The following is a 143,197-nucleotide window of genomic DNA, read 5'->3' on the forward strand; positions in this document are numbered from 1 at the left end:
GGCTTTAGGAAGGGTGGGGACACGGGGACCAAACAAAACCCAGCCAATACCACCTTCTCCATGGTTGGATTTTTCCATTTTATTTCTTGTTCACGTCGATGACCTGAATCATGAGAATACAACTGAGAAGGGCTAGTTCCGCTTTACAGGGTTCCCAGGAACAGCAGGTTTGGGGTAAACTTGAATTCTGTCCTGTTTGGGGGGACCTGGGTGTCCCTAAACGCTCCTCAACGCACCATCCCCCACTAAGGCAGGGCCACCCCTTCCCAGGGAGGTCGGCTTCCCACCTAGAAGCCGCCCTAAAAGTGTGCTCTGAAGGCCCGTGGCTCCATCACGTGCACGCAGTGCCGCCCCACTGAGCGGACTTCCATTGCCCTAAGAGTTTGTGTTAAGAGCATCAGCACGGCACCTCATTGACACCCAGGGCCGCCACCCCGCTCTGCTGGAAAGGGGCGAGGGAGCTGCCCCGGGTGCAGAACACTGCCCACTCCAAGCCAGTTGTGCTGCCCTTAGTCAGAGAGGCTTTTCCCAGGAGGGGGACTGCAGAGGCCAGGGGGACACAGCCCCGCCAGGCTGGCAGCACGGTCCTCACGCTCGAGCAGGAAGTGATACCGCATAGAGGTGGGAGCCCAGGTGAGGCGATGCCACCCTCTGCCCCACCTCCTCCAGCACTCGGCACAGTGAGGGGCACGTTCTCGCACCGGGAGTTCTCCAGTTCAGACCTCAGGGCACGACGGCTAATGGTTAAGTTAGACGTGGGCTTTGGTCCCTGTTCCTTGATACTGAGGTGTCTGTGCGTCCATCCAGACCAGGGACAGCGGGGACCCACACAGAGCTAGGGAGGGAGTATAATCCAATGCTGTCAAGTGGCCTTGGATTCCCCACAGCCACAGGGGAGGGGAGGGGCGCGTGTCCCTGGTCTGAGTCCCTTGGAACCCTTCATCTTTCCTACGGGGGGGACGTCAGCCAGCCCCTGTGCCGCGGTGACTGGGTCCAGCCAGCCCTCCCGCCTGGGAAACGGGTCTGTGCGGAGAGATGGAGGGGAACCAGCAGCCGCAGTTGGCTGGTTTGCTTTAGAAAGACCACGAGGCTGTGGAAGAGGGCGCCTGGCCTCCTGGTGTCCTGGCGACAGGTGGGTGGGGTCTGCCTGCCTCTCCAGGTGCCCGGAGGTTGGGTTAGAACGGGTGTGGATTCCCCAGAAAAGTGTCCCAGGTGGAGTGGCTCTGATGCCTGCGTCACAAGGCAGTCACAAGGCCTGGAAGGGCATCGTCCATCCTCGGGGCCCCTAAGCTGCCCTCAGCCACCTGTCACACCCGACGGGGCGGTCAGAGCCGTCCTGCCCCAAGTGGGCTACCACAGATTTTCGTGACCACTCGGGGGACCAACTGTCCCCATTTGCCCAGATGGAGGGATTTCCTGGGACACAGGACTTTCAGTGCTCAAACCAGGAACATCCTGGGCAAGCTGGGGTGCTTGGTCACCCCTCACAGCAGCGTGGGGGCTGGGTGGTTCCAGTGCGCCACACCTGCTTAGTCAGAGGGCGGCTCCAGCCGGGTACAGAACACTGCCCCCACCCCACGGCACCCATTCTCCCAGCCCTTGGGAATGCAGGCAGGGAGGGGTGACCTGGGGTCCACTGCCCAGAACCAGGACGATCAGAGAGGCTGGTGGCCTCTACTGAGCTCCCCGTCTTCAGCTTTCCCCTCCTGCTTATCTCTGCTTTGGGGCTTTTCTGTGCTCAGCAAATATTGGTTTGGGCCTCTCTCCATCCTGCCCGGATCCTACCAGGACTGCCAGCCTAGAATCGGGGTGCCCAGGGTCCCAGAACTGCCAGCCTAGACTCGGGGTGCCCAGGGTCCCAGAACTGCCAGCCTAGACTCGGGGTGCCCAGGGTCCCAGAACTGCCAGCCTAGACTCGGGGTGCCCACGGTTCTAAGACGGCCAGCTTAGACTCAGGGTGCCCAGGGCCCCAGGACTGCCAGACTTAACTCGGGGTGCCCAGGGTCCCAGGACTGCCAGCCTTGACTCGGGGTGCCCAGGGCCCCAGGACTGGCAGCCTTGACTCGGGGTGCCCAGGGCCCCAGGACTGCCAGCCTTGACTCGAGGTGCCCAGGGCCCCAGGACTGCCAGCCTTAACTCGGGGTGCCCAGGGTCCCAGGACTGTCAGCTTTAACTCGGGGTGCCCAGGGTCCCAGGACTGCCAGCCTTGACTCGGGGTACCCAGGGTCCCAGGACTGCCAGCCTTGACTCGAGGTGCCCAGGGCCCCAGGACTGCCAGCCTTAACTCGGGGTGCCCAGGGTCCCAGGACTGCCAGCCTTGACTCGGGGTGCCCAGGGCCCCAGTACTGCCAGCCTAGACTCGGGGTGCCCACGGTTCTAAGACTGCCAGCTTAGACTCAGGGTACCCAGGGCCCCAGGACTGCCAGCCTTAACTCGGGGTGCCCAGGGCCCCAGGACTGCCAGCCTAGTATCAGAGTGCCCAGGGCCCCAGCACACCATCCTAGAATTGGGGTGCCCTAGGATGGGGCCAGGGCGCTGCACATCCCCCACTTCCCACAGACCACCTGGTCTGGACTGCCCTGAAGGTTGGCCGAGGGAGGGTAAAGGCAAGGAGGAAGGGGGAGCTCTTCTGTGAGCCAGCTCTGTTCCAGCTGTGGGCCCCTTGGCTGGCTGAAGCAGGGCTCAGTGAGCTCTGAGGTAGGGGCAGGAGGCAGCAGGGGCTCCTGGGGGAGAAGAGGAAGAGGATAGGCAGGTCCGGGGAGGCAGGACACCGAGGGCTGGAGCGCCCAGTCTAGCAGCTGCTCTCCTGATGGTGAGTCCCTGTGGGAGCTGGTGTGTGCGGAGCTGAGGGGAAGTGTGGAGGGAGCGGCCTGCTGGCCTGTGGAAGGCGGAGGGCCCCTTGAGGGACCTCTGGAACCCCAGAGTAGACAGGGCCTCCGGGACGAGCACCTGCCCTCTGAGAAAGGAACTGCTCCAGGTGGTACCCACATGAGTGTGCCAGAGTCCTGGGTGCCAGCACTGCCCACCAGGCCAGGGGTGAGGGGTAGGGGATGGGGCCGGGAAATGTCTGAGCTGCCTCTGGGTGGTTTGGTGGGGAGAGGGCCCCTCCTCGGTGGTCTCCAGTCTCAGCACTGCCCATGGAGAAAAAAAAACATACCAAAGAAAAAGCCAGTTACAGATGAGCCCCACGCCCTGCCCTCCCATCCCCGTTCCCCGCCCCCCAGCACCCAGGACTCTGCACGCAGCTGGAGGCACGTAACCCCTTCTTCTGGGACTGCTCGTGGCCATGACACAGGCTTGCAGGTCGAGGCTGGTGGCTGAGGAGGTCTCTGCATCCGGCCGGCCGTTTGTCTGTCCACAGGCAGGAGTCCGTCCGAGTGCCGGGCCGTCAGACCTTGGCCTCCAGCATCTCCAGGAAGAGTTTGTGCATGGGCACCTTGCCCTGCAGTTTGACGCTGTAGAAGTGTTGCACGGCCTTGGCGGCCGTCTGCCGCAGCAGGGGCAGCGTCAGCAGCAGCTGGCCCGTCCTCCGCGGCTCCGCGTGGCGCTGGCTCAGCTCGTAGTCCTGCAGAGCCTCGTGCAGCAGATCCTGCAGCTTCTGGACCGCCTCCAGGTCCTCAATGTACATGGAATCTGTGGGCACAAGGGAGAGCGTCAGGGGCCCTGGGTGGAGAGCACCGTCGTGGCGGATGGAGGCCTGCTTTGGAGCCACCCAAGTCCTCATTTTAGGGAGAGGAAAACCAAGGCTCAGAGAGGCTGGCTGCCAGTCTGAGGTCACAGAGGCCAATGGCAGAGCGAGGGTTGGACCCAGCAGTAGATCCTATCTATGGAGGACATTTTGAGAGACAGAAGCGGAGACCCCGAAGGACTTGAACAGACTTGTAACTGCCCTGAGGAGCCGGGTGGACTCTGGAGCCAGACTGGTGGCGGTGGCACCCTGCGTCCCTCACTTGCTACCTGTGTGACTCTAGGCAAATTATTTAACTTCTCCGCGCCCCATTTTCTTCATTTGTGAAATGAGATAACAGCCATACCTACCTCAAGCGGTTAAATATGTTAATACAGGTCAAGGGCTTAAAACAGTATAAAGTAAGTGCCCCGCTAGTGGTATCACCACCACCACCACCATCATCATCACACCCACCATCATCATCACCCTCACCACCGTTATAACCACCACCACCACCATCACCACCATCATCGCTACCATCACACCCACCATCATCACACCCACCATCATCACACCCACCATCACTATCACCACCATTACAACCACAACCACCACCACCATCACCACCACCACCACCATCACCACTACCACCACCACCATCACCATCACCACCACCGTCACCATCATCACAGCCACCATCATCATCATCACCATCACCACCATCACCATCACCATAATCATCATCGCTACCATCTCACCATCATCACCCCCACCATCATCATCACCCTCACCACCATTATAACCACCACCATCATCATCATTGCTACCATCACACCATCCTCACACCCACCATCATCACCATCACCATTACAACCACCACCACCACCATCACCATCATCATTGCTATCATCACACCCACCATCATCATCACCATCACCACCATTACAACTACCACTACCTCCACCACCACCACCATCACCATCATCATCATAAGCAGCAATATCACCATCATTATCATTACCACCATCATCACCACCACCACCACCACAACCACCACCACCATCATCATCATCACCATCATCACCAGCACTATCACCATCATCATCACCATCACCATCACCATCATCATAACCACTGCCATCATCACCACCACTACCATCACACCATCACCACTATTACCACCACCATCACCATCAGCACCATCACTCCTACTGTTGCTGCTGCTGATACCAGACACTAGCTCAAACCTTCAGTGCAATCGCTAACCTTACAAAATGCTGATTACAGAATACAGACACAGACGAAGAGGCTAAGCTCTGTCGGAGTGCCCTGTGGTAGGGAACATGGCGGGTACGGAGACACATGGCTGGACACATGAGGCACAGTGATGAAGGTAGCTGTTGGAAGGGGCCCTTGCAATCTAAAACCCTGGGGAGTGTTTTGGTCTCAGGCCATGAATTGGGGGTTCAAACAAAATTTACCTAAATCTCAGCAGAGCAGGCGGTGCCTGCTGATAGTTGGGTTACAGTCAGGTCTGAGCTGAAGCAAAGGAAATCTCCTGGAACCCATTCCCTGACCCCAGAGAAAATAACAGCCTTCTTCTGACGTTCCTTAAAGACCCAGAGCCGCCACCCTGAACTGCAGCGCCCAGGGCCTGCCAAAGGTGGAGGGGAAGGGAGCATGTGGATCAGTGAGCTTGCAGCTCTGAGTGGGTATCCAGGAAGACTGGGCAAGTTTCCTGAGCTACTCAAAGGAGCGGGCAATTCCCTTGCATGCTGGGTTGGTTTAGATACCAGACTGCCAAGGGCAGCTGCACCAGCCAGCTGACACCAGTGACCACCCCTTGACCTGGGTCCACACTCAGCCTGTGCCTTCAAGGGTCCTGCCTCTTCCTCTTGGGAGGATGGCAGTAGGATGAGCTAGACAAGACTCCGGAGTCTTAGATGCTGCGTGGCTTTGGCCAAGTTACTTAGGCTCTCTGAGACTGTTTCCTGGTCTGTAAAATGGAGCACATAAGAGTGCATACCTCACAGAGTGGTGCTGAGGGTTAAATGAAATAGCATGTTACCAGGCACTTAGTAAGCACCTAGTACATGTTACTATTCTCATTACTAGAGGCACGGAGCACAAGATTTGTGCTCTGGGTGGGGCGGGGCTGGGGGGTGCAGGGAGAGAGGAATTCCTCAGCCCGGCCTGCACTCTCCTGCAGTCCGGGAGCCCTCAAGGGACGTCCAACTGACGGCTTAGGCCCGCTCCTCAGGGGAAGCGAGCCTAAGCCATCAGTCGGACATCCTTAGTGCTACTGCAGAGGCGGGAGAGGCTCCTGCCACCACCACTGTGCTCGCCAGCCATGAGCCTGGCTTCTGGCTGAGCAGCGCTCCCTCTGTGGGAGAGCACTGACCACCAGGGGGCAGCTCCCACGTTGAGCATCTGCCCCCTGGTGGTCAGTGTGCTTCATAGCGACCTGTCGTTCTGCCGTTCAGTCAATTTACACATTAGCCTTTTATTATATAGGATGGTGAGGACTCTAACAGGATGAGTGCCCTAGCAGAGCTGGGATGTCACTGGCCCCATACCCAAGGCCCCTCCACACTTTCTGCTCCTGATACCAAGGCAGTGAGGACTCCTTTGCCGGTTGCAGAGGCAGCAGGGCTCCCCTCCTCCCCTCCCAGCTGTTTACAGAGTGTGCACTTCAGATGCGCTAGGCCCTGTAGGCTGGGACCCGGCCCTCCAGACTCCCTGCCCCTGCCAGCCTCCCCTCCCCACCCCCGCCTCCCCAAGGAGGCCAAAATTGGCAGCTGCCTTCGACCAAAAATGAAATAAAATAACATTGCAGGATTAATTTCTTTGCAATCCATCAGCACGTCTGTATCGATGGCATTGATAAACTGTTAATTACAAAATCAATGGCGATGATTTTTTTCCTGCTGTCAGGGAGGCTTGGAGAGGCCGGGACACGGGGTGAACGTCGGCCAGCAGGCTCCCGAGGGACCCTGGTTTGGGCCTCAGCCTGTCTCTGATGTGCTTCGCCCTCCTGCCTAGTGTCAGCCCTCTGAGCCACTGAGAGGCCCTGTCCCGTCCACTCTACCTGAGCAGTGGCTCCCACAGTGGCCGGTGGGGCTGCCACCAGGATGACCTCCCGCCCCTGTCTCTCCTCCAGCTAACACACTCTGTCAGCCTGGGTGACTTGCCTACCTTGCTGCTGGGGACAGGCCACTTCCTCTTCCCCTCTATCTTTCATGGCTCCCAGTCCCTTCACAGCTGGGAGCTGCTATGACCCCAAACTGCTTTCCTAGCTTAACCCCCCAAACGGCCTGTTCTTTCCCCGTTTCTGCCTGAAGCTGATTGCTCCACTGTGCAGCCAGGGCCTTGAACATCACCAACTCCTTCTCTTCCACCTTAGGCTTCCTGTCCCGGCACAGAAGCAGCAGGATAGCCCGATGGATGCCACTGGGGCAAGAAGTCCAGGCTCCTGGAACTTCGTCTCACATGACCCCGTGTGTATTTAGGCAAAGCTTGGTGCTCGCAGAAGCTCCCAATGGGCTCATGGCACCAAACCTCAGGTGGTGTGTGCATATCCGTGTGAGTGTATGTATATACTTGTGTGTGCATGTGTGAATATCTGTAAGCGTGTGTGCATGTCTGTATGTGTTGAGATCAAGGCGAGAGCCGCTGGCCAGGCTAAAGAGGCTCCTGACAGTCTTTGCAGCGTGGTGTTGAGGCGGCGGGGGGAGGGGGGGAGGTGGCGGGAGAATGAAGGTGACAGTTGAGTGACCTCCCCCTTCTCTCTCTCCTCCCAGCTGCGATAAGCTTGAGCTCAGGTCTGCAGTGAAGTGGTCAGGAGACTCCAAAATCGCCCTCCAAGGCCTGCCAGCCTGGCTGGCTCACTGTGGTGGCCCTGTGCCCTCTGATTTCACCGTGTCCCCTCCCTTCCTGTGCCCATCCACATGCCCAGCCCCTCCGCAGCGCTGCCTAAGAGCAGGTGGGCACAGGGGGTGGTGAGGGTGGCGATGCTACTCTGTAGGACATGTAAGGATGGAGATCTGTCCTTGTACATTTGTCAAAACCTCTAGACCTGTACAACGCAGAGTGAAGACCCTGATGGCAACTATGGACTTTTGTTAATAATAACGTATCAATATTGGCTCATTCATTGTAACAAGTCAGCACACCAATGCACGATGTTCCTAGTACGGGGGAACTGTACAGGGGTATATGGAACTTACATACCACCCGCTTATCCTGTCAATGTAAAGTCACTAAAAAACCCCAACAGCACTGGCATTCTCCAACAAAACACACACTACAATAGGGGACTCTTAAGGCATAAATGGTCTCTATAGAAGCATGCAAATTTTAAATTATTATTTTGTATTGGTTTACTAATAAAAGGGATTTGAACTAAAAAAAAAAAATTAAAAATGCTTCCCTCTTTGGATTAGGTCAGGTTCCCTAGAAGCAGGGGCTGAGACAGGGGTTCAGACGCATGGGGTTCATAGAGGGCATGCTCTCACATGCTCTCAGGAGAAAGGAAGAGAGGGGCAGGGGGATGGGACAGGGCAGAAGCCTGCAAGGTAAGGACGCGGCCTTGGCTTAGCCTGACCCCACCCTGCCAGGAGTTCAGCCTTTGGTTCCCCTGTGTGGGCCAAGGGGTGGGTGGGGTAGGTACCCCTCCTGGCAAGGCAGGTGAGGGTGAGTCTCTGACGAAGCGGGGGGCTGTGAGCATCAGCAGCAAAACTGAGCAGCTGGGCCCACGTGCAGGGACCCAGGGAGGGGGTCAGATGGGGCATCAGCAGTGTCCTCTGTGGAGCCATCTGTGAGGGGGACCCACTGACCCCGTTAGCCCGGGACTGAGGCTTCCTGGGATGTGGGACTTTCAGGAAAAGCACAACAATAGCAAGCAAACCAGTTGGTTGCCCTGTTTGTACTGTCTCCATCTGAGCCAGCTCTCCCTCTCCCGCATGCTGATAACACTCTGTGTCCTCTAATATTAATAATAATGATAATAATTAATATTTATTGAACATTTCCTCCAGGCCAGGCACTGGGCTAAGTGCTTTATCTTCCGTCGATCATTCCATACACAGGTGCTTGGAGGAGGTACTGGGATATCCCGGACACACAAGGACAGAGCTAGGAAGATTGCCAACGTGTCCAAGGTCACACTGCTACCAAGGAGCAGAGCTGGAATTTGAACTTGGGTCCACGTGACCCAGACTTGAGCAGGTAATCCAACGCACCGTCCTGCAGCAGAACGACGCGTGCGCGTGCTGACCCTGTCTTTAGGACAGGGACCTCGCCTTTCCCTCCCTTCTGCATCCACATGGAACCCTGCACAGGTGGACGCCACGTGCAGACACAGACTAGAATACATTTCAGCTCATTCCCCCGGGTCAGCCCTTTTCCCCAGGAGCTGGTGGGAGTGAAGAAATGGAACGAGGCCTCCTTTGAACACCAGATTCAACAACTCAGTTGGGAAGTTTTTTTCTCCCTTAGACCCGAGCAATTTGATTGAGAGATTCAAAGAATGGGCATGAGCTCAGGTTGGTTTTGGAATCATAGGACCTTGGTTTGACTCCTAGCTCTGTATGACCCTGGACAATTTGTTTCACCTTTCTGAGCCTCCGTTTCCACATCTGTAAAATGGGGTTAAAATAAGAACTTTGCTCCCAGGGTTGTTTGTAAGCATGAAGTAAGTCCACCGCTAATTTATTTAACAGGGTGAGCACTTATTATGGGCCAGGTGTGTTGTCAGTATGATTTTAATTACATACAAATAAATCATTTCCACAGTCTTGTGGGGTAGGGCCTGCCTACGGTTCCCATTTTACTGATCAACAGGCGGAGGCATAGCGTAAAGCAGCCGGCCCAAGTGAAAGAAGCAAGACTTGACTCTGAGTCACCTGGCTCTGAAATCTGTGTCCTTGACCAGTGCTGGCCTGGAGGTCAAGGGCCCAGCATAGTGTGCTGCAAGTCAGGGCTCAGGAAACACTCAGCCAATGCTGGCCTTCGTCGCCACCCTTTTAACCCCAGACCGCCCCTTGCACAATCTTTGAGGACAAGAACCTCCAGTATCTTCACACCCATCCCCCTCACAGGCCTCAGAGGGGTGCTCCCCAGGCCTGAGAAGACGTCCCACACTCCCCGTTACCTGAATTGGCCAGGGCCAGGGCCTTGAGGGTGACAAACTCCTCCTTCTCCACCTTGAGCTTCTTGTACCTGCGCACGAGCTGCAGGATGGCCCGGTAGAGCTCCAGCAGCCCCGCCAGGCGGGAGTGCTCCTCGTCCATGATGTAGTCCTCGGCGTACGCCAGCTTGTCGTCATAGGGCAGCGAGCGGTACACGATGCCCAGGATGAGGATCTCCATCCAGGCGCTCTGCAGCAGGCTCATCTGGTCCCCCAGGGAGAGGTTCGAGAAGCCTGCGGGGAGAGGACGAAAGGAGGGCAGCCGTGGTCAGGTGGGCGGGCCAGGGCCTCCCTGAGGCTGGCTGGAGGGCCGGATGGGGCAGGGGTCCATGCACCTCCGGATCCTGCCATTCCCCCATACCTTTGGGACTCATCGTCCTTTTGTTGGTGAATGAGTCAGACATGGATTTCATGGAAAAGACTTACCTAAAGAACTCAGTCAACGTTGACACTTGTTATTATCATCATTACTGCTAGTTCTGTGGTATTTTTCAAATGTCTGGAGAGGCTTTTTGATTAATGAAATGCATTTGTAATTTAAGGAGTTAGTGAATTCATAGAATTAGGAGGTGGCAGGACAGGGTCCCCCCCGCGAGTCTGGGCAGTTTCCAGGCTCCCCAGTCTGCTCGAGCCCGGGAAGGCTTCAATGTGCTGAAGTGGTGCCTGCCCCTCGGTGCAGAGTCCCAGCTGCGCAGGACCCAGCTGTTCCTGGCCAGTGACCTCCGGTGACCTCCAGCCTGGGGCTACAAAATGCTCAGGGGCAACCAGGGTCAGGGGGCACTTTGTCACAGGGCAGCCTGTCTTCCCAGGGGCCAGAACCCTGCTGCCCAGGCCATTCCTCTCCATGTAACGATGACGCAGCCGTCCTGTGTCCTGTGAGCCTGGGCATACGGATGGCTCCAGAATTGTGCCACTGTCTTGTCCAATGTGTTCTCAAGATTGCCTGGGCTTGCATCCCGACTCCCCATTTACTAGCTGTAGGCTGACCTTGGGAAAGCTGCGCAGCTTCTCCACGCCTCAGTTTCCTCATCTGTGAAATGGGTGTAACAGCAGTGCCCGCTTAAGAGCGTCGCTGTGAGGGCTAAGTGAGCCGATGGTTACAGAACACACAGCACAGTTGTGGGGCTTTTGCTATTATTATTAATGATGAGATGAAATTCGTCAGCAAAATGAGAATAATGTACTGGAATTACATTATGTGTGCTTAACTGTGCAAAGTCAATTACCATCTTGATACACAAGACAGAGAGGTAGGAAGAAAGGAAACTGATTTTCAAACAGCTGGTCACTAAACACGGTGGTGACTTCCGTGACTGGTTCCAACACGGACCACGCCCCAGATGTGCTGAAGAAAGGAGCAGCATCCACCAAGCCACTGGCACCAGGTGTCACGGCAACGGAGAGTCAGGGACTCCCAGGGGTAATTTGCTTGTGTAGGACTCCTCACTTCATTTGCAGACCTAGAACCTGACCCCCCCGCCTGGATGCGCGGGCTGTGAGGATGAAGATGGTGAGCGGAAGCACCGAGCATCGCCCTGCACACAGTGGGTGCTCAGTAAACCTGAGCTGGCGGTAGTGATGGCTATCGTTGTTGCTACGACTACCAATGTTGTTAGCATGCTATTGGCATGACTCTCTTCTCCCATTGGACTGGAGGCCTGGGGTGGCCCCAGGCTTCTGGATTGACCCCTCGCTCTGGGCTTCCGTGGTATCTGTCCCACCCTCCTCTGTCTCTAAAAAACACTGTCCTCCCTCTTTTCCAACCTGTGCATGTGTGTTCCTCTGTAGGGGGCTCCCCTGGGGCTGGAGCCCCCTTACCTGGCAGGCTGCCCTCTCCCCGTGAGCTCCCTCTTAGTCTATCATCACGGTTCTCAGGCCTGATCTGCACAACCCAGGCCCTGGATGAGCACCTGGCTGCTGGCATCCGGAGTGACCGACAAAAGAGCCGGATCAATTACCTCAATTACCCTGCCGACTCGGGCGAGCCTGGATTGACGCGCCTTCTCAGGGGACGGGCTGCGGCAGAGGGTCAGGGGCATTTGTGTTGTCCAGATCCCAGGGTGGGAGCCGGTGTGTGGCTCCCCATGGTGGCGGGGAGAGCCGGGAGGTAATAAAAGATAGATAGAAATGGACATCCAATTTCCCTTATCGGGCTTCTGAGCAAGAGAGGCCTTGGGCGACATTAATTAACAGATACCAATCAGCCAGCCCATGAGGGTGTGTGTATGTAGGGAAGTGGGGGACGGCGCTGGGGTGGGGGCATCTGACAGCAGACAGAATGGGAGGAAAGAGGTAGGAGGTGGATGGGGAGAAATTAATAGACAGTTGAATTGGAAGGTGGCAGAGAGGGAGGGTGAGGTAAGATCTAGGCTCCTGGAAACGAAGGAGAAAAGCCCCCGTGAGGCTAATCACGCAGGTGCGATCACTAGAAGAACGTGAATAGCATGCTTCTGCCCCTTCATTCATCCAATGAGCATTTATTGAACACCTACTAAGTGCCAGGCCCTGGGGACAGGATGGCCAGCTCAAACCGGAACTGGTACTGGCCCAGCATTCAAGAGCTCGCAGTAGGGAGGGAAGGACACGCCGAGTACCGCATGTCACCATGAAGTCATGACAAGAAGAAGAGCTATGAGGAGATGGAGGGCTCTGAGAACACACAGTGGGGGAGTGGCCCAAAGGAGAGCCTGGGAGGCTTCCCGGAGGAGGAGACTTTGGGGCTGAGCCCTGAAGGGTGACGAGGAGCTCTAACAGCACACACCTCGGTGTCTGTGTGCCCCATGCCCTGAGCTTCCTGTCATCTTCCCACCCCCACTGCCAAGCTCCCATCCTGGTGCCAAGAAGGTGCCCAGCAAGTGTTCACGTCGAAGGAGAGAACGGACAAAGGTCACTGGGCCTTGACTCCCAGGTGATAAGAGATTGTGCCAAAAGGACGTGGTGAGCCCCTCTTAGTCCTTCAGACGTGAGGGTGGATGTAGCTGCCTTTGAGTCAGAGACAGGCCTGCCCTGTGGGGAGGGGGCCGAGAGGCCGGGGAGGGCGGGAGACAGCTCCTGGGAGAGCTGTGTGCCACCACTGGAGGATATGCCCCCGAGGCCCGGGCCAGACCGCCGCCCTGCTCAGCTGATCTGAGTAGACTCGGCCCCTGACTTCTCCCTTCCTCCTTGAGCATCTTCAAAAGGAGCTGCATTCGCTTTGAAAATCCAAATGCCAAGTGCCGGGCACGCACACAGGCTTTTGTGCAAGGAAGGGGGAAATATTTGACCTTCTCTAATATTTGAGAAAAGAAACACTAGGAGGGAAAATGAGAAATAAAAACTGTTACCTCTAGGAGGAAGGAGGAGGAGGGGACAGGGATGGAGATGGGTTCTGTGAATACGTTTTTGCCTATTTGGAGCGTTTGAACCTGTCCCTGTTTAAGGTGTCCAAGGATAAAATTAAATCAAGTGCAAAAGGAAAGGTATGCTCCCTCTAACCCAGCGATTCCACAGCTGGGAACTCCTCCCAGAAAGAAAAGCATGCGTAAATACACCCAGCCACATGTGCAGAGGAGTTTGCTGGGTCCGTCTGAAATGGCCCAAAGCAGGACAACCCAGATGTAACCCAGGTAATACGTGCAATTATTATACAAATGTGCTTATTTGTTAAATGAACGGCATACTAGAAGCCACTAGAAGAATGAGGTAGAATGTGTGTGGATGCGGAAGATACTCAAGAGCATAAGGGAGGGAGTAAGGGTGAAGGGCAGAGGCCAGAGCCGGAACGTGTATTAAAACCCCAGCTTTGCTGACCACTGGCTGTCTAGCTCTCTGTGCCTCAGTTTCTTCATTAGTAAAGCAGGAATAATAACAGTCCTGACCTCAGGGGGCTGTTTGAATTAAATGAGCTAAGGTGCAGGACATTTAGAACACTGCTCAGCATATGGCAGGTGCTATACTACTGTTTATAATTAAATGGAAGAAGCAGGTACAGCAAGTTATAGTATGATCCGTGGAGGAGAGGAGAACACGTGTGAGCGCGCGCGCGCACACACACACACACACACACACACACACACGCACATGCACACAGTGGGTGTACGCTGGGTGGGTGTTCGGGTACAGGAAACTCCCAGAGGGATGCATTTGGAACTCCACCCCTCTGTCACATCCCCAACTTTACAGAAGCACATATTCCTTCTTTTATTTAAACCCAAACAAAGGGGCTGAGCCATTCCTCCCTGCCCTTCAGCAAAGCACCCTCCATTTCCGCTTTTCTGCCTGGGCTCCTCTGCTCCTCCATCAAGTAATTAGCAATTCTGGGGCCCAGGGGGCCGCTGGAGAGGCTGGGTGTGGCCGTGCCCCAGGAGTGCAGCCGTCCCTGTGCCTGGCTGACCCCGAGGGCACTGGCCCCTTCGGGTTCTGCCCCAGCTGGCGGCCCGTGGGCCCTCTCTCCCGGGGTCTCCCACCTTGAGCTCTGCTGTCCCCAGAAAGTTGCTTTATCTGCACCAACTGATCTAATAATGTCAGGTTCTCCCCCATCCCCCATCCCCTTGTGACTTGACAGCAGGAGCTCCTAGAATTTAAAAAAAAAGAGAGCACATAATTTGTGGCAAGTGGAGTTCATAATCTGTTAATTTATTATCGTTTCTGTCGACCTGGAGGGCCATTAGCAGAGGTAATAAAGGGAGATGTAATTATAGGCTCTGAGGCCACTCCAGACACAGCTGCTGTCACTCGGCAGCCCATATTTCATCGGCCGCTGGCATCCTGCTCCCCGTGCGGGCCAGACGGTGGCTACCTGGGAGCAGGGCCGCTGAGGGGCCCTCTGTGGGGACGCCTCTGGGTCCCCTGCAGAGGCCACCACATGTCAGCGGGCAGGGCCGGTGGGGACTCCCTGGGGGGCTGGCAGGAGAAAGTTCCGGCGGCTGGGGCAGCCTCGAGGCTGCCTGGGCTGCGGAGAATCGGTTACTCACACCTGGAGGCTGCAATTCGTCAAGTGGTGCCCACCGCCTGGGAAAGGCCGGGCTCTGCTTCTAACCTCTCGCTCACCGGGAGCAAGGGGTGGACACTCTGAAGGCTCGGGCTTGTCCCCTGGGCAGCCCAACACTTGGAAAGTCAGCATCTCGGGGAGGGAGACTTCGGCCTGACTCACACAAAAGAGCGGCTGTTACTCTGAGCAAATCCCAATCAGGCGCGAGTTCCCCAGGGCCCACCCCGTGTGTTCAACACCGTGGTAACGGAGGCCGGTGCTGGGAACAAGTTTGTGCTGAAACCAGCCTTCCTCTGGCTAAGCAGGTGGCTCAGTGCTGCGTGAGCACCAGCTTCTGTGTGCTGTGTGACTCTTCACAGCGTCTCATGCCCTTTTGGACTTTTCCTCCGTGGCCTCTGCCCAATCAAGTCTGAAGGCCTAACTCCAGTTCAGTGGCTAGAGCGTTGGCCTGCAGACCGAAGGGTCCTGGGTTTGATTCCAGTTAAGGGCATGTACCTTGGTTGCAGGCTCCTCCCCAGCCTGGGCCCTGGTTGGGGCTCATGCAGGAGGCAAACCAATAGATGTGATGTGTTTCTCTCACATCGATGTTTCTCTTTGTCTTTCCCTCTCTCTCCCACGAAGGAAGGAAGGAAGGAAGGAAGGAAGGAAGGAAGGAAGGAAGGAAGGAAGGAAGGAAGGAAGGAAGGGAGGGAGGGAGGGAGGGAGGGAGGGAGGGAGGGAGGGAGGGAGGGAGGGAGGGAGGGGGAGGGGGAGAGGGGAGGGGGAGGGGGGAGGGAGAGAGAGAGAGAGAGAGAGAAGAGAAGAGAAGAGAAGAGAAGAGAAGAGAAGAGAAGAGAAGAGAAGAGAAGAGAAGAGAAAGGCACCAAAAGGAGAGCAGACCTAGTAGGAAGGATGCAGGCCTGGGCCCACCTGGGTGGTGTCTGCTCCTGTCCATCTTGGTTCCTGGAGAGACCGGACTGGCTCCTTACGACTACTCAGGAATAGAGCGTTGAGGGGGAGCCGGGGCCTCTGTCCTTCACAAAGGGAACCACATCTCATGCCTCGGTATCCTCCAGCCTCCAGTCCAGAGCCCAGCACCCAGGGGTGCTGCATAGCTGCCTTTGCATGCATTTATTGAGCATTGACTGTATGTAGTAAGATCTCTTGCTAGGATTTGTGGCTGATACAAAGAATTAGATTAATTCCTGTCCCAAGGATCTCATTTGGGAATAAGAGGGATAATTTTTGTTGTTTGTTTTGTTAGTCCTCACCCAATGACATTTTTCCATTGCCTCTTTAGAGGGAGTGGAAGGGAGGGAGGGAGAGGGAGAGGGAGGGAGAGAGAGGGAGAGAGAGAGAGAGAGAGAGACAGACAGACAGACAGACAGACATCGATTGGTTGCCTCCTGCATGTGCCTTGATTGGGGCTGGGGATTGAGCCTGCAACCAAGGTGAACACCCTTGACTGTAATCGAATCTGGGACCCTTCAGTCGATGGGCCAAGGAATGCAGATCCTTTAAATGTATCAGGCACTTGATGTGTCATCACCCTTAATATGAGGTTTGCATGCAGTGGCAGGAGGCTCTATTAATTAATTTTACCTTACTAGTAAACACTAGAAGGTCAGGCCCAAATAATTCAGCATGCAGATTTATGCAAAATAGGCAAATTAGTGTTTGAGGCAGAGAAGTGAGCCCCTATGTTTATTTTATTTTTTAATCAAAAAGAATTCAGCTGTGGACAAAGAGAAACGATGATGCAAAAGGGGGCTTTTAACACTATCAGCAATAATGTACTAGCAACAGCGATGGCCGTGGTCTGTGCGGTGTGCGGGCCTGGGCCAAGTGTGCCATATCCTCCTAGCTCCTGGGAAAGGGGCCCTATTCCGAGTCCCAGTTCACAGGAGAGGACACTGATGCTCAGGAAAAAATGAAATCTCTTGTAATACCAGAAAGGGCAGCTGGGATCAGCACCCAGGTCTGCCTGAATCCAGGATCTGTATCCCCAGGAAACACTCTGCTCTGACCATTGCCCTCTGGGTTGGGCACAGACAGGAGACGGAGCTGGGATGACAGGACGGACAGGGATGACCGGGTGCAGGGGAGACGGTGCTTCCGAGCTCTACCCTACCCTCTGGGAGGTGGTGCAGGGCTGGGTGGTAGGAAGGGGAAGCAATGGAGGACCGCCAGGAGCCACTCCTGAGCCATCGCGTGGGTACTGTATCTGCTCAACCCAGAAGAGGAGTGAGTGATGGGGAGGGGTGCAGGGGAGCTGTGCCCGATTTGGCCCTGGGTTAGTGGAGCAATCCAGGCTGAGGTGTCTTAAGCAGTGGCCTGACCCCACATCTGTGCTGAACCAGCACAGGGCAGATTCAAAACCACTGAGTGTGTAATCCCAAGAGGCTGAGCTGCTTAGTGAGGGCGCTCCAGTCCAGATCCCCAGCGCGCCCACCCCCGAGTCAAAATACCTCGGGCCACAGGGAGTCCCGAAGCGGGGATTCTAGGCATCCTGCCAGCTAAGTGGCACCGGCATCCCCTCTGAGCCGCACGGCTCCCCACCAGCCCCCGCCTGCGGGGAGGGACCTCCCTGTAAGCTGTGCACACGACTCACGTGAAGACCCTTCCACTCGCCCCATCAACCGTGGGTCTCGGCATCTCAAGGCCAGGACACCTTTGCTACATAAGCATGGAAGCCGTATGCATCATTCAGAGCTCGTGACAGGCAAACAGAAAAAGGACCTACAGACAAGACGCGGGGTCCCGTGCCGCACGGCGAGTGAGAATCCCAGTCCAGGAGAGCCAGTGCCGGAGGACAATGGGCTGTCCCCGCTGCACTACGAGCCGAGTGTTAGAACCTTAAAGGGATACACTGCACAGACTTCAGCAAGGCCCCCGCTGTGTGGGTCATACAAAATATGTGGGTGCCAGTGTCTACAGAAACAAAATAAAAAAATCAGCTCCCACCGTTTATCCAGAGCAAGAAAAGCTAAACGAGGGGCCAGGGGCCGCACGCAATGAAGAAAAGTCGGTATTGTATGAAACATGTTTGTTACACGTACTTCCCATGACAGAAACGATCGCAAAATCACAGAACCCAGACCAGGAGACAGGCCTCCCTGCTGGCCACAGTGAGCGTGCAGCTGACGTTAGCACGTGCCTCGTGTGCACACGCATGGCCACATGTCAGGCTCACGGCACAGCCCACGAAGGAGGTAAGTCCCACAGAGAGGAGGGTGGAGCCGCCCAGGGTTACTCAGCTAGTAAGCTGCAGGCCCAGAATTTGAATCCCAATCTGAGTCCCAAGCCATGTTCTTAACCGTTCCGCTCCACCGGCTCCTAACAGGGCGCTGGAGAGCGGATCCCTCTCCTGCGTTGTTTTCCCGGCATGTTTCCAACAGGGTCTACAAGGATTCAAAGAACTTGCCCTTTGAACATCACCTCTTGTAGATGCGATCATAACCCCTTTCGAATGATAACCAGTTGTGAGGAGCCCCCAGAAGTTTAGGGACATTACGGAACCTTCCAAACACATGCTCACCTCCACTCCCACAGGGAGAGAAAAAAGAAACCAGAGACAAACAGGCTTGCCACTGTGTCATGGGGCTCCTGAGGCCAGGCCCCCAGGCATCAGAACCGCGGACGGCCCTGGGGAGAGCGGCGGGAGGCCCCTTCGAGCACTCTCTCCTTGGTTCTGTGAGACTCACCTGGGATGTGCTTGGCCCAGCCGATGATGACCACGAGCTCTTGGTCTGCCAGGTCACAGAGAGTGGTCAGGGCCTTGATGTCGCTCTCAGGCATGCCGGGGGGAGGCCTGGCATAGAGCTTGTTTGGCTCAGCCACCAGCAGGTAGGAGACGATCTTGGTCACTGCGGAGACCAAAGGAGGAAAATAAATAGCTGAATGAGGAACGGGACGGGGTGGAGGCCGGGATGGGTCGGGAAGACAAGTCAGGTACTGAGGAGCCCAGAAGGTCAAACTTGGCTGTAATCGTCCCTCTCTCCCTTCCTGACTCCACAGGGTTGCTGGCAGTGGCGGTTCAGGTGGCTGAGAAATAGCCTCCAACAGAAGCTGCCAGGTGAATTCTCCCAAGAAGAACCCGCTGCGTGTGGGTGGCTAGAGGGGCATGTTCTGGATGCTGGAGCCCAGGCCTCTCGGACCACACTGCATTTGGAACCACATTCTGGGACATCCCATAGGGAAAGGCCTTCTGAATACAGGATCATCCTGAAGCACCTTATACCAATGCCAGGCACTGATGCCTCCTCCCCCCAGATCCACATTATCCCATAACCCAGCACTGGGAAGATGGCATGTCCCCAAGGGATGTCAGATGTTCCAGAACAGAAGCTGGCAGAAGGGGCATGGACTGCCCTGGCACTCACATGGCTTTTTAGCAGGTGGGGAAATCTGTAAGCTCAGGTACGGGCTGTTCTCCGCGTCCAGCCGTCGCTTGTATTTCTGGCGGCCTCCACGCACTCGGTCAAGACGGACACCTGTTGGGATGAAAGGCAGGAAGGCTCAGGAGCCGTTCGACATCACCAGGGCTGTCAGTGCTGACTGGGATTTCAGCCCTGGCTGAGTCCCTCAGGACCACACCCCGATGGCCTCTGATGGCTGCCAGCCTCAAGCCAGGTGGTTGGACCATCCCTAAACAATTTTCTACAGTAATGGCCATTCCAGTTGCCCGGGCCGGGTCCTGCCTCTACGGGTTCAGCATCCTCTTGAAATCCATCCCAAGCAACCTTCAGCTCCTGAGTCTCTGTTTCTGAAAGGGAACGGGCAACAAAAGCACTTCTCCTTGTACTGGGGAAATAAGACGTGCCGTTTCAGGTCTGCTGTGAATCCGGAGAGGGGAGAGTCAGCTTGCCAAGCGAGGGAAGGGGTACCTGCCACTGGCATGTACCTCAGAAGAGTTTAAGACAAGGATTTTCAAACTTTTCACCTAAGCAGCATCAGGGTGGACCCTCCTTGCAGAAGTCAATTTCTGGGTCCCACCTTCAGAGATTCTAGGCCAGAGGTCTAGAGTCCGTCATCTACACAAAGTCCCCGCAGGATGCAGACGCAGGTGGCCCCGGCCACATCTGGAAAATCAGTGCCTCGAGCTATCTCAGCAGCAGGTGCAAAAGCAGCGTGGCCACTCACACGGACACGCATTTCCAGGAGTGAGGCCCCATCCCGGAGAGATGCCTGTTGTCACTGGGTCCCTGGTTTTTAGAAGAAACCCGCCCCTCCCCCAGCTCCTGCTGTCTAGACAGACACATTGTACCATCTGACATCCTCACCAGCGAGCAGAGTGGGCAGGACCTGGAGAGAGCACCTCATCCAAGGGCACACAGCTCTGACTGGCCACCCCCCTGCGTGGCCTGACCTGAAAGGATCAGGGCGGGAGGGTGGGGGGGGGGGGGCAGGGAAGACCCACCATGTTAGCTCCAAGGTGGAAACGAACGCAGAAAACAGAAGGGCTGTCCTTCCCTTACCATGAAATGGGCCTTGACTAAAACCCATGAGAAGTCGGGGACCAGGGTCCTGAGAGGAAGAGAGCTCAGTGGCCTCCCCGCCTCTGATTTGACCCCCTAAATTCAACTTTCCGTTCTTTCCCCAAAAGTCAAGCTTCACCCTCCCAGAGCCCCGGTCAGTCCAGATCTTCAGAGCCCTGTCCTCCCCCCCCCCCCCCCCCCAGCACTTCCTCCATGGGTCCTGGCTCCTTCCATCCTCCCAGCCTGCAGTACCCGCAGGTCCTACCAGCCCAGGCCTCCCCTGGGGTGGGTGGGTGGCGGGGAGGGAAGAGGAAGGCAGGAATAATCCCAATTTAACAGAATGGAAATTTAGATCCCATTCAAGCTAGGGGTGATTTTCTGGCTGTTTCTTCTGTTGGGATGTACAGGAGAGGAAGTTTCCCAGAGCATGAGAACAATTAGAGTAACATTACTGTTTACCTACCGGGCAGGGGCCACCTCTTTAAATGCTAATGGCCCTAAAGGAACTTCCAGGCAGGACTGCCCATCCCACTGCTTCCAGTTAAGGGCTCTGAACACATCCACCTCCTGGAGGGCAAGGAGACTGCCTTGAGCTCATCGAGCCTAGCAGACTGCCCCAGGAGGCGTGTCTTTGGGGGCAGGGGGAAAGTTGGGGGGAGGGGCAGCAGGCAGTCACTGCTCAGCATTTTCATCAGTTGCCTCCTTTTCACCCTACAGCCCAGCAACTCAGCATCCCACCCTGCTTCCTGTATAAAGGAGGCAATCAATCCCCTGATTGTGGGTCTAGTGGGGGGGGGGGGGGCCTGTGCCCACCCCCACTGTGGATATCAAAGTGGTCCTCTGGAGGTGGAAGCATGGATGGTGACACAGGCCGAGCCAATTGGCTTTGAATCAGGACCAAATGACAAAGACAGAGGGGGCAGGGGTGTGGGCATCCCTGGGCCAGACCCTCCTGGTCACTGGGTCCCCGGCACCTGGGCTCTCCGGGCTTCCCCGAGTCCTCGGCTGGTTTGGGGTGTGGTCCTTGAGCCTCCTGAGAGGTTCCCAATGAACTCCCCTTTTGCTTCAGGGGCCAGAGTGGGTTGCAACTGACCACCTCTGTAGGGGGTTCCCCAGGAGCAGACCTGAGACAAGGATGCACGCGCAGGCAGGCAGCTTATTTGGGGGGCCTGTCGGGAAGACAGGCAACAATGAGCGTGCTATCCTGTGGGCTACTGAGGACCCTGGGAGGCCGTGTGGAACACGTTTTACCTACCCTGATGCAGAGAAGGGGCCGGGCATTGAGCCCCCTCTCACACAGTCAGTGGGCTTCCTAGGTCCAGGCTGAGCCGGCTCTGGTAGCCAGAGAAAGCCCTGGGCAGAGCTGCAGTCCCAAGGTGGCAGGTCAGCGCACCAGCAAGCGATAGTTGGCCGAGTACATGTGGGGGGGCCACCAAGGGCTGCCTTCCTTCCAAGTGTGGTCCAGGGCCAGTGGCATCAGCAGCATCCAGGAGCTCGTTAGAAATGCAAAAATCTCAGGCCTGGCCCCCAAGGAGTCAGAGTCAGCATTTTAACAAGGTGATTCACAGCACGCGAGAGTTTGGGAAGTGCCGCACTCCAGCATCCTAGCAGGTCTGCTGTCAATCAACTCCCATCCGTCCCTGGGACCTTGAAGGGACAGCTGAATCTTATCTGGCACAAGACCTAGACACCTGTGCTGCTACTACTTCGGCCCACATTGGCTCCCTCCCCGCTCCCAGCCCCTTCAGAGAGGGCAGAAGGAGCAGGCGCACAAACACAGGAAGGACGGTTCTTCCCTTGAAGATTTTTGGGGAAAGTCCTCTGGCAGAGTTTTCCTGGCCCCATCCAGTGACACAGCCACACAGCAGCCCCCGCCTGCCTCCTACACCCAAGGGGCGTCAACCCTCCACCAGCGTGGCTTCCCCTCGGAGAGCTGGAAAGACCAGGTGTGAAAATGCCAAGCTTCATTCATGAAGGACGCGAGGACCCCCATTTCCTGGGCACCTACTATGTGCCAGGGTCTGACATGGAGTCCAGGAGGAGCCCTTCCCCACATCACCGACTTTCTCTCTTTGAAGGTCGCCTCCTGAGCTCTCCCCTCCCACCCTGCCTGCCTGGCCCCAGGCAGCTGTCAACAAGGGTGGACACTTCTCAACAAAAAGTAAAAAGTGGGACCTATCCCTTAGCAAGACAGGGGGAGGGGCAGTCGCCGCCACGTCTGTCGCTGCCTCCATCTGGAATGTTCTCTGTCCTGGTACAGGACCTAACCCTTAGTGAGTGTTCAAGAAAGTCTTGATGAGTACAGAAATGGGGGTGCCTCCTTTCTCCCCACCCCACCCAGGCCAGGGGCCTCTTCCAGGAATCCAAAACAAACTGGGCCTCCCCCACCAACTAGGTGCCCCTTATGCCCAGAGAGACTCAATCCTACTGCAGGGTCTGCCATGGCACCCCATACGCGTGGATGCTTAAGAAATTGTAACTATTACCATCATCATCATCATCACCATCATCATTGTTTTTCTCACCCAGCACTGTGTACATCTCTCTGGAAAATCACATTAATAGTGATCATGTGAACAGCCTAATTTACAAAGGACTTTATGTATTGCCCTACTTAATTCACAGCATACAAAGCAGGTGCTATTATGCCTATTTTATTCCCTCCCCTCCCTTTTTCCCCCAGAGATTTAGTAGTTTTCCCAATAAAAAAGCCAGCATCCAAGCTCTTTGCCATTCCAGGGTATGACCTCCCGGGGCACAAACGTGTAAACTCTCCTTTAAATTTTCTCCTCCAGATCTTTACAGCACAGTGGTCAATGGCTTCAATCAATAAATGTATCAATTACCAGGTCATTTTGTTGTATTTTTTTTAAATACCCTGTTGGTTTTGATTATGCACAAACCGACCCACGGTGAGATGCGTTTGCTCCCCTGCTTCCTGCCTGCTTCCCCTGTAATCGCCTCAGCCCAGGGGATCCGATGATCAAGGTCCCAGGCCCGTCTCTGCAGCCTTGGTTTCCTCATCACATATAAGGGAGGAGGCAATAGTAACACCAGCTCCACTCACCGAGTATGGCTTTTGTGACGATCAAATGACACACTAATGGGGAAATGCTCGGTAAGTTGGGAAGTGGTTCCAGCAGGCAGGGGAGGCTGTCACCCCAGCGCCCTGTGCTTCAGCATTCACCTGGCACTTCTCCTGCCCCGCTCCTGCTTGCTTCCCTCTAGTCCCATCAGCTCTTCAATTCAATGGGCTCTCAGAGGACAGGACCCCGGTCTGCAGCATTTGCTGGGCACCCTGCCCCAACACCCTGCCCCACAGGCACGGTTTGCTAGTGAGCATTTCCAGTAGAAGGGTCCTATGGCAGAAACATGTGCTTCTCAGCCCAGGGACTCCTTCCTGTAGGCGGGGGTTGGGCAGAAGGGCACCCCTTTAGGGAAGTGCCCTTATCCCTCCTGCCCACACTCTTCCCAAAGGCAATTCACCTCCCGCATGTCTGAAGGCCCAGTTCAAGCATTCTCTCTCCTGACACTCTTCCTGGGCTCCCTTTGCTCATCCTCTCTTACAGTCACTCCGGTTATAACAACTCTTCCCAATTCACCGCACACCCCTCTCCCTGGTGGACTGTGGGCACCTCCTGGGCAAGGACTTCCGTTCGTCTTTGTTGCCCGATCCAGTGTCCGAGTAAAACGGTGTGCCCCGCTGAAACGAAGCCCTCCAGACTTAGGAAGCAGAAGAATCTCAGAGTCTGATCTTTTCTCCAGTTTCCATTTGTCCCTCCAGAAATCCACTCCCTCAAGACGGGCCATTCATTCCTCAGGAAATTTCCTCCTTGTGTTGAGCTACATTCTGTCTCTGAATCAGTTCCTACCCTTCACCCCATCCAATCCAACAAGACGATACCCTTCCACAAGACAACCCTTTATGGACTTGAACTTCCCTGGGCACCCTCCTTCCATGGCCAAGCACTCTTTATTTTCTATATTTGCACAGTGTTTGCAGGCCAATCCCCTCCCTGCCTCCTATGCATGTGTCTTTATGGATGCGATCTGCTCTGCTCTGCACTGCGAAGGGTCAGCTCCACAAGGGCACAGAGGTCTGAATTCCTCTGCATTCTACCTAAACGGACATTGCTCAACGGGTGCTTAGACTTTTATCAGCCAGTGTGTTTTTATATATATATTTTTTTAGTTTGCCGCTCATAATTGTAGTAAACAAGAAGACCCTCCTCCAGAGGTATGGACGGGGTTTTCATCCTGAGAGCAAGATGTCGGATCGTGAAACCTTGAGAAGCAGGTCACCCACTTCTCACCGCTGGGCCTGGCAGACATCACTAGCTGTCTACCCAGTTTTCATTCCATTTCCCCCTCTTCCGTACTAACAGAACCGGGGTTTTGCTTGTGAAGACAATGTGCCCTAGTCCCAACCATCCCGTTCCCCACTTTCCCAGTTAACAAGGGTTGGACACATGACTTGGTTCTGGCCAATGGGGTAGAAGGGACATTCCATGGTGGGGGCTTTCTGGGAATGGTTTTGCCTTTCTGATAAGAGAGTCACACAAGCTGATGCAGCTACTGTTGCCTTTCTCCTACCCTGACCTGGAAGGTGAAGCCCAGAGCTGTGACAGCCACCTTGCCACCGAGAGGCCGCCATGTGAGGACAGCAAAGAGCCGGAAGAAAGAGCCTGAGCACTTGATGCTGAGTCTGAGCAGCCTGTGCAAGGCAGCAACCGCCGACCCCACGCTTCCTGTTAGAGGGGAAACCCGTCTCCTTTGTCAGTGCTGAAGCCACTCGCAGTCAAGTTCTCCGCAACTTGCAGCAGAGAGCAATTTCCACCGACACGATGGGCAGTTACTTTTCAATTAGGGTGTTGAAGTCTTACAAACACCAAACTGAAAAAAAAGGAGACTTGAGCTTGAAATGGGAGTTGCCTTATTGTTTGTGTCCTTATCTTTAACAAAATAGCTAAAAAGTAGGCTCAGGGAGCATATCAAAATACTAATTAATTCACAATTGCTGCCTGGGATTATTAGATTGATTGTATCATCTTATTGGTACTTTCTGAATTTAAACAAGCATTAATAATACTCATGTGGCCCTAGCCCCGTGGTCGGCAAACTGCGGCTCGCGAGCCACATGCGGCTCTTTGGCCCCTTGAGTGTGACTCTTCCACAAAATACCACGGCCTGGGTGAGTCTATTTTGAAGAAGTGGCGTTAGAAGAAGTTTAAGTTTAAAAAATTTGGCTCTCAAAAGAAATTCCAGTCGTTGTACTGTTGATATTTGGTTCTGTTGACTAATGAGTTTGCCGACCACCGCCCTAGCCGGTTTGGCTCAGTGGATAGAGCGTCGGCCTGTGGACTCAAAGGTCCCGGGTTCGATTCCGGTCAAGGGCACATGCCTGGGTTGCGGGCTCAATCCCCAGTAGGGGGCATGCAGGAGGCAGCCAGTCAATGATTCTCTCTCATCATTGATGTTTCCATCTCTCTCTCCCTCTCCCTTCCTCCCTGAAATCAATTTTAAAAAATGTATTTAAAATAATAATAATAATAATAATACTCATGTGTAGCGTGTACCAGATCTCCAAGTACTGTAATAAACATGTCCTTGGTTTTAACCACTGTTCAGCACGGTTTAATCTCTTCACACATGCAGGTCAAAATTTAAGTTTGTAAGTGCCACGAACACAAAAAAAAAAGTGATAATCACTAAATACATGCACCTGTGCAGACCGACTCCTTTAGTTGAGCCCAAAACCAGATAAGGAATTGTCGCCCTTCTTGGCAACAGGACAACCCCCCTAAATCTTGTGGACACAAGTATAAGCAGAAGCTCACATCTACTGACCAGTTGCTACCAGGTGTGGCCTGTGCTCTGAGCATCCTGTGGGTTTCACTCAGGAATCGCAGCAATCCTATGAGGGAACCGCTATTACTCTCCCATTTTACATATGGGGAAAGCGAGGCTAAGAGGGGAGGAGTAACTTGCCAAGGCCACACAGGTAGGACTGGAGTCTGACTCCAGAGCCCAGGCGCTAACCTCTCTGGCACCCGGCATCTCTCAACGGGCCAGGGGTCTTCATGTTAGAAGACAAGCAGCAGAGAGACCCTGCCAGCACCACGTCGCACAGCTCCCGGGGCACCATTCACCTAGAATTCAGTCTGAATGGCACCCCCTGAGATGCCACAGAGCACGTGGAAGCCTGTGTGGCCTCAGCTGAGGACAGCCTCCCTCATCGCTGGTGGACCGATCCTGCCCAGAGGCCGTACCACAGCGTATAATCCACAGAAGACCCTACTGTGGCATCCACGCTGTCAGAGGCAGAGGCGGCTCCCCCTGAGCTGGGTTTCCTTTGCTCCTCCAGGTCCACACTCTCCTCTCCTCCGCCCTGCTGTCTCCTGGGATCCCCTGTCCTCTGGCTTCCTACCAGGTGTGCTTCCTGGAGGCGCCACAGGAGACGAGGGAATGGGGACCTTGGGGTGTTTATCCACGACTCCCAACACTTCTGTCCCTTTCTGTTGGGCCAGGGTGTGGCCTAGACTTAGACCTCGAAATGCCACCCTAGTTCTCACATCTGCTCAGGCCCAACCCTGACCAAGACAGCAGGGAGGTGGGATGGACTTGGTCATCCTGGCAAGGAACAGGGGGCAGACAAGGTGAACAGAAGGAGTAACCTAGTCCATGCTGAGATGCTCCATCATCACACCTGGATGCAAGCGCCCAGGGGCCTTCCCTCTGTGGCTTCCTACGCCCACCTGGTGAGTGTGTTTACTTTGAGAGCAGCAACTGTGTGGAGGCCTCTGGCGCAGAAGAAAAAAGCACTAGGCTCATGGTCAGCCCTGACGCTATCCCTTACTACTTCTTCACTTCTCTGTGCCTCAATTTCTGCACCTGTAAAATGGGGCTAATAATAGTACTTACCTCGTAGGATTGTTGTGAGGATTATGTGAGTTAACACATGTAAGGCACTGAAAATATGATAGATGGCACATAGGAAGTGCTAAAGAAATGTTAGCTACTATTATTAATATTAAAAATACTTCACCCTTGAAAATGTCCTATATCTTGATTGATATAGTCAATTGTCTGCTGAGATACTGTCCTATTGTTTTACAAGATGTTACCACTGGAGACCCTGGGTAACGGGCACATGGGATCTCCTGTATTATTTCTTACAGTTGCATGTGAATTTCCAATGATCTCAAAATTAAAAGGTTAATTAAAAAATTGTAACTACTTGTGGAAATATAAAATGATGTTGCCATTGTGAAAAACAGCTTAGTGGTTCCTCAAAAAGCTAAACAGAATTATCATATGACCAAGTATTTCCACTCCTGGGTATATATGCAAAAGAACTGAAATCAGGAATTCAGATACTTGCACACAAATGTTCATTGCAGCATTATTCACAACTAGAGGCCCAGTGCACGGATTCCTTGGCCTGGCCTGAGGGGACCGGGCCGAAACTGGCTCTCCGACATCCCCTGAAGGGTCCCGGATTATGAGAGGGCAGTTCTTGGGTGATGCACCCCAGAATCGGGCTCCCTCCTCTCTGCGTCTGGGGTGCAGTGAAGCAGATTCGGGGCCGACAGTGCCCCAGCAGCAACCTCACCCACGGTCGATTACGCGAGGAATGGGGCTCCCTCCTCTACTGGTTGGAGCGTCTGCCCCCTGGTGGTCACTGAATCATAGCTACCAGGCAAACAGTCGAATGATAGGACGGTCGCTTAGGCTTTTATATATATAGATAGCCAAAAGGTGAGGAAACCCAATTATCTATTGACAGATGAAGGGATAAAGGCACTATACACACTATACACACAAACAAATGTGGCACTATACTCAGTCATAAAAAGGGATAAAGTTCTGATACATACTATGACATGGATGGACTTGGAAAACATACTAAGTGAAATAAGCCAGACAAAAAATAGAAGTATTGTATGATTTCACTCATAAGAAATACCTAGAATAGACTGGAAGTAGATTGAGGGTTGCCAGGGGTTAGAGGGCAGGAAGGATGGGGAGTTATTGTTCAATGAATACAGTTTCTGTTTGAGATAATGAAAAGGTTTTGGAAATAGTAGTGATGGTTGCAAAACATTGTGAATGTACTTCATGTCACTAAATTGTACATTTAAAAATGGGTTTTAAAGTGGGAATCTTATTATATATTTTTTTCCATAATTAAAAAAAACATTAATAATGTAATATACCTAAAAACCATTGATTTGCATACTTTAAAATGGGTGAATTTTATCTCAATAAAGCTGTGAAAAGATTTTTTTACATGTTTCACCTTTCTCAGGTTAGGGGAATTAAAAAACATAAAATGTGTGAAACATGGCAAAGTGCTTGGTACACAGTAGGCACTTTACAATACTTTCTTTCCTTTCATCTGCTATTGAAGGTGGTAGGGTCTGGGCCTGAACTGCCCGCTTTCCCCTGGGAAGAGGGAGAAACACACCTCCTTCGCTATAACTGCCATGGGCCAGACGCGTTAAATGAAAACCTGGAAGAAACTGAGGTTCAGAGAGGTTGTGCCAGGGCACACAGCTCCAACACCGCGCTCTCCTGAATAGGTGCCCAGGGCAGAGGACAGAGGCTCCGCCCGTGGCTGCAGTCCTGAGGCCCCCAACCCCCCCCACAGTCTCATCACTGGACTGCTGTCTCCACGTCGGCAGTATCCAATCCCACCGCCCGGCTTAGGGCACAGGAAACAGCAAAGAAGCTGCAGGCCCCCTCTGGGGCAGAAATACCTTGGGAGGAGGGGAGCGGGGCTCCCCTAACCTCTCTGCAACCCATGCCCCACCTGCTGACCTCTCCAACCCACTGCAGGCATGTCGGAGTGCCCAGAGCGCCCAGGGCTGGTGGCTGCCACATCCTGGATCGGATGTCCACTTGCTGACTGATAACATCGGGCTTCTGACTTTTTTTCTTAATGGAAGAAAAATAATTCCCAATTCTCCACCCCCACCCCGACCCTCCACCTTTCTTCTCGGTTTCCCTCCCTAAGCTGGACCAGAGCCCAGTCTTTCGGAAGTAAAAATAGCCGAGTGTGCAGGGCGGCAGCAGCGGGGGGCAGTTTAAATTTCTTTCATTTATACCCAGGCACTAAAAATAACCGGCAGAGCTCTGAAAAGCGTGGCCCTGCACCTGGCCCCGAGCCCGTCCCCGGCGCTGCCCCTGTCATGTTTCTCTCCCGGCAGGAAAGGCTCAGACAAGGCCTTGAAGCCCGTGTCCTTCTCCGGCCTCCTCTGTGGAGCTGCTGTCCACACGTAAGGGCGGCATCTCTCCTGACATGCAAAGTTTTCGTGGTCAAGACCCTTCTCCTCCCCTTACCCAGGAACCCCACTCCCTTCCTTCAAATCCAGTGCCCTTGGCATATTAACGATGAAGCAGATTCACGGACATGCAATGAAATGCTTCACAGTTAACAGAGCTATTTCCATATCTCCGTTGATCTGCGGAACCGTGGGACAGGAGGTAGAAGACATTATTATTATTTTCCCATGTGGGAAGGGTAGCTCAGAAAGACCACGTGACTTGCTCATGGTCACACAACCAGGAAATGTCAGAGGGAGGAGCTGAACCGGGATCTCCAGTCCCATCTCCCTAGCCCTGAACTTGAGAGCATCCGTCCTGTATCATCATAGAATGCCCTGGAAAGCCTTTGAGCTACACCGACTTGGAGGACTTACCCTGTGTCAGCGGCTCTGGGGTGATGTCCAGGAATGGGTAATTTTTCAAAGCTCTTCTAATGATTCTGACTATCTGCCAGGTCTGGGGAGCACTGCATCAACCCCCCCCCCCTCTATTTTTTCCCCAATACTTTTATCTGACCCATGTTCTTCCCAAGGGTCTTGGCAGTTGACTCTTTGCCTCTATGTCCTACCAACGCACAGCTGACCATCTCCAGGAAGAGGAGAAAACCACCCAAGGGTGATGTGGGTACCCTGGGCTCCTGCGGGCCCAGAGGCTGTGGGTCAGGGGGTATGCCGATGGGCGCCCCAGCAGAATGCCCTAACCGCTCATCCACATCCCCTGCATATGTGGGACTGTGGGGGATTTCTGGATGACAGGTGAGCTCACCTTGAGACCTTGGAAAGGACGGCTATTGGGGGCTGCCTCTTACCCCGGTGCCATATCGTCATAGTGAAGAGTGCCTCACACGGGACTCAATGAAAGCCAAGAGGTAGAGAAGCACGCATGCCACCTGATATCCCGGCGCGGTGCCAACTGCTCCAGGGTGGGTACAGTGGTACTGAGGGATGAGCCTCTGGCCTCCTGCCGATTAGGAAAGTGTCCATCTGGCGCTGCTCTCTCCTGGGGATCCTTCTCACCCAGGGGATCATTTCCCCAACAACATTGGCAGCTGTGGCTGCATTCCCCGCTGCCAGGAAGTCCCCAAAAATATACACCTTCCAAGGAAAAATTATTTCAGCCCAACCTCCCCTTCCTTTCCCTTCTTTTTTCCCTTTTGAGGAAGTACTATGGGCTTTGCTACTGGCCAAGCCATCTCCTTGAGTTGAAATCAGCTTCTTAGAAGGAAGTCTTACATAACCCAGGAGACTAGATTCCTTCCAGCTTTGTTATTTACTAACTGTGTGGCCTTGGGCAAATCATTTAAATTCAGATGCACCAGGTCAGACATGGCAAATAGCTCTCTGCGATGCCACTGCCTTCCCTTTCCCAAGTCTGTGGCAGACATTGCTAATCAATCATGGCACTCTTGCCTACTGACCCCAGACACGGCCTAAGAAGCCTTTCAATCATGCACTCTAGGCAGCCACGCCTCACCCTAGAGGAGAGAGTCCAACTAAAGGCATTTGGCCATCCCGGGGTCCCAATGGTTCCTCAGGTCCTTTCTATTTCTAAAAGTCTGATTCTGCAACATCAGCTCTCAATCTGGCTTCAGAAACCTCTTAGTTCTTCGAAGCTCTTAGATTGTCAGCAAAATTTTATGTGCTGGTACTTACGTATGTTTTATGATAGAGTTTCACTGGATTTTCAAAAGGATTTGTGAGTTCCTAAATCAAGAACAATTGTGTAAGAGGCTGTCAGAATGAACAAGAATACAAACAAAAGAATAAATGAGATCATTTCAGACTGGGAGAAATTCATAGAAAGTACACAACGGGATACAATAGAAACGAAGTGGGAAGAAAGGCCTTTCCGAGGTGGCATTTACGTTGAGGAGCCAGACTGGGGAGAGCATTCCAGGCAGAGGAAACAGCCCGAGGACCCTGTGTGTCATGCGTGAGGATCACAAGTAAGCTGGCGAGGCTGCCACGGAGTGAGTAGATGTGAGGGGCAGGAAAGAAATGGTGCAAGATGCCACTGAAGAGGTGGGGAGGGGCTAGATTGAGCAGGGTCTTGAAGACCAGAGTCAAGTGCTTAGATTTTATTCAAAGTGCAATAGAACGTCCCTGAAGCAGAGCAACAGAATCATATTAGGGCTTGAAAAGCCCACTCTAGCTGCTGTGGGAGTCGGATGAATAGGACCAAGGGCGGAATCAGAAGTCCAGTTTGGAAACTTGCTTCCCTGGACCAGGGCCAGGCTCATAGAGAGGAAGATAAGCAGGCAGATCTGAAATGCATTTTGGACATTGACTCAGGAGGAGGAGCGTCACACTGCTATGCAGACCAAAACCTATGGGTGGCTACTAGGTTTTGCTTGGGCGATGGTCATTCAGAGATGCCATTCAGGAAATGGGGAAGCCTGGAATGGTGGAGGGAGGGGTGGGAAAAATCTAGAGTTCCTCTCTAGATGTGTTGAATCGTTGATGTCTTGTAAGGAATCCAAGTGGAGATGCCAGTAGGACAGTCAGATTCTGGAGTCTTAAATGCAGGGAAGGAGCTAGAACTGGAGGTTAAGATTGAGGGTCGTCTGTACCCAGTCTCAGATCTAGATGAGATCACCTGCAGGGTGTAGGAGAAGAAGAGGGCCTGATTCCACGTCCAGAGGAGGAGCTTACACAGAAGACTAAAAAGCATGGTCAGAGGGGTAAGGCAAGCACGGTGTCAGAAAAGCAAAGAGAAAAAGGTCCAAGGAGGGCTGGAAACTTGTTTGAAATACTATTGCCGAGAGGCGGAGTAAGCAGAAGCTAGGTTTGGCAACTCAGGGGCTGTGGAGGGCAGGTCCTGTGTGGTCAGGAATGAAGCCCACTGGAGCAAACTGAAGGTGACCGGCTCATTGTACTCAACACTCAACTCCAGCAGGACCAAAGACCCAAGTGGGTAAGGCAGATTAAGGAAACATCTTTACAAAGCAGGTTAGGAAAATATTCTTTAAATGACATAAACATGCAAGCCATAAAGGAAAAGATAAATTCCATTTAATAAAATTACTAATTTCTGATCATCATGGGACTCCATAAAGAGAGAGGAGTGACAAATGAGGTTTGTACAACACTAACAACTGAGGAAGACCTAACAAAATGACCAGAATATATAAAGATTTCTACAACTATTCATAAACAAACAAACAAACAAACAGAAACTAGAAAAATAGGGAAAGGCTTGGACAAGCCCCTCACAGAAAAGGAATCCCAAGTGGCTAATAAACATGTAAAATATGCTTATCTCATAGTCGAGAAAATATGTATCAAAGCAGTAAGAAGACACCACTTTACACTCACCAGCAAAAATGTAAAAGGGGTGAGTATATGGAGCAACCAGAACATCTGAACGCATGTGGTAAATCAGTACAATCAAGTCAAAACCAGTTTAACGTCATCTCTTAAAGCTGCAGATGTGTATATCTGGCCCTTTCACAGCCCGGCCTGTAAGTCCTTACTTATGTGCCACAGGAAGCATGGGCATAACGCTATTTGTAACAGCAAAAGCCCAGAAGCCCAAACATCCATCAACAGCAGAAAGTTAAACAAACCCCACTGAGCTCATGGCCTGTGAGCCGAACCCAGCCCTCTGCCTATTTTAACAGAACGCAGCCCCATCCGTTCATTTACATGTTATCTGTGGCTGCATTCACATTACAACGTCAGAGTTAAGTAGTCAAGACAGAGACCTCTTGGCCCACAAAGCCTAAAATATTCACTATCTGGTCAACATAAAAACAAATGAATTACAGCAACATGCAACAAGAAGCATTCATTTCAGAAATATTGACTAAAATATCAAGATGCAGAAGAGTATGTATTGGATAATTTCATTAAAACCAAAGAACTATCATGAGAGATACAGATATATGATAACACTATAAAGAAAGTCAAGGGGAAAACAATGCAAAAGTGGGATAATGGTTACCTCTAGGGCAGTGGTCGGCAAACCGCGGCTTGCGAGCCACATGCGGCTTTGGCCCCTTGAGTGTGGCTCGGCGTTAGAACCACTTCTTCAAAATAGACTTGTCCAGGCTGAAAACCGACTTCTGCACATGGGCCACAAAGTTTCAATAGCACTGTACGTGCGCGCCCACACATGGTATTTTGTGGAAGAGCCACACTCAAGGGGCCAAAGAGCTGCATGTGGCTTGCAAGCCGCGGTTTGCCGACCACGGCTCTAGGGTAATGAAAATGAGGAATAACACAGAGAGAACCTCAAAAGCAAGAGTAATTGACTTTTTCTTATTCTAGATGGAAGGTATCAATGTTCTTCATATGTGATGTATATTTTTGGCAAATAACAATGCTTGTCCTCTAAAATGTTATTTCCTCTTCCATATCAAGAATTTTAACTGGGCACATGGTATCCCAGTTAATGACTACAATTCCCAGAATTCCTTGCAGAGCAGTATGGCCATGTGACCAGGTTCTCCAATGGATTAGGAATGAAAGGGCCATGTGCCACTTCTGGGTCCCGCCCTTTGAATGATCTGGCTCTCTAGGAGATGGAGGACTGGGTCCACACAAGGAAGCCACTTGCTAAGGATGGTCAAGCTGCCAATCAATCCTGGAAAACCTCTGACTGTTGACTGTTGCATGAGAGATGAGAGAGAACTAAACTTTTAAACTTTAAGTTTCTGGTTTTTTATTTGTTCGTTTTGGTTTTTGAGGGAGGAAAGGAGTGCCTCTCTCTCAGAAGCTTAGCCTTACCCTAATATAATGTGCAGTACTATAAGTATTTTTCTGGATCTACTCAGTGTTTACTTTTTTAAAAATATATTTTATGGATTTTTACAGACAGGAAGAGAGAGGGATAGAAAGTTAGAAACATCGATGAGAGAGAAACATCGATCAGCTGCCTCCTGCACACCCCCCACTGGGGATGTGCCCGCAATCAAGGTACATGCCCTTGACCAGAATCGAACCTGGGACCCTTCAGTCCACAGGCCAACACTCTATCCACTGAGCCAAACCAGCTAGAGCAAGTGTTTACTTTTTAAGGAAGTTTTTTAAAAAGTGGATGGGGTAAGGAAGCAGATATAGTAAATCTGACAGCTCCGTTGGGGAAGTTCTGTTGAGAAGGGAGCAGAGTAATGGAGCAGTAGCTGGATGGAGATAAAGACTTAAAATACAGTTATGCATTTTAACTTTGTTTTAAAAATAGGAGAACCAAAGTATAGTAGTTAGTGTGCTGATGGAAATGAGCCACTCGCCCTAGCCGGTTTGGCTCTGCGGGTGAGTATATGAGCATGACGCCCTTTTTCAGTTGTTAGAGCGTCAGCCTGTGGACTGAAGGTTCGATTCTGGTCAAGGGCACATGCCTGGGTTGTAGGCTCGATCCCCAGTAGGGGCCGTGCAGGAGGCAGCCAATCAATGATTCTCTCTCATCATTGAAGTTTCTCTCTTTCTCTCTCCCTCTCCCTTCCTCTCTGAAATCAATAAAAATGTATTTAAAAAAAGAAAATGAGCCACTCGTGAGTGAGGCAGAGCGCGATGGTGCTGGAAGCAGAAGCGCTGCTCTAGGAGTGAAGTCCTCGATAAGGAAGAGGGATTCGGAGCACAGGTGGTGGACTGGCTTCTGATGGGAGCAGAGCTGGCTCTAACAGGAACGAATCCAGAAAACAAGCCAGTTGGTTTGTGGATTCAATAGCAGAAGGGTAAGAAATTCCCCACGTGACTGCTTCTATTTTATTTTTTTATTTTTTCAGGAAAATGCGAAGGAAGGTCATCATTCAAGGAGTGGGGAGAAAGGCCGTGAGAGAGTCAACAGTGCCTTCTGGATCACAGAGGAAAACCAACTTTGTAACAGGATGAAGGGTACCTATCTCAAATCAATGACCAACACCCTACTTTGTGGTACAACTCTAGGGGCTGTCCTTGTAAAGTGGGAGCAAGGTGAAAATGGCCATTATTATTCCCATTTTACAGAGGAGGAGAGGGAGGCTTAAAGAGTCATAAGTAAATTGTCCAAGGAGCTGGCTGATAAGTGGTGATGCTGGGGTTTTCCTGAGTCTGTATGGCTCCTAATCCTGTTACCCAATGCTTGAAACAGAGAGCCTGAATGAGCAGTAATAAGGACTCAGCACAGATAAGATCATCCCCTGCACTCCTTTCCATCCACGCTTTCCTGGCCAGAGGTCACAGGTCATCGTGCCTGAGTGGTCCAGAGGCTTCAGGCCACGTGGGATGATCTTGTGAGCCATCAGACATATGTGTGTATGCACATGTGTGCATGTGTGAGTGTCTGTGTGTGTACGTAGGATGGAAAGTGGTCGGAGGATACAAACATATATCCAAGTTCTCCAGCTCCAGTTCAAAGTTATTCTCTGAAATGCAGGAGAGGCAGTTTGTTTCAGAACACTAATGTATTTTGGAAAAGAAAAAAGCATTTTTAGAGGTAAGCCATCTCGCATCCTCTTTCTTCATTCAAAGGGCCAGAAAAGTGGTATTTCTGGCATGGGCTAGAGGCAGAATACTCTATAAATACAAAGCCATTAAATCCCATGCAGCGGGAACCTGATCGGGGCCTCCTTTTAATTTCCTGACATGAGCTGGCCACTAACCCAATTACCCAGAATTCCCGGAGGAGCCCTCCGCCTTCCAACCAGCACAAAGGGTGAGAGCACATTGCATCGATGTCAGCCTAGCTTTCACTGAAATCAAATATCTTTTAGAAAACACTTGGGGAAAGGCAGGCAGGGGCTGATGGGAGGAGGAAATGGAGTGGGACTGGGGGGCTGGGGGCTGGAGGGAGAAGGGAGGTGAGGAGAAGTTTGCAGAGACAAGCTGTCTAGGGAGGATTGCTGAAAGCCCAGAGCTGTACTAAGGACTTGGGGGGCCCTGGGAAATGCAGCTAATATTTTTCCAAGTTCTACTGGCTTAGAGGCTGTCAGGCCACACCCTGGCCAGGCTGCGAAGCCTGCCTATGGGGGAGAGCCTGACTGGCTTCCTTAGACCCCAGACAGGAGGCCAACCCAAGACAGATGCCTCCTCTTAGAGTTTCCCCAGCCAATCCATGCAATGGGAGGGCCGCTGAAAAGTTGAATGCAAACGAGACTATCTTTGAGTCAAACACTATTACAACACGCCCAGAAAGCTGACATCTTAAAGCAATCCCACAATGCATTTCACCAAGGAGCTGTCCACGTGGTCCCCACCTTGACTTGCTGATGGGATGGAGAGCCAGATTCTTTTTCTTTTAATCCTCCCCTGAGGATATTTTCCATTGATTTTTAGGGAGAGTGGAAGAGAGAGGGAAAGACAGAGAGAAATATCGATGTAAGAGAAACATATCGATTGGTTGCCTCCTGCACGCACCCCAACCAGGGCCTGGGCTTGGGGAGGAGCCTGCAACCAAGGTATGTGCCCTTGACCAGAATCAAACCTGGGACCCTTTGGTCCGCAGGACAACGCTCTATCCACTGAGCCAAACTGGTTAGGGCTGGAGAGGCGGTTTCAACATCCCTGCTCTACAGGTGAAGAAATGGAGGCCCGGGAGCATGAGAATAATATGAACAGCAAGAATACCCCAGAGCCAGGAGGAGGACACAGTACCAACTCCTAACCTGGTGCAGAGTCTGTTTTCAATTATTTATAATGAGAATAATCACTTTTTCCCCATGAAAATACAGATTTTTATGTCCTGGGTTTGCTTAAAGCAAGACAGAACCCTGGACATCACCCACATTCCACCGTCATGGATTCCAGAGCCAACAGCAGCCTCCAGGTAGAGGCTGAGCCAACGGAACCATGCCTGACCTCTCCCAGAAGCTACTGCCCCACCCCCTTCATCGGCAGCTACTGCCCCCACCCCCTTCATCGGCAGCCTCTCGGGTTATGCTACTTAAAGAGGGAAACCTGCTGCCCAGCCAGAGTGGCTCAATGGGTTGAGCGTTGTCCTGTGCACCAATGGGTCGCTGGTTCGATTAGATTCCCAGTCAGGGCACATGCAGGTTCCATTCCTGGTGGGGGCACGTGTCGGCGAGACAGCTGGTCCATGTTTCTCACATCAATGCTTCTCTCTCTCTAAGCATATCCTCAAGCGAGGATTTTAAAAAAGAAAGGGCCTAGCCAGCATGGCTCAGTGGTTGAGTGTCAGTCGACCTATGAGCCAGGAGGTCACGGTTCGATCCCTGGTCAGGGTACATGCCTGGTTTGCAGGCTCAATCCCCAGTAGGGGGCATGCAGGAGGCAGCCAATCAATGCTTCTCTATCATTGATGTTTCTATCTCTCTCCTCCCTTCCTCTCTGAAATCAATAAAAATATAATTTAAAGTAAATTAAAATGAAAAAAGAAAGGGAACCCTGTAAAAGGCATCCAGAACTGCAGCATAGAGAGGGGAACAGGGTTCAGATGTGTAGGTGAGATGGGGAGGAAGGGGAGGCTGGCATCCATTCTCTTCCCCAGCCCCTCTCCCCCAAGACCCAGGACCCCAGCCCCTCACCACCCCCAAGCCCGAGGGGTGGGATCTTAGAGAGGGGAGCAGCCCCGGGGAAGGCTGGCGCTTGCCTTTCAGAGTCAGGTCAGAGCCAGAGGGAAACAGGAGGAGGCAGGGGGTCTGGGCTCCTGCACACGAGGTGAGGCGGGGGAAGTGGGGGGTGGGGGGGGACCCAAACAAAAGCAGGAGCAGGGCAGCTGCCAAGAGCCCCTGCCTGGCAAGGACTCAGGCTCCTCAGTGAGGCACACACCTCCTGAAGGGGCCGGTCCCCGCGGAGCTGCAGATCCCAGGGTCTCGCCAAGGCTCTGCGCTGCGAGGCGGGACAGAAAGGAAACAGTGGCGCCGGCTTTGTCCGCACAGGGAGCCTCTGTGGCATCTTCCCCCACTGGGCTTAGACCTGCCAGCGCTGGGGAAGCGGTGGGGAGGGCAGTGCTCTGGTGGCGGCCCTTCCTCCTCCGGCAGAGCTCCTGGAAGGGCCTCTCCAGGCTGGACCCAGGCGGTTGACCTCTGCACACCTGCCCGCTCCTGCCAACAGCCTCCAATGCTCCGAGCTGCCACCTCTGTGTCCTGTTCCACGTCCTACGTACGTACGTCCTGGACCAACCACAGGGCTATTTCGGGGTGTGGGGGGGTGGTCTAATACAGCACATTTTTAATCTAGAAAGAGGGCTGTTTCTCCACTTGACCCCCCAATGAAGCCCTGGCTGGCCTTCTCCATCTCAAAGGGGTTAAAAGATGTGAGTAATGAGGACGGCAGTTAAAGGTGTAGGCCCAGCGCTGAGCTGGGGTGTGGAGGGGCCTCCAATTTCCACAACACAAGACGATCCAAGCCACCTCCTGGCAAAGCATCTTCCATTTGTGTCCTCTTCCCCAGAGGGGGGGGGGGGGGGCGGGCGGGGAAGAAGCATGGGAGGGGTGCCCCTGGGGCTCTTAAAGGCTGGGCTGAGTTCCAGAAACCCCCTCCTAGGGAGGGAGTGCATTCCAGTCCTGCCCTCCCTTCTCCCTCCCAGCCCCTCCCCTTCCCCCTTTCATCAGCCCGCACCTCTCTTCCTGCCCCTCCCGCTTCTGGAAGGATCCCCGGGGTCCAAAATCATAAAAGCTGGCCTGTCAGGATTTCCACTGGCTCCCCTTGAAAGCTAGGGAAGGGAAGACACACACACTACCCATCCCCCAAAAGTGGCACCCCACAGGGGTCGTCAATCTGAGCCAATCCCATCGACAGGGAAGGTGATGAGACCTGGACCAGCTGTCTGTCCGAATAACAAGAACCACATGTCCCCTTCCATGTCCTAGCAGCCACACTAAAGAAGGCAACAAGAAGAAAGTGAGGTTCATGTCCTAATATGCTTTGTGTAACCCAGGGGTCGGCAAACTCATCAGTCAACAGAGCCAGATACCAACAGTACAACAATTGAAATTTCTTTCGAGAGCCAAATTTTTTAAACTTAAACTTCTTCTAACGCCACTTCTTCAAAATAGACTCGCCCAAGGCCGTGGTATTTTGTGGAAGAGCCACCCTCAAGGGGCCAAAGAGCCGCATGTGGCTCGCGAGCCGCAGTGTGCGGACCACGGGTTTAACCCAATGTACCCAAATGTGATCATCCCCGACATGCACTCATGGTTTAAAAATTGTCTCTACGCTATTTTACCCTCCTCTTATCATCCTCGTCATCTCTGAAGTCAGGCGTGTACTTGACACTCAGAACCGGCGGCTCACGGTGCACGGTGGACGGCACAGCTCCAGAGAAAGAGGGGCGGAGGGAAGGGAAAGAAGGGGAGTGAGAGGATGGGGAGGAGGGGACGGGAAGGGGAAAGGATCCTCGAGGTGACAGTGACGTCCTGTCCGCCTGCCGGGAAGCAGAGGCTGTCCCTTTGCAGGTGACAAGTGCCTTAAAGTCACCCCAAGCCTTAATGTTGTGATCTCTGCACCCCCACACTCCATGGGCTCCTGGGAGGTGAAACAGCATCTCAAGCCTGCCCCTCCCAGGGGCCTTCTGCCCAGTGGCCACGCCAGTTCCCCAGGCCCACCTCAGAGCGGAAGGGAGAGGGAGAGAGACATCAATGATGAGAGAAAATCATTCATTGGCTGCCTCCCGCACACCCCCACTGGGGACTGAGCCCATAACCCAGACGTGTGCTCCAATTGGGAATCGAAGCGCGACCTCCTGGTTCATAGGTCGATGCTCAACCACTGAGCCAGGCTGGGCCCGTCTCCTTTAGGAGAGCTAGGGGGGGGCTGGGGGCTGCTGACAGGGTGTGTGACAAAGGATGGGCACTCCAGCGGGCAGGTCTTAACTTGGGATGCATAGAGGGATTTCTAGGGTCTGGGGACACCTGGAACCGTGTGCACATGCGCTGGGCCCGGGGCCATCCACAGCTTGCGGGTACCCTGAGACTCCCAGTGAGCCTCGGCGGGCGGGCCTCTTACCTTCCTTCAGCATCCCCACTTTGAGGCATTTCATGAAGCGGCAGGCCTGGCAGGACTTCCGCCTCCGCTTCGTGATCTCACACTCGTTGGTGGCCGGGCAGCTGTACTCGATGTTCCCTGTAAGCAGACACAGACAGGGTTGCCAGGTGCCATGCGGGGCCCCCACCCACCGTCCAGAGACTGGATGGGGATCAACTGGCCAGACCTACCCTGCCCACCACACCGAGGTTCCCACAGGGCAGTGGTTCTCAAAGTAGGTGCTCTGAGGTACTTGCCAAAATGTTTCCAACTCTCTTAAATATGGACACCCCAGTTCCCGAGTCTGGGTGGGCCAGGCACCCAAAGCTTTGAAGAACTGTCACCCACTGGGCTGGGACATGAGAACTCTCTGCAGGGTGTCCTCGGGCTTCAGTGTACCTCAGGCTCCCCAGTGGCATATGGAACTCATTTACTATCGGATTTTCTGAGAACGCCCAGGAGCCAGGTTCCACCACCACAAAGTGCTTGGAAGTCATGAAACGATTGAATCCCAACGACAAAGTGCCTGACTGGGTATTGAGTACACACAGTGGCTTGGTGAGAGCTCTTAACCCCATTCTGAGGTGAGGACACTGAGGCTCGAAGAGGTGGATTGGCCCAGGGTAGCTTAAGACCTCAATCTCTCTCTCCTCTCTCTCTCTCTCTCTCTCTCTCTCTCTCTCTCTCTCTCTCTCTACCTCTACCTCTACCTCTACCTCTACCTCTACCTCTACCTCTACCTCTACCTCTACCTCTCATCAGCCCACACTTCCACACCTTTCCCATCCCATTTCCTGCAGGGATCGTGCTGTGATGGGAGAGGACAGGAAGGGAAGGAAATAAGATTCCATGTGCCCCTCTCCTCTGCTGCCTAAACCTTATCCATTTCTTAGGTCACTCTGGCTTCTTGGGAAATAATTTCAATATTTGATAAGATGGTAAAATTGAAAAGATAAACTCGATACTTAAACTAATTTACCCAAGTCTACCCAGGCTTAAAGCTCTGTAGAATCTGGCCCCGCCCACCCCTGTCTCCAGCCTCAACACCCTGCTGCTCTACATCGTTACCAGGTCCTGGAACTCAGTGATCCAGGCCTCTCTCTCTCTCTCTCTCTCTCTCTCTCTCTCTCTCTCTCTCTCTCTGTGTGTGTGTGTGTGTGTGTGTGTGTGTGTGTGTGTGTGAGAGAGAGAGAGAGAGAGAGAGAGAGAGAGAGAGAGGGAGTTTTCTAACTTTATTTACTTTATTTATTTATTTTTGTTCCTTTCAATTTGTTTTATGGCCCCAGCGGCTGACTGCCAGCAAAGCCAGGCTGGTGGCCTTGTAATTTCTGTAAGTGCCTCCTCGATAAAGTGATGAGATTAATTCATTGGAATTCCTGTGGTCTCTTGAGGGCAGTCTAGGAGAGCTCCGGAGCAGGGAGAGGTCTGTCTGTCTGTCTGTCTCTCTCTCTCTCTCTCTCACTCACACACACACACACACACACACACACACACTCTCTCTCTCTCACACATACAAACGCACATCATCATCATCACCATCCCCTAAGCTCAGGTCAGGTGTGGCAGGTTTGGGGGTGGACTCTCATAGGACAGGGTCATGGTCAATGGCATAAATTCAGGGTTCTCCCAAAGGACTTGTATGCATGCGTATAAGCATAACCAATGGATACAGACAGCTTGGGGGCAAGGGCATGTGCTGGGGGGTGGGAGCGGTCGGGGAGAGGTCAGTGGGGAAAAAGGAGACGTATGTAATACTTTCAACCACAAGGAATTTAAATTAAAAACAAACAAGCAAATAAAAAATGTTCAGGGTTCTAACTTGGAAGCGTGCCCACTATAGACATATGCAGACTCCACTGCAGGCAGGCAAGTCCCTTAACCTCTCCGGGCCCCAGTTTCCTCATCGGTTACACGGGCACAGGTTCCCACCTCACAAAATTGTGTGGATCCGGTGACAGCAAGCACGTAAAGGCTGAGTGACGCCTGCACACGGGCCGGCACGCATTCAAGGTCACCAGGCTGTTTTACATCCCGGCAGGGCTGCCAGGGCGCACACGGCCAGAGACTCTGGGGGAGTCTTTGCTCGGTGTCACCTGAAGCGAGCCACCCATTCTGACACCTGAGAACATTAAGACGGCCTCCCACAGCTGGACCTCAGAGCTGATGCCATGTGCCTGTGGGAGGGAGGCAGGCAAGCCCAGAGCCTGGCCTGGATTTCTGTGACCTTGAGGCAGAGGGGAAATTGCCACCATCAACTCTTTGATCCTGCTCCCCAGGAGCAGGAGAGCCAGGGCCATCCCCCATCAGCTTCTGTCCTTGAACAAGGGCAGGGACAGCGGTCCTCTCTTCGGGCTCAGGGACGGGGCTGTCGAGCTTAGGGAAATGGCTGCCGGGGACTGCGGGCTCAGGGAAGGGGATGCTGGCTAACCCCAGAGTCTGGATGGACACATTTTAAGCTGTCGGCGTGAGCAGGCTGGGCTGGCAGGCGCTTGGTTCCACTCCCTTCTCCATCTCACTCCTGGGGGCCAGAGACTATCCCTTCCCCTCTGAGTGGTCCACTGTCCTCAGCTCTCCGCCCTCCCTTCCTCCTTCCCCCCTGGCTGCATGATCTCATTCCTGCCGGGAGCTGGTGAGGATGGGCAGCTAGACTCCCTGCCTGTGCTTCACACCCTACCCATCTACCTGCTGCTGATTTCCATCTGCAAGTCGCTTGGGCTCCTCACCCTGCACCCATCCTCATCCAGCAAGTTCCTCTTACTGTGCTCCTTGGCTTAGCAAAGGGGCCACTGGCCACCTCATCACCCAGGTCAGACACTGAGGTGGCATCCGGGGTGTTTCTAAGAGCCTTTTTATCCCACTCCCCTGTTATTTCCTCCCTCCTTCCCCTCTGCCTTGGCTGGTTTCAACACTCAGCATCTCTTGCCTCACCGTCTAATCTGGTAGCCTCCTCTGTGTCCATCTCCCTTCCACTTGGCCTGTGGGGGCACATTAATAACTCTCCTGTGCAAGATCCCTCGAGGGACCTCTGGTTCTTTTTTTTTTTTTATTTTTTTTTATTGATTTCAGAGAGGAAGGGAGAGGGAGAGAAAGATAGAAACATCTATGATGAGAGAGAATCATGGATCGACTGCCTCCCACACGCCCCACACTGGGGATCAAGCCCAGAACCCGGGCATGTGCCCTTGACTGGAATCAAACCCGGGACCCTTCAGTCTGCAGGCCGATGCTCAATCCATTGAACCAAACCGGGTAGGCCAAGGGACCTCTGGTTCTTCATGGCACACTGAAACTGTCTGGGGGCCCTCCCCAAAGCCCACTACAGGGCAGTACCTGAGTGAGAACTGTCACAGAAGAATGGAGGAAGTAGAAACCAAAGTCGCTAAGGAGGGGGATCCAGATAAGAACTAAGGCCCGGCCGGTGTGGCTCAGTGGTTGAGCGTCAACCTATGAACTGGGAGGTCACGGTTCAATTCCCAGTCAGGGCACATGCCCAGGTTGAGGGCTCGATCCCCCTTGCGGAGAGTGCAGGAGGCAGCCGATCAATGATTCTCTCTCATCATTGATGTTTCTATCTCTCTCTCCCTCTCCCTTCCTCTCTGAAATCAATAAAAATATATTTAAAAAAGAAAGAAAGAAAGAAAGAAGAAAGAAAGAAAGAAAGAAAGAAAGAAAGAAAGAAAAGGAACTAAGCCCTTTGTCCTGCAGAACCTCAGAAAGCCTCGGATGTTGAAGACTTAAGACTCAGCAGCGAACCTCCTGGTGTATGGGACAATAGGACAGGGTCATGGTCAATGGCATAAATTCGGGGTTTTTAAAAGATAAACTGAACCAACTGAGCCATACCGGCCGGGCGAAAGAGAACTTTCAAATGGCTAACTCTGGATCATGGAGGGAGGAGAGAGAATGGCTAGGGCCAGGGACAGTTATTTTTCATTGTCAAATTTACACTGCCATTTCCTTCTTAAACTTGTGTGCATGCATTATTTTGACAAAAGTTAAAAATTAATTTAAAATTTACATTTAAGAAATTGTCCCACTGCTCCTCAAGAATGACATCTGACCCCCAGGGCAGAGCCTACCAGGCCCTTTGTGAACTGGCCACCTCTGACCAGTCCACCCTGATCTCCCCCTTCATAGGCCCCCAGTTTGGAGGCCCCCAGAAACCACATGGACCTCCCAGCCCTCACCCCTCCCTCTACCTGAAACTCCTCCTGGCAAACTCTTCTACATCCTTGCGGCCTCAGTTCTCAAACTTCATTCTTCCCTTCCCTCTTCCCAGGTAAGCTCACCTGCTCCTTCCGGTTTGCCCCTACGGGCCTCATCCATCACCCACCTCCCCCGCCACACACCTAACACAGCTAGTTTAGTGCCTCACAACCAGGGTTTCGTTTGTTGCCCTCCCTTCTGAACTGTGAGCTCACTGGAGAGAGAGGCCACTAGGTCTTTCCTGTTTGTATCCAAGTACAGTGGCCGGCACCTGGAAATACCTGCTGATCAAAGCAAATGAACTGAAAGCAAAAACCCCACCCACAGAACCCTAGAATTCAAAGGCGACCTCTCAGGTGTCAAAGGCCATTCCTTGCCCTCGGTCCTCTCTGTCCTGGTCCTTCCTGAAGCCACGGACACCCCTCACACCGCTTCAAACCCACTCCGCTCTTAGACGCCACCTCGCTTCTCCCTGCGGGGTCTTGCAGCATCTCTGACCGCCTCTCTATTTATCACATCGAATCCAAGATGCTTTGGATGATAAGACTGCAGCATTATTTTATGTATCACTAAGAAAGAAAGAAAAAACTGCCAATCAAACCAGGACTGTGCTTCCTTGCCACTGGCATTTTCATTTCTGATTAAAAGAGCTCTTTGAGATTTAGATACAAGTTTGATCATATAGCATGCTTGTGGTTACATGAAAGAGAAAATAGGGGAAAGAGAATCATTTTGTTGTTGTTGTTGTTGTTGTTAATCCTCACCGGAGGACATTTTTTCCCATTGATTTTTCAGAGAGAGAGGAAGGAAGGGAGGGAGGGGAGAGAGAGAGACATCCGTGTGAGAGAGACACATTGATTGGTTGCCTCCCTTGAATGCCCCAACTGGGCCAGGGATGGAACCTGCAACCCATGTAGATGCCCTTGACTGGGAATTAAACCTGAAACCCTTCAGGGCATGGACAGACGCTCTAACCACTGAACTACCAGCCAGGGCCCACTTGAATCATTTTTTATCAAAGCCATCATTTTCCCGTTTTCCTTCGGGATCGTCCTCTCTGCTAACGAGGGAGCTATGCTTCTAAAGCGTGTCCATTGCTGCCCCGGGGTTTCCTGCCAGGTCACTGGCCCCTTCCTGCAAGCTTTAATGTGCGTGTGAGGGCAGTGACAACCACATACAGCTGTCACCTAGCGGACAGTACACGGCCGACTCAGAGATGTTACATGGAGAGGATGTGCATCTGATGAAATCTCTAGGTGGGATATAAAACTGAAACTCGTGAACACCAACAGCAGTGTGGGGGTTGCCCGAGCGAATGGGGTTGGGGGAGTAGGGGGTCCTAATAGAAGGTGACAGGAAAAGATCTGACTTTGGATGGTGGGCACATGGTACAACATATAGATCTTGTAACATAGAAACCCACCTGAAACCTATATGTTCATGTTGACCAATAAATGGTCATTTATTAAACCCAATAAATTAAAAAAAAAAGAACTGATGAAATCTGGTACTTCTCTGTCTCCTTCAAGGCTCCTATACCCCCCTCCCCCTTCCTCTCACAGGGCCCCTCCTCCTACCCCACCCCACCCTCTTCCCCCCTTCTTCTGAACAGCTTTCCCAGAAACAAGCTCTCCAGGAGGGCATGTTAACCCCGCCCCCACCCCCTCAGATTCAGCAGGTCTGGGAGGAGCCAGAAATTTGCATTTCTAACAGGGTCCCAAGTGAAGCCTGAGCTTGGGCCTGGGGACGGGGCTCTGAGAACCACGACCCCCGAAGAGCACATTAGGCCCCACTTCCAACTCTCCAGGGTTAAGTCCTGATCAAACTCAGAACTGATCAAACTCAGCACGTGCCCAGCTTTATCCGTGGCCCCAGCCCCTTCCACCAGCAGAAGCCCCCTTTCTGGGTTCCTTTCCCTGATGGCCTCACTATCTCCCCAGGAGCCGAGATTAGGAATCTAGGAGCCAGTATTCTTTTTATCCTGACTCCACTGTCAAAAGTCTCTGGAGCCTGCCCTCCCCTTTAACCTTCGGCCACTGTCCCGCGTGGGGCCTTTCTGAGTGGACTGTGAGCCACACCTCTTCGCTGGACAGTTAAGTCGCCTCCTCACAGGTCTCCCTGCCTCCAGGCTCCCTCCCCCAAATCCAGACCATCTTCCCTATCACTGCCAGACCGTCTTGCTAAAAGGAGATTTGGGCCCAGCCGGTGTGGCCCAGTGGTTGAGTGTGAACCAGGAGGTCACCGGTTCAATTCCCAGTCAGGGTCGGGACACATGCTGGATTGCGGGCTTGATCCTCAGTGAGGGGCGTGCAGGAGGCAGCCCATTGTTGGTGTTTTTCTCTCTCTCTCTCCCTCTCCCTTCCTTTCTCTAAAAGAAGTCAATAAATTGATTTTAAAAAAGGAGATTTGTTCCATTCCCTACTCAAAAACCTTCAGTGGCTTCCTGTTGCCAAGCATAAAAAACAAAAACAATTGCTATTCCTTTAATGGTTATCATATGCCAGGCACGAAGCTAAACATTTCACAAGTGTGTCTCATCTGACGTCTGCAGCAGCATTCTGGGAGCAGGAACTATTTATGAGCCCCACTCGTCCCGTTTTCTTGACAAGGACTTCAAGGCCCAGAGAAACTAAGGAACGCGCCCAAGTTAACACAACGAAGAGATTGTCCGGCTGGGGTGGTGAGCCAGGTGAAGCGGCCCTCACACTGAAATATCACTCCATATTCTTCCTTATGCTATCGGAGAAACGGAGGCTCTTTCTCCGTTGCTCGTGGGCGTGGCGTTCTTGGGGTGCCGCGGGAATAAGCATTTCCAGAGGCCCCATGGGAGGACGAGTGGTCTTCATTTGCGTGGGATTATATTTTGGGGTTTCCCAAGTCCCATGTCCCTTAATCCGGTCCTGGAAGAGGTGCAGCTGGGGAGCCAGCAGAGCTCAAAGCAAAGCCAGCAGCCAGAGTTCCCGTGTCCTGGGGGAGCTGGGCCGGTGCAGCATCAGGCCAGCTACGGCCCACGAGTGAGGTCCGCACGGCCACGAGCCAGGTGGGCGAGTGCGTGCTTGACCCCCACAGGCCAGGAGTCAAGCAGAGCAAGTCAGGAGCAAGAGAGAGAGAACTCCTTTGTTTAGGAGATTAAATACACTGAGTGGCCAGGTGATTATGATCTCTGAACGCATAATAATCTGGCCACTCAGTGTATATCCTATATAATAAAAGGCTAATATGCAAATTGTCCCCTCAACCAGGAGTTCGACCAGCAGGCAGGCTGGCCAACCGCTCATGTCCCCTCCCCCTGGCCAGGCTGGCCGGACCCCACCCATGCACAAATTCATGCACTGGGCCTCTGAGATAGATAGATAGATAGATAGATAGATATCTTACCTAATAATAGACAAACATGTAAATTGACCATACCTCTGCTACGCCCACAGCCAATCAGGAGTGATTATGCAAATTAATCTGACAAAGATGGCGGGTTAGTTTGCATATGCAGGCGCAGAGCGGCAGGGAGGGGCGGGACGCCTGCTATGGGGGTGGAGGGGCGGAGGGAGCAACAGGAGCGGTGCTCCACCGGGAGCGAGGACTTGCAGGCTCCCGGGCGGCCGGAAGCAAAGCCAGGGGAAGGAAGGCCTATATTTGCATGAATATCGTGCAACAGGCCTCATATATATATATATATATATATATATATTGCACACACACACACACACACACACATACATATGTATGTATATGTGTGTATATGTGTGTGTATGTATATGTGTGTGTATATATGTATGTATGTATATGTGTGTGATATATATGTATGTATATATGTGTGTATATATGTATGTATGTATATGTGTGTGTATATATATATATATATACACACACACACACACACACACACACACACAGACACACAAACTCACACACACACTGAGTGGCCAGGTTATTATGCATTCAGAGATCATAATAATCTGGCCACTCAGTGTATATTAAATCGTCCTGTGCTTGCAGTAGCCATGCCTACTCTGGCCAATGACCTGTTCCCAGGTGTCACTGACGGAAAGTACCTTCCCTATTTTACCAGACTTTACTGGGCATGTCTATAATATTTGGCCTGCCCTTTGCTCCTTTTCTGTGAAGACGGATCTCGAGAATTCTCGTGTTTTCATATTACACGGTATTTTACAAAGTCTCATACTTTAAAAAGATATTAGCTTGTAAGAACACGTAATAAATAACTCCAAAATGCAATGGGCATTTAATTTTAAGGGGTGCCTTTAACATTTATGTAAAACGTCTTTTGGACTCGTTCAATAGAAACTTATCTGGCCACTGGGTAAAGCTAGCAATAAAACTACTGGTCTGCAATGTGTTAATTAATAGCCTGGTTATGGCAACGGTAGCAGTAACACAGCCTAAGAAGCCCTTCTACATCCAGCCCGCACCGCTTTCCCAGCCCAGCATCTACCCCTGAGCACCCCCTTCCTTAGCCAAGCACGTTCACCCTCTGGGCACTGCTCTGGCTGTTCTTTCGGCCACACAGGCTCACCTTTTTCTCCTGCTTAAATGGCCCTTCCCCTGGGAAGCCCACCGGGCCCTCTCTTACCTCTGTGTCTCCCCTGACTTTCAGGTGGCTGTGCCTCTGAAAAGAGGAATTGTGATCTGTTCTTCCTCTCATTCCTTCAGGGCCCTCCAGACAGCACCCAGAGTTTGTGGGTTTATTGACCCTCTTTGTATAGATGAGGAAACTGAGGCCAGAGGACCCTAATCCTTGCCCAAGGTCAACCAGCTGGTGAGTGGTACCCCACTCTCAACTTTCACCCACTTCTGGCTTTGTCTCTGTTACCAACTCCCCCCCCCCCTCCCCCGCCATTGTCTTGTGTCCCCTGGGGTCCTCCAGCCTTATTCTCCAGGACAAAAGGCCTGGAGGTGGTCCAAGGCAGAATAACCCATCAATCATCCCCCTGCCCCTCTCCACAGGGAGTTTCCTTCTAAGCCTGCATCTGGGCCCCAGGTGAACAGAGGCCGCACTGTGCCAGGGCCGCTGTCTCACTAGCTCCTCCACGTGTAAGTCACAGACCCCGGAGCTGCTCCAGGGGCCTCCCAGTGACCTGCGAAGTTGGCCACATGCCCTGGGAACCCGGGGAGGGTACAGGATGGCTTTACCCTCTGACAGCCCCTTGCGGCCATGCATCCAGGTCCATTTATTCGTCAATTGCTTTCATTCCACCTGGAAGAAAATCCAAGGGTGGCACCCACATGGCCTGCGACTCCCTCCAGCCCCCTCTCCTTCCACTCTGCCCTCAGTCAGTCAGGCCGGCCGCACTGGCCTTCCTTCTGGTCCTGAAACGCACTGCTGTTTCCTCAGCCTGAACGTGGTCCCAGGATTCTTTCCCATACTCCACCCAACCTTGAAAGTCACCTTCTTAGCACCTCTGCCCTAAATCTCCGTCTATGGGAGACCCCCTCTCTCAATCACCTTTCGTCTCTTTGGTTTTTCTCCTTGAAACACTTATCTCAGTCTGTCTTTGTGCTTCTTTTTAAAAAAATATGTTTCTTTACTGATTTCAGAGAGGAAGGGAGAGGGAGAGAGATAGAAACATCAATGATAGGAGAGAATCATTGATCGGCTGCCTTCCGCACACCCCATACTGGGGATCGAGCCTGGGCATGTGCCTTTGGCCAGAATCAAACCTGGGACCCTTCAGCCCACAGGCCGACGCTTTATCCACTGAGCCAAACCAGCCAGGGCTGTGCTTCTTTATTTGTTAGCATGTTTACTGTCCGCCTTCCTCGCTAGAACCCCAGACTAGCAAGGTAGGACCATTGCTCCATCTTAGCTCCCAGAACAATGGCTGGGACGGAACCTCTGTCGCATAAGCTCATGTGTAAAGCAGGAGCTTTCCCCACACCTTGTCCTTTAGAAAAGAAAGTTGCTTAACCCTTCATTCTTTAGGGGGACCCACATTGGAGGTGCTATGCCAACCGCTTTGTATTGAACAGCCCCCATTTGAGAAGACCGCAATGAGTGCCAGCCGCCCGAGGGAATCAGTAACGAAGGGAGTAAGGAAATTTTACACAAACTCAGTCCTGAGACTATGAGCTCGCAATTGCAGATGGTAAGTGTCAAAAGCAGTACAGACCTGATTGGGGAAATCATGACTGTAAACTGACCCAAATGAAAAAAAAAACCTGTACGTAAAATGTTCAGGGATAGCAGCCCAAGCAAGCTCGTAAGATCTCAAGTAACCGAAATGGGAGTGAAGAGAGCGCGCTCTAAGAGACTGGTTCAAAATCAGCCCGAGAGAAGGCCACGGCACTGCCGGCAAAGACTCCTGTGGCACGTTTGGTGAGCCTTGCTTTACAGTGTGCGGGTGGGGGAGGGTTAACAAGGGAGGTGGACTTCCGGCTCTCGGCTCGGAGGAGGCTCAGGTGCAACTTTCTGGGGTCGTCCTGAATCTGGGTTCAGCCGGCACCAGCCGCCTCCACCACCCCGCCCCTGAAGTTCAACCCTAATGAAATCAAAGTCGTATACCTGAGGTGCACCGGTGGGGAAGTGGGTGCCCCGCCTGCCCTGACCCCCAAGATCGGCCCCCTGGGCCTGTCTCCAAAAAAAAGGTGATGACATTGCCAAAGCAACCAGTGATTGGAAGGGTCCGAGGATTACAGTGAAATTGGCCATTCAGAACAGACAGGCCCAGATGGGAGTAGTGCCTTCTGCCTCTGCCCTGGTCCTCAAAGCCCTCAAAGACCCGCCAAGAGACAGAAAGAAGCGAACACACATTAAGCACAGCCGATCGTTAGCTAGAGAGCTCTCTGGAGCCATTACAGAGATCCCGGGGACGGCCCAGGCTGCGGGCTGCAAGGTTGATGGCCGCCACCTCGTGACATCATAGATGGCATCAACAGTGGCGCAGTGGAATGTCCAGCTAGTTGGGAACCGCAAAGGGAAATGTTTTGATTAAAGATCACTTGACAACCAGAAAAAGGGGGAAAATGGCGGTGGAGCCCGCAGAAGAAAGACCCCGTGAGGACACAGTAAGAAAGCAGCCGTCTACAAGCCAGGAAGAGAGGCCTCCTGCCCTGGGAACTTGATCTTGAACTTACAGCCTCCAGGACTGTGAAAAAAATAAATGTCTATTGTTTTGATAAAAAATAAAAATGTGAGTAGAAAAGGTTTTCCAAAAAATTTATTGTTTTATACAGTGTGACTTAAACTATGCAATAGAGCAAAGGTTCCCATAGTGTGATGGATGCATAGACGTTTGACTATTTTATCTAGATCTCTAAAAGTTTATATATACAAACAGGCCAAACTTCTTCGGTGTGTCCTCATTGGGAAAATGGGGGGGTCACTTTGGAGATCGCCTTCTACTCAGACACATTGAGAATTTCCTCTGTGCCAGGGACTGTGGGCGGGTGTGAGGCTCAGTGAAAAATCAAGGTATATATTAATGCTGTTCCTTAAAAGCATGCAACCTTCTTGGGCACTTGGACAAGAAATTGCCATAACCGTACAGTGTGGTAAGTATTGCTGGGCTGCTGGGAGATTCCCAGGAGCAGCCAGGAGGGGCGCTACACGTGTCAAATGAGCGGAGGAAGTCCGAGAAGGCTTCCTGGAGGAAATGCCAAAAGATCTAATGGACAAAAGGAAGGACTGGAGGTTGGGACAGGGAGCAAAGAGAAGCCTGGAAGACTATGTGCGAAGTCTAAGGCCGCAAGGTCAGCGTGGGGCAATCCCAAAGGGGATCCTCAGTCATGTTCTGGAGCTTTGATTTCACCCAAACAAGACAGAAGAGTGGCATGTTCAGATGTGTGTTCAGAAAGGTCTCTCTGGCAGCACGGAAGATGACAGACTGGGAGGGGGGTGGGCCTGGCAGCTGAGAGAGAGCATTGCAGAAACCGTGGCAGTGGGTGGTGGCCTGGGCAGAAGCAGGGGGGATGGAGAAGCTGCTGGGTTGGAAAGGTGGGGGGTGGGAGGGGAACTACAGGAAGCAAAGTTAAAGGAAAGACCCATTTCTGGCTTAAACACTGGAAGAGTGCATCGATAATGACCTGGGAACACAAGGAGAACACTTGATGGCAGAGACTTAGCTTCTGATTAGGACCTGTTGCGTTTGGGGTGCGCTGGGACATCCCATGGAAACATTCGTTGATGCTAAAGGGCTGGAACTCAGGGAGAAGTTGAGGGCAAGAGCTACGGAATTGGAAGTCATCCCGATTCCAGAGGCAGTTGAATCCGTGGGCAGGAGGAGATATTAGGTGCATCAGCAGAGACTTATAAGGTGGGACAAGAAGTGAGGGGAGGCCCTGGCAGGTTTGGCTCAGTGGATGGAGCATCAGCCTGCGGACTGGAAGGTCCCAGGTTCGATTCCGGCCAAGGGCACATGCCTAGGTTGTGGGCTTGATCCCCGGTAGGGGGCGTGCAGGAGGCAGCTGGTCAATGATTCTTATCACTGATGTTTCTATCTCTCTCTCCCTCTCCCTTCCTCTCTGAAATAAATAAAAATATATTTAAAAAAAAGAAAGAAGTGAGGGGAGGTAGAGAAGGGGGATACTGGAAACTGAAAGTTGAGGGGAGAGATATATGTTTTTTCTAACTAGAGATACTAGGGGTATTTAAATGCTAATGGACAGAAAGAGAATGAAGAGAGTGCAAAGAAGATAAAAAGAGAGGAGATAATGGTAGGAGGGTCTCTGGAAAGAAGGGAGGAGACACATTCAAAGGCTGGAAGGGTTGAGCCTGGGGGAGGAGACAGCTTCCAGCAGTGCATGGGTAGCTATAAATAACTATGCAAATAGTGAATGCAAGATACTGCAGATGTGGGAGTGTATAGGTTTGGTGGCAACCAGCTGAGCAGTTCCCCTCCGAGGCTTCTGGTTTCTCCACAGAGCAGGGGGCAGGGTCATTGCTGAGAATGAGAGACTGACAGGGTCCAAGGAGTGGGGCTTAGAAAAGACCCCGCGTGGCTCCTCCATGTTCCCCTCACCATGTCGGCACGCGTTACAAAGGCTTTCGTTACTGTGGGGTCGGTCTCACAGGCCAGATCTGGCGCTCAGCCCTACGGTCCAGAGGCTGACTGCCAGCCACGGGCAGGGGCTCCATCTCCAGGGGCAGACTCCCATTGCTCCAGTTCAGGAACCCGAGACAGCAGAGCACTCCAGTCCAAGGAGAAGCTGAGGGGCCTGGCCAGCAAGTTCACTCAGAGCGAGCAGAAGGCCTGCCGGAAACTACGTCAGACCACCTGATGAGGTCAGACCACCGGAATGTTAGATCACAGCAGGCTGGCCCCAAGCTGACTCCCTTTCCCCAGGAGAGGTGCCTTGGCCAGGGCTGCCTGAGTCTACGCCCCCGGGGCTGATCAAGCCTTACCCCTCCCGCCCATAATCCAATCAGGTGGGGGGTTCGCTCCTTTGGAGCCATTGGGTTCCTTCGGGAGGGTGCCCTTTTGGGCCCTCTCAGAGCTCATCTACTGTGGGTGAGTGTCACCAGCACCCCTAGCAGTGACAAGAAACTCCTTTTCATAGCAGAGAATCCACAGGGAACGTTGTAACAAACACTTCACCTCTAAGCCCCTTGAGGGTGTAGGGGACTGCATCTCCCCGGGTCAATGCCACGATGCAAGGGAGTGCACCTTTTATCTGGGAAGGGCCAGATAGTAAATGATTTAGGCTCTGTGGCCTGAAGGTCTACATCAAAACTACTCAAATGTGGCTTATTGGCTCATCAAAGACTATATGTAAATAAACAGGTGTGGCTCGTCCCAATAAACTTGATTTACAAAAGCAGGTGACCAGCCCCAAGGCTGTATTTTGCCCACCTTTCCCCCTCCCACCCCACCCCGCCACCCCTGCCGCAGTGCTAGCACCTAGCACAACCAGGCACACAGTCAGTGCGTAGAGAAGGCATGACTGAGGCCTACCTCCCTAAACCTATCATGATAGCCTTACTTCTGCAAAATTTCTTTCCATATTAGTTAACCACTGTATTTGAGCAGATTAAAGTTACCCACAAGGGAGGTGGTAGGTGTGAGCCAGCAAGATTTTCAGAGCTTTCCTAGCGTTCTGAGTATTTGTACATGGATCATTCTATGACAAGATGTTGAGCATTTTGAAATACCCTTTTTGATTGGGTGGTTGCTTAGGAAACTGCCCAGGGCTATGCCTGCAGACGGAGATGCTCTAAGCAGGCATAAGGGCTCTCTGCTTCCCCTGCAGTCCCACCCTCAGAGGGGGGACTCCATTAAAGCCCGCTCATTACAGGTCATCTCCTCCCTCTTTTATACTTTCCTTCGTTTTTCCACAACCATTATGCTCAGAAACAACAAAATCAGAGTCTTTGTTAGAACAAAGGCAAAGAGTGGAGAAAAGAGCCTTGGCGTTTACATCTCCCTGTTCTAGATGGAAACCTGTTTCTGGTTATAAACGTGAAACTCGTCTCGTGAGAAAGAGGGGAGAGCCGTTCAGTTTTGATTACACTCAAAGGCTGCTGTTTGTCTTTGACTTCTCGGAAGAGATGGCTATCCTGTTCGTGGGAGCAAGTAATTAAGACTGTTTGCGGATCCTTCCTGTGGATTTGCTAAGGACATTCCCAGTACCCGTCCTCGGCGGAGTGTAACAGGGTTTCTGAGTCCACACCAGCCTCTGCCTTCAGGACATCTGGTGCAGAGCTCTCCAGCTCACTTAGGAACACGATAGAGAGAAGAAAATGCAATTGTCTCCTAAAAAGCAATTTTTCAAAAACTGACCTCCAAGAGTAGATCTTATATCAAGATCACTTCCCGATTTGGGAAGAAAAAAAATGCTAGTTCAGAAACCTAAAATGGTTTCAACACCTTATGTTTGTTTGTCAAACATCTGCTGGTATCGATTAGCAATCAGACTGGAGGTTTCCAACCCGGGCTGAAGCAGGAGACTTAGAACCACCAGCCAAGGCTTTTCAAATCTAGAGATGCCAGGGCCCGCCCCGCCGAGACGTGGGGGTACAGAGCTGGCAGGGAGCAGATGCATGCATTCACTGTGCTGCAGACTGGCGCAAGGCCTGATGGGAACGTGCTCCCAGTCAATATTTGCTGAAAGAAATTGTATCATGGCACCTTCTGGGGAAGGTTCAGGGAAACAGAGACAGGAGTTTTCCCAAAATTTACTTTTGACTGTTTTACTCTTTTGCGCTGTTTGAATTTTTACCATATTCATTTTTTTAAAAAATATTTTTATTGATTTCAGAGAGGAAGGGAGAGGGAGAGAGAGAGAAACATCCATGATGAGAGAGAATCACGGATCGGCTGCCTCCTGCACGCCCCCTACTGGGGATCAAGCCCGAAACCCTGGGCATGTGCCCTTGACCAGGAATCGAACCCAGGACTCTTCAGTCTGCAGGCCGACGCTCTATCCACTGAGCCAATCCGGCCAGGGCCATATTCATTTTTTTAAAGAGTTCCTTTTATTAAAAAAAGATACATGCCATCTAAAACTAAAATAGCTAAGATAATTTAAATCCTGTTAAGTCAAAGTAATTATAGTTTAAATATATGTAACTATAAAAGCTTGCTCTGTAAGGTAAAGCAAATTAATATGTCCTGCTGTCATAGTAACATATGTCTTCAGTGATACCGTAAAAGAGAAAATAATCCTCATAAACATTTATTTCGTGCTTACCAGGTGCCAGTGCATAATCTAAGTGCTTGATATATATTAACTCACTTAATCCTGTTTTATCAGCTCTCTGTGAGGTCCGGACACACTCCTCTCACTGAAGGTGAGAGAGGAAGTGAGGCCCAAAGCATTCAGCCGTAAGGCAATGAATGGAACCGTTTGACCCAGGCACCCAGGTGGCTAGCCACTGCACCACACAGTCTCAACTCATATGCAGAGTTGCAAACATGACCAAGCTTAATGCCCTCAATTGGTTTAATAAATAGTCATCTGAAGAGATCTCAACAAGTAAATACTTGTTGACTGAATCAACGGAGACTCATCCCAGGGAAGGCGGGCCTGCCTCTTCCAAAGGGGAAGTGGGGGGAAGGGCTCCCTCGCCCTGGACGAGGGATCTGGGCCAGGGACAGGACAGGGGCCCTGGTTTTCCCCAATCTGCTTTTAGTGTCTGTCCCAGCGGCCCATTACCAGCCCATCTCAGTGACCTGCAGGAGCCGGCCTTTTTGTCCATCCTGCCGCCAGAACCTAGAACAGTGCTCAGACGTTACCAGGTGGGGTGGATGAAGCAACTGCGCTACCCACGGCCTGGTGCGGTAAGAGTCTCAGCTCCCGTTTTCCCCTCCGTCTCTCTGTGCTGGGCCTGGGCCTGGGCCTTGAACTTGATAACAGCCCATCATCATCCCCAGTTGAACTAGGGATCGTTTTGCAGAGGGCACCCATCAGGGCTCTCGCACACCTTCACCAGAATGGTTTGCTCCAGAACCCATGGAAAGAGGCAGCCTCCCCACAGCCACTGGGCCGTGACTCAGCTGATTCGCAGATGCACCAAAAAGCCTAGAAGACAGGCCACGCTGGGGCCCGGACCGGGGCACGTCTCCTTGCTCGGTCAGCCTGAGCCTTTCCCATGAAAACAGTCATATTTCACTTGTGAAATTAAAAAAAGAGAAACCCTTTATCGTTCAAGAGGCCTGCAACTGCAGGGTAAATAAGGCCATTTCCCCCCAAAATCAGCTTTTTTTGGGGGGCACACATTTGACATTGTTTCCCATCCCGGCGAAAGCACACCCGTGGTGAGACACTCTGTGGGGTTTGGGGTGGTTCTGGGGCACCATCTCGGGGTGCATGCCATTTCAACAACAGTCCCGTCCCGCAGTGAGAGTCCTTATCCGGACTCGTAGCATGAGGAAACCCGAAAGACAGAAAAGAACGCCCCCAAACCTCTGCTCCCAGCACTCAGCCCTGACCTGGGGGGATCACCAGGCTTCCCTCCCGCACCCCTCCGGCGCCCACGCACCTTGGATGGTCCTCTTGAAGAAGGCCTTGCAGGCCTCGCAGGAGGCCACGCCGTAGTGGTAGCCGGAGGCAATGTCCCCACACACGAGGCACAGGCGCTTGGGGATGGAGTTCAGCATGAACTCGCACTTGATGGCCTGGTCCTCCATGATGACACTGCCACAGTCCTCGTAGCTCTTGCGACACGGGGTGCCTCCCAGCCCGGCGCCTACAAACATGGGCGGGGAGTCCAGACCGTTGGCTTGGGGGCCCAGGGCCAGGCCAAAGCCGCCGCTGGCGTCCGAGGAGCCGCTGGGGCTGTGGTGGCTGAGGGCATCGATGCCCGAGGACGGGCTGGACGGCTCGGTCTTGATGAAGGAGCCGCAGCTGGAGCTCAGGTGCCGGTCGTCCGCGGACATTCTGTTCAGCAGCCTGTGGACAGAGGCGGGGAGTCAGATCTGCGCACGGCCCGAGGTGCGACACGGTCCCAAGAATTAGCTCCGGGCTCCGGGCACCGTGGGTGGGGCGGCTGGGAGGGGCTCTATGCTAAGGCTTCAGGGAGATAAAATTGGAGAAGGTCAATTGGACCTGAAACCACACAGCCTAGAGCAAGTTTCCACCATGACACTCCCAATCCCTAGAACCTTGTGAAAAAAAAAAAAAACACGTTTAATCAATTAGCTTCAGGTTAGGCACTCAGTCCTGGGCAAACTGCTGGCTTGAGGGTGACCAAAAAAGGTAACAACTTGGCTAAAGTATTTGGCCAAACTTCCTGCACAAGAATAAAACATGGTGGCGACCCTTAAAAGTGTGGGCATGCCAGGCCCGGGACCAGACTCCCCCTTGGTAACCCATCTCGCCCGATCCCACTGGTGCTTCAGGTAAGTCCAAGCTTGGAGCTTCCCCGGCCCACCACCATCACCAGGATTGGAACCAGACCCCCGGCCAGGCCAAGAGGCAGGGCTTGTGGCCAAGGTCCCAGCTAGACTGGCTGCCCTCTGGGCTTTGCCACTGGCCCAGGGCACATGGGAAAGTGGCTCCAGACCCCTCTCCCATTGCCCTGCCTGGCACCCCGAGCAGGCAGGCTCCCGCCCAGCCCCTCCCCCATGGACACTGTGCTTCCATCAGGCAGTAAAAGAGAAACCTTCCAACCCCAACTCCATGCATCCTCAGCTGTTTTTAACTTTAAATTTCAACCCTTAAGTGCCCCTGCCTCACCGGTGGAGTCGGGGGAGCATTACCAACGTGACAGGAACATAAGGAATCATCCAGTTTCCCATAAGGAGAGCCCCTCCTCTGAGACCCTGTGGGGGATGAGCACCCTGCTGGGGGGGGGTGGGGGGGGCGGCAGGTGTGACCCTCCCGCAGCCCAACTCCCAGGATGAGAGGAGGGGCCTGTGAATGGGCTGGAAAAGCTCACAGCAGGGGGATGGCGTGCATTTAGGGAAGCTCAGCTGCAGCCCATGCTCAGGCCCTCAGGGCCAGGCGGGATCTGGAATCAGGAGGCTGGCAGGGTCCAGCTGGCCCTCGCCTGGCCTGTCCATGTGGAGGAAAAGAGGAGACCAAGGCTGATGCCCGAGGAGCAGGTGGCAGGGAAGAGGGAGAGGTCCTAGAGCTGGTAAAGGGCTGGAGAGGTCAGCAGTACAGCCCATGAGTGGCAAGATGGCTCCAGGTTGGGGGGGAGGGTCTCAGTGCTGGAGGGCCCACTGCGGGGGGGGCAGCCACAGTCCTATCTCCAGAGGGAGCCCCTATTTTCTGAGCAGCCTACTAGGCAAGGGGCTGGTTACCACCTGGGGAAGGGGCCGCCTTCTCACCTCACAGAGCCCACCCCCACAACACCCACATCCCCAAATGCTATCTCCCGATGGGGAGGGGCCTTCATTGTCCCGGCGCACTAATGAGTTCAGAGTTAACACACCTGCCAAGGGGCCGTCCCAGGCCTCTACACTGGAAGATGTCTGGAGATAGGGAAGCCATTGCCCTAGCGACGGTTCTAAACAGAAACTGGGCGCTGCAGCTACCAAGATAAACGGTTCCGACTCTTAAGAGGTTTATTGTTACTATTTTCAAACAGGTAGTGTTTGAAAATAGGGGCTCCCTGGTTTATTCCAAATAACCACTGAGTCCTCAAGTCCTTGGAGCCCCTCTCCTACAGGTCCCAGGTTTCCCGTACATGGGCAGAGGGTGCCCCCGCTGAGGGTCTCCTCCGGGTCCTTCCCCATCCCTGGCTGGTGCCCTGGGCTCCCCACAGCCGCCTGCTTCCTCTCCACCACCAGCGGGTCCCGTTTGTCCTCAGGAAACACCGTCAGCCTGGCAGGGTGTATAACCGGGCAGAACACCTGCCCGAGCAAACACAAGCACACCTTTGGGTCCCTTCCCACAAGGCCCTTGCACAGGGCAGGCAGGGAGAGCTGACCAGGTGCCCTGTCCTTTCTCACCCCCTCCTGCCCACCGCTGTAGGCTCTGCCATTCACGGGAACATCCCAGGCCCACCGTTACCAACCCTGCTGGGTGAGGCAGCTCCCAGCCTAGCCCTCCACCGCCCTCCCCTAGAGACCCAGAGGTCCAGGCGATACACTTGACGTAAACAGTAATTATGGCAACTACTACTTAGTGAGCATGAATTATGTGCCACCTGCTGCATAACTGTCCTGGGGACGTACAAGAAGCATGTGCCTGAGGGAAGGCAGAGAGTCCTGCAGCCACTCCCAGCAGCCAGCAGCCAGTGTCCCCGCTCTCGTCCCCCAGCATCCTGGCTCAGGCAGCCCTAAAGGTAACCCAGGGCCGGCAGTCCCCTAAGCCTTGGTTTCCCCTCCTGACCCTCTCTTTCTTTTTATAATGTTGTTTTGTTTGTTTTTATTGATTTCTGAAAGAAAGGAGGGGGGGAGAGAGAGAAGGGGGAAGAGAGAGAAACATCAATGATGAGAGAGAATAATTGATTGGCTGCCTCCTGCACACTCTCCACTGGGGATCGAGACTGCAACCTCGGGGCATGTGCCCTGACTGGGACTTGAACCATGACCTCCTGGTTCGTAGGTCGACGCTCATCCACTGAGCCATGCTGGCCGCAGGTCGGGCCTGACCCTCTCTTTCTTGGTTCAGAGGGGCACAAAGCTTCTGCCTTGGGCAGTGCAGCTGATACGCGCCTCCTGTAAAGACCCTGCCTCCAGACCCACGTCAGAGACCCTGGGGCTGAGAAGGAAGCAAACTTGCCCAGCCAGGGTTGGCAAGGAAAGCTGTGCCAATGTGATGCTTGAGTCCCAGCCAAGGGGGGATTCTAATGATTTCATCCTTTTTTTTTTTAAGCTATGTTTTTATTGATTTCAGAGAGAAGAAGGGAGAGGAGAGAGAGATAGAAACATCAATGATAAGAGATCATCATCCATCGGCTGCCTCCTGCACGCCCCCTACTGGGGATCAAGCCCGCAACCTGGGCATGTGCCCTGACTGGAAATCGAACCGTGACCCTTCTGGTTCATAGGTCAACACACAACCACTGAGTCATACCAGCCAGGCTAACGATTTCATTCTTGCAACGTTCTTTGTGATCATTCTTTGGGCTCCACTAGAATGTCTTTTCCAGAGACAGACAACCTGTATTTCAGGCACCTACTGTGTGCTAAGTGCTAGCCAGATAATGGGAACAGGATAGGCACACTCCTCGACCTCAGACACTCCCACGGAAGGACAGGCACTAAACAAACACAAATGTGCAGAGTTCTAGGAAGGGGGGGTGGATACAACACCGACGGAGGCGAGGGGGTGGGGGTTTCCTGCGGCGCCCCACCAGTCTTGCTCCATTCATTCAGACCTGATCACTGAAACCTTCTCCACACATTACCAAATGTTCCAGGGGGCATGTGTGTGTGCAAAGTCACCCCAGTTGAGAACCACTGACTTAGATGTATGAGGGAAGAGGGGGGAAGAGGGTACAGGAACTGAGGGTAGGGCAAATGGATGCGGCGGTTTCAGGATACAGGGGAGTGATGTCAGAAATCCTGGACGTGGCTGGATCCGGGTGAGGCTGGGTCCCGGGTCCGGGTGAGACCGCGCACACCTAGCTCCGGGTGAGGCCACGCGCCCCTGGATCTGGGAGAGGCCATGTGTCCCTGGATCCGGGTGAGGTCTCACGCACCTAGGTCCGGGTGAGGCCACGCGCCCCTGGGTCTGGGAGAGGCCACGCGCCCCTGAGTCTGGGTGAGGCCACGCGCCCCTGAGTCCGGGTGAAGCCATGCCCCTTGGTCCGGCCGAGACCAAACCAGAGGGAGTCGGACCTCCGTTACCACCATTTGTCCACCATCCAGAGCTGAGGGGTCAGTGCTGACATGTACACATAAGGAACTGGTGGACATTGAAATTGGGTCTCTAAAGAACTGTTGGTCCAGAAAGAAACTCACTACAGACTGATTCATTTGCCTGTCAGCATAACTATTATTGCTCGTCTCACATTCAGTTCTTATAAGTATATCTCTAGTGACACATGATCTCGCTCATATAGGGGAAATGATGAACAACATAGACTGATGAACAAGAACAGAACCAGAAACAAGGAGGCATCGATCGGACTATCGGGCCTCAGAGGGAGGATAGGGGAGGTTGGGGGGAGGGGGGAGAGATCAACCAAAGGACTTGTGTGCATGCATATGAGCCTATCCAACGGTTAAGTTCAACAGGGGGTTGGGGCATCCGTGGGGAGGGGTGTGGGATGGGAATGGGGGGGTGAGGACAAATATGTGACACCTTAATCAATAAAGAAATTAAAAAAAAAAAAAAAAGAAATCCTGGACGTGGGAGAACAAGAGAGGTCTGAGTGTGGCGGCTTCCAGGGGGTGGAAGCTGAGTTTCGGGAGGAAAAAGAGCAAGAGAAATGGAAGGAAGGGGGCTGGATCAGGGAAGATTTCAGGGGCGGGACCAGGTGGCAGGCCCAGGAGAGTGTGGCTGCAGGAAGAGTGTAGCCTCAGGACTTGGGGGAGGTGGCTGACACTCGATCTGGGGAGGGGAGTCAATTTGGGCCCATCATCCACAGACGGCTGAGACCCAGTTCCCAGCAGGGTCGATGACTATTGACTCCATGAACGGGGACAGATGCCGCATCTCAGCAGCCTCTGGAAGAGCAGCGGTCCGTGGTTGAAGCCCCTCCAGGCATCGCTTTCCCTGCCATCATCCATCTCGGAACAGGACATAGCGCTGGCCTCGATTCCACCGCCTCTGATAGGACAGGGCCTCCTCCCGCCCCACCCCACTCCACCCTGCCCTGGCCCTCCTCATGCCAGTGTGGGGCCCTGGACCCAGAGCGGCCTGAGCTCCAGGGGTGCCTAAGCTGACTGGGGGCTCTCTGCCTCTACTGGACAGCAACGTGGGTTGAAGATTTTCCTAATGCAGAGACCTCAGAATCTTGGAAGATCTGCGTGAAACTCAAACTGCTGAGAGAGTCTCCCAGGGTCCCAGAGGAGGAGACACCCCAGGCTGTCACCACCAGACAACCATGAACTTCTAAGCTGTCATCCAGGGAACTAGGCCCCTCAAGGTGGCCTGCTGGCGGGCAGACAGTGGAAGAGAAGCTTCTGGAGAAAAGAGGGATGGCCGGCCCGTGTCTGGCCTGCTCTCCTCTAAGGGGTAGTGTCCCTCCACCACATGCAGAGGGGCCCCCAGAGCCCTCTTTTTCGCTGGGGCTGCCCCTCTAAGACCAGCAACAAGCAGCTGAGCTCCTTACCGGTGATGAGCCTGCACTGTGGCATCAAACCAGCCAGTTCTATGACATGGTAGCTGTTCCCTTTGAGTCAACAGGTCACCCTCTCTGGGCCTCAGGGTCCACATCTGTAAAATGGGCTCACACCCAACACCTCCTTCATAGGGTTGGTCTGGGTGAGCATGAGCTAATGCAGGCAAAACGTATAGAGCGAGCTGGCGCCCAGCAAGCACTCGGAGGGCATTGGCTGCTGTTGTGGTTCTCCCAGGAAACCCTTTCCCAAAAAGCCGGCACCTGCAGGCCTGTGGCCAAACCCAGCAAAGCTCTTCCCTCAGCCAAGTCCCCAGATCTAGAATAGATATTTCCATAAGGACTTGCCATTTGCCGGGAGGGAAAGTGGTTGGCTAGGTAAATTAAGAGGATAGATGAGCCCGGCCGGTGTGGCTCCGTGGTTGAGCAGGTTGTGGGCTTGATCTCCAGTGTGGAGTGTGCAGGAGGCAGCCGATGGATGATTCTCTCTCCTCACTGATGTTTCAAACTGACTTTCCCCCTGAGTAGTCTGAATCACCTATTGTAATAAAGGGGGTTTTGTCACTACCGTGTGGTTGAAATCTTGCATGAGTAGAGCCATTTCTCTGGACAGACACAGCAGCACAGCTGGAGGCGTGAACCTAAGTCCTCAGAGAATCTCCTGCCTGCCCTGGTGACTTTCAGATGAGGGGGCTAAAGCCCCGAGAAGCTGTGACTCCCCCAAAGCTGCTAACTAGAGAGCCCGGCTGGTTGGGGGTTAGGGACACAGGGAGCTGGTGAGCTGCCCTGGAGAATGAGCTGGCTCAGGCGGCCCACCTGCCTGCCTCCATCTCGTGGTGGTTCTATTCCCTGGTCTCCTCAGTGAGGCTTTCCCAACACTCTCTTCTTCTTTTCCTCTTGGGAGCCCCTCCAGGACCTGGGGCTGCCAAACGCCCCAATAGCAAACTAGCTTCAGTGACAACCTGCCTCCCCCCCCCCCCCCCCCCCCCCCCCCCCCGTGCGCTGGAGCTCAGGCAAAAATCTGTAATTAAGCATCTTGTCGTTAGAAGGATTAGTCAAAACCGGGCTGGTCCCAGACAACTGATTGAAATCTCGTTCCACACAAATTACGGCACGGAAAATAATGATGGGTAATTAGTGCCTTTCAATCGGGGCTTTTTATCCATGATGTTCCAGGCTGCATCCATCATAATGAGGAGAGAGAGGCTCTGCCCAAGGAGGATGAGATAACCGGACGTGGAGCGCCTGCCTCGGGACAGCGGGAGGGCCCATGATGGACGGCCACAGTGGGCTCAGGCCCTGGCTCCGCTCCGCGCAAATCAGAAGACCTCCTCCACCCCCCACTCCCTGGGGACACCTCGGTCCTCTCAGGGCCTTTATGCAGGACCCACAGGTACTTGGTGGCTCTCACTTTAGCCCTCTCAACCAACTCTGGGCTCTGACCACCACAGAGGGTAGGCTGGGAGGAAGGACAGCATCACACACTCAGAATATGCCCCACACACACTTGCAGCATTCTTTCCTTCCGTAGCTATCGGAGAGCTGACATCTGTAAATTTATCTTAACTCTTCTTGAATCTGTTCTTATGCTCACCCTATACCAAGTACTGATCTGGCATAAGAATCCCACCTCCTGTCATTGATCCGATTCGGCCGTTTCCACATGGCATGTCATCCTCACAGTAGCCGTGCTGCTGGGCCTTGGAGCTTAGTGGTTGCAGTTGGATTGACTGAGTTTGAATTCCAGTTCTGACCCTGAAAGTTATTTAACCTTTGGGTTCCTCAGTTTCCTCATCTGTAAAATGGGGGTGATAGTTACCATATTCATCTCATAGAGTGATTAGTGAGTCAATACAGAAAAGAGCTTGGAACAGTGCTTGGCATACAGGAAGCGCTCAATAAATAAAAGTTAGCAGTTAGCAGTTCCTAGCACCCCTTTTTTGGTAATGAGGAGATGGCTTCCATTCAGTCTCTAAAAATTCAATCCCGTAGCAAGCAAGACTGTCTTACTCCCTCTCCTTCCATCATTCATCCATCCATCCCTGCATCTACCTAGCTGCCCATTTAATCATACATTTGCATGCCTCTTTGCATGCTGGGACTTCCATCGAGAATGTCCCTTTTTAGGCGAAGAGACTCCTCATTCGGGCACTATATTAGAACCAACTATTAGAATTAACTAGCCCCTCTCCTAGGAGGTGAAATCCTACTCCAGCATTCTCATTCTCTCTCTCTCTCTCTCTCTCTCTCTCTCTCTCTCTCTCTCTCTCTCACACACACACACACACACACACACACACAGCTCCTACAGAAATCGCCACATTTTTATTCTTACAGATCTCCACCCACGGGCCCAGATGATTGACCCAGGGGTGTGCACCAGACCCAAGCAGGGCCACTGAATCTCTCCCAGGATATCTGAGGTGTCAGGTCTGCCTCTCTAGGGACAGAGCAGTAAGATGGACAACTCAAGCATGAGCAAGGTCATACTTCACACCTATGTGCAGCGAGGGAGAAGAACGTGGAAGCTGGCAGCAGAGAAGGGCTGGCCAGGGGCAGAGTCCTGGGAGCAAGCCTTACTCACTGTTGGCAGGTGCTCACAAGCCCCGCAGCCCCTCTGCTCAGGTGAGTGGGAAGAGCCTGACTCTCTGACTCCATGGCTCACACAGGGGGTCCTGATACGTAACCAGAAGAGCCACTCACACACCATCTCATTCATTTATGCCCTCCCTTCCTCCCTCCTTCTTTCATTGCCAGTTTTTGAATATCTGCTGTGTGGCAGACACTATTCCAGCCCTACGGACAGGTTCCTGCCCTCAAGGAGTGACAATTCCATATTTCAATGACTCTAACCTATACTATTTTTTTTTTTCACATTTTAACATCTTATAATCAGAATGTATCTTGAATCAAAAGCATGCCATAGTTTGATTTAATTTGTGGTTCCAAAAATAATAGTGTCTTTAGCAATAGATGATGTCATAGATTCAATGAAATATGAAAAGTATAGATGAGACTGTAATGAGTTCACCAAGAGCAATTTCATTTTCTTCCTAAACATTAGAAATACTACATTTCCCAGATTCCCTTTCTGTTAGCCCTGCCCAATAACGGGTCCTGGCCAATGGAATGTGGTCAAAGTGATATAAGCCACGCCCCTTTCTGGCCCATAAAAATCTCCAATGGCACTCATTCGTGCACCCTACTCCCCATCTCCTTCTCTTTCTCCATTCTGCAGGCCACACAGGACCTGGGGGATGGCAAAGCCACAAAATGGAAGGAGCCCGGGCCCTTGAACACCCTCACCAGAATGCTGAGTGGGCAAGATGTAAATTTACTTCTGCTGTGTTAAGCCACTGAAATACTGGGGTTGTGTGTAATAATAGCTAGTGGTACCCAAACAACCAAATAGTGCATACTGAGTGGCCAGATTATTATGATCTCTAAACGCATAATAATCTGGCCACTCAGTATATATATATATATAAAAAAGGCCCGGTGCATGAATTCGTGCATGGGTGGGGTCTGGCCATCCTGGCCAGGGGGAGGGAACCTGCCTGCTGGTCGAACTCCTGGTCAAGGGGACAATTTGCATATTAGCCTTTTATTATATAGGATATACACTGAGTGGCCAGATTATTATTCGTTCAGAGATCATAATAATCTGGCCACTCAGTGTAGATTCAGTTAGTGAAGAGTGCTAAGGAAGGGGACAGATGACAGGTGAAGGAGTGTCCAGAGAAGGCCTCTCTGAGAGGGGACATGGAAGCAGAGGCCTGAAGAAAGAAAGGGAGGGAGGGAGGCACATGGGGAAAGTGCTGTGTGGGAGGAACAGCTGAGACCAGGGGAGGCAGGCAGGGCCCTCTTCCAGCCAGAGGTACTGAGACCAAAGGGCTTCTGGTGAGTCCCCATGGCCAGCTGGCCGCCTGCCTTTGGAGAAGACCCCAGCGATAGGGAGATCACTAATTCAGGAAGCAGCTTTTCCATCGTTAGGCCACTCAGATTGTTTTAAAAAAAAAAATAGCTCTTGTCAAGACCCCAAATATTTCTTCCCTCTGGAGCTTCCAGTATAATTTATACAGCTCTCCCCCTCAGGACCTACAGACCAATTCTGAGCCCTCTAGATTGGTGAAGATGCTCCCTGCTCCCTAGCAAGCCCTCTCTGCACCAGGATCCACATGTTCCCTCCTTTGAGAAGAATCCATCTGCTCTGCCTGTTCCTCCTAAAGAGCCTAAGAACTGAGCACAGCTCTTCAGGGGAGTTCTGACCAGCACAGAGCAGGACCGTGCTGACACCTCCCTCATCTTAGACACTATACTTCTGTTGATGCAACCCGAGATGGAATCGGTGTTTAAGGCCCTTGGCTCACACTGTCAACTTCCACTCTGCTCCTTGTGTGATCACGCCCCGGAGTCTCTTTCATGTGTGCTGTTGGCGGGTCTTATTGCCACTTCCCCACGTGTGTTCCCACCGCCTGGCCATGGCAGTGGCCCTGACTGTGTGGCCTATGCACAGGAGAGATGACACAGGAAGCTTGAGGCTCCCAACATCCATTTCTCTTCCTGACTCAATTTTCCGGTGTTTGCGCTAATGGGCAACCGGGCAGAAGACCAAGAGTCATAACTCGGTGGACAAGGTGGGAGCCTGGCCCCTGCAGCCACCTGGGACCTGCTTCTGACTCTGTAATGCTGATGACAGGGTGACGAGAAAGGCCTTCCTCTCTGCTGGGCACAGAACGATATGCATTCAGTCACTGGTTCCCTGCAACAACCTGTTGAAGTAGGTCCTTCAACATTTTCCCCATTTTGCAGATTAGGAAACTGAGGCTCAGAAGGTCTAACTATCTTGGCAGGGGTCACACAGCCAGAAGGTGCTGCAGTGGTTTACAAAGCAAAGAGAACTAAGTCACAACACTCCTTCTGCTCAAAAGAGTCTGGGGCTTCCCATCACACTCCCGGAAATCAGGAATCCTTACCTCAGCTGGGGAGGCCCTGGGGTCTGGCCCCAACACCTCTGTGATGCTATCCTCTGCCCGCACCCTCCCCCCCGCCCCCGACCACCGTTGCTCTGTGCCAGCCACACTGGCCTCAGGGCTGTTTCTTGACATTATGCTTTCACCTTTGTACGTGAGATGTGGGCAGGGCCGTGTCCGCTTTCCTTTCCACTGTTCTCCATGGTCTGGAACCCTTCCAGGCACACAATAGGCGCTCAGTAAATACCTGAACAAATGAATGAGGAGGCCTGAGAGCTGGGTGGGATATGAGTCCCCAAGGCCAACACCTGCTCAGGATGTGACAGTCACGGAGTGAGCCACAGGACGGGGGTCAGCCAGTGCTGAAGGAGCAGAGCCCAGAGGCCGAGTCCACATCCCCACCGAAGGACCTAAAGGATTCAACCAGTTCCCACTGAATCCGGCTAATCCTGGTTTAAAGACTTTACAAAAGATGTATGGGGTTTTCTTTCTGTTGTGCCCTTTTTTTTTAAGCACCCAAAACCATGGAATGTGTTTGGAAGCAATTTCTAGAGGCTAGAGTCTGAGGATGCACTTATCAAAAGCAAAACAAAACACACACACACACACACACACACCTGGTTTCAAAATGTTAAAAGATACTTGAACACAAGAATCAATGTGATTTACGAAAACCTGTGAAAAGTGAGGTTGGAAAAACAGAGCCAGAACCGCGACTCCGTGTAAGTGAAAAGCGCACACCGCTGCTCCCCGCCCTCTAGAATCAGGACCAGAGAGGGGCCAGGCAGGATGCCTGCTCACTAACACGGCCTCTGGGCCCAGACCATCTGGGTTCGAATCCCATCCTTGTCACTCACTAGCTGTACCACAAGTTGCTTCACCGCTCCACACCTCAGTGTCTCCATCTGTAACACATGAAAAGTTGCCCGACCTCAAGGAGTTTCTCTGAGGATTGAATGACACAATAAATGGGAAGCCCCCACATCGGCGGCTGCACTCAGGAAGTACTCAATCCACATGAGCTGTTAACTATGACTCCTCAGCTCTCCTGGGGCCGGTCCCTCCAGCCACGGCAAGGAGGGCCTGACTATTGGGTCTGCGTCTCCTCTATAAGCTGGCTGGAAGAAGAAAATGTGGGAAAGGGGAAGCAGAGGTATATGTGGGGGGTAGGGGTGGGGGTGGGGTTGGGGCAGTCCCTGGGGCCGTGGGGGGCGGGGCAATGACTCACCAGGCTTGCCCTAGGAAGAGCTGTCACTTATCACAGCTGACTGCCCCAGATGGAGCATTTTGAATATTGATCTGATAAATAAACAGCCTGCTGGCTCGATCAAAATGTTATTTTGCATTTCAATTACTGCTCACTAATGCAACCTTCATCCCACCAAGATGCTGCTGGCAATGACACCAGCCCTGCCCCAGGCCTGAGAGGCAGAGCCTCCCTGGAAGACAGCCGCTCCCAGGGAGGTGAGGGAGGAGGAGGCGTGGAGAACGGAGGGGCTGGAGGGGCTGGGGCTGCTGCATGCCCTTGTGGCTGCAGGTATGCCAGACTGGACACACCTAATCCAGCCAGTGGCCCCTGGGACCTCGGAGTCCGGCTTTGGCGAGCCCCCTGGTTTGCTGAGTGGCCTCAGTGTATCACCACACTCCCCTGCATCTCAGCTGCTGACTGGTGAGCTGGACCCAAGAACAACCACCCTCCTTCGCCAGGCTGTGGTGAAGACACAGTGAGAAAACAGACAGGGAAGCCCTTTGGAGGGAAAAAGACATGAATGCTGCTGTACCATGTAATGGAATAAGACCATGAAATGTCCCTTCTTGCTAAGCACTTAACTATGTGCTTTTCACAGATAAGCCTTTTTGTTGTTGTTGTTGATGTTGTTAATCCTCTCCCAAGGATATTTTCCCATTACCTCTTTGTTTAGAGAGGGTGGAAGGGAGGGGGAGAGAAGGAAAGAGAGAAACATCGATGTGAGAGAGACACGTCGATTGGTTGCCTCTCATTGCCCCTGTCAAGTGTGCAACCGGAATCCCTTGACCACAATCCCAGGACTCTTCAGTCCGTGGGCTTACGTTTTATCCCCTGAGCCCAGCCGGCTAGGGCCATATCAGCTTTTTGAATCCTCATGAAAACTCAGGATTTTCAATCCTGCTTTACAGATGGGAAAATCCATTGAGGCGCAAGGATGTTGAGTGTCACGGGTCACACAGTGTCTCCGGTACGTTAAAGGGTACAGTTTTAAACTCCATTGTGACACCCATGTCTGGGGGTTCAGCTGCTCTGACTCACCCCCCTCTTCCTCCTCCAAGCTAAGATCAAGAACTAATTCTGGCTCAGCCGGCGTGGCTCAGTGGTTGAGCGTCAACCTATGAATCAGGAGATCGTGGCATATTCCCCAGTTTGCAGGCTCAATCCCCTAGAATCAATATGACTTCTGGCCCAGCTCTGAGGCTGTGTGTCCTTGAGATAGTCACCTGCCCTATCTGGTCTCAGCCATTCACCTTCCCTCTATGGAAATGGAGACAGCCCTTAGCTGTGTCCCAGAGAGGCCTGAAGACACATGACACTGGAGGTGACACAGTGGAAGGGACTGCTGGACCCCAGGCTAACCTGGGAAGCTGGACACCAGTCACAAGCTCTGAGCTCACGCTGGTTTCACAGGTAACGTAAGGGTTAAAAATGAAATCACCTAAAGAAAAAAAACACACACACACCACATTACAAAATGAAGCACTCCCTGTAATACAATGGCCTGAGATCAATATGACGTGTACAGACTGGGAATCCATAACCCCCAGTCTCCCGCCCTGATGTGCCTTTCCAGCCAAATGCCAGTCCTCCTGCCCCACACGACACCCTCCTCCCCAGCCCAGGATCAGGCGAGCAGAGCTTCTCCACCCACGTCCACCCAGAGCCGCTGCCCCATCCTCCGGCCAGCTCGGGAGGAGGAGCCGCCCAACCCTAGGCTCTCCCAGTCCAGGGTCAAGTCTTGGCTTCTGCCCCTCCACGACCTTCTGCAGGTTCTCGACCTTCTCTGGGCCTCAGTTTCTTCATCTCTAAAACAGTGATAACCCATCTTGCTACCTTTTGGAGTTACTGCAAGGATCAAATTAGGGTATTATTTTTCAAAAGCTTTGCAAAGTGTCAGCCTCCTGCCACATTGTCACATCTTCCCCATCCTCACTCACTCTGGCATTCACAATCCTGGCTCCTGGGTAGTGGGGATGGGGGCGGGCGGGCGGCAAACAAGGTCTTCAGGGCCATCGGTCCCACTGATCCTAGTGGGTGGCCACTCACAAGTGAAACCAAAAGGGACCCCTGAGCTGATAAGCACTCACACGTCTGTCCAGTTAACCAAGGTGAGCAGCCTCCCGCCACGGTCAGAGTGGAGGCACTGAAGATGGAAGGTATTCTCATTCAATGTCCCTTCGTGGGCTGGAATCAGGATTTGAACCCAGGTCCCTCCAGCTCCTGAGTTCTGAGCTTGATCTCAGCATTTCGCAGCCTCTCAAGATCACAATTCCAAACGGAAGTAGTTAAAAAATGCAGAGGCAAACTACCTGGCCAGCATGCCTCCAAAGGTTCAAGGTCATGACCTAAGGCAAGTGTGACAACCTGTCACAGACCAAAGGAGAATAAAGAGACTCGACAACTCAATGCTATGTGGGACTGGGGGTCCTGGAGGAGAAAAAGGACATCGGTGGGAAAGCGAATGGAATCTGGATAAAGTACAGGGTTTCGTTAATAGCAATGCACCCGCCTCAGTGCCTTCCTGTGACCAATGTGCCACCGTAAGAAGAGGTTAGCACGTGGGGGACACGGACAGCATCGTACGGAACTGTTTGCGTGATCTTTGCAATTTTTCTGTAAATGCAAAACTAAGCTAATAAAAAGTTGGGTGGGTGTTGTTGTTTTTTGAAACTGGAAACCATGTTAAAGCCCCAACTTTGCTTCTTGAATTGAAGGTGAAGAGCCACGTGACTCACGTGCTGCCTCCTCAGGAGGCACCTACTCTCTGACCTCCCGCTCCTCCTACAGGCCAGAGGCCTCAGCAAGCCTGCTCTGCCTCGACTCTGCGCCTCTGCACACACAGGTGCTCTGCCTGAAAGGCTCCTCTCTCCACCTGCAGTTACCTCGTGGCCTTACGGGTCTGGACCCACACAGGTGACCAAACACTTCGAATCAGGAATCTCCTATCGATTTAGCCCCGTGATCGGCAAACTGCGGCTCACGAGCCACATGCGGCTCTTTGGCCCCTTGAGTGTGGCTCTTCCACAAAATACCACGGCCTGGGCGAGTCTATTTTGAAGAAGTGGCGTTAGAAGAAGTTTAAGTTTAAAAAATTTGGCTCTCAAAAGAAATGTCAATCGTTGTACTGTTGATATTTGGCTCTGCTGACGAATGAGTTCGCCAACCACTGATTTAGCCTAACACAGCTCATCAGAAGCAACAGCCACATGCTTGAAATGTGACCTGACGTGTTCACTTCAAACTCACACGCGTTCACACGCCCACGAGCGCACCACCACCGCTGAAAACAAACTTAATGTTGGATTTTAAAGCCAAATCCACTGGGTTGAATTGTGGCATTGTTGAAACAGTGGGAATTGGAAGAAAATGGAAAAACACGCTGGAAATAAGGGTCCCTTCCGTGGTCTGCAACGACGTCTGCAACCAGCTCTGGCTACCTTTCCCACTTTACCTTCTGCCCTTCCCCCCGTGTTCCGGGCAAATATGCCAAGAGCATTACTACCCCAGGGCCCTTGCACTGGCTGCACAGGTACACAATGTAAAAAGAGTATGTTTGGAAGATAATGTGCAAAATGAAAAGAGAAGTGATCGTTGGGAAGTAGCTGAACTTTTAAAAATGTTTTCTCAAATTATTTAATATTGTAACCCGGTATGAACTTGCATAGAGAAGATGTGCTTGCATATCGTTCAGACCTCATTTCAACATCTGCCTCTCCCACTCAGCCTCTCCAAGCTGCAAGTGGTTCTTCTGTAAAACTGGTACCACATTCCCCTATTCAGAGGGCTGCTGGGAGGATGCGAGAGAAAATGAGAAGAAAGTGCTTAGCGCAGTACGTGGCATGCAGGGGGCGCCTCCATAAAGGTCACTTCCCCCATCACGGTCTGTTCAGTTTTGTCTGTATTGTTTGTTTTTGTTTTGAACTAAACCCAAATGTCACTCCCTCTACAACTTCCCAAAATTAGGGGCCCCCGCTATACTTAGGACACAGGAAACTTAACCCTTTGCACTCACTTGCTTTTTTCTCGATTCCTTTATTCTAATGCTAACCGTGTCGAGTCACACTCGACATCTGAGTGCAAAAGGTTAAAAACCCTAGACCTTTGCTGCTTGTCAGCCTCCTCCCTGCTAGCTCCAAGAAGGCAGGGGTCTTGTCTCGCTCACATCTGGATCCTACAACACCTGGCTAAGTGCTGGGCACAGAGCGGGCTCTCAGTGATGCTGAACGAATGAGTGATTCATTCACCAACCAGGGAGGACAGGGGAGCTTAGGTGAAGAGTTTGCGTAGACTTTCAGGGCTGGAAGAGATCAGAAGGTTCATTTAGTTCAACCCCCTTTTCACAGATGAAGACCTCAGGCTCAGGGAGAAGCAGGAAAGGGCCCCAGGTCACTCAGCCCGCACCTGGCTACCCCGCTGCACCTCTGAACAGGAGGCCTGGACCCCAGCCGTCAGCCCCAGGCTCGCTGGGGAAGGCACAGGCCGGGGGAGGAGAGGGTTACAGAGCATCTCCTTCCAATCAGCGATTGTGCTAATCAATCAACTCAATTAAATCTAGAATGCTTAAAAACAGGTAATAAACAAAACAGCAGCAGCAGGTAATGACTAATAATCAAGTGAAATTGGATTATTACTGTGCTGACTGGTTGGGGTGGGTAGGAAAGTGAAAAAGTTCACCGGAGCGAGGGAAGAGAAGCAAACAGCCAGCTCAGCAACCTGGGGGCCTACGGGAGACACCGAGGGCCTGCGAGGGGACACTGGGGGGCTGGGAGGACCAGTGGGGGCAGTACAAGGGCCCTCAAAAAAAACCCCACTACCAAACACAAAACTATGTGCAGGCACTGTTCCAAGTGTGACACACATATTAACTCATTTCGTCTTCACAGCAACCCTAAGAGCTCAGAGAACGGTAATGATCCCATTTTACAAATGGGGAAACTGAGGGGCAAACACATTTAGCCCCACAGCTGGGGTACAGCCAAGATTTATTTGGACTCCTGTCGTCTAACACCAGGATTTTGCCCTTAAAGGACATGCCGTTTGCTGCCTGGGAGGTGGGGTGCTTGTGTGCCTGGGAAGGAAGCACATTTGTCTCCTATAAAAGCAGTTATTACTCATTTGAGTATTTAATTTCATGTACCACACATTTACTGAGTTCTACACAACAGGGGCTTGGCCCGTAAGCACAGCAGCTCCTGGCAGATACAAACAAGTGATCATCACAACAACGTGGCCAAAAGTGTGAAGGTAGAGTCATACGTGCATATTCACGGGAGCTCCTGAGGCAGAGAGAAGGGGTGTCTAAGCCTCCTTGGGAGAAGGGGATCTGGGAAGGCTTCCTGGAGGAGGAGTCACCTGGGCTGTCTTGAGGGACAAGTAAGGTGTTAACCAGGCCAGTAAAGGGTGTGGAATGGTGTTGCAGGCAGCCAGGACCAGCATGCTCGAAGCACAGAGCTGCCCAACAGCATACACATCCAGGGAAGTGCAGGTACCTCGGGACACCTGGGACTAGAGGTGTGTGGCAGGGGGCAGGGCCAGGACTATGTCAGGTGAGGGCATGGCAGGAGACCCAGTGAAGAGGTGGGCCAGGACCAGTTCCTGAAAATCCTTGGGTGCTCATTGTAGGGGTTTGGAACTGGAACCCCAGCGATCCTGGGGCCTGAGAGGGGCTGGCTGCAGCACACTGGCACCACGCTGGGCAGTCCGCCCCACCTGGCGCACAAAGGCCCTGCAGTCAGAGCCGCCGCCACCACCTTAGGTCTGCAGGGCAGAGGGTCACACGCAGCGTTCACTGGGCGGGTAACGGGTAACGCTGGGACTGGGCAGGGAGCCGCTTTTCACTGTCCCCAACAAGGAAACTGAGGCCCCAAGAGGAAAACGACCGTCACACAGCTGGCTTAGAACTCCATCAGTCTGTTTCCCAGTCCTGCCCCACCCTCTTTCCCAACCACCTTTCTTTGCAATACAAATGTATTAGCAGAGCTAGCTATTTAAAGGAGCCCTGCAGCTAATAATCCTTGAGCAAACGGAAAATCTTTAAGCAAAGCTAATAATCGCCCATAATCCAGCTGATACATAATTCTGGGTTTTACGTACGGTACTGGGGCTGAGGGATTCTGGCCCATACAAAACCTTCCTTGTGGGGAGAGGATGGATAAAGAACTGTTGGAAAGGTGTAGCTTGTATGGGGAGGGGTGGTGGGGTCCTGGGTAGGAGGGCTGAAAGGAGAAGGAGGGAAGGAGGTCCCCAGATCCGCAGTGTGTTCCTGCAGCCCTGAGAATGAGCCAACCCCAACTTCCAGCAGTGGCCACAGCGGGGTACAGGGTACTTGGTGATGGGGAGAGGTGGGTGGGAAGAAGAAAGGGCTAGGCCCTTCCGGCCTCCAGGAGACTTAAATCACATCAGCCAGGTTGTTCCACATCTTCCAAACACCAAGCAACAAAACGGAGGTAGCCCCACTCACAAGGGGAAACGGAGGTAGCCCCACTCACAAGGGGAAACGGAGGCACCGGAGAGTAGTAAGTCATAAGTCTCTCCCTTTGCCCTCCCAGCACCCCCAACCCCCTCAGACAGCTTGGACTGCAAGTGATGCCCCTGTTCTAAGATGGCAGTGCCAAGTAAACAGCAGGTGCTCAATAAATGTGTTGAGTGGGAATTAAAACTGGTTCACTTTACAGAAACTAAATTCAGAACGGGGATGAAAAAGAACCAAGATCTTGACTTAAAGCTGGTAAAGGAAAGGAAACAAAAATGAGAAATCACATATATTAAGCATCTCTTGTATGCCTCGCGTTGCACTAATTCTATTTAAGACAATACTATTTTATTATGTAAATACGATTATATTTTAAATAATATTTGATATTAAAAATAGTATAAGAACAATATTACTCTTATATTCTGGTTAACCTAACTGGCACAGAGTGGATGAGTAATGTGTTAGAGTTTATCAGCTAGTAATACTAATAATTGCTAATATTAACTGAGAGCTTACCATGTACCATGACATCATAGCCTTCAGACCTCCCAAGAACCTTATGAGGGTGGCAGCATTATTACTGTAATGAAGCTCGGCCCTCACCCTAGGTTCTGATGCCACCCTTATTTTGCAACATGCACAGCCACTGGCACCCTCCCCGTCCTCCACCCTCTACACCCACAGGTGCCCGGTAGGGAAGAGGGCAGGAAGAGGCCACCTGCTAGAACCTGATAACGCAGCCAAGGACCCAACTCCCTCTCACCAAGGGCTGTTGAGCTGCAGGAGGCTCTGCACCAGGATGCCCGGGAAGTTTCCATTCTGTTGTGAGGATGCTTGGGTGTAAGCAGACAAGGCGATAGCCCGTGAACGGGCCCAAGGAAAGAGCTGGACAAATAAGAATCCAGGTGCCTTGGTTCAGCTTTGAGCAGTGGTTACTCTGGGGAGTCTGTCCAGGGGATGAAGGCGTAGGGGAGAAAGAAAGAATTAGGCACAGTCATTGCCTACACTCTGGTACTGTGTGACCGTCATTGTACATGGGAATAGAACTTGCTTTGAGACTGAAAAATGAACAAGTTCACCAATGGGCACTCAGTAAATGGCAGGCGATACAATAACAAGTCCCCTTAAAAGGGCTGCATTCTCGTGGCCGGGGTAAAACGATCGGAAATGCACACCGTGGGTGACCTAGGGTACAGCTTGCACCCAGGCTCTATGCAGCAAGCACCCCTTCTTCCTTCCTCAACCTTCCCCCCACCTCCTGCCTGCCGCCCGCCCCCCCAAACTCACTCCCCAAAGGAGCCCCCTCAGCTTGTTTGGCTAATGTATTCGCAAACCAAATTAGGGGCCCTGGCTCCCTGGGAGGTCCCCAGCCTTCGGTAGATGCAGGGAATGAGATACCATCTAGTGTTCAAATCCGATTAGGTCCCACCCCCACCCCACCCCCCATGCAAAAGCCCACTTTCTAATCAATTTTACAAAGGGCCCTCTGCAGATACACACTAATGGTATTGAGCTGAGATCTCTAAACCAAGTCTGCAAGAAGTCTGCAGAGATAAAGCGCACATACTGCATTAAGGAGGAAGCCTGTCGCCAATGTCCTTCTCCTCAAAGAGAGCGGAGCGGGGCGCGGGGGGCGTGCCCACGACAGAGGAACGCCATCCCGACCTCAGGAACACCAGCCTCACTTCTCCGTCCCCTTTCCGACTGAGCCCCCACCCAACTCCTTCCCCTAAACTTTCCTGGTCATTGAACCTTTCTGCACCAGCGGCCCAATAAGTGATCCAGGGACTCGATTGTTATTCTTTCTCCTCTAATCCTTAGTCCCCTAGACCAGTGGTCGGCAAACTGCGGCTCGCGAGCCACCTGCGGCTCTTTGGCCCCTTGAGTGTGGCTCTTCCACAAAATACCACGTGCGGGCGCGCACGTACGGTGCGATTGAAACTTCGTGGCCCGTGCGCAGAAGTCGGTTTTCGGCTCTCAAAAGAAATTTCAGTCGTTGTACGGTTGATATTGGGCTCTGTTGACTAATGAGTTTCCGACCACTGCCCTAGACCGACTCCCCAAAGTAACCCAGTGTTTGTGTGACTCGTGTAATCTTTTCACAGATTTTCCACGTGCATTTATACACAGCTTACTTAATCCCTCCCAGAGACCTGCCTGCAAGGGAAGCCTGGGTGTCCCATTTTACAGATGGAGGCTCAGATGGGTTAAGTGCCAGCCGGGGGGCGGTGTAACACCTAACACTGCCACTGCTACCTGCCTGGCCTGGAGCACTGATGTGACCTCTCCGGGCCTCAGGCTGTGCAACTGTCAGATGGGAGTGACAGCAATAGGGCTCATCTCAAAGGGTTAACGAGATGGGGTGTGGACTGTGCTCAGAGCATTGCCTGGCTAGAACCAAGGGCTCCATAAACATCAGTCCTTACTTTCTTCTCTTCTCTACATTGCCACCCCCACCAAATGTTTCGTCAGACTGCAAATATTTGATGACGTCACACCTTTTCTCTGGAATGCCTTCCCCTCTTCCTTCATGAAGAAGCCTGGCCAGGCCCTAACCAGTTTGGCTCAGTGGATAGAGCATCGGCCTATGGACTGAAGGGTCCCAGGTTCGATTCCGGTCAAGGGCATGTACCTTGGTTGCGGGCACACCCCCAGTAGGGGGTGTGCAGGAGGCAGCTGATCGATGTTTCTCTCTCATCGATGTTTCTAACTCTCTATCCTTCTCCCTTCCTCTCTGTAAAAAAAAATCAATAAAATATATTTTAAAAAAGGAGCCTGACCAGGCTCACTCCCCCAGCACTTGCTCTTTGGACAGATTGATGGAGCACCCGGGGGTGCTCGTTGCTCTCTGTGCTTCTTGTGCTTTGGGCATCATTTACCAGGTAAGTCCCTTGAGGACAGGGACCGTCCTATGCATCTTGGTGCCCTCAGAAGGTGCATGATAATTTTTTGGGGAATGAACAAAAGAATGAATCACTGAGGGGGACCAGATGACCCCAGGCAAGAGCTAGCCTGGTTTTTTGCACTCTTTGGGGGCCAAGGCCTGATGGCCCCTCACACCTGCCTGGTGACTCAGGGTCCCGAGCCTGCTCTGAGCTGTAAGTGACTGCAGCCTGGTACCCTGTCCTCGAAGATTGTGCTGGTATGTGTGTGACCTACACACCGTGGGCTGCTTGGTATTGTCAGAGGGCTGGGTAGTCCAGCGTCAACAGTGACCTCCCCCAGGGGCCACGCCAGAGGAATTCACAGGCAGCTTGGCGCGAGCAGAGCAGGCCGGGAGGATCCGTCCCGTTTGGGGGAAGTAGCCAACTGGCCGCCTCCATGCATGGTGGGCTCACTGGCTTCGGGCTGCCCAGCCTCCAATGCCAGCACCTCTGTGGCCTGTTCCAAGGTCATCAGGGGTGGTACCCCTGCCGCCTGGAGGCACCCAGACCCACTCCTGCCCATCGATGCTCAGCAACAAGGGCTTCAGGCTGAGTGTGAACCGGGCTGCATGGCCCTGCAGGACCCGACGTGTGCACTGAGCAGCCTGCGTGGCCCGAAGCTCCCAACCCCTCTGATCTAATAAAAAGAAATGGGGAAACCAGAACTCCGAGGGGTGCCAGAACCAGAGTGAAGGTGGCGCTCAGCTCCATGCGGGCTCTGGGGCCCTCAAACACGGAGAGGGGCAGCCCCCAACCCTCACCCTTTCACCAGCTTTGGGACCACGGGCTCCTGGGTCACACTGCATTCCAGCTGAGACCGCCCCTGGGCCCTAGGTTTCAGTCCTACCTGCCAAATGAAGTGAAAATCACTAGTTCTCGTGGGGGTTTCTCTCAGCACAGACTGGGGACCCCCAGACCTGCCGGGTCAGAGCCTCTGGGGTCAACCTGCTCTGTAAGATGCCGATGGGAGATTGAGAGCCGCGGTTCTGCGAGCCACGTAGTGAACATCCGGAAAGCCCTTTGCAAGCAGAAAATGTGTCCCGACTCCTGGGCCACCGGCATATTGGTTTATCATTTGAAACATGCGTCTCTTCTCACCTGATTCTCCCAACAGCCTGTGGAGGCAGGTGAGTCAAGATCCATTCACTCACTCATGTATGGAGCCAGCAATTGTTCACCCTGTGGAGTCCCTAAGTGCCAGGCACTGTCCAAGGTGCTGGAGACGGTGTGGCAAACAGAACACAATCCCAGCCCCCAGGAAGCAGGTCCAGACAGACCACAGGCAATTAGAGAAACTAGTGCCGGCCAGGACACTCCCTACTTCACATGTTTATCTACAAACATCAAAAAAGCAAAATAAAACATTTTAACACTCGATTAAATGTCCACAAAGCATAACGTGTCAACGTGGTTCGTTTAGGCTGTATTCATAAACATTTCACCACATCGGAACATAACATAGATTAGATTTTCTTAGTAGAAATTTCTGAGTTGCCTTGATGATTTCTAAGAAATCAGAGCCTATTTTAAACTCAATCCGTTACTTGCATCCAAAAGATTCCAAATCATTTTTACAACGAAAGTTGTATGCCTGGGCGTATCATCTATATGCTCTGACACAGATTTGTGAAGATCACAGGGCAGGCTTGGCTGGGGCCTGCATGGCTCTAGGCTGAGCTGTGCGAGCAGAAGCAGGGGCGGCGGCTCCAAACCAGGCTCAGCGCCCAGGGGCCCAGGATCAGGGCTCCTGGAGCTCAGGCAGGAAGTGGCAACGCAGCCCCAGAGCCAGGGCTGTGGACAGAATGAGGAGCCCGCCCAGCAAGGCTAATCCGTGAGGCAGGACACAGCCACTCTGCCCCACTCCACCTGCACTCCCAGGAGGGGCCAGCCCCTGCAGCAGCCACACCCTCTATCACAGGGGAAGGGCTCGCCTCCTGAACAGCTGCTCCCCAGGCAGGCACGGAGCACGGAGCATGGGGAGGAATAAGGTGCTTGCCGAAACCGGTTTGGCTCAGTGGATGGAGTGTCGGCCTGCAGACTGAAAGGTCCCAGGTTTGATTCCGGTCAAGGGCATGTACCTTGGTTGCGGGCACATCCCCAGTAGGGGGTGTACAAGAGGCAGCTGATCGATGTTTCTCTATCATCGATGTTTCTAACTCTATCCCTCTCTCTTCCTCTCTGTAAAAAATCAATAAAATATATATATGTTTTTTTAAAAAGGTGCCACGAAGGGCAGGGCGGGGAGTGTATGTGTATGTGTGTGTGTTGGGGGGGTGGGGTCCCTGCCAAGGCCCCACAGTGACGCAGTGACACAGAGGGAAGCCTTGGCAGAGGACATTCCTAGGGGTGGTTTACCGACCTGACCACAGCAGGTGCTTGACGATTCCAGGCTCTGTTTCGCTCTCTGATCTGTTTGGAGCACATTTACCGATGCCTCACCCCCAGGTTCACTAGGGAAAGCCGCCGGGCACACTCCACCGTCTTCTGATCACACCCAGGGACTCAGAGTCCAAGGAGAAGCTCCCAAACTACCTCCCAAGGAAAACTAGAGGGCGGTTCATCCTACCCTCTGGGCACCGGGCCCTCTTCAAAAACTATTAATATTATTAGGATTCAAAGATATGTGTCTGATTACAACACCTCATTTATCATCTCTGGGTTAGTGACTAACTTGGCCAACAAACAAGCTCATACGCTTGGTTTCAAATGACTTTGTCTCTCAGGGGGGAAAAAAGTCAAAATCGTCATTAAGGATATTCAAGAGGCTGGGCTGGAGCCAGAGATGACTCTGAGCGCAGTGCTAAGAGGGGAGAGGAGGGGATACCGAGTGAGCAGCAGGAGGGCGAGGAGGGACAGAGGACAGAGGGGAGAGGGAAGGGGAGGTGAAGGAGGCTGGGCCGGCGAAATGCAGTTTCCAGGAACTCCGCTGAAGGGGTGCAGTTCATATGCCGGTGTAAAATCCAGGGCACTTACGAAAAGGTCGTACCTCGTAGTCTGTCCATTCATGCCTTTCCCCCTAATATTTATCGGGTACGTCAATGCTCTGGACACTGCCTGACAGTGAAAACAAGGCCCTTGACCCTCCAGCAGTTTTTATTCTAGTGGGAGAGACAGAGGATTACCAAGGATATTATATCAAATCATAACATCACATATCATATCATATATATAGAGAGATAGATAATTATGTAATATAAAAGTAGTTGAAAAGGGTGATGCAGGAATGCATTTCGGGTGGTACGTATGTACACCCACGTATGCAGACACATTGCTCATGGGCACCTGTGTGGCAGAGGCTGGGCCCCGGACAAGCACTGGCGCCGAAGACAGACACAGTCGCCCACGTGGCACCCGGTGCTCTTCCTCTGTGGAACACCCTCCTGCAAAATAGGACGCAGCACCTCGCTCACTTAGCGGACAGGCCGACAGCACGCCAGGTATCTGAGAGTACCCGGACTTCTCCGAGTCACACCCGTTCCTGGACCCAAGTCCTGCTCCCTCCGAGCAGGGTCTTGCTGCCTGTTATCACCTCCTTCCGTCTGGCGCTCTCAGGGACCACCTCCGAGGGCACCAGGCCATTTGTGCACCAAGTGAGATGCAGAGCTGGGCAGGGTCTGTCTGGCACCAGCAAGGGGGATGATGGCCCAGGACATCCTAAACCAATGTCCTTTTTTTGCCTTTCCCTCTGGAACGTGAGCACATTTAGCAAACATACCAAGTCTGTCTCCCCTCACTGGCTTCCTCCCATCCCCTAATCTCTCTGATTTTCTCTTTCCTCATCAAACGGCATCTTGTCAGGTAAGGGCTTTCAGATAAACTGTTCGACTTCAAACTGCACGCCTGGTGAGGCCTCTGCTTCCTTCGCTCCTGAAGGTTTCCCAGCCACACCGTGGTCACAGGCCTGGGTTCAAATCCTCTTCCCACCTGCTAGCAGGTCATGGGAACTCTCTGTGCCTATTTCTGGACCTGTAAAATGAGATGCCAGTTCCCAACTCAAAGGGTGGTTGTAGAAATTAAGGAAGATAATGCACATAAAGAGCCTAGCACCCATCAAGCCAGCACTACTTGAGTAAGCACCAGTGAACACCGCCTCACAGAACTCTCAGAACGTTCTCTCCAGCCCTTTCACTTTGGGATGCAGTCTGACCCTGATAGCGTGTGGAGGCCCCAACATGCAGAATAGGGCCAATCCAGGACAGGCTGCCTTCTCCAGCCAGCCTGGCACAGCAGACAGCAGGGAGGAGGGGCCCAAGAAGCCAACATCAAGTATTTTCAGGGACGGAGGTTATGCCAGAGGACGTTCTGAGGACCAGTGAGGTCCTAGTTGTCGTCTCCGGGGCAGTGTTCTGCAGTGTGGTCCATAGAATCCAGCTCCACAGGATTTTAACAAGTAGCTTGCCCCTTCTCCCCTCCCTCTGCCAAAACAAAACTAAAAAACCACCAGTACCATCGTCAAAACATAAGGAAAACACTTGGGTGAACAAAGTCAAATAGCTTTCTTTATTGCAAAACTTCTCAGAACCGTTAAGACACTAACACACAGTGGAAGGTCGAAGAGCTGTAGCATACAGAATCTCCCAAGTTCATTTGACCGAGGTGAGGGTTAATTTTATGTGTCAACTTGACTGGGTCACCGAGTGCCCAGATATTTGGTCAAACATTGTTCTGGCGGTTTTAGAGATTAACATTTAAAGCAGATTGCCCTTCCTCACGTGGGTGGGTGGGCCTCATCCAATCAGTTGAAGGCTTGTTAACCCTTTTCCAAGTAACAGAGGGTTTCTCCTGCCTGACGGCTTTCACACCGGGACATCCGCGTTCACATCCGTGTTCTCCTGCCTTTGGACTCGGACTGGAACGTCAGCTCTTCCTGGGTCTCAAGCCTGCTGGCCTTTGGACTGGAGCTACACTACACTACCGGCTCTCCTGGTTCTCAGGCCTTTGGACTAGCTGCCGCACCCTGCAGATCTTAGGGCTTGCTTACAGCCATAATTGCATGAGTCAATTTATTTTAAAAATATAAATATTTTACATAAATATTTATAAATATGTTAACCCTACCAGACCTGAGGCCCTGAACCTAACTGTCCCCTATACCTGGGCTCCTGAACATTAAAGAGAAAAAAATCAACATGATATAGAAAAATGTTAGTTACATGCAAACAAGTGGTTAGCATAAGATGGAACTTGGAGACATTGTAGAAAATAGGTCTAGGCAAAGTACCGAAAATTAGGAGTCACCAGAGATTCGGAAATTACCGAAAAATCAGTACAGCAGTCTGGTAGGATTAATGTCCTGGCAGTGGGAGCCCTAAAAGTGGGCACTTAATTCCCCTTTTCTTGTATTATCATCCCTTGGCATTTTGCTTCAGAGAGAACATCTGGAGAAACCATATATATATATATATATATATATATATATATATACACACACACACACACACATATATATATATATGTGTGTGTGTAAATACATGTGGAGGTGAGGGGTATACACACACACACACACCCCTTATTTGTTGTTTCTCTGGAGAACCCTGACTAATACAACCACAGAAAGCTTCTTTCTCCACAAGGGCATCGTGCAGTCATTAAGTTCCATAAAGTCTTCCAGGAATGCTGCAGTTGAGGGTCAGAATCTAAGGGACCAGGGCCTCTGCTCTGGGGTTACCCGCAGCCTACACCCGGGGTGCCCTCTGAAGAATGCATCACTGTGGTCCTCATTCATCACCTTCTCCTGAATCCGAAGTCTCCAGGCTGAGAAGACCGGGAGGGGGTTAGGGAGGCCTGCCCTTTCATGAACGGCACCCCCCAGCCTGTTTCAGATTTCCCCCTTTTGCTCCTGTCTTTGACACACGCAGTTCAGCGCTTTTCTCCTCTCCGTCCTCCCAGGTGAATGCCCAGGGCTGAGCTGGCCTCAGCAGCGGCCTGGCCCTGACTGCATTCAGACAAAGGGTGACAGGAGCCTTTCTTCTCAGACACATGCAACTCCCTGCAGGAGGCAGACCTCAGAGCTGACAGGGAGGGGAGGGCCGTGGCTCTCTCGGAGGTGCTCAGGCAGAGAAAAAATCTCCTATGGCTGCCACTTCGAACCGGCGGCCCTGTGAGGAGCACAGAGCGCACGGGTCCAGGGACAAGGGGACGGAGCCTGACTCCCAGGAGCCTCCCAGCGAAGGGGAGCACGTGGGAGCACCTGTTTCCCGTGTCTGTCCCGCGTGAGGACACCTGGTTTCCGGTTCCCCGTCCTCCAGTCCATGGGCTGAACCCCATTCCACCAAATTTGGGAACCAATACAAGTTTGACTCTATTGTCAAGTGAGAACAATAAAGGAAAAAGAATCCGGTATAATCGTCATTTCACAAAAGCAAAGCCACTTTAATACCCCGCGAGGAAGGCCACAATCTCAGAACACAGCACAGCCTTGCACTTGATGTGAGCGCGCTGGGAAAGCTGGCGGGGCGGCTCTGACTTTCCCGTTTTGTTCTCATCTCTAACAGTCCGCACACCGGCACTGGAGGTCCGTCTGCCGCCATTCAGAGGTCTCCGGCCCCACGCTCTACCTGTCTCCCCAAATTACATTCTTGCTCATTTTTTCTTTTTTTAATCCTCGCTGGAGGATATGGTTTTGTTTTGGGTGTTGTTGTTTTATTAATTGACTTTAGAGAGAGAGAGGATGGGAGAGAGAGAAAGAAACATCGATGTGAGAAAAACCCCTCAATCTGTTGCCTCCCATACATGCCCTGACTGGGAATCGAACCTGCACCTTTTTGGTATAAAGGATGATGCTCCAACCCACTGGGCTACCCGGCCAGGGCAAGTCTTGGCTATTTTCTTATTCAAAACGTATTCTATATTCCTACCGTTCCCAGAATGGTTTCTCCAGAAGTTCTCTCAGAAGCAACATGCCAGGGGCTGACAATACAAAAAAAGGGGGGACTAAGTGCCCACTTTTAGGGCCCCCACTGCCAGGCTAATTCTCAAGAGCAAATGATGTGCTGGGGATGGGGCGGGCGGGGTTTCCTTTTCCCCTTTGCCTCCAGCGAGATTGGAGAGCGTGGGCTCCTCTGGCTTCCCGGCCAAAGCAGTGTGCGTTCTGCTGGGCAGTTTTCCGGTTTGGCTGGTAAGACGAGGAAGTTGTAGGCATCTTGCTGGGCCCTGGCTTATTCTGCCAGGGGCCTGCCCCTTGGCTGCCACAGTTACCCACGTCCCCCCTGGATGCCTGCAGAGCCCTAATCCGAGTTTGCTCCACGCAGTGGCGGCAGCTGGTCGGGAGCAGCAGGTGTGACGGTGAAGTCAGGAGACCAACAGTGACCAACTGATCGGTGCACCCCCTGGGGAGCGCCATCCCCTTCCGCGTGGTCACCTCGGCATCTCCACCCCATTCCCAGCGACGCTGCCTTTGGTCAGAGCGTTTTTGGAGTTCCCCTTGGGAACTGCCTTCCAGCCAGAGAAACAGAGTCTCATCCTCACTTTTCTTTGTCATCAAAAATCGCTTTGCTCAGCTCTGTCACCCAGCTAACTCCCGACACTTGCCCCCAGACGACCTTGGCTGCATTAAATCTCCCCCCCCCCAAAGAAAGAGATTAGCCCCCTGTGGGCATGTTCAGAGATGGTGTGGCCTCTGACGGCCTATGAGGAGGAGCGAGGGATGGAGGTGCGGCTAGAGCCTGCTTCCCGGGAGCCAGATCTCACCTTTGTTGGAGACCTGACCCTCACGTGGAACCCAGCGAGCTGGTGCTATTATCCCCATGCTGCAGCTGAGAAAATGGAGGCTCAGGGGCTTAAGTGACTTGTCTAAGATCACGGATCTACCAAAGGGGCTACTCCAGGGCCTCGGACTCCACCCCAGGGAGCTTCCTGTTGGATTGGTCAAAGCACTCCATCTATTCAAACAAAGACGTGTGCACTGACTGTAGGAAACACCCAGGCAGCCAACGCATCATCCGTCCCCTCTCCTTGCACGCAGCCACCTGGCCATTTCCTCCCAAAGGATCGGCGTCTGCTGTGTGGGCCCCTCGGGATATAAAGAGGGCAGCCTGGAGCTGGGGACACAGAGAGGCGGGTGGCAACTTCGTCCCCAACCTCTGACTTCAACAAGACACTCTCGGCTTCAGGTGTCCACCTGGAAAATGAGGACTGAAATAATCCCTGCCCTCCTGTGCACCTGCGCCCTGCCCGTTCCCTGTCCATCCCTCAACAAGACAGCGGAGGCGGAACTGTGTGACATGCGGGTGGCGGTGGTGACATGGAGCTTAGGAGTCAAACGGGCCCCCGTTTGAATCGGACTCCGCTGTCCACGAGCTGCACGGCCGGCACAGCCTCTCGGGGCCTCCGTTTCCACATTTGTACAACCAAGTGCAGGAGAGCCCCTGCCTCCGCGGGAGCCTCGAGTGAGGATTCGATGAGCATGTGGCTCTGGTGCCTGATGAGCTGCTGACATTGCTGGGCCAACCCGGATGAATGCCCCTGCCCCCTTATCACCTAGGGGGGCTGGTTCCAACCCCTCCTCCACCCTGCCCCCTCCCACTCACTGGACCTGCCGAGGCAGGAAGCCGCAGAGCAGGGACCACCCAGTTTCTCGGCTGCCTCTGAGCCCTGATGGCATAAATAAAGGAGAAGCAAACAATTTCCAACAAAGAGAGGACTGAATACAGGGGGGGTCGCTTGTCATCCACAGGCGTGTCCAGCACGGTGGACTCTGGCTGTGGACTTGGGTTCAAGTCCCGGCTTTGCCTGTTATGAGCTCTGTGACTTTGGGGATGCTCCCCAACCTCTCTGGGGCCCCGTCTTCTCACCTGTAAAAGGAGGAAAACACATGTGCCTACGCCGCCGTACAATGGAGATTCAGAGACAAAAAGAAAACGGGTAAAAGCAGTGCTGTGCCCGGCACAGAGAAAACACGTATGTTACCTATTAGGGTTAGGGAACCAGCTTTCTGACAAGCGCAGGCCGGCTCGGGAGGCACTGGCCCCACTGGAAAGACAAGCAAGGTGACGTAAAAATAGAAGTGAGAAGATGGCCAATGGGGCCTCGCCCAGGCCCACCCTCGGCTCCCCACCGATATAAAGTGAAGAGGTTCATTCCAAAGGGGGATATTCTGACAGAGTGTTCAATCTCCTGCCCGTTGACGTAGCCTCTAAAACATTCCAAACCAGTCCCCTTGCCGCTTACGTGCCTCTAGCGACGGAGGACTCACTGCTCAGAAGGAAGTCCAATTCTGAGTACTAAGCGTCCAGGTTCATCCAAGACCTTCTCGTCGACACAAACTGACGTTACACCAAATAATTCTATTTTGGGATTACTCTGAAGCCAGCAACCTTGCCATCTTAAAGAAAATGCCGATCTGAGAGTAAAGCCGAGATTCCCAGGGCCAAGGTCAAACCACGCACATTTGCTGACACCCCAGATCGCGTACCCGGCGGCGCGTTGGCTAGTTTGCGTGGGAGGAGTCAGACTGCAGGGGAGGAAACGCAGAGCCAGGACGTCCTGCTGCCTGGCCTGGCCCGGCAGGCCTGTCCGGCGCAGGGAGAGGGTCCTGCCCTTGGCGTGGTCCCCGGTCGCCCTCTACGAGCCCCCCTTCCAAGGCATCCTAGGACGGAAGGCCCAGGTCCCACAGGCAGCCTCTGGAAGCGGGAGTCTACCTGTGACCTTGAATCCGAAGGCCCTGCCAAAGGAATAACAATGAGAATTGTCAGCAGACACGGCTCTCTGTGATGTGTCCCGACCTGGGGAATGGGTGTCAGAAGACACACAGAAAAGCCAGATGGTATTTTCCAGGGTCACGGTCCACCGTGGAGAGAAGCCCAGGGTCCCTTTTCATGTCCTTCCCCGAGTCAGTCTGTGCCAGGGCGGCCGGGGTGGGAGCACGAGAGGCTGGGAGACACAAGATTAATGGCTTCCGAGGCAGGGGGCAGCCGCCCACTCGTCCAGTCACGATCCTCCAGCGACTCCCTCGGCCTGGCTCCGCGAGGCGTGACGTGTCGAAAGGAGCTGGTGAGAGGCCAACCCTTGCCAAGCCGGGCCGAGCCTGGCCGGCCTGCCGCGTCCGCTGTCAGCTCTGCCACTGGGAGCCCGGCCTGCGGGCTGAGCGCCCACCTGGTCTGTCTTTGTCGGGGCTGCTGGCAGAGGTCCCCCGGGCTGGTGAGAAGTGCACTGCGGGGGGGGGGGGGGGGGGGGGGGGCGGCGGAGCAGGTGCAGGAGCCGGGCAAGGACAGACCCTGTTTCTAGAAGTTGGTCTGTCTGCACACGGGCTTCTAGGTTGGTGGAAGGACCCTTTTTTATGTTGAGGTGTTTTTTCTTAGGAGGTTTTGTGAGTTCGCTTTCATGCTTTGTCCTTAACTTTTACTTGAAAATTGGTTTCATTATAGAATACTGTACATACTTGCATACAATCAAAGGGTAAAATCAAAAGTAACAATCTCTCCCGATCCCAGGAATTTAAAGCAGATTCCCCAGAGGTGACTCAAATGACAGCCTTTGTGCTACCTCCCAGAAGTTTCCCAAGCGAATGCCCTGCAATTGAGACTTAAAACCCACCAATGTGATTTTACTACGTAGAGGGTGGGGCGAAAGTAAGGTTACGGTTGTGGGTACACAAAACACGAAGTTTATTCTTGAATTATTAATTATCAATTGTTGTATTATTTTATTTCCCATACAAACAACGGTAAGCCTACTTTTGCCCACCTACTTTTTTCCACTTAGCTCTCTGCTGCCTGTACTTTGGTACCGATGGACCTGTGAGGGTCTCCTTTTAATGCCACAATATTTCTTGATCCCCTGTACCATAATCTCAGTACCTTTATTCTCCATTAGCTGGAAAAAAACATAATAAACTCACAGTTCAGTAATACTTTAAAATGACTTTAAAATGAATTTGCAAATGGCCACAGCAACTTCTACAGAGAATGCTCGGGGCACGGCTGACTCCATGAAGTCCTGACAATACCCCTGTGTGAGCATTTAACAAGTGTTATTTTATTGAATCCTCCTGTAACCCTATAAGGGAAGGATTATTATTTCAATTTTTTCAGATGAGGCCAGCGTGACACAGGGAGGTTAGGTGACTCGCCCAAGGTTGCACAGCAAAGGTGGGAGGCAGAGTTGCCAGGTGAATTCAGACCGGTCTGACTTCCAAAGTCCCACCTTCTCCACCACATCACACATGGGTGGCCTGTTCCCGCACGTCCGTCCATCTACTGTGAGTCCTGAGTCAGAAAGGACCCCCCTCCTTCCTCCAAGGAGCCCTTCCTTAGCCTTGGCAGCTGGGCCAGCTGTTCTTGTGGACACAGGAACACTGCCAGAGCCTGAGGCTGACCTCAGACCAGGGATGGCCGGCTAGGTGCTGACCTTGGACATGGGCTGCAGTTAGCCAGGATGCTGCCTGGAAGTGCCCACGGCGCTGGCAGCGGGGCCAGGCGTTCCTATTTTCATGCCAGCCGTGGGGCGAGGCACCAGGAAGGCCAATGTGAGCCAGGCAGAGTACGTGGTCTTTAGTGTCACGTGGCTTGTTTCTCCCATCGTCTCTTCCACATGCCCATGGGAAGAGGACCTTCTTACTGTGTCTCCCCTTTCGTCACCAAGAACAGAGAACAGCCTAAAGAGATGGCCCAGGGATGCCCTGGCTGGTGTGGCTCAGTTGGTTGAGCGCTGTCCCATGCAGAGAGGTCACAGGGTCAATTCCCTATCAGGGCATATGCCCAGGTTTTGTGCTGGATCCCCACTAGGGGGCATGCAAGAGGCAGTCAATGGACGCTTCATTCTCATTGATGTTTCTCTCTCTCTCCCTCTCCCTTCATCTCTCTCTAAAATCAATAAAAACATATATATATATGTTTTATATATATATAAAAACATGTATATATATGGGGGAGAGATGCATGAAGGGTTCAAGGGCCTGCATTGAGGGGCAACGGCAGAGGAACCCTGTGGAGGAGGCCTCCTTGCCAGGAAGATCCAACTCACCTTGCATCCTACCAGTTTCCATCTATTGAAACTCTTTCAATTCTTTGATTTAGTTTTTAAAAAATATTTTTATTAATTTCAGAGATGAAGGGAGAGGGAAATAAAAACATCAATGATGAGACAAAATAATTAATCGTGTACCTCCTGCACACCCCCTACTGGGGATCAAGCCTGCAACCCAGGTATGTGCCCTAATTGGAATCAAACCGTGACCTCCTGGTTTATAGGTCGACACTCAACCACTGAGCCATGACGGGTGGGCTGATTTATTTTTTTGAATTGCGACTGTTTGTGTCAGTCTGTCCAGATCTCCTCTGGTTCTGTCTGGCTCCTGCAGTCTCCTTAGCTGTACTACTCGGCCCTGAGGCTTACGTTCAAGTCCTTCAGAGCACAAGGCCATGGGGGCTTCCTGAAGCTGAGGGCAGATGGAATGTACATGAGGAAAGACAGGCAGTGTGGGACAGAGTGCTGGCTGGGGTTCAGAGGCTGGAGCCTGGACTTAGCTCTGCACCTGAGCTCCGGGGCTGTAGACAAGGCCCTCATCTGTTCAGGGCCTCAGTGCTCCCATTTGTGAAATGAGTGCTCAGCAGCTGATGAGCCTCTTGGGTCTTCCCCTGCCCCCACACATCCTGCCTTCTCCCGCTGGGAAGTAGGAAGTCCCAGACTCGTCATGCAGGGCCCTCAGCGGGGGCTCATAGTAGGCATTCAGCAGATGTTATCAATGATTACTGTTGTCACCAGCAACAGAAGAGAAAAATACAGTGACAAGCCTAAGATGACAGAGGCAGACATACAGGGCTAGTCTGATGGAGAGAAAGCAGAGAGCTGCAGAATCGGAGAGAAACTGACTGAGCTTGGAGTGGTCAAGTCCACCTGTCAGGGGCACAGTCTCTGGTCTCACCTGGGCGGCCAGGAGCTGAGATTACAGCATAAACAGAATCCAAAGTGTTGCCCCTGAGAAGACTGCAGCGATGGAGACCTCGCCTGCGCGCCCCTGCGCACCCAGGCCCCCCTGCCGCTGTGGAGAGGCCTCTGAGTCAGAGCCTGCAGGTGCTGCTGTAGGTTGGAAACACTGGTTCAGGATGCCCACGGAGCAGGGGCAGGCAGGGATCCTGTGTTCCCAGACTCACCCACATGCAGCCCACACCTGGCCACACCCTCGGCATGGGCATTCCCCGTGGACCCACCTCCTGGCCTGACCTCCGCTCTCCCTGTGGGCATGGGTTGGCTGTCAGGGGTCCCTATTTTCTTGGACTGCTCTGATCCCACCTAACTTTTTTCTTTGCAATAAAGATGTTTCATGCAACGTCGAGATGGCATAAAATGTGCAAATGTTTAGATAACCACATTTACAGACCTCCAAAAAGTGATCCATTGCCAGACTACGTGTAACTGTTTTTATTGCTGTTACCACAGGGAAGTGCCTGGCAGAGTGGAGGCTCAGGAGGTTTTGAGGGGATGAGGAAGGCTGATGGCCAGGAGCACACAGGGGGGCGTCTAATGGAGAGCCACGTTAGAGGCACTGGCCAGGGCGATGAGAGCCTTTGTGGTGGGGGGTGCCTGTCCCTAGGGAGGGCAGGTCAGAGCCCCAAGTCAAACCTACAGGGTCTCCCCCTGGGACTGCTCGACTGGTGTGGAGCTGGGGGAGTGGGGGGGAAGCTCAGGGAACCCACGGGAGATAAAGCCTCAAACACTAGCCGGGTCTGCTAGGGACTGGCCACAGCCCCTATAATGTGCCCCTGCTGGCCAGGCCCCCAGTTTCCCCACACTCACACCCCACCTGCCTCCTGAGTCTGGGAACACAGGGTCCCCGCCTGCCCCTGCTCCGTGGGCATCCTGAACCACCGGCAGCAGCAGGAGCGGGGCCTGCTGAGAGCTGCGGGAGCCGCTAAGACTGCAGCGAGTCTTCCGGATGAAGACTTACAGAGCTCCCCATTCAGGATGCAGGGACGGTGCTGGGCAGACAGAAACACAGTGGCTTCAGAGAGCCAGGGCACATTCAGCCAGGGGCTGCTGCAGTGTCGGAGCCAGGGCCTGACCCTCAGCCCCCCTCTAGGCCCTGAACCCCTTGCTGCCATGGATGCCTTAACGTGAATTAGAAGAACTAAGTAAGCTTAGACCTCACTCCCCTTCAACCAGCCACTTTGGTCAGTCAACCTGGGCAAGTGTGCAGGCAGCCCACTGGCAGGGCAGCCACTGGCAGTTCAGCCACTGGCAGGGCAGCCCACTGGCAGTTCAGCCACTGGCAGTTCAGCCACTGACAGTTCAGCCACTGGCAGGGCAGCCCAGTGCACACATTTTCTCAAAATGTACCCCAGTTTCCCCCTCATATTTACTGAAGGCTCCTCCAGGCCCAGCCCTGTGCTGCAGCTTCTCAACGAATCAGACCCAGGCCCTGGAGGGGCTTAGGGTAAAGGAACGACTCCCACGGAAAGGGGGGAGGGATGGTTTCATTGTCAAGGCTGCCTCCTCCTTGGCAAGGCCATGTCCAAGGGCATGTCTCTACAGACCAGGGATTCAAAGGACGGAATGAGGCCCCAGCGCTGAGATTTAATTCCCGGGTCGTAAAGCCGACCCAGCCAGTCCCCTGTGTCGGCAGGCTTGCAGTTCGCTTATCACGGAAAGGGGCTGGGCTAGGCTGCGTGTAACTACTGAGCTGGGCCTCCTGATGCCAAAGGTCTGAGCCCGAACCCGTTCCCAGTGACCTGCGCGAACTCCCTGCCGAACCCGTTCCCAGTGACCTGCGTGAACTCCCTGCCAGGGCAAAGACATGTCCGGGTTGGCTGGGAGCTGAGGCACCTGCTGAGGAAGAGCCAGGGGGGCCGATGCCGTCCTGGGAGCTGCAGGCAGATGCTCTCCTGTGGCCTCCCCGCCACTGCAGCTCAGCCCGTGCAACCGCAGCTCAAGCTGTGGACAGCACGGGCGCTAACTTGGGGAGTGGTCTGGAATATTCCTCATCTCCCAAAGCCAGAGGGGCCCTTGCTTTTGTGGACGTGGCCGCACTCCTCCCCCTCGGCCGCCCTCCCCGCCCCAGCATTTGCAGGGAGAGGAGCTGCATGGCCTTAGGGATCCACCATAGCCACCCACAGCGCCTCCCTTCGCCCTGAAGCTTGGCTATTCTTAGCATCTGCTCTGGCCCCACCTGTGTCAGCCTCACGGGTTGGGTTGGCTGCTGCTGCGGTCCCAATTCCTCACAGGGCCTGAGGCACAATCCTCCCTGGCTGGAGGACTGAGCACACCTCCCCACCTTTCCCCCTGGAAAACTAGTGTCTCCTGCTTCCTGCTTCTAGCTACTACAGCTACACCAAGAGCCCAGCAGGGAAAAGCAATACCCTTACACCTTAGCAGAAAACGCACATTCCACCTGGGAAGGTCATTTGTTCTGATAGAATTTGGATAGGGACGTGCCTGGAGCCACGAGGAAGAAATCCTAAAAAGAGCCAAACCAGCCTCTGCTTTAAGTTCTTTATGTGGATCAATGGTGAATCTTTTTTATTTATTTTACCTTTTGTTGTTGATCGTATTATAGATATCTCCCCTCCCTCCTCCCAGCCCCTATCCCTCCCTCCCTAGATCTTCACTATCCTATTGCATGTAAGTATATCAGTTCTGTGCTTTATCTCTTCTAGTCCCCCCCTCCCCCGACCCCACATCAAGGTATGTCAGTCTGTCCCATGCCTCCCTGCTTCAGGTCTTATTTTGCTGGTCAATTCATTTTGTTCATTTGATTCCACAAATAAGGGAGGTCAGGTGGTATTTGTCTCTCTCAGTTCGGCTTATTTCACTTAGCATAATATTTTCCAGGTCCACCCACGATTGGTTAATCGTTATAACAGCCAGGGGGTCACTGCCGACAGGAATCTGAGGCACAGAGAGTTTAAGTCACTCGTCCAGGGTCACGGAGCTGGGACGTCACACGGCCAGGCAGTGGGTGGGGGCCAAGGTTTAACAACTGGCTAGAAGAGGGGGGCTGATGGAAGCATTTGCCGATCTCCATGGGGTAGATGCTCCCGTCATGGCCAATTTCCAGCTTCCACTGTGACATCACTGACTGCACTGTGAAGCCCTGGGCCCCTAGCAACCTTCATATCGTATTCCCACCACGCAGATCAGTGAGAAGCAAACTGACTTCAAGCATGTAAAGCTAAAGGTAGTAAAATACTGGGAAGTCATGAGTTTTGAGTACTTATTATCATTGCTTCTAACACAATCTATTTACTTGTAAGTGTATATAATTTCATTTTTAATGTTTGTATTTAACCATCAGCTCACAAAACTCCTGAAAATGTAACAATCAGCTCTCCCAAGCCAGTCTGAGCTGGTTCCAGCACACCACTGGGGCCAGGCTTTATACTCAGTCCTAACCACTACACTATACTGCCCCCGAGAAGGATGAGGACGCCCACCTAGCCAGCCAGTTTTGCCCCTGTCGATCAACAAGGCAACAGACTCTGCAGAACCAGGTCCCTCCTGGCCACTTTTCCATGGCTTTGACCTCCCTCTATGCTCTTGGAATTCCCCTTTAACCACTTCCTGTCTCCCTAGGTTAACTCCACCAATATGCGTTAAGCACCTACTCTGTGCTACGTGCTGTTCTAGGCACTGGGGTCACAGAGATGCGTTTCTATTCGTGGGGTTCATAATCTGGTGAGAAAAGATAAGCATATATTCAAGTCCAACAGATGATAACCAGTCAAGGGGATGGGGCAGATTGTAGCTGCAAAGAGAGAGAGATCGTTTCCCCTCGGGAGGGGTCAGAGGTGGCTTCCCTCATAGGTGAGAAGGGTTTTAAAGGATAAATAGGCGTTTGCCAGGCAGACTCGGGGTCAGCAATAGTACAAAAAGAAAGGAATAGGTCTGAGGTGTATACTTAGATAAAAGTTGCCCAGATTAAGGAGGCGATTGGACAATGAAGAGAGAGAAGAATAAGATACCCTCCACTTCTTGGCTGGGGTCCCTGCATCAAAGGAGGGAGAGATGAGGAAGGCCTGGGAGAAGCAGGGCTGGAGAGCGAGGCTGCAATTCCATGTTGCACGTGCTGGTGTGAGGCATCCTGAGTCGTCACCAGAGTGAGGCGCTGAGATTCAGTCACAGGGGTCATTGAGGTCAGGTGGTGAGAGAATAAGGAGGGGCATGGGATGGGGGAAAGGCCCAGCTCAGAAGAGAGGGGTCCGCCTCCAAATATGTTGATGCCAGACTGAAGGGAGGCACGGAGCAGGCAGAGCATCAGGGTGCCCCTGGAGGAGGATGTCGGGGAGTCCGAACCTCCCCTGTGCAACCACACAGGCTGAGGGGGAGGAGAGGCCTCGCACGCTGTGGCAGTTCTTCCACCTGCCATTTCAGAAACGAGACATGGGCCCCATTTCCCCTCCCACCTCCGCACTAAACTTGACCTCTGTGTCCAGCCCACACAGCCAAGAAGGGGTGTTCTGAGAGCGGAGTTAGCTGGAATTCCAGACACAACGAGTGACATTTCACCTGGTGGTTAGGAGAGCAGCCTGGCAGCCAGACTAGACTGGCCCTGAGCAAACCCCAGCTGTGTGACCTTGGACAAGTGCCTTAATGTCTCTGTACCTCAGTTTCCTTACCTGTCAAATGGGTATGGTAATAGGACCTACTTCATGGGGTAGTTGTGAGGAAGAAATAAGTTAATAGATGAAATGTTCTTAGGACAAAGCCCGGCACATAGTAAGTGCTCAATAAACGTGCTCAGACGATTACTATGATTACAACTGCCCATCTCTGACACTACAGAATCTAAATGCAAGTTCTGGGCTCTGAAAACGCTGCTGGCTGCGCTCTGGCTGCGCTGCTTCTACAAATCCAGCAGCTGGATGGCTTTCCTCCGATGGAATGAGACCTAAGCACTTTCCAGCCTGGAGGTCAGACAAGCCATGGAGACTGAGTATGTGGTGAGTGTGTGTGTGTGTGTGTGTGTGTGTGTGTGTGTGTGTGAAAGGCGGTTCCCAAACCAGACCAGCTTAGCTTTCTGGAGCAGGAGTCGAGCATCCACTCCTCCAGGATCCTGCGTTTCTGCAGGCTCACCCAGTGGGGTCCTCCACACTCCTTCCCACCCTGGGAAGGCTCCGTAGTGGCCCATGAGGTGTAGTGCCATCGAAGGCCTGTAGGGGGCTCTAGAGCTCTTCCATTCCCCATACTCTGGGCTGTGAAGGGACCACGCTTAAAACAATGGTGTGCTTACCCAGGCTGTGTGACTCTGCTGCTCAAAGAGGCAGTGAAGAGAAGCTGGGGTTTGCTGGTGCCCTATCAGTGAGCCCCCGTGCATCCACGCTCCCAAGTGGCTGTTGCAGATTTAGCCCCTTGTCCCCCCTACCCCACCGTCTAACACTGATTGGGGCAGTCTCTCCACAGCCCCCTAGGGGATGCCACCAAAGGGCAGCCTCCTGTCCTTGTGCGGGAAGGCAGGCAGAGGCCACTGCTTTGGCTTCCACGGTGCAGCAAGGGTAGCTTCCAACTGCCGGGGTCTCAGGGTCTAGCAGTCCAGCCCCCAACCTGCTTGTGAGGGAGACATCACGCAGAGACAGCTTCCTGAAAAGACCTGGCTTACCCTGTTCCTCCCTAAGGCAAAACTAAACAGCTTTGGGTCCTGGGTGTGGAGACCGCATTCGGCAGATTTACTTACCTGATTGCAATTCTATCGCTGTGTCTGGATGACAGAAGTCACTAGTACCCACTAACTTCGAAGGACATGCTCAACCGAATAAGTTAATATTGGCAAAAAGTTAAAGATAGTCATTAAAAAAAAAAACCCACAACAATTTGAAAACACTAAACACGTAATCATTATTTTGGGCTCCAAAAACAGAAAAAAATAAGGGAACTGTGTTTCTTAATCAAAACAACTTTAAAAAAAAAAACAGCCATGGGTAGGGTTGTCAGATTTAGCAAATATTGCCTGGGACATGCTTATCCTAAAAAATTAGTCATAGTTTACCTAAGATCCAAATTTAACTGGGTGTCCTATATTTTATTGGGCAACTCTGCCCACAGGACTGAGAATATAGAGATTCATTCAGAGGAAATATGCTATTCACACACCCCTATCCCTGTCCCAAATCATAATTCCTTCTCTAATCCCCTGTGTTACGTAGGGAAACGCAAGCTACGTTGATCGCATTAAACAAGGTAATCGGTCCAAGCACCCCAATCTTACTGCTGAGGCCGCTCATTGTGAGGTTATGTCAAAGGGAGGAAAAGTAACTTCCAAAAGATAACATCAAGAAATTAGCAAGCGCGAGGAACACTTAATGAACACCCCATGCGACCTGGCCCCTGTGAATTCACAAGGTTTACTCTTCACAACAACCCTGGGAGGTAGACACTGTTAGTGGAAACTAAACAGGATATCCACAGGTCTTGTTTCTGTAGTTCTTGCAAAGGCACCTACATTTCTGGTCAATTACTTCCCGGGGGAAAGAAAGAGGAAGGCATCCAAGACGGACTCCATCCCACCGACAAACCGGCGTATTCCTAATGCAGCCCCAGGTCTGCCGCTGTTTGGTTCTGTGCCCCTCACACAGGAAACTGTCTGAATTTCAATAAACCATCACTGGCGAGGGGTGCGGGATGGTGGGGGAGAGGCGGGTGGGAAGCCCATAACAGTCTTCAGTAAGTTGGCCTTACAACCGAGGGAGGTGTGTTACACCCCGGGATCATAAACAGCTCATTTGCTGTGAATAAAGGCACGGCTCGAGCCATCCCACCACTCGGGGACAATGACATGCCGATTCCAAATGTTCTCTGTAAGAAAAAAACACCCTTTCTCCTAATCCCTCTTAAACTCAACAAGACTGATTGGTTTTTATTATTCATGAATTAATTTTTTACTCGGGGTCCAACAAGGGAATTGAAGCTATCACGTTTCTCACCGATGGAGGGGGGGAAAAGCAGATCTCGCTCGACCTGCGCAGCACGGCCACTCCGGCTGGGATCCTTGGGGGCAGGCCGTTTTGTTTGTTAAATCAGTTAATAATCAATTAAAAGCCCAAAGCTTGGGGTTGTTTTTCTTTTAGAAAAGAAAAAAAAATAAATAAGAACATAAGTAAAAAATTAAAGTAGAAAAAAAAGACAGACAGCTGAGGGACCCTGGTATCTGAGGTGCCCCCTAAACACTAGGCTGGTGTGTGTTATTAGGCTGCCTCCTATTGTCAAGGCACATACAAAAAAGGAGGTGGGGGGTGAGGAATGGGAGGAAATAACAAAGGCAGCTCCGATTTCAAAAGTAACGCCCAGATTTGCAGTCTGCGTGGGGAGCAGGTCTGAGCCTGGAAGTCAGCATGAGGAGTTGCAGGAGGGGGTCACGGGACCCAGAGGGTCGGCTCCCCGGCGGCCTCCCTCTAATCTCTGCCTCCAGAGGGCAGGTGTCGGTACCCAGGAGCAGGGAACAACAGCCTCAGAGAAGCTGGATGGCCAAGAAGGCAATCAAGGGTGGCGAGGTGACTTTGCCTCTTTCTTCACACAGTTCTTTTCCCAGCTATTCACATGCGCCAAGTCAGAGCCCCCGCCCCGCCCCCCTCCCCATTCCGTCCTCTGTGTGCCTTTGGTCTGCAAACCGCTCCAGAGATCGCAGCCAGAGGAACCACGGAACTCGGGGAGATCTAGAGGCAGAGCATGGGCCTCAGACGCTCGTGGCAGTGGCCAGACCTGACGCAGCATCCTTCTACAAGACACCTGTCTCCCCTCCTAATTCAAAGGCAACACACCCAGCCTTTCTCAGGGTGGGGCCCATGGCTGACTACCCGTGTGTCCATTATTTCAGAGACCAGGCAGTTTTCGCTCCTGGATGGATGTAGACATGCATGGTTATGTTTGCAGGAAAACATTTATGTTCGGAGGGGGAAAGCCACCGCAACCCTCATCCGGTCACCATGAGAAACTGGTTAGGAGAATTGCTTTGTGCTTTTGGGGAAGAAAAAGCTGCAAGCTGTTATTACCGTTATCCTAATTATTACAACCATCGCATTATTGCTGTTATTTCTGGAAAAGCGGCATCCTTTCTGCCAAAGCGTGTTAAGCTTGATTGCCTAGGTAGACAATGTCAACACACCCTGGAGACAAATGACAAGGATGGAGGCTAAAAGGAGAGGATAAGGACTGCGCTCTGCATGTGTGCTGAAGGGGTGTTGCGCCATCAGAAGGGGACGTGTTCTGCCGATCGATGCAAAAAACAAAAAGGATGCGCCAGCTCGTTCACTCTGCGTGGCCAAGGTCCCACACAAGAGCTCCAAGTGCCAGGAAGTGAGGCGAGAGGCGAGATTCAAATATTGCTTTTGAATAAAGTTTCGTGCTTCCTGATACCCTCGCCCACACCGTCGTTCTCAGATAACAGGCACCGCAAACCTGGCATCTGCCTGTAACCAGGAGGCTTCTGCCTCCCTGTTCCCACCAATGCACGTGAGCCGACCCCTGACAGTGTGTATCAGACACTGGAGGCTGCATCAGGACAGGCTGGCCACCGAGGGCATACTGCTTTGGGACTTCACCCCGCTAATCCTGCTCGGCCCCTCAAAACAGCTCGAACACACCCACGCACTCATACAGGCACATACACACGCACACACTCAGGTAGACTCCCCCCCCCCCCAACACACACACAGACCCACACACCCTATCTTCCTTCCTCCAAAACAGAAAATCAAGGGAGAAAAGGACAAGGGCAAACCAGAGCAACTTGGAATACAAATAGAGGGGGAAGTAAGTAAGGACAAAGGAAAATGTTAAGTTGTAAGACATGAGAGAAATCTCATCTAAAACATCACCCTTCACACCCCCACCTTCCCGCAGCATTTCCTTACAGACTGTATTTCCTTGTTCTTTGCCCTTCAGAAACCAAGAAAACACGAAAAGGCCAGGGACGCTCAAAAACCATTTTCCAGGTATCTTTAAAAAATAAAATAAAAAAATACACACACACCAGGTTAAAAAAAAAAACACCAAAACCATAAATATAATAAAATCCTAAAAAATTAACAAGGAGAATAAAACACAAACCTAACTTATAAATTCAAGCAATTTTTTTAAAAAAGAGCGCCACGTTAAAATAACACCGGGGCTGGGGTTGGGCAACTCCTAGTTTCCTGGGTGGGAAGGCTTGCCTCTCATTGGCACTTCGCATCCATACAGTCTTTCCCAAACACCGACGTTCCGGTGAGGCTGGCTGCTGCTGTGATTGGCAGGAGAGGACCCTGATATCGTTTCAGATGAAAATTGATCACATTTAAAACCAGAAGATAAAACACAAAACCTTGTCGGAGTTTGTTTGACCGCCTGTTGACCTCTGGATGAAACGACATTGAGAAATAAAAGAACATTGTCCAGAAAACCATTCCCAGAAAAGGTTCAATCCCAGAGATGCAGAACAACAGTACTGAACAGAATATTTTAAAGTCCTAAGGGAGAGAGAGAGAGAGGAGAGAGAGAGAGAGAACACTTCTCTGGGACTAAAATGTGTATAGGTTAAAAAGATGGGGGGAAATTATATCTCTAACCCCCAGGAAAACTTTTGTTTGGGGTTTATTTTGATCCGAGTTCATACACATTTGAATTTAAGCCATTCAACCAATAGGGGTGTTTTTCTGCCTTGTCCAATTCCATACGGAAAGCTCCATGGGCAGGTTAACTGGTGTGGTTGTCCTCGATGTAAGAAAACATCTGACCCTTTCAGCTATAGATGCTCAATGGCTACATCCAGGGAGAGAAGGGGAAGCCAGGAGCCTGGACCAGAACTGCCCACCTGCTCCTGTGAGTGTGGCCAGGGCTGCCCGCTCCTGTCCTCCGGGCCCTGCCCAGCCCTGCCCAGGCCAGCACACTGGAGAGGCCCTTAAGAAAGACCGAAGCCGGCTGCAGGGACAGCCTGCCCTCGGCTCCCTCCGTGCTCCCTTTCGCACCATGGAAAAACCCCAGGCTCCACAGCTTCCACTGGAATGTGGCCACAGCCTGACCTCGGCCCAGGCCCGGGTACCGCAGGCAGCAGGGGCTGCGTTTAAATAGCAGAGCCCCTTGCCCCCTCTTTCTCCCATCCTGAAGGGGAACAGTCCATAACACACACACACGCACACACACAAACACACACACACCCTTCGGGTAGGAATTCTCCCAGGAATGGATGCAGCTTTTCATGTTTCGGGGTTCAGAGAAATCCCCGCCAACAGGGGCGTTGACAGCAATAAGAAAAGGCTTGACACTCCCTTAAGCCACTGCTTATAAATAAAGGTGCTGTAGGATCCTTTCTATTCTAATCCTGATCAGTACAGAAAGATGCTCTAGATAGGCAGGTCCGGGTGCACTCACAGGAGAGGGGAGACCACGTGGCTCCGTGGCTCCCCACTTGTCCAGGTGGCTGGTTGGGGGGCTCTCTGCTCCCAGGGACAAATGGAGCCACTGCTCTCCTAGGGCCGAGCCCCTCCCTGAGTGGGACCCCCAGGCTGTCCAGCTCTGCAGAACCCAGGAGCCAGCAGGCAGGCCCTTCCCCCTGCCCGCTGAGCCTCAGGAGTGCTCGCTGGAAGTTAAGATGTGTCCCCTCTAGAGCCTGCCTTTCTCCCAGAAGGCCCTGAGGGCTACAGACCAGCATGGGCCCAAAGTCACATCCTGGCAGCGTGCTGGGGAAGAGAGGGAGGGCATGCCCCCGAGCAGCCTGCCACACAGGGTCACACTGTTACAGGAGGCGAGGGTCACTTGTCCAGTGGCCTAGGGAAGAAATAACGCACCTCTCCCAGACACTGCCCCGACATCCCCTCTGAGGACGGGGGCTGGCCCGGCCACTCGTTACCAGGACAGCTCTGCCATTATCAGTGAAAGGTCGGTGGCCGCACCAGAGGCAGGAGGCAGGCTGGCCCGGTGAGAGTTAATCTGCCCGGCCTGACATCGCAGGGTCACCGTGATGTGCAGAGAAGTTGAGCATCCCCGACCCCCAGAGCTGGTCTGCTAATTACATTTGCAATTATAACTACCACCACCTCCCAGGGACCAGGCCACACCAGCCACGCCAGGGACACCGGGACCAGAGGAAGCCTATGGGCCCCATCTCCGAAGAATGACCACGCCCATGCTCCCGGAGGTCCGGGACTGCCGGGGCTGAGAAAGGGAAGCTCACCAGAGACGAAGCCCGGTCAGGGGTCACCAGCATTTACGGTCTTTGATTTATCCGGAGAAATCAGCAAAAGGCCTCAGGGGCAAACAGGCAGGATGTCTGGTTCCAGCCCCTCCCCCAGTTCCTGGCATGGTGAGTGGACCCTCTACTTGAAACCCCTTCCTGGGCCCACGCGCCCTCTAATAACTAAGTGTCTGTGGAGGACATCAGAGGTTGAGCACGAAGGGTCCCTATGGGAACATTCGGTCAAGAGTCACCAGACTCTAAGACAGAGGCTCCCAGCAGAGCCAGAGGGAGTTCTGGCTGAGCTGATTCTGGGCAGACCTCCTGGTCAGGCTGGGCCAGCACTTGGGGGCCTCACTTTCCGGAGAGGTGGAAAGAGCCGCAGGAGGGCCCACAGGTGTGGGAAGGCATCAGCATGGGGTGTTCAGGGTGTGGGTCAGAGTTCACTTTGAAGGAATAGCTCATGGTCTAAATATTTGCTAAGCCTCCCCCTTAAATTAGAACCACAAATAATTGGAATCATGTTGAGGTAGTCCTAGAGCATCTGGGAGGACAAGTTCCAGAGAAGGGCACTGTAGAACCATCAAAAGCATCTGTTTCTTGTCCCTTTGTCTTCTACTGGTAAAATTCTCTCTCCTTTTGCATCCTGCCCATTCACACACCAATGCCATCGCCACCCCCAATGCACGTGCGTTCTCAATGTCTCTCTCACACCCTCTCCTTTGGCCTGCTAAACTTGCACAGACCCCTCCAGTTCCAAGCGCTCCAAAGAAACAAGGCATTTTGCGAAGGACTGAGGAAGGAGGCAAACTTCTTCATTGAGTTTATATTATCTTTAAAAACCATTTGGGCCCAGCCAGCATGGCTCAGTGGTCGAGCATCGACCTGTGAACCAGGAGGTCACGGTTCAATTCCCGATCAAGGCACATGCCCGGGTTGCAGGCTCGATCCCCAGTGTGGGGTGTGAAGCAGGCAGCCGATAAGTGGTTCTCTCTTATCATTGATGTTTCTATCTCTCCCCTCTCCCTTCCTCTCTGAAATCAGTAAAAATATATTTTAAAAAACCAATTATGAGGAACATGAATCCAGACAAAGATACAAGGACCCCCCCCCGAGCTTGGGCCAGGGGCACTCTGAGGCTGAGACGGTGGGGTTGTGACATGAATTCTCTATCACAGCCACTTCCCTCGAAAAGTCCCCTCTGTCCCTCTCTCTTGGACTAAATGGGATACTTAATTGTGGGACAGGTTGTTTCTATAAATATATATATATATATATATATATATATATATATATATATATGAAACATCTTTTCATATATCGCCATTACTGGTAAAATAGAGGATTGCTTCTAAAATGAAGGGGACTGGGGAAATAATAAGCCCCGGAGGAAATTTCCAGTTGATGTCAGGCTCTCACTGAGCTGGAAAGGGCCTTCCCGGGACTGGGCCTTCCTCATTGACCTCCTGTTTCCTCCTAGTTTATCGCCCTTGGGCCTGAACAAGTCCAGCCCCCATCACCCATCCTCTGCCACGGCCGCCTGCATTTCCAGAAGGGTGGCAGGCACAGAGGCTTATTTCCTAGAGCCCCTCCCTTGGAAAACCAAGGCTAATGTCCTCACTGTGATTTATTTTTAAATGTACCATTAAAAATTAATTTCCCCCTTTGTTTTTCTCTGGGTCACTGATTCTGAATTACCATGTGGCATTTTTCCTACGTGTGAAGCCACATATTTTACCTTCAGGACAATTTGTTCTTTGTTTCTTTAATAGCAACAAAGTGGTCACTGGCAGCCCCCCACCCCCCACCCCCCGGGTTTTATGCTGAGGGTCTCCGGCCCGGTGGCTCACGGATACATTTCTACACAGGCACACGCAGGCCAGCACGCTCACTCCCACTCCAGCTGATTATATATGTACATAAAATATTGATTAGAAATGGTAATGGAGTCACCTACAGGATTGGCTACAGGAAAATGAAAATGAAGGATAGAAAGGTATGAAGGTACGTGTGTGTGCGTGCGCGCGTGCACATGTATGTGTGTGTGGCAGGGAGGGGGGGAGAGAATTTCTCACCTGGGAAAGTGAGAATAACACTAAAGCCTTGAAAAATGCTCTCTGAATGCTAGCAGGTGAGGAGGGCTGAACCGTGGTCCCTGTGCCCCTGGGTTTTCTCAAGTCCAGGAATGTGGACTAAGCCACATGGGTAGAAACCGTGTGTACAGAGCACATGCACCCACTCATGTATATGGTCCCGGAGAAACATCAGCACTGAAATGAATGGATTCGTCCTACTGTCCTTCCAGCCAACCACAAAATGCTACCAAAGGCTCTAAAGCTACTTGTCGTGAAGCACAGGGGGTTGAGGTCAGAAAGCTGCCTCCCCCCTACCCCAGCCTCTGCCCTCCCAGCCTGGCCCTTGGAGACTTGGCACCTGAACGACAGCAGACCTAAACCTCGCCAGGAGGCTCACCTCTGTGCATGGGGCCAGCTCACCAATGTGCCGGGCATCGCACAGGGTTGCTTCATTCCTCGGGGGCAACAGCGGGTATATTTATGGGTTTTCCTGTGCCCCGTGGAGTGAGAAGCTAATTCTTTGCAAAGAAACCAGGAAGGGTAGGGAATCCAAACCACGGTCAGGCTCACTCCATCAATGACTCACTCCCACATCAAACCTCCCAGACACCCAGGACCTCGGCTCCCTCACTCCCCTTGGCTGCTTCCCCGACATTCCCTCTTTGCCCATATTTCTCCTCAAACTCAAGCCAGGGTTGCCGTCAACTCGATGAATTACCCAGCTGCTAAACCCTCCACCTCCCCTCTCCTTGCTTTCTGAACATAGTCAAAGGCCGTATTTCCCCCATTCGAATTTTCATATTTATTGTCTAAGACGTGAGCCAGGGACACATACACGGATATTTCCAGCTCACCTAAAGGAGTCACCTCTGGAGAGAGGGAGCCTAAATAATTTAAATATCAAATATTTGTCGCCCTTGGTGGTGTTATGTGAGAAAATGCCCCACAAGCATCCAACATTGTCCTCAGCCTCACCTACCCACCCCGAGGTTTCTTTCACGGCTCCCACTAGCTTTGAGGAGGGAGCATCTCATGGCACCGCCCCACCCCCCACCCCACCGGCCCTACAAGCTGGGGTCATCGGTGTAACCTATAAATAGAATGAAGAGCCACTTTTCAAAGCGGAGGGAAATCTGAATCCATTATAATTAAGGGTTCCCCTCATCTCCCAACCCACGCACCACCTTCTGACACTCTTGTCTAAGTTCTAGCGGCACCGAAAGGACCCTCACCCAAGGAACCCCTGAAACTGGAACCGGAAAGGTCAGCGTGGAGGCTGGAGCAGTCCCGTCGTTGACAGGAGACGCTGCTGTGAAGTTGCCTCGGCTCTCGCGCGCATGGTCCACCAGGGATGGAGGTGGTCTGTGCAGCGAGGGGGCGGTTGCACACTCCCTGGGACCCCACATTCACTATCCAGAGTGTTTATTTTGGGGATGTACTGCGTCTTGGGAGGAGGGGTACAAAAATGAAAGGACGGTGGAACGAGCAGTGACTCTGATAGGTTAGTTAGCTTCAGAGAAAAAAAGAAGAGGAAGAAAAGCACGAAGTTGAGCAGGTCCGCGAGAACCTAGAGTTTTCCTTTTATTATTATTTTCTAAGAACCTAGAGTTTTCCTTTTATTATTATTTTCTAAGCATTCCGAGGGACCACGCTGCAGGGTCCCACACCCAGATGCCTGGGCACCTGCCCGGAAGCGGAGGGGCACGGAGCGCCAGAGGGGAGACTCGGGCAGAGACCCGGACAGGTGGCCCCGGGAGGGAAACTGCCGGTGGCCAGAGCCTGACTCCGCGGAGCCCAGGGTTGGATGCTCGGGTCAGCCCCCCGCCGCTCAGGGGGATCCGTTCTCCCTCCACTTTCCGCTCAGCGCGCGCGCGCGTGCGCGGCGCGCTGCCCAAGCCCGGGGACCCGCGGCTCCTGGGAGTCCAGTTCCGTAAGCCCCCCGCCGCCACCTACGCCCACGCTGCTTGGACCACCCCAGGTTCCCTCCAGGTGAGTGCAAAGCCGCCCCCGGGGCACGGAAATCTCGCCTGTCTGTTCCGCAGGGCGCAGCCTCCTCCAAAGTCGGGAACCAACTTTGCCGGTGCCGCAGCGCCGGGCCGTGTCCCGACTCCCGGCTGGGGCGGGCTTCCCTCGCAGGGCGTGCGGGGCGCAGTGCGTCCCGGCCCGGCCGTGCCGTCCGCACCCCTGGGGAGCCTGGACTCCGGGAACCGCGCTGCGTGCGCGCCCTCGGGGCTCCCCACTCGGACAGCTGGGCGAGGCGGCGCTGCCCGCCCGCTGTTTCCAAACCCGCGCACCACCTAGGATGTCGCTTCCTTGCCCACCATTTCTGACCCCCAGTATCGAAATAAATGTTCAGGTCAAAGGGAGGCTTTCTCACACAGGACGAGACATCTCTGCGACTTTCCCGCACCTGTTCTGGGCTTGCTCCTCCCCATTCCACAGAAACTCAAATATTTTCTCTCCAGGAGAGGAAGGAAGAGTGAATGAGAAACCGCTGCTCTAAAAGTCAAGAGTTTGTAAAGGGGATGCGGGAAAAGTTAGATGCAGGCCACCCCCGGAGAAGGAAACCCAAGAAGTGTGCGGCTTTTCCCCTCCGACACTCCCCAAGCGCACCCGGGGTCCCGGCCACTTCAAGAATGCCGAGAAGAACTGCGACACCCAGGACGGAGACAGCCCCACCGGCAGAAGGACAGACCGACCGACCCACCACGGAGGCACCTACTGGTTGTGGTAGCCGAGGGGGTCCGGGATGCAGAGTTCTGACACGTCCATCAGGCCCGGTTTAGCATTCCCAATTGGTAGAGAAAGACGGCGGGGAAATCACGCGGAAGAGCGAGTGAAGGGCACTGGCGAGGTGCGAGTCCGGCCGGGCACCGTGAGCGGGAGGAGGCAGGGCGGGAGGAAGCGCCGTGGCGGGGCGAGGGGGGAGGCGGGGAGCGGTGCGCGCACAGCCCGGCGCACCGGCTCCTGCACACCCTCCGAGCGGGCAGAGGGGACAGGGCGCCGTGGAGGAGGCTCGGGCACAGGAGACTTGGAGCCCACTAACCCTACTGTAGCTTTAAGGCTGGGAGACTGATGTATGGTTTGGCTCCTATTGGCTACCTCTCAGGGGCTGGACTTAAAGTGACAGAATCAAGCTGGGGTGGGGGGAGGGGGGGAGCCAGAGAGACTTCAATGGAATCAGACGCGCCAGCGAGGTCCCCACCTCCTGAGGAGCAGGGGGACTGGGCAGTGGAGCCACAAAGCCTGCCCTCTCACCGTTAAAGAAAAAACAATTTTTGTCCAACTGGCTCGTGGGACTGGGGGGTTGAAAGATTTGCTGCCTATATACCCTTCAACCTCCGTCCTATCTTTTTAACTGGCAGGTCTAGCAAACTCACCTCTCAGCCTTTTGGAGTGGGTCTGTTTTCCAGATTAAAAACGAGTCACATTTCTCCACTCGCACACCAAGGAGAAGAGGTGCCCTAGACATTTGCAGCCTCAAACCCTGTGTTTGGTGTGCAGAAGTGCAAAGGGTCAGGCCAGCAGGTGAGGCGCAGAGAGAGAGAGAGAGAGAGAGAGAGAGAGAGAGAGAGAGAGAGAGAGAGAGAAGACAAACAATTCCCTGCCCAGCGCCCCTCACCTGGGCCAGTTGGTTCTGAACCGCTTTCACATGGCTCGATACCCAGGGTGTGCATCTATAAAATGCTCTCTAGATGCATACAATGACACTCTCTTCATTGGCAACTCTCAGAAATGTACCCAGGACACAGACACAGGCAAATAAATTCCAGTCCGCTTCGGAAAATACAATAGTGGTTAACACAACCAGTCTCCCTGCCACATCCACTTTGAGGCACACAGTAGACACTTCCACACACACACCTGAATCCCCAGCTACGAACACACCTGCATTCCTGTCTGCTGCTCCCTCCATGAACCCGAATGTTACGGGCTGCCACTGAACCAAAAGCAAGCTGTGAGCCATGCCCCAATTCTTCTTCTGGGGCTTGTCATCTTCTGAGATGTGCCAGCCACAGGGATAATAATCAATTTGATGATTCAAATGAGTGTGGGGAGGGAGGTAGGCATAGAATTATTTAAAAGGGGAAGAAAAGCCCTCAGGAGAGACCACCACCTTGTTCTCCTAGATTCTACACAAGACAATGAGCAGTGGGGGTGGGGGGGGGGGAGAGACATAATTTTATCATCAAAATAACATCTAAATGGAGTGTAACTCCAGGCAGGGTTCAAGCACTTCAGGAATAAAAGCAGGAGGGTTGTGAGAAACCCCAGGAGGGGCCAGCCGCTGGGAGGGGCTGGGGACTGGGCAGCAAGGCTGCAGATGATTCTTGACTTGGATAAATGAAAGCGCGCAGGCTGGGACGCAGCTGAGATCTTTCATAAGCGCTGAAGTGGAGGAACGCGGGATTCTCCGCACAGGGGCTCAGGCAGGTATCTCACAGCGAGATGGATGAAGATGTCTGCTCTGTCAGCAGAACCCCAGCAGCCCCCGGGGTTTTTGGTTTTTTGTTGTAACTGCATAAGGACTTGGTGACATTAGAGAAGGAAAGGGTGCAGAGACACTTTCCTTGAGCTGCTCCACAGCCACCCTATCTTGCCAAGACCTCAGTGCTGGTTTCTCTGCGTCCTGCCTGGCTCCGGAAGTCCCTTCTCCAAGCACACAGCAGTCAGGGAGCGCTTTGTAAATGCACGTCCGATGCGCCCTTGTCACAATAAAAAAGAGACCCCAGTTCTTCCCGTGGCCTACAAGGAAGGCCCCACACGACAGGCTCCTGCGTGTCCCTCGGCACCCCTCCTCGGCCCAGGCCACGCTCCCCTCAGTCCTTGCATCTGTCACCTAGAACACCCCACCTTCCAGACCACACCAGAACCTTCTGCTAGTCACTTTGCTTCGGGTAATTTACCAGTTTGCAATTACATATATGTATAACGGTACGAGCAATCACACACACACACACTAGATTGTAAGCTCTGTGAAGGCAAGGACCATGCCTATTTTGCTTCCCTGGGGAACCTCGTGGCACTTAGAAGTTGCTTGATAAACATTTTGTGAGTGAATTTGTACACTGTAGCCGTCTGGGGTGGGGTGCCGGAGCCTGCTGCCCCAGGAGGGGGTGAAGCCCTGGCAGGTTGCATGGGATCAGCTGACTGCACTGTGTTTAACTGGAGAACACTCGGTGGAGCATGAAAAGAAAACTTCACAGCCTAGAGCCGTGGGTGCAAAGCCACCGGCGGCCAATGAGGGACATGAGGAGGTCTGTGCTGGTTAGGAAGCTAGCCTAGCGCCTGCGCACAAGCACTGTCTGTCTCACCTCGCTTCTGGGCATTAGCTGGTTGTCCTCCCTAGAAGGAGGTCCTTGAGACCCATCCTCCTCAGACTGCCCCCCTCCACTGTGCCCATCCAGCCGCCTCAGCCTCGGGCCAGAGTTTTTTCTCCTTTGCCTCCCTGGCAAGCGTGAGCCTGCAGACCCTGCTACAGGAGAGAAGAGGGCCTGCTGGCAGGGACGCCCTGGGAATCCGATCCAGCCTGGCAGGCCAGGCCACCATGGCCAGGTTACACAGTGTTCATGAGGCCAGCCCACTCTGTCTGCAGCCAGCTCACAGGGGACAGGATTTCTCCCCAGAGCCAGGGTCCGTTTCCACAGAGCTGGAGAGGTGGCGGGGGGGGGGGGGGGGGGGGGGAATGGGGCGGTGAGTGCAGAGGACTCCTGGATCCATGTGACCTTGCCAAAGTCATCTGTTCTCCAGAAAACCAAGATGGCACAGGGGGTAAATGGGACAGGCAGGGCTCTTGGATTCCTTCAAACCGGAAATTCACCCAACCAATCAATCATCACTTCATACCTCCACTGCTCACCCAGAGCAGGGGCTATGTGTAATCCACCTCTCATAAAAAGCTCTAGGCCACCCCTTCACTGTCCTATGTCCCAATACTGGCACCCCCAACCGGGCAAGCCAGCCCAAAGGAAATGGGACAAACGGTATTGGACACAGTAATTGCAGAGCGTGTGAGGGGACCGCAGCTCATTTTGTTTTCGTGACAAACCCCCTTAAATAGATATGTATCCCATTCACAGAACCTTGCAGGTAAGAAGGCTCAGGGATCATTTAGAACCGTCACCAGAATTTATAATTAAGGAAGTTGGTGAATTTCGCTGTGTGATGAAGTGACCTACCCAAGGTCACACAGCGAGTAACTAGCAAAGCATGCCCTCTGTGGACTTCTTATCCAGCTCCTGAATCTTCGTCCTCAAGTCTCTTCGCTTTCTCTCCTCTCTCCTCCCCCAAGTTCAAGCTCTTTCCTAGGGAATCTGAAGCCAAACTGAGCAGTGCCACTGGCAGCACACACCCCGGCTTCTGTGTCCACACCCTTCCCCAGGTGGTTTCCTGGGAGGTGGTGCCTGGAGGCAGATGCCCAGGAAAACACCCCCAGACGCAGTCCTGCCCTCTCTGTTCCCCAAACCTGTGTTTCTCCGGGGACGAAAATCTCCAACTGAGTGGTGGGTTGTGGGACACAGGTCCACGCTACCCACCCCACTTTCCCGTCCCAGTCTGGCTAAGTCCTTAGAATGGGCTGTCCTATTGCCTGCACCTGGATCTCAAGGGTCACTGAGTGGCCTTGCTGGGATCCAAGCGGCGGACCTCAGCACAGCACCCCTTGCCACAGGTGGTGAAAACCCCGCCGCTCTCAGAGTCTCGTCTTGGTGTGCATCTTCCCTCGCCTGAGGCAGCCTCCCTGACACCAGTCATTTCTGCACATAAGGCAGCAGCAAGCAGGTTATCTTGGGCTCTTGAATCCCCTCCTTAGGTGATGCTCACAGCCCAATAAGAAGAGGCAGGTTTTTTTTCCTCACTTTTCAAGCCAGGCAACTTAGTATGAGCTGGTGGACTCAACCTGGGCCCCAGGAGGGCAGAGGACTCGATGGCTTCCCCATTCAAAGAGAGGAGCCACTGGGAAGTTTTGAAGACTCCGCCGCATGTCCCTAAGCCCAGTGAATGTGGACACTAATTGACTTGTGACGCCATCCCTGACCCTCAGCCTCACCCATATTCCCTGAACCCACGTTTCCCGGCGAGAAGGGTGCCTTGCAAAACACCCGAGGTGCTCAGCCACTTCTTACCACCAGCCCAGGACGGAGAGGGGCCTCCGTGGAACCCACTGTCTGAATCACACTCCAAGCTTGTTTCTCTTCCGCCCCAGGGTCAGCGCTGGCGGAGGCGGGTCCATTGACGGTCCGTGAGGAGTAAGGAGGGCCTGGCCTGGACAGCAAGCCTAACCGGCGCATCCCCGGCCACAGTGCCCATCAGGCCGGGGCGCCATGGGCTCCAGGCTAGGGAGAATGTCGCTGGCCCCACACATCTGCGGTCCCACTCATTCTTGCCTCCCCTACATGAATCGGGGGGTGCGGAGTTATATCCCCGAGTGGTGGTCAGCAGACTGGCAGCCCATTGGCTGGCATGCATCCCAAGGATCATAATTAACTGATAACGCTAATACAATGTGAGTTTGTACTCCCATAATAGTCTCCTGCTGACAGATAAATGCTGCGGAAGCCTGATGGCTTTTCCTGGCGCTGTGATGGGCCATTATTGGGGCAAGAAGGCTCATGTCCTGTTAGCACTGCCACCATGACACCAAAGACAAAATATGAAGGGGACGACGTCTTGAGGTGGAGAAATGCTTGGGTCCCTCCCACCATCACCGTCATCCCTTTCATTATCTGAAAGCCCTACCGGGAGTCTTGGGATGCATTCCAGGCATTTCAAAGATCCATTATGACGTTTTTTCTGAGTCTCAAAATCCTATTCTCATCAACATGGCTGAATAGGGTATCAGAGTTCTCTGTTTGCCAAAAAGACCCCTTCCTTCCGGCAGTGAGCAAGGGGGCAACTGCCGACCAGGCAGGTGGGGGTCAGGCGGGCGACACATGTCTCTCAATAGAAACAAAGACCTTTCTCCCTCCCAATCACCAGGAGGATAGAAGCACATTAAGACATGATAGCTTTGCCCCTGCCAAATTTCGGGGGGGGGTGGTGTTGGGGGAGGGGGGGTTGAGATGAGAAGAAGTGTAAAGAGGGAGGAGGAAGTGGAAGGAGGGGAGGAGAAAGGAGCACTGTGCCTTGATAGTACCTGGTACCCAAGAGGCATCGAACAACTGGCTATTGACTAAATGAGTGATCTGTCTGATTAAATATTTTCCATGAGAGTGGATTATGGTTTTCTTTCCTTATAACAAAGAAATTTGACCTTATTTTCATCCTGTGTCACATATAATTAATCTATCATCCAATTTCTTATGACTTCTGCATCCATTGAAGAATAAACCAGAGTTGGTTTCAAGTAGCCATACAATGTGCTTCTTGGGTCTCATCATCGGTAAAAGGAAAGCCTCTCTTTGACGGGAAAACAACTGTGAATATCTCATGGTCAGCACTGGCCACAGAGTTAACGGTTTGCTTTGCAAACTCACAGATTATGCCTCCGTGTACGTTCCTGTTCTCAAGGATAATTACCTCAGAGAAACCTCAAAATACACGAAACGTTTGGAAAATGAATTCAAAGGGACCACACACATGTAAGGTGTTGCTATTGAGTGGGAACAAAGGAACATGTTGGCCGAGCCTGTCTCCCTGGCATCAATGACATGAGATTCAAAACTGGGAACATTCAGACGCGCCTTCATTTCCTAATGGCTCGATGAAGGTAGACCTTCTTATTTCATTCTTTTTCAGAATAAAATGCTTTTTTTGGTGTTTGTTTCACTCTAATAAAGTGTTTTATGGAGAAGAAGAAAAAAAAACAAACAAACCAGCAAATGCTTTTAGGTTTTAGGAACAATCAAATGTGGTTTGTAAACTGTCAAGTGCCGTCCCTGCATAAACAGGATCAAGGTGATACCTTCTGACGGTGTTCCTCCAGGAGCAAACTGCTGGCCAAGCGCGACCTTCACAATGTGTATCACAGCGAAACCAGCCCTGCTGTGAACTGCCCCCCCGCTCAGGACAACGGGATCGGGAGCGGTCAGTACCAATTCCAGGTGCAGTCTTGGGCTGTCGCAGGGCCATTCCTCACATCTTTATTCTTCACAAACAATTGGGAGCATGGAGCTTCAGGAAGATTCCTGACTTAGAAGGGTTTGTCTTTCCTGGAAGGACGAGACAAGGCAGGAAGGGAAACCGCAGAACCCACGAGAGCTTAGAAAAAATGGGTGGAAGGCAGTCAGTGATACAAGATTTAATATGGATAAACACCGGTAATACACTTGTCAGCAATGACCCTAGAAGGAGCGGACGGTGGCAGAGCCGGTGGGAGAGCAGCGATGCAGAGAGACATCTGGGGTCAGAACAGATAGCACATTAAGCATGGGCCTCCAGCTCAATGGCATGATAAACACTGCTTTGGGGTAATTCTACAAAACCCAGCCGAGCAAGGAGCAGCAATAATTCCTCTTTACTCTCCCTTACAAAAGGCACACATGGAATTTTATGCTCAGCCCCGAGGAGCTTGCTTCGAAAGCAGAGCGGAAGGGTGAGGAGGAAAGGCCTTGAAGAGAGGTGGAGACGGTGCCCACGGCCTCCTGGAGGTGTTTGAGCCCCGCCAGGAGAGGGACAACATGGAGCAAGGTGGGATGGGTTGTTCCTGCACACAGATGGATAAATACTTGGGTCCCAGCGCTGTGTCACACACACAGTAGGTGTCATCTCAAGTTCCTGTGACCGCCTCCTTTTTCTGTCTCTTGTTCAGCCCCCCATTCAGGCCAAGTCTCACCTCCACTTCCAGTGCTTGGGTCTGGCTTAGCGAGGGGCCAGATGATGTACCCCAGACGTGAAGGAGGGTAGCTCCCCAAATTCCTCCTTTTCTGCCCTCTGTGTACTATTTTGTGGTGATTTTTTTTTTTTTTAAGGAAACTTCCAGAAAAGACACGCATGCCAAAGCCACCTGCAAGCATCTTAGGGGCTGCATGGGAAGTGGTGGCCAGCACCACAGCATATCATGTCAGACTGCGTGGCATCTGTCCTCACCTCAATCCCCGTTTTTCTCACCCTGGATTCCCTGGCCTTACACCTCCCAAATGAAGTGTCAGCATTTTCCATGCCTGCCTCAGGCTCTCCGTTGTAGGGGACCAGGGCTAATATACAGGCTGAATGAGCAAACAACGAAGGCCCACTGACTTGCTCCCACTTGAAACTATTTTATTATTTACTACCCCTCCCTTGGTTAGGGGAGGCGAGCATAATGAGGACAGTGATTGATGGATTATGATGGGTGGTCCCTGCATGAGTTACAGACTCACTGTTTTACAAAGGCCCACGTGGACCCCATCCTACCCACCCACTCACCCATCCACTTGGACACGCTGATTCTATCATCAAGAAGTTCAGCTCAGTGGTGTCATCTGAAGCCAGCTGATGGGACCATCTGGCCCAGTATCCCTTCTCCACTCTTCTTTTTCCTTCACCCAACATACCCAGAAGGCCAAGCGCATACAACAGACACTTGAACAACAAGGGTTTAAACTACACAGGTCCACTTATACCTGGACTTTTCCCTCAATAAATACTGTGAATGTATTTTTTCTTCCTTATGATTTTTCTTAATAACAGTTTCTTTTCTCCAGCTTACTTTATTGCGACAATATAGTATGTAATACATGTAACATACAAAGTACATGGTATTCCACTATGTTATTGGTAAGGCTTCCTGTCAACAGTAGGCTATTAATAGTAAAGTTTTGGGGAGCCAGAGGTTAGTGGATTTCTGACTGCGAAAGGTTGTTCATGGGTCACCTGTACTGTATGCTCCCTTTTCCCTGTTTTTTCCTGCACCCACACCCACCCAACAATACCTCTAAGCTGCTTTTGGGCTTAAGGCCCAGGAGAGTCCAGTGGCTTCAGGAGTAGAAGTCTGTGGCCTCACACGGCAGACATCTAAGCGGCAAGTAGTTTCAACTTTCTGGTCTACCGTCCTTGGCACACTGGCTGTCACGTCCAGCTTGTCCCCCGTGATTGAAGGATGGCTCTCGTGGCCTAGGCACCACTGCCTCCCCCAGCTGCACCCAAATCCAGGAAGGGGGTGTCTGCAGATGTGCATTTATGTTGGGGGAAATGTTGCTCCTTATGACTCTAGTTTATCGTTTGTTTGTTTTGATTTGATTTTAGTCGAGAGGAAATTCTTCCCCAGAATTTCCCCATCCCCATCCCAGCAGGCTTATCCTCACATCTTCTTGGCCAGAATCCAGTCACATACTCAATCCAAACCAATCACTGTCAAGGAGAAATGGATCACCATGATTGGTTTAAAATATGTTTACTCCCAAAAGCTGGGGGCGAGGCTCCCCGTTCCCGAGTACACCGACGTTCAATGGCAAACAAATCCGATTCTGTTAGAGCAGAGGTGGGAATGGTTGTGGGTCAGCACCCTACAGTGTTGCCCAGTGGTTGACCCATGAATCAGGAGGTCATGGTTCCATTCCCAGTCAGGGCACATGCCCAGGTTGTGGGCTCAATCCCCAGCAGGGGGCATGCAGGAGGCAGCCAATGGATGTTGATGTTTCTCTCTCATTGAGATTTCTATCTCTCCCTCTTCCTTTCTCTCTCTCTAAAAAATCAATAAAAACTTATTTTTAAAAAAATAAGAAGAAAACAACAGTGAGGGCACAGTGACTCTCGAGACAGAGGAAGAACCGGACATGCTCCAGTCATGCTCTTGTATGTGACCCTTGGCGTTTCTGTTTGCATTTAAACTTTAAAACTGTGGCTCAGGGCAGAACTGTGAGATGTGATAAGTTCAAATATTAGTTCCTACATGACAAATTCTATTGAACTTGAATATATTTTAGCATAGACATTTACTCTTCATTTTGAATTGTTTATGGTTTTTAAGTTAATCAACAAATCAGGAAAATCATTTTAATTATTTTCATTATTAATTATGATCATTATTTATTATGGCACGATTATTACTAAGTATAATTTTGTTGTACAGAGGAGGGCAGATCCAGGTGTCAAATACTCAAGGTTTTCCCATCTTCCCTCCTCTTTCCCAGTTGTTCTCTTTATCTTCCCACCCCGAGCTGGGCTGGTGGTCCTCAAAACCAGAAAGGCGACTGTCCATATTCCCCTAAGATATATTTTTAAAAATATCTTTTTATTGATTTCAGAGACAGGAAGGGAGAGAGAGAAACATTAATGATGAGAGAGAATCATCAATTGGCTGCCTCCTGCAGGCCCCCTACTGGGGATGGAGCCCGCATTCCTGACCGGGAATGGAACTGTGACCTCCTGGTTCATGGGTCGATGTTCAACCTCTGAGCCACACCAGCGGGCATCCTCTAAGATATATTTAAGGGAACTCATCTCCAGACAGATCAGTAGTAACCAGTCTAAGCCTGAAAGTGTTTAAAAATCCCCTCAGCATCTTTATCATGTCTCCCTTTAATTGAATAATTCTGCCCTTTACCAAATGCCATCAATAAAGACAGAAACTCTATTTCTTATTCATGATATGGTTAATTCTCTGTTTTCATTTTCTCTTCTTTTTGCACTGTTCATTGGAGAACACTAACACTAGTGTGACTCTTCAGACTCAATGACGAGGGTGGAGAGGGGTGGGGAGGACGTACCACTTCCTGAGCACCCACTTTGTGCTGGGCACCCACAGTGCTCTGCCAGTTAGCCCTGGCACAGGGTAATCTAGCCCAGCCTCCATCTGAGGTGGCTATGATCACCCTCATTGTGTCTATTGAGGAGAAAATCGAAGCAGTGAGGGTAAGTGGCCCAAGGCCAGAAGACAACCTGAAACTTAACCCCACTTCTAGCTTGCCCCGAATGCCTGTCCATTCCACCAGGTCATGTTAATGGAGTCCACATCGCACTACATCTTACGACTAAGGAAGAGGCTCTTGTGGGCTAATGTGGGAACCTTACTTAGCATCATAGGGAGCTGGGAAAATAAGAGCTCAGGTACAAGCAACCAATTTATACGAGGACTTTAGGAACATAGCCCCTGGGAAGTCAGCAAGAACCAGACCTATCCCCATTGTACATGCATTTAGCAAGACATGTTCATTCCGAATAAAGGCGTTCTTTAAAATCAGAGTGAGGTGTGCTCTCAGCATGAAAGGGAAAAAATGAGAAAAGGAGTGTAACGTTGGGGAAGAAACTGACTGACTTCATGGAATGATGCCAAGGGGTAAATTTTAACTTTCTGTGACTTGGAGAAAGTGAAGGGCAACCGGAAGAAGAAGGAGGAGGTGATGAAAAGGAAGATGATCTACTGCCAAGCAAAATTTCCCCATTTGGGCCAATGTGCTTGGTTGGAGCAGGTTCAAATGGGCAGAAATTCTGAGACAGCTGGGTGTGCTTGAATGGTTTCTGTAAACACACCCAGGAAATTAGGAGGTCCCTTCTGGAGGTAGAGTGAATTCCTTAATAAAATAAGGAGGGCCCATTACCTCATAGTCTTTCTCCTTCTAGTTTGAAAGGCCACCACAAGACCAAATACGTGTGTTTCTCCCCCAACCCCCCTATTTCTTCCAACATCAACCAATGCACATTTCCCTTTGTCCTTCGGATCCTAACTTACCTACCCATTCAACTAAGGAGATTCACTTCCAGCTTCATTATCAGAGGATGGGCTAGAAGATGGGTCTCTACAGAGACTTAGTTCCTTAACACTCGTCAGTGACAGCCAACCAGGTGGTCCACAGGAGACAGACTCTCCCACAATGATTTTTACCTATGGGATTGCAAAAGCATAATTTTAAAGCAATGATTTCTAATTTTTTAAAGAGTCTTCAGATAGAACTGTACCTAGAACTCTGGTATATAGAGCAGCAAAAAAGTAGCTGTCCTGGTTTGGACAAGTGGGTCCCACTTTCGGTCCTTCCCTCCCACCCCCAGGGAGACCCCAAGCCACCTCTATAGAACCCTAGGTCCCCTGGGAGCACACCATGAAAATCAACATGGTATCTCTAAAATCAGTGTTCTCTAAATAGCGTCGACTCAATCAACCAATAAAAATAAAATAAGAAGCATCGCTACTATAAATCAGACCCATGCCTAGAATGGCATCCCTTAGGAGGCCTGGGGGCCATGCTAGCGGAGGCCATGGTTAAAAGGTTAGTAACCTGCCCAAACATCATGCTTTTTGTATCACTGTCCTTTGCCATTCAGAATGAGGCCAACCCCATTTAGGTGGCTGGTCTTACAGCATCCTTATGAGCAAGGACCAAATTCATTATCAGGGATAGTGTAGCTTGGTGGTGCTCAACCAGCACCATGCTGTACAGGTAGATTTCAAATCAGGTATGAAGTCAGTTACTAGGAATGTTAATATTGGTAAAGTACCAACATTTGCAAGCACAATACTCTTCCTCATTTAGTACTTAATAATGTCACTTTCATTTACTTGCATGGGATTGCTTTCTTGAGTGGAGCATAAGGGGTGAATGAAGATACATCTACTGCTTTGTGAATTACAAGCAACACCCTGTGTGCTGATGGGAGCATGTTTCCAGGTAAATGTTTCCTGTTGTATGTATTTGGGGGAAGCAGCTGACAGGCGTGGGCTTAGGAGTCTGGCAGACTTCAGTTCAAATCCTCACTCTGCCCTTCATTAGCTATGACACGGAGATAGTATGTAACCTCCCTATCCATGTTTTCTCAACTTTTAAAATGTTTTGCTGCAGGACAGTGTGTATAAAGCACTTTGCATAGTGCCTGGCACATAGTAGGTGGTCAACAGACACTAGTTCCGCTCCATCTTTCCCTAAATGGAGGTCCTGACCTCAACTCCAGCCTGCCTCTCACGGTGATTTTCTTCTCTATAGCATATCCATCATCTGTATTACACTCAGCTCCCCAGAGGAGAGAGCAACTGAGGCATTTAGTCAGTGGCTGACTTTATTCACGGTGACAGCCCTATTCACATGCTCCCCTCTCTGCCTCATCTCATTTCCAGATCCCTGAGGATGTGGAACAGCATCTTCTCAGCTGTAATTGGAGCACGGTTCCTCAGAGCCCCCATCCTCTGCCCACCTCACCATGAGCTCCTCAAACTCACAGCCCAAGTGTTGAATGCCTGGCCCATCATGGTGAGCTGTAGACTCTCATTCAATATCAGGGTCAAGGCCACCATCAGGACCACCCATTAGAGATGCTCTCGAGTCCTCGTTGTGAGTCAAACATGAAATCTTATGCCAATCTAACACCTCACTGGGATCTGCGTCCTTCGGCGGGGATTCAAAGAACTGCATTCTTGCAGCCTCTGAGACTTATTCCTCCTTAGAAGTCCTTTCTTCTACATACCTGTTCATAACACCAGATGTTTCCCTGACAACCCTCAGATGTGTATATATTAATTACTCCCATCTCTTAATCTTGGAGGAAAAGTCATCAATATGTAAAAATCCAAATGCTGGCCATTTCTTCTCCAAGGGACCTTTTGGAGGTAAAGAAGGGACAGGGTTATTTAACTTCCCACAGCTGAACTTGCCTCACCACCCTGCTGGGGCTGAGAGGGAGCTGACTACCTTGAGGTCCCCCTCACACTCCAGCCGCCCATCTCAAGGGACCGCTCAATGCAGCCACCTTGAATGGGCCCAGGCAGAGAGGCATGTGAGCCCCTGGCCCCACCTATGTGGCCATTGGGCAGCCAAGTCACCTGGGGTGGGTTGGGACCATCTCCAATGTAGGATGGCCTGGGTGTAATGAAAACACAGAGATGGCTTCTCAAATGGTCCTTCATGAGTTCATGACCAACAATGTGAGAGAGTTCCCTGTCCAACATCTGCAGGAGGAACCAGGTGGCAGCACCTCCAAACAGGGGGAAGCAGGGGAAAGCCCTATGTGTGTACGATGAGTTGCCATCTCAAAGCCCTTCTTCAATGTTAACTCATGAGTCTTGTTAGCTTACAATCAGAGGCAGAGCAATACCTTCTACCTGGCAAGTGGGAAATAGTCAACCCACCCTCTGTGTGACACTCGCGGGCCCTTTTTGGTGGGGGGTTTGTGCAGAGAAAAGACGCTGAAGAGTAACAGCATGTTCTTAGAGCTCAGGATGGAACAACCCAAGAAGTAGGTAGGTGCTTACAGATCTGAGCCCAGGATCAGAGCAATACATAGTGCATCTTTATCATCTGTTCAGTCTTTTTATGCTCAACGCAGCTACTACAAAGAGCCCGCAATAAGGCAGTCTGCGAAGCAGTCCACTTCAGCTTGGTGGGGCACCCCACCTAATATAATGACGCCTGCTAAAGAGAAAGGGAGACTGGCAGCCCGCTCCCCACATTTCCCCCTCTGCCCACAGGAAAGGCAGGAGGAGTTCATCTGATTGGTTAGTGCCTAGGACATTTTCTGGGCCACATTCTACTAGTGGCAGGACCTTCCCAGGACTCTGTCTTGCCCACTTGACCTTCAGGGCTTCCAGCTCCTTCTTACAGACAAAGCCAGTTTGTTCCCGTTCTCCTTCTCTTTTCTTCCAGTTCCTCTGTCTGTGACCGACCTGGTCGGGGTCTGCTCCAGAGAGCCCTGTGCCTTGGGTGATGGGGAGGGAGGAGGGAGCAAGAGTGAAACGCAAGCACCTGCAGGAGGAAACCCAGTGGTACCAACAGGAACCCTACCAAGGTCCACGGCTGTCCGGGTGGGCTGCACAGGACAGGACTGCCACCCTCACACACCAGGCTGGACACAGAGCGGAGCAACGGGACAGCGCAGCAGGGATGCAGGCTGCGGGCACGCGCTCCCACCGTGCCACTCACTGCTTGCGAGGGAAGAAGAGCGGCCGCTGGCATGGGCAGTCCCAGCCTGAGGCCTCAGAGCACTGAGGCAGCACCTCAGGGACTAAAACTAGACCCCCGGCCACCTGACTTTAGATACTTATGTTCCTTTTCTATTCTACCCTGCAGGAAAGTCAGGATTAAAAAGCAGTGGTGCCTGTGGCGCTGGTCTGTGGAACCCACTTTGAAAACCACTGGGAGCCTTGGGAGCTTTAGTGAGCTGCATTTCCTTCACTCCCAGAGGTCCCCGGAAACAAGGCCCATGTTGCCTTGCTTTCTGGGTCTTTCCCCACACTCAGTTTTCTCCCTCTTCCTTCTCAGGCCTGCCTTCCCCAAGCATAGCTCCCTACCATCTCTTCCCGTGAAACCCAGCCCTTCCCCGGTTTGTCCATGGCCTCTCTCCTCCACCGGCCACTTCTGCAGGTGGTTCCCAGAGCAGGTGATGCGTGCCCATCGCCTCTGCCTGGGCAGGGCCTCAGGCTCTGGACCTGGGCTTCCATCCTGCTCCTCCCCGTGTAAGACACAGGGCTTTGGGCGGCTGCTTCACTCTCTGGGCCGTGGGGATAATGGTCGTGGTGACCTCAGAAGATGGCTCTGAACTGCGACAAGGGTATAATAAAGCTCTTGGCACAGTGCCTGGGCCAGAATTATTGCTCAATAGGTGTTTACTGGTTTTTCACCCCTAAAATGTCACTCACTTGTGTTTAAAGATACAATGCCGCCCTAACCAGTTTGGCTCAGTGGATAGAGCATCGGCCTGCCGACTGAAGGGTCCCAGGTTCGATTCTGGCCAAGGTCATGTACCTTGGCTGTGGGCACATCCCTGGTGGGGGGTTTGCAGGAGGCAGCTGATTGATGTTTCTCTCTCATCGATGTTTCTAACTCTCTACCCCTCTCCCTTCCTCTCTGTAAAAAAACTAATAAAATATATATATTAAAAAATAAAAATAAAGATACAATGACAAGAGTTTTAATTTGTATATTCCGCATCCTTGAATGATTTTGTCTCTATGTCCCTCTCACACCAGACCTGATTTGGTTTTGCAAAAGGAAGAATATGCCTCAATATTCATCAGCAATGGTCCTCCCCTACCATCATGCTTGGAATTCCAGAGGGTTATTTTAGGGCAATGGTTCTCAAAGTGGGTTCCACAGACCAGCAGCACAGGTATCACCCTGGAACTTGTTAGAAATGCTGAGTTTAGCCCTGGCCAGTGTGGCTCAGTTGGTTGGGCACCGTCCGTGCACTGAAAGATTGCCCGTTTGATTCCAGGTCAGGACACATGCCCAGGTTTTGGCTTGATCCCCTGTGGGGGCGGGGAGGGGGGCGGGGGGAGGTTGTGCAGGAGGCAGCCAATCAACGTTCTGCTCTCACATAGATGTTTCTCTCCTTTCCCCCCTCTCTCAAAATCAATAAACTATTCTTTAAAAGAAGAAGAAGAAGAAATGCTGAGTCTTGGGCCCCGCCCCAGCCCTGGGTGGGGATCAGCAATCTGTACTGTAGTAAGCAGTCAAGGCACTCAGAAGATTTGGATGCACCTCAGGCTTGGAAACCTAATTGAAAGGTTTCACACACATGAAGCAGTACAATTTCTTAAGTCTACCTTCTTGCAGCCCATGTCTTCCGCTTCAAACAATCCCAGAGCAAAGACCTTTTTAAAATAGTCATTACTAATCTTTAATAAGAGGACATTTTAGGAAAAATAAACCCTCACTAATGGTGCTGTCTGCACTTCACCAAGAATCTGGTTAAACACGGGAGACCACCCTTTCGTTTTCAATATCTCACTTTTCTTTTTCAAGTTTTCATGGAAGTAAGAGACACAGAAACAGCTAAGTGGACGGTTCCCTGGATATTCACAGAATAAACACAGTTATGTACCCGGTACCCAGATCAAGACATGGAACCTGGCCAGCACCCCAGGGTCCCCCTTTCAATCACTATTCTTGCCCCCATTCATTTCTTTCTTTCTTTTTTCCATTGTGGGAATATTTTAAACGAGGAAAATTATTTTTAAAAAGGAAAGTTGCCACCCTAATCACTTACACCAAAATTATTTCAACTTTGCTCATTCCCTTCTGCACACCTATTTTATGTAGTTTTGTACGTTCTGGAGTTATAATATAGGCATGTTCCTTGCTATTGCATACTCCTCCTAAAGCATCAGTTAAAATGATCCCACTTTATACCATCACATCAAAGTGTCCATCCATTTCACCAGGCCCCCTATTTAGGCTGTTTCTAACTTTCACTTCTGCAATGAACTTCTTTGGACCTCATGCTTCCTTCTTTCCCAGAATGATTTCCATAGAATCAGCTCTCAGAAGTGAAGCTACTGTCAAAGGCCCTGGCATTTTAGTGGGGCTCTTTATTATTTGCACTGTTTTTTAAAACGCCAACCCCATCTCATTTGGGTAATACTTTGTGCACTTCTGAACTCCTCCCAGCCTCTCAGAATTCTGAATATGGACTCTTCTCTCCCACCCTCCTTCGAACTCAGGAAAACGCTTTTGGTAACATTGGGTGGGAGTGGAGAATGCTGATGACTTACCCTCGCCCCTGACCCCATTAGGAAGGCAGTAGCTTGACCCCAACAACAGGCAGGGAGCCTGGACCTCCCTCCCCCCAGGGTGGGGGTGGTTCCAGGAGAGTGTAAACCTTTCCTAGGGTCCCCACAGGAACCTCCCTGTGGCCATCAAAGGCCCAGCAGGGGATGGTGGATGCCGTGCAGTGAAAGGTCATAAGGTTGGACGAGAAAGTAAGATTGGGTTAAAACCCACAGAAAGAGTCCAGCCTCCCTGAGCCATCCTGGGCCCGGGAGCTGATGGAGCCCGGCAGGAGTGATTATTGGCTCCTGTGCTGCTCATTCCCCATTCCCAGGGACTTCCTCTTCTCCTTAGAAGTTGGGCAGCGCAGAAAGGGTAGGAGGAGTCTGGAGGGAGCTCAGAGCTGGGAGGCCTGAGTGGAGAGTTCTCCCGCCCCCGGTCCATGTGAGGTAGGCAGGCCCACTCAGCCATGGGCCAGAAAGGCAGGCTGGGACTAGAGGAAATCAGGCTGTGGGGTTCAAATTAAAATGTTTGCTCTGTTATCCTGGAGACAGCGTGACAGTAGACAGCACAGGTTCCAGAGCTACATTCTCTGTATCCTTACATGTAAAATGTGAGAAACACAGTACCTAGCTCATAGGGTTCTTGTGAGGATGAAATGAGTTATTATGAGAAAACACCTAGGCACATCCAATAAACCTACCTCTGGACACACTGGGGGAGCCATGATTTGGCTGGAAGACAGCCAGGGGAGAAAGGTTAAGAAGTGTCTGCTCCTGACCTTCACACCATCAACCATGAACACAAGTGCCCATCAAGAAATCCTAGCCTTGGCCCTAGCTCGTTTGGCTCAGTGGATAGAGTGTCGGCCTGCAGACTGAAGAGTCTCAGATTCAATTCTGGTCAAGGGCACATGCCCGGGGTTGTGGGCTCGATCCTCAGTAGGGGGCATGCAGGAGGCAGCCGATCAATGATTCTCTCTCATCATTGATGTTTCTACCTCTCTCCCTCTCCCTTCCTCTCTGAAATAAAAAATATATATATTTTAAAAAAAGAAAAAAAGAAAAGAAATCCTAGCCTTGGCCAGTGTGGCTCAGTTGGTTGGGCATCATCCCATGCACTGAAAGGTTGCCGATTTGATTCTGGTCAAGGCACATTCCTGGGTTTTGGCCTCCATCCCTGGTAAGGGGTGTGCAAGAGGCAGCCGATCAGTGTTTCACTCGCACATCAATGTTTCTCTCTCTCTCCTCTCTTCCTCTCTCTCTAAAAATCAATAAGAAATCTAGCCCTGGCCCCTATTCTTCCATCCATTCATTCACCCATCCACTTATGGTAAAGGTGGGAAGGGGCTCTGTAATGGGTGAAGTCAATGGCAGCCATGCCACACCTTCCACCTGCACCTTCTACCTGCACCTTCTCTTCAAGGGGCATCCACTGTCGGCAGAGAAAGAGGACTGGCCTGGGAAATCCATGCTACGACCCACGCTGACCGAGTGCTCCGTGCCGTGGCTCGGGGCTTAGTGGCGTGCAGTTGGGAAGTTGGGATGGAGCAGAGGAGACCTTGGGCCAGAAGAGGCGTGGCCCGGCTCAGACTGGGCTTGGAAGGTGGAACGACGAGGTGGGCACTGGGAGTGAGGCAAGCATTTCGGTCGCTAAAGGGAGAAAGGGGGCGAGTGAGAGTGTGTCAGGGCCCTTGACAGGCATACACTCTGCCTTACAGACCCCCAGCTCTCCCTGGAGAGCAGCACCCCCGTCTCTGGTAACCGTCCTCAATTCCTCCGGCCCCCCGCTTAGGGCTCCACTGTCTCTGTCCATGTGGTCCCTGCTCCAGGCTGCCAAGAAGCCTGCCTGCAAAGGAGACACATTAGAGAGGAAGTTGTACCCACAGGATGGGGAATAAAAAAAAGAAGTTGATTTCAAATTCTCTCAGATAAAACCTAGGACCCTCCTACACAGACACCCACCTATACAGATAAAACCTAGGACCCTCCTACACAGACACCCACCCCCAGGTAAGTCTCTGGCCCGAGAAGCTGAACACAGACCAAGGGGCTGAGGTAAGAACAGCGATTCGGTTCACTCTGCGGAGCTGGCGGAATCCCTTGTTTCCGTGACCTCGGCGTTTCCACCTCTCACATGGGACGGATGTACTTTTCCTCCCCGCTCCAGGCGGTAAGGGTGGGATGTGTCCTTGGGAAAAGGCGGCCACTGTTGGAGCCTGGCTTCACCCAGTGGGCACTGCTGTGTGCCTGGCACTGTGCTCGGCAGCAGGGAGAGCAAGACCCTGTAGCCCAGCAGCAGAGGCAGACGAGTGGCCCAGGTGACAGGCACATGGAGAGATGCGGTGGGACGGGGGAGGCGGGGGAGAACTCACGGAGAGTTTGCCAAGCAGATGCCCTGGTGGTGAGAGTATGCTAGATGGAGAGGTCAGGGCACACATACGCAAGGGCATGAGGCCGGGTCCACTGCACAGAATTCAGTTAGGGGGCTTAGTAAGACACAGTGGGAGTGACATTAGCTTGGAGCCAGGATCCAAACCCCGCTCTGTGCCATCTGCCACAGTCCCTCACTTCTCCGAGCTCAGTTTCCTCCTAGGCGCTCCTGGATGAAACGAGTGATACCCGCAGAGCCCTTAGCACCGTGCCTGGCCCCGGCTTAGTCTAAATAAAAGTTAGAGATGCTGCTGCTGCTGCTGAATCCTGACGTGGAAATGCCAAAATAGACAGGGTGGGAACGCTAATCCCTGGTCTTAGGGGTTGGAAATGACTGTGAATCCAAGGTAATCAGGGTGAATCTTCAAACAGGCCAATCTGCAGAGATTAGCCCCTTTCAGCAGCCAGTCGGTTTCAACATCAGACTGAGGGAAAAGTAGTGGGGTGAGGGCACGCAAAACAGTGCCCCTCAGCTCTGCTCCCCCACCCCTCCCCGACCCCCCACCCCCACCCCCCACCCCCGCTCTTTGTCCAGGACAGGAGAGCAGACCCTGACACCTCTCCTCCCTGTTCTCCAGGCCGGGTGGACTCCGGAGCGCTCCGGGAGAGCGGCGCGAGGGAAGCTGCGGAGCAAAACAGCTTCTCTCCAAACGCCCCAGGGTAGAAAGGCACAGCCAAGCGTGCCTGGGAATGGGAAGCGGCAGAGCAGCAGGAGTTCCCACTGGGTGAGTCTCCGCTCGCCAGCTGTGAGCAAAGGGGCCTCCTGCGACCGATCTCAGGCCGAGCGCCACCAGAGGGCGCTCTGGATCTCAGAGTGCGCGCTGGCCAGCGGCGGGTGGGCGCGGGCGCGGGTGGGCCGGGGAGCGCCGGCCTGTGTGCTGGGGACCACGGAAAGAAAGGGGAGAGAGCCTGCGTTCCCGGAAGTCAGCCGCGGGTTAGGTTTTCCAATGATCTAGCTCGGAGCAATTAGGGCAGAGCACTTAGAAAAGTGGTACTGATCATACCAAACTCACACATTTCTCACTCTGTGCCAGACACCGCAATCCGATCCTCGCGCACTGCAACCCCAGGAGATAGATGCCATGATTGCCTCACTTTATAGCTGGAGAAACTGAGCCTCGGTGTGCCACAGGTCGTTCCGCTGGCGAGGGCCACCGCTGGGATCCAAATCCCCAGAGACCCGCCCAGGAGCCTGTGCCCTTATGAGACGCGTTATCATGATCTCTCTCTAGTGATCCATTCTTCCCCTTCCATCTGAGGGTCAATCACCTTCTCACTAGCACCTCGCAGGTTAAAGCAGCTCAGCCCCTCCCTGCAGCAAAGAAGGTGTGGAGCCACATTTCCACTCGGCAGCTTGGCATCTCTCCAGCTGCCAAACACAACCACCACGCCACGGCCTCCAACAGACTCTGCTGTAATTAACATTTACTGAACACTTACTATGTGCCAGGAATTAACTCATTAATGCATTGACACAGGTTCCCGTGCAACGCTCCCAATACTGGGTGAATTATATGTGCCCGTTCTTATTTCCATGTTACATACAAAGATCGCAAGTCAGAGAGGTAAGTGATTCTAAGTCACAGTTAAAACCTGGCAACCTCTGGGGGTCCCACCCCCATATCCATCCATTCATTCATTTATTCATTTCTCAAACTTTCACTTGAGCACCTACTCTGTGCCAGGCACTGGTTGGGTGCTGAGGACTCAACAGTCAACAGGACAGATAAAAACCCTTGCTTTCTCGGAGCTCACGTTCTTCATCAGCTACGGGGGGTCCCCCGTGACATCACCCAGTTCTTGTTTCCAGATGGCTTAGGAGACGAGGCCATGTGTACTGAACAGAAAGGAAAGCAAGCTTTCTGCTTGTGGTGCCATATGTGAGCCTGTTCCTGACCTTGATGGTTGTTATGGGTAGAATTGTGTCCCCCAACGTGATATTAAAAACCCTAACCCCTCTCCCCCCCGTGTCTGTGAATGTGGCCTCATTTGGGAATATGGTCTTTGCAGATGTAATCAAGTTAAGATGAGGTCGTACTGGAGTAGGGTGGCCCTAATGGGACATGACTTGTGTCCTTAGACAAGACACACACACTCACACACATACACACACTCACACACTCTCACACACACACACACACACTCACACACACATACACACACACACACACACATACACACACTCACACATACACATACACACACACTCACACACACTCACACATACACACACTCACACACACTCACACACACATCTCACACACACACACACACACACTCACACACACACACACACACATTCACACATACACACACTCACACACTCACACACACACACTCAAACACACACTCTCACACACTCACACACACACACATACACACACTCACACACTCACACACACACACACACACACAAACACACACGCACACACACACACTCACACACACACATACACACACTCACACACACACACATTCACACATACACACACTCACACACACACACACTCACACACACACACACTCACACACTCACACACACTCACACTCACACACTCACACACACTCACACACACACACACACTCACACACACATACACACACTCAACACACACATACACACACTCAACACATACACACACACACACTTGCGCATACACGCTCACACACATTCTCTCACACTCACACACTCGCACACTCACACACTCACACAAGGCAGAGACAGAGTAAGCACCTATAAGCCACGGAACTCCAAGGGCTGCCGGCCACCTCAGAAGGTACCAGGAGGCAAGGGGACTCTCCCTTACAGGTTTCAGAGGGAGCCTGGTCCTGCTGACACCTCGATTCTACACTTCCAGGCTCCAGAACCGAGACAACACATTTCTGTGGTCTCAAGCCACCCGGGGTACTCCTGCTGCTAGGAAGCTCCTCTGATGGTATTAACTTTAATTTTGTTCCCATGAATGCGGATGAACCTGGCTCATCCATCCAGTGTTTTTCTCCCTCCACCTCCCAGTGGTCAAGGTCAGGGTCAGGGTCAGGGGTGTTACCGTGGCCATGCACTGGTACGAAGCTCACTGCCCACAACTGAGCCATGGTCTCAGCCTCGCCGTCCTCTACCTGTCCGCACCAGCCCTGGCTCCCAGCCAGGATGCTAAAGGTGTATCCAGTTGGCAGAGGCAGGGCAGACAGCTGGCAGGTGTGCCCGGGCCCCCGCACCTCACCTGCCCGCCTCAGCCCTGCCAGCCTCCCTCGGCATTGCCAAGGCCCCGTGGTGCTGCTGTGCTGCTTGTTGATTCCTGGAGAGGGGAGGGGCAAAGGGAGAGGCCAAGTCATACTAGTCCAACCAGCTGTGTCCAGGTGGCCCACGACGGTGGCAGACAGAGGCCATCAGGGCCGTGGGGAGTCACTCAGCAGTCACCCCACAAAGTGCCTGGCTACAGCTGTCAGCCTGCCTGGTGCATCTGAGGGCTCCGGGTTCGGGAGGCTGACACTGATTCACTCGGATGGGAAATGAGTGACAAATCTGAACACTGGACTGACCGAGTCTCTCACTGTGGAGCCGCGGATACGAATGGACCCAGTGGCTTCTACTGTCTGGGAGGCTGGGCCTCGGCAGTGCTCATGTCCCATCTCCTGGGCAGCCTGGCGAGCCTCCTGTAACCCTCGGCTCGCTGCATTATTCTAGGCTCACAGGCTTTCCTTTGCAGACACCCTGTGTCTGCGGAAGGCGGCAAACTCTGGGAGGGAGAGGCTGTTCTGAATCCTCTTGTCTAGCACAGCACCTTCCGCAATCAAAGGCAGCTGGCGCGTGGCCTGCCCGACCCCAGCCCCCGCTGGCTTGATGGGGACATGCTTTAGAAGTAGAGGCTCCTTCTGGATGGTCTGCCCAGCTTAGGAGGAGGGAAAGGGGCACAGACTCCAGGGAGACGTCCTAGCTGGGACTGGAGACAGCCCTTGGCTGGAGCCGACCCTGGGATTGAGAAATCAGAGCAGGTTGGTGGGTGGCATCAGGGTGTGGAGGAGAAAAGAACCCTGGGACACCATTCACTAAGAGAATGTTTGTCTCCCCCATGAAGAGGTGCCTGAGAAAGGAAGACAGTATAGAGAATAGCACTGTTCTCATCAGGCTTGCCTGGCCTTCACTAGACCCACCCAGGTGCATGAGTCCGCCCTCTCTCCCTCCATTTTTCCTTCCTTCCTTCCTTCCTTCCTTCCTTCCTTCCTTCCTTCCTTCCTTCCTTCCTTCCTCCCTCCCTTCCTTCCTTCCTTCCTTCCTTCCTTCCTTCTTTTCTTCCTTCCTTCTTTCTTTCCTTCCTTCCTCCCTTCCTTCCTTCCTTCCTTATTCCTTCCTTCCTTCCTTCTCTATTTACTCATCATTTAAGAAGCCTTTAAGGAGCATGACTCTGAGCCAGGTATTGTTCTAGGTGCTAGGACAGACCCAGCAGTGAGAAAACAGGCAAAAATCCCGTCTTCGTAGAATCTACCTTCTAGCGGATGCCCTTTTAACAGCTCATTTCTTTCCACTCTTCTCTGACCTCTGACCTAGCTCTTAGCAGCTAAGACAGCCTCCAGTTGGAGAGTCTCAATCTCATTATTCATGTGAAGCTATCAATGAAGTGGCTACAGGATGTCGGGCCCCATGCCAGGCTCTGGACGTCCTGGGCGCCCATCACGAGGCCACACTTGATGGGTGAAGAGCAATCTAAGAGGATTACCTTCCCTGCCAGACCAGTCCCTCTCACTGGACACAGAGAAGCCACAGGAAACGTGATTATTTGTGGATAACTGTGCACAGAACCCAAAGGGAAGTGGAAACAGCCAATATTAAGCCAACGTGTTGAGCTGGCTGGGGAGCCACTGAGGCCTCCACCTCCCTCTCTGTGCCCAGACCCAGACCACCTCTTTCATGCCCACGGCCTCCTTTGCGCCCTTTGGAGCCCAGCAGACCGCAGAGGGGAGCCCAGGCCCGCACTGGAGCCATCGCCCCTGCAGCAGCCCCGCACCCGGACTCCAGCTGCCCGCCAGCCCTCACCGCCTTAATTAACTCAGCCCGGATGCGCTGACTCACTCGTGGGCTCCCTGACCCGGTAGCAGAGGACACCTCCTCAGACACAATTACATTTGAGGATGAAGCATTTCCTCTGGGCACAGAACAAGCCAGTGAAAGCATTTCTGGGGGAGCGGGAGGGGGCTGTGGAGATGACTCACAGAACAGGCCTGGAGGTTAGCGGTGCCCCAAAGGGCGTGGGTCTCACTCCAACCTTATCTGTCTGGAGGGCCTTATTGCTCTGCGGAAGTCTTCTTCTTGGGGGAAGGAGGGATGCGTCTACCCCCAGAGAAAGGGGCTGGTACACACTTCAACATGGGCTGTACCAGGCCCTGGCAAAAGCACCTGTGCTTAGCCCTGGCCGGTTTGGCTCAGTGCTTAGAGCACTGACCCCCAAACTGAAGGATCGCAGGTTCAATTCCCGGCCAAGGGCATGTACCTGGGTTGCAGGTTCGATCCCCGGCCCCAGTTCAGTTGGGGCATGTGCAGGAGGTAACCAACCTCTCTCTCTTTTCTCTTCCTCCCTCACTCCTTCCCTTCCTCTCTCTTTAAAAAGTCAGTGGGAAAAATATGAGTGAGGATTAACAAAACGAAACAAAGAGTAAAAGCACCCATGTGCCTGCCAAGACACAGAAGAAATGAAATATGATCCATCATCCTCGGCTCGAGGGAAGAACCAAAGCCTCCAGGCTCCATCCCATCCCCGGGAGACAGGTATTCTTCATCCCATTTCAGGGGTCAGGAAATCAAGGCTCGGAGACAGGAAGTGACCTGCTCTCTCAGGAACCACGCTGCCTTTAACAATGGAATTAGTCAAAATGATTCTGAGTTCTAGCACCGGTGACTGGGGAAAACCCAGAAAAAATGGAAGCCCCAGTCCCCTTTCCCGATGTGGGCCTTGAAGACTCAAGGAGAGGAAGGTAAGGAATCAGGCTGCGGTGGTGGTGATGAAAGCATTCAGGAGGGAAAGGTCCTGTTGTGTCTAAGGCCAGCCCCCTGCAAGCCTCTGGGAGCACCAGGGTCACACCCCAGACACCCACCCTGCGGCTGGGTCCGCCCCACTCCTGAGGGTGGAGAGGGTCACTGGAGTTCCCTCCGCTGGGAGCCGACATCTCTGTTTAAATTGAATTTCAATGATGATTTCCTCAGGTGCATGCCACCTTGAAGGGGTTGTTACTGAGGAAACTGGACAAGAGACATTCCATGGGAAATGTGGCACATGTTATGTTTAAAATGCACTCAGACACTTTTCTTATGAAGCTGGCAGGGACATATCTATCTATCCATCCATCCATCCATCCATCCATCCACCTAACCATTCAGACACTTCCTGTCCGGTTTCAGTGCAGGGACAACCGTGGAGCAGACATGCATGGTGCATGCCCTCAGAGGCTCCCAGTCTGACGTGCATGCTATCAGTGATAGACGCTCTGTAACAAAAGGCAAACATCTATTGAGCTCCACCCCGACCCCCCGCCAGCCCTGAGCAAGTTGATCAGGGTTTAAGCTCCACAAGGAGAGTAAACGTCCATCCTCACAGTCCTGGCCAGGTCAGGAGAAAGGGAGAAGGGGGTGCCCCCTTGGCAATTGGATTGGTTGGTGGCTTGGTAGGGAGAAGAGGCTCCTTAATAGTTTGTTTGGAGTCCTTCACCTCAAAGTGGGCCTAATGACGATGTCCTGGAACTCAGGCTGGACAGAGCTGAATTCGAGTCCTGGCTTTATCACTTAATAGCTGTGCAACTTTGGATGAATTACTAAACCCCTCTGAGCCTTGGATTCTTTATATGCAAAATGGAGCCATGCCCCACCTGGAAGAGTTCTGGGCAGACTAGTGAGTTTGCTCAGTATCTATGATCCTTTCTCTCTCTCTCTCTCTCTCTCTCTCTCTCTCTCACACACACACACACACACACACACACACACACACACACACACACACATGCTGTATCACCTCATTTTACAGATGAGAAAATTAGAACTCAGGGGCTATGGAACCAACCCAGGGTTGCACAGGTAGCAAGAGGCCTTGCTGGGATCTGAGCCACATCTCTCTGGTCCCAGAGCCCATGCACAATATTAACATTTTCTACCATCTACATGCATAGGCCCAGACTGACAGCATGCTGGTCTAGAGGGTCTGACTCTCCCTGAAGCCCACAGAGAGTCATCCCAACTTGGATAAAGAAAAGGGAAATCTGAATGAAGCAATCTCCCTACAGAGTGAGGCTGCTGTCCCAGCGACCAGACCTCTCGCTGGTTCCCAAGAGCCAGGGCCGGGAGGGGGTGGGGGCCCTTCCCTCCCTGCCCCCTCCCAGGCAGCCCAGCTCTGCGGGCAGGGTGTGTACAAGCACGTGCCTGGGGCGATGTTATTCACAGTCGCTGGCCAACAGTAAATAAGACAGTGGGGCTTGATTCATGAGGTCTGACAGGAAATCTATAGCATGTGGTGCCTATAATCTGCACGCTACGGCGTGGCAAAAGGAAAGAACAACAGTCCAATTACGAAATCCTCGTTGATTCTGGGCACACTCCTCAGAGCTGGCAGGGCCTGGGCTCAGCCTGGCTGGGACAGCCTGTCGGGAGCAGCCGGGGCAGACACCCCCAGGCCTGGCCATGTGGACAGCAGGCCCCAGAGGCAGCAGCCCAGCGGAGGGGTGTGGGCAGAGCCGGGGACCCTGGGAAATGAGGCGTGGTGTGGGGGCCTTCCCAGCACCTAGTGCCCTGCCTGGTCTGTCTGTCCAACTTCTCCTTGGACCACCCTCCCCATCACTGGGCTCCACTCATTTCTGTTCCTCTGCCAGTTGAACGACCCCAGGCCTTTGCACTTGCTGTGCCTCTACCTGGGCTGGTCTTGGCAGGACTCAGTCATTCTCACGCTTCAGGCCTGAGATCAAAAAGTTCTGAGGGGCCTTCCCTGAGCACCCTGCCTAGGAGATCCCTCCGTCTGCCCCGGCCACTGTCTCTCCACCGCTCTGTTCATCTCTTTCATCACCACTTATTCCACTTTGTTACGATCCCATTCTTTGTTTATCGCCCATCTCCCCAATGGTTCCTAAGTGCCACCAGAGCTGGAGCTCAGCCGCCTCGTTCACTGCTGTGACCCCAGGGCCTGGCACCGTGCCTGGCATAAAGTAGGTGCTCTACAAGTATCATCTCAATGAATGGATGAATGAATGAATGAATGAATGAAACATTCAGGCAGTTACTATTTTTCGAGTTCTTACTCTGTGCCAGGAAGTATGCTAAGTGGTGGCCATCCTACGATTCTGTGGCAGGAACGATACTAATCCCCTTCCTCAGACAAGAAAATCAAAGCTCAATGCACCGAATTCAAACCAGAACTCTGGCCTCATAGCCCATGTGCTTAACACCGGTCTGCTCTGCACGAGTCTCTTCACTCGCCTCAGTTTCCTCATCTCGATCAATGGAGATCATCCCATCCCCTGCCTCTCAGGTTGGCCGGCCACTGGGGAAGAATGCAAGTGGAACATGTCACGTGTCGGGTGGAGGAATACCTTTCCTGGGTCGGCAGTATTCCCTGGTCTTGCGAAGGCCCCGGAGCTTGGTAGGCGTTGCCTACAGGCTTGCTTAGGGCTCTCACCAACTTCCCTGCTGACCTGCCACCTTTGCTCCGATGTTCCCTGCTGGAAGGAATGCCACCTCTTCAGAAAGGTGTGCGATCTAGAGAGACAGAGGACAGGTGATAGCTCACACCCGAGGAGGCCTCCGGGAGCTGTGGCCCATGCTGCCCGTTCCCCCCCCCCCCCGCCCCGTGAACTCCCACTGTGCCACCAGGGGGCCCTCCGTGATTCTCCAGCAGGGTCTTGTGTTGGCTCTGTCTCCCCATGTACGTCCCCGTGTCTCTAGGGTTGGACCGTGTCTTTTCCTTCTGTACACCTCGTCACCACCTCCACCGCCTGTCCTCCACGCCCCAACCAGCCTTGCCTATGAAACTCCACCCTGGGGTCCCCATCAGACCAAGTCCAGGGTCAAGCAGGTGAGCGGCCCCATGGGGCACGCTCAGCGACACATTAACTCTGCCCCCCGAGGACCCACCTCCCACACCATCATTCTCCCACAGAGTTTTTGCTTGGAGAAAGGGAAGTCTGGAGTGTCGAAATGTCTCACAGAATTCCCATCCAAGGACATTCTCAGACATCCCGAGCCTGTGGTGCCCAGTCTCATTCTGTTTTCAATGTTCTCACTTTCCTGCAAGTAGTTTTTTAAAAATACCTACTTGACTACCGTACTAGGCTCCGAGAGACAGTGGGTGGGTTTATGTACCTGTCTGAGCAGAAACTAAGATCTCTGTCCAGCAAGGTTATCTAATAAATTACATAATTCATAAAGAGCTAACAGGCCTGTTTCGCCACGCCACCTCCAGAACCCCAGGGCCCATTCCTTCCAAGGCCTGAGAGGCTGGCAGCCAGAAGCATGAGTGCTGCCAAGCCAACTCTCTCTTGAGGGAGCGATGCTGGTCCCCAGGGCCTGGGAGCAAGGGCTCTGGTGGTGTCAGGAGGGACCAGACAGGTCTCCGGGGACAGGAGGCCATGGGGAAGGATCACAGGACCTGGTTATCGGAGGGGCGGCCAAAGGGGAGTGAATTTGGGGTATGTCTGAAAGAGGCCAAATGTGGTGGCTGGGGGCGGACAGCGGACACAGGCCCCAGCTGGAGAGCCAGTGAGCAAAGAGCTGGATGGTGTCTAGACGGGGTGAGCCCCGCAGGCTTCTCTTCTGAGAAACGTCAGGTCTCAGGACCGGGAGGTGGAGCACAGGGGCAGGGGGGACACCCGGTCCCTGGAGGGAGCAAGGAGAAGGGGCTCCCCGGGACAGCAGCCGGAGCACGTGCATTGCTAGGGGCCAGGCAATGCTGTTTTGATTAACCCGGGTGTAGCCTGGGCCCAGTCTGGTTATCTCTCCAGCCCTGAGAGGGAGGGATGATCACACCCATTCTGCTCCTGAGGGAATTGAGGCTCAGAAAGAATGAATGATTAATCCAATTCATAACAGAGCTCCATCGGTCCAACCCAGGTCCAGTGCCCAAACTCATGGTATTTCTGTTACTTCCAAGCCAGCGAACCTCACCCAAAACAGAATTTGCAGCCCTGTTCACCACCCCCAGATGCCACGCCCCTGAGGTCTGCCAACACTGCCGAGCAGAAGTCACCCGGGAAAGTCAGGAGCCTTCACCTTAGCCTTTGGTGGTCTAACCATCCCCGCTCCCTAAATAAAGCTGCTCACCAGACGCAGGGGCAGGCGGGAAGGGCAGGAAGAAACACGCACGCACACTTGCTCACACCTCGGTCCAGTCCACGGCCACAGCAATCCTACCAGGAGGTGTGATGGTCCCCAGTTAGCAGTGAAGGCGACTGAGCCCGGAGAGGTTACACCATCCACCCAAGGTCTCACACTGGTTGGCCTGGAGCCAGGGAGCCAAGCCATAGGGTTCAAACCTAGAACTTGCTGGTTCTTTTTTAAATATATATATATTTTTTATTGATTGATTTCAGAGAGGAAGGGATGGGGAGAGAGAGAGAAAAAAACATCAATGATCAGAGAGAACCATTGACCGGCTGCCTACGCATGCCCCATCCTGGGGATCGAGACTGCAACCTGGGCACATGCCCTGATCAGGAATCGAACTGTGACCTCCTGGTTCATAGATCAATGCTCAACCACTGAGCCATGCCAGCCAGGCCATGGTTCTTTCTACCATATCATTAAAAACACAGAGCAAACATTAAATTCAGAGCTAAAGAGTGTGTGTCAGGAGCACAGGTTGGGGCCGGGGGAGGGAGTGGGGGAGCACCAGGGAACCCTTACCCCTGTCCATCTACTGACCCAGCCACTCCGGTGCCTCCTCCCGCACTCACTCCGAGGGCTGTTATCAGAGGCCACGTCGCTGCCCCTGGGTAGCGGGGCCTGAGCGATTCCTTCCAGGTTGCCAGGGAAGGACACTCTCCTTGGGTGAGCAGCCACTCTCGGGGCCCTGCTGTCCTTTCTCCCCACCTGCCCCTCCATTGTTATCTGTCAGCACACAGTAATTAGAGATGTGGCATGCTTGATAAAGATTGCCGCCCGCCCCAAGATGGAACTGCCCTCTCGGACGTGTCTAATTAAAGTGCTGATTGATAAGATGAAGAATCCCACCCGGATGGATGTGTGTCGGCCTCTCCCCTCCTCTGAGCACTCAGCCTCTTCATTATGGTGGCGAGGGAGAGAGATATAAAGGACCCCAGGAAACGCTCCTACGAACCAATCAATATGTCCTTTTGTGCGACGTGATGGGGCACAAGGCGCAGCCTTTGGAACCGTTCCTGGGGCCACGGAGGCAGCGGCGCAGCTGGAAGGGCCCTGGCCTCGGGCTGGCCAGGCCGGGCGGCTCCTCTGCTCCTGCCTGGCCCTGATCAGGGGATGCTCGACCTGGGAGCCGTGGGAGGGCGGGATTTCCCACCCAGCCCGCTTCCTCCCAACAGCAAATGACAGGATTCCAGCTGGGCCTGTCAGCAATGTGTCCGCCACCCATCCTGAGGCAGCCTGAGGTTGGGTGGGCATGAACGTGTACATTGGAGGGGTGCCTGGAAGCCACGAGCGCCCCCACCACGAAGTGCAGGTGGAAGGGGAGAGGGGAGACATTTGTGGCCACTTCTCAGGGGCCAGCACTTCGCTAAGTGCTTCAATCATCGCATTTCACCCTCACAAGTCTCACAAGGCCGGTGCTGTGGTTATCCCCACGTTGGGGGCGGGGAAGCCGAGATGTGGGGGTGTGGGGTTACTAGCCAAGGTCACGGAGCTGCGAGCTGCCACTTGCTGCCAGCGTCCATGCTGAGGCCCACGAAGCTGCCGCGTGGAGGAGAGCCCCTGGCCCAGCACGCTGCACCACCCTTGGGGACACAGAGGTTACGTAAAAGGATGTTTAAGGACCTAGAAAGATACATAAAAAAATTCATGACACTCATCACGGTGGAGGTGTTGGAACATAATGCAGCTGAGGGATGGGCACATTAACTTACCCGAAATGGCAATTCTATTGCTAAGACGTAAAGCATATGTCACAACATACTATCAGTTGTCATTTTTGGGTGGTAGATACATACTATATTCTGTAGTATTTTCTTTAAAATACTGTCTTCTTTAAAAACAAACAAACAAACAAACAAAAAACAACCCACAAACACCTACTCCCCAAAGGAGAAATGGTCTACACTCTTCTCTCGTAAAGTAGGGGAGAAGATGTGTGATCTGAGAAACACGGCCGCCTGGGCGGAGATGCGCCCTCTGGCTGTGGGAGCAGCAGGTACCTGGAAGAGCCGCCACTGACAGGTGACTTTGGTTTGGGTGGGCCAATACCTCATCACCGCTCACTGGCTCGCCTGGCAGGTGGGGCTGATACAAAGGCGCCCCCTGGGGACAGAGAGGCTGGTCAGCGGCAGCCAGCACTGCCCCCCTCCAGCAGCCAGGACTGGGGTGCTCTGTTCGTGCCCACCCCAGGCCGCAGCCAGGACCGGGGCTTGATGGAAAGACACACACCTGCCCCATCGAATAAATAGAAGTGATTTAATTCGCTTTCTCTAACGGGCGATAAGATCCTGACAAACCCTTTTTAATGCGTTTCTGGAGCAGGATGAAATTGTTCCATTCGGAGAGCAGCCCCCCGGGAGTCGCCTTGAAGCTCCTTTAGTGAGAGGTAAAAATATGCCAATCATTAATGAGGGGAGAACTGCGGGGACTTTAATACCATCAGAAAGAGGAGCCTCAGGCGGCTGGGGAATAACCGCCCTTAGATCAGAGAGCGCGGCTGGCGGCAGGAAGGAGGGGACAGGAGCACAGAGAGCAGAAGCCGCAGGCTCCACGGCAAGACGGCCTGAGTCCCCGGGAGCCCCTGTGTCACGCTAGGGACTCCTACCCCAGGCGGAAGCAGGAGAAGCAGAGATGGGTCAGCACAAGGCTGGGTTCACCGACGTGTCCTCCGTAGAGGCCCCTCAGAACCATGACCAGGACCCCGGAAGTTCCTAGAAAAGCCCGGGATGGACTGCGGCCTCCTTCCTAGGGCAGGCGTGGGAACAAGCCCTGTTCCGGGACGCCCTTGGTCAAAGGCAGGGGTTGGAGAGGACAGAAATATCCACCTCTGTGCCTTCTTCCTACCTGCTAGTGGTTTCCACAAACCCTCCGGCACGCCTGAGAAAGCCAGGACCGCTCAGGGACCCCGACTTCATGGTGAAAGTCCCCTGCTTCCGCCCAGTGAGATGCCACGTCGGCCTTCCTTGCCCACTGGGACCGGAAGCCTCAGCCCCAGCAGAGTCTGGGCCGCCTGAAGACTGGGCCACCTGCCCCCTGCCTCCTCTCACTTCCACAGTGGGCTCTTGCTCAGGACTGTACCCTGCCCCGGAACATGCCAGTGCACATGTTGGAATGCATGAGTGAATGAAGAGCGAGGAGAGCCCTGGGGACAGGCTCCTCCTGCTGACGAGAGCCAGGGCAGCTGCAGTCACTACCAAGCCATCAGGGCTGGCCTCTCCCCCGCTCCCACCCCTTCCCTGGGCCCCCTGGATGGAAGCACAGGCTGCTGGCATCTGGCACCTCAGGAGAAAGGCAATGGGAAGGAAGCCGGCGGTGCCAACTCTGAAGAGGGTGACATAGGGCAAGGAGGGCAGGGAGCAGGGGCCTGAGAGGCCAGGAATAAGGGTCCTTAGGGTCGAAGGACAGCTGAAAAGCAGGCGCAGACTCAGGGGTCAGGAGCTGCTCATGGGCCTTCCTGCCCCTGCACCGGAGACCAGCTGTCAGCCGCCCAGTCTCTACGAACCCGTGTAAAATGATGCGGCTGTGGACAGCCTGGCCCAGGAGAGGCGCCCAACCAAGGCTTGGACTTGAGCCCTTAGGCCAGTCCCTTCCCATCCCTGGGCCTGGGTTCCCTTCCCAGGAGGGGGGTGCAGAGAGGACCTCTGAGGCCCCCGGGGCTGCCATCCCGTGATTCCTGGAGGGTGTGGTGCACAGCTTGGACATACCCAGCAATGGCGCCCTGTTAACTAAAAGGCAGCAGATTTCTGCAAAAGGGGTAAAGATGCTCTTTCTGACCCGTTTGCTACCTGACAGGAGGCAGCCACCGGATAACAGTGTGGTATAGGGCTCAGGCCCTGCAGCCAGACTGTCCCAGTTTATATCCCAGCTCTGTGCAACCGCAGGCAAGTGAGTTAACCTCTCTGTGTCCGATTTTCCTCTTGGATGAAATGAGTTGAATAATAATACCTAGTCCGTGGGGTTGTTGTGAAGATTAAATGATTGTATTACCTGTATTGGCAAAGTGCTTAGCACCTAAGTGCTTAGCACGTAAGGAGCAACTAATGAATGTTGGTGGTCGCTGTTATTAATTTATTGCACCTGAGAGGGGAGCTAGCCAAATCGGGGCTGGGACTTCCTGGTGGTAAAAGGTCCAACCTAGGAACCAGCTTCACAAGCATAAAGCAAGGGCCCTGGCCCGTGCTTCTCAGTGGTTAGAGCATCAGCCCGCACACTGAGGGGTCATGGGTTCGATTCCCAGTCAAGGACAAGTACCTGGGTTGCAGGTTCATTCCCTGGCCTTGGTTAGGGTGCATGCAGGAGGCAACCAATTGATGTGTCTCTCTCAAATTGATGTTTCCCTCTCTCCCTCTCCCTCCTTCCCTTCCACTCTCTCTAAAAATCAATGGGAAAAAAATACTCTCAGGTAAGGATTAACAAAACAAACAAACAAACAAAACCAAAAATGCCATAAGCAAAGGAGACGAAGGTGGCACCGTCAGAGAATCAGCTAACTCTGAAACCACCCAGCCAGCAAACACTTATTGAGTGCCTGCTGTGTACAAGGCACAAGGGAGGATGTAAAAGCAGCACAGGGTGCCTGTGGGTTTGTTGCATCTTCCCCACCTAACTGTAAACACCATGAAGGCAGAGATTGTGTCTGCGTTCTTTGCCTCTGGGGCTACATTCCCAGCACAGGGCCTGGCACGTAGTAGGTCCTTCATAAATGTTGGTGGAATAAATAGCATGTATACATTAAAGTATACAGGCCCCTGTGCCCCTTGCAGCTTTTTCACACGCCCTTTCCATATAGTGAGAAGGTTTAGGGGCTGACTGTTGGCCTTCCCCATTGGGCTGAGCGAGCAGGCACAGCACTTGGGGGTACTGGGTGCTCAGAGAGCGGGTGGGTGGACAGAAGGATGGTCAGAGGGCAGCGGAATTGCCAGGGGAGTGGGGCAGACAGTGGGAAATGTGGGTGAAAAGGAGACAGGGAGACTGGGGGAAGGAGATCATTCCTGTGGCTGATAATCAGGAAAGGAGACAGGATTCAGGCTGGGCCCTCACAGGATCGGGAAGAGTAAGGAGAGCACCAAGGCTGGCTCCGTGCAGAGGTGGTTACCAAACCAAACGGGCCAAGAGCAGCAGCTGCAGAAGGTGATCTAATAGGGAACTGAGGGGTCGCCTCCAGCAGAAAGGGGCCAGCCAATCCCAGGTGCCACCAAGGGGAGGTCAGCCCAGATGGCACCTGGCCAGCTCTGGTGTGCCCAATCCCAAGCCTGACAGGGGCTCAGGAAAGAAGAATGACTCCAGGCCTTAGAGAATGGGCAGGTAGATTCCTCAGCAACCTCCATACCCACATCACCCCCAAAATTCTTTTTTCAAAAAATGTATTTATTGATTTCGAAGAGGAAGGGAGAGGGAGAAAGAAATATCAATGGTGAGAATCACCGATTGGCTGTTTCCTGCACACCCCCCCACTGAGGACCGAGCCCACAATCCCCGGCATGTGCCCTGACCAGGAATCAAACCCTGGCTTATAGGCGGATGCTCAACCACTGAGCCACATCGGCAGGGGCAAATTCTTTATCCCTGCTGCGTGCGGGTCAGCCAGACCTTAGGGAGGTGGTCAAGTCTCCACTACGCCAGCCTCTCCCAGCCCCAGCCAATGGGTGCCCGAGGATTTCTGTTTCCCGCAACCCAGCAGCCCCTTCTGGCAGGGGCCACAGCCCAGAGAGGACGGCTTTCGTGGCCAGAGGCTGGGCCCCTAGCTAGACCCGCTCTGAAGTCGGGGAGCAATCTTGGCACCAGAATGGGGAATGCCTCCTGGGCTGGCAAGCCCGCTCCTCCTCCCCCTCCAAGTAGATTCTTCGAGGGGGCCAGCCAGCAGGGGCTGCCTTGCTGCAAATGACTCCCTTTGTCATTCTGTTTTGTTATGATTAAAAATGCATGTCGCAGGCGAGGCCCTGGAGTGGAACCCGGTTGAAAATTGAATCA

The 143,197-nt window shown here is 52.7% G+C and overlaps 1 protein-coding gene across 4 annotated transcripts; it reads right to left on the reverse strand.

Moving 5' to 3' along the window:
• Window positions 1-3,388: 3,388 nt before the first annotated feature.
• ESRRB (estrogen related receptor beta) lies at window positions 3,389-107,888 on the reverse strand. Of its 4 annotated transcripts, XM_028141335.2 has the most exons (7): window positions 107,839-107,888; window positions 57,651-58,060; window positions 40,493-40,609; window positions 19,188-19,298; window positions 18,510-18,671; window positions 9,822-10,091; window positions 3,389-3,633 (listed from the first exon to the last, which is right to left on the reverse strand). In XM_028141335.2, the coding sequence occupies exons 1-7, from the start codon at window positions 107,886-107,888 to the stop codon at window positions 3,389-3,391; spliced, it is 1,365 nt and encodes a 454-aa protein (XP_027997136.1). The 4 variants fall into 4 exon arrangements, with proteins under 4 accessions (XP_027997136.1, XP_054571435.1, XP_054571434.1 ...); XM_054715460.1 differs by lacking the exon at window positions 107,839-107,888 and having other exon boundaries at window positions 18,510-18,701; window positions 57,651-58,056; XM_054715459.1 differs by lacking the exon at window positions 107,839-107,888 and having other exon boundaries at window positions 18,510-18,729; window positions 19,225-19,298; window positions 57,651-57,768.
• Window positions 107,889-143,197: the final 35,309 nt, after the last annotated feature.

This window comes from Eptesicus fuscus, chromosome 5, assembly GCF_027574615.1.
Source record: "Eptesicus fuscus isolate TK198812 chromosome 5, DD_ASM_mEF_20220401, whole genome shotgun sequence".
NCBI classification, from domain to species: Eukaryota; Metazoa; Chordata; class Mammalia; order Chiroptera; family Vespertilionidae; genus Eptesicus; species Eptesicus fuscus.

Coding starts and splice junctions, on each gene's coding strand:
- ESRRB (XM_028141335.2), bottom strand. CDS start 107,888: ATGGACGTGTCAGAACTCTGCATCCCGGACCCCCTCGGCTACCACAAC. Junction 58,061..107,838: donor CCCCTCGGCTACCACAACCA/GTAGGTGCCTCC, acceptor CTCTGTCCACAG/GCTGCTGAACAGAATGTCCG. Junction 3,634..9,821: donor CCTGGCCCTGGCCAATTCAG/GTAACGGGGAGT, acceptor TTGTGCCCACAG/ATTCCATGTACATTGAGGAC.